Consider the following 111,840-nt stretch of genomic DNA (forward strand, 5'->3'; position numbering starts at 1 on the left):
AAGCAGAGACTCTGTGTGTGTGTGTGTGTGTGTGTGTGTGTGTGTGTGTGTGTGTGTGTGTGTGTGTGTGTGTGTGTGTGTGTGTGTGTGTGTGTGTGTGTGTGTGTGTGTGTGTGTGTGTGTGTGTGTGTGTGTGTGTGTCTGTGTGTGTGTGTGTGTGTGTGTGTGTGTGTGTGAAAGGGGGAGGGAAAGAGGGAACGAGGGAATGAGGGAAGGGAAAGAAAGCTGAAGATGAAAAAAACAACTGTACAGACTTTAAAGCCCTCACTGATATTCAGAGTAAAAACATCAATATTCAACCACAGTAAAAAGCGGAACTGCAGGCTAGCTTTGAGTTCCCCGTCTCTCTCTGTCCGTGATACTGCAGAGCTGGGAGGAGTACTTCTTCCTCTCTCTTCCTCTTTCATGTCTTCAGCTCTGTAGAATCCATAGATAACAGGCATACATAACTCCCGCAAACACACGCGGAGACACATGAACACACACATTCCCGCATGCTGTGGTGTCCTTGAAGCAAGGCGGCACACTCGGAGGTGAGTGTGTGAAAGCCTTAAGAATGTTTTCAGGTTACGATGTAGTTCAAATGCTCATACAGAAGAAGAAGAAGAAGAAGAAGAAGAAGAAGAAGAAGAGGGGACGGAAGGGAGTGGAGTGAGTCTGTTGCTATGCAACCAGACTGTGCTGTTTGAGAGCATAACCAGCCACTCTGCAATGAGTTAATGCATGCCTGCGTGCACTCTCGTACACGCATGCATGCACCCACGCACATGCAGCAACGGTGGGAACATGCACAGACGGACACAAACACTACCGAGGCTGATTCCCATCGACTCCAATGTTCAGACACTTTGAGAAATATTGGACAGTTGTATGCGCACTTCATGTCAGAATCTCTCTCTTTCTCTCTTTGGTCGATGTTCCTGCGTTCAATTACTAATTGGCTGAGTGTCGCCTAAGATCAAGTTAGGCTTGGATGGTTTTAAGGTATTATGGTATAAAAGGGTATTAAGAAATCCCGAAGGTTTTGAAATACTGAATGATTCTCAATACTGTCCTCTTTCTATTAAACTGCAGGTTTTCCACCAGTGTATTGCAAGCCCTGTGGACAAGAGTCAGCTCCCCGCCAGGGAGCATCGGGGCAAACCACTTTAAGGAATAATTGCGTAGGTTATGTACGTAACGTAGCGAGCGCGCAGCCAAGCGAGAGAGAGTGAGTTAGAGACCAACAGTGAGTATGAAGTTAGCAGTAACAATATAGCTGTGAATGCAGCAGTGAAGTGGGTGTAAAATATAGGCTATCTATCTGTGAATAAATACTACAACTCCTCGAGATCCAAGCCAAGTTCCTGTGCTTTGCCATCATTACTGTGAGCACACACACATTTTGGTTCTAAGGCAAAGGAGATCTACGGCTGCATACATGCTAGCAGCTTTGTACAGTGTGCAAATGTACAAAAACATGTACAATATTGTGTTAAGAACATTAACTAACTTGTAAACCCAAATGATCATGTTTTGACTGAGTGTACACAAAGAAGATCTCAGATGGTCCATTGTTTGTGAGAGAGAGCTAGCGAAAGGCAGCAGAGCAAATCAATGCGCGCTGTGCAGCTGAACAGGTACAGGAGGGGCGAGGGGAAATTGCCCACTAGTTAAATCGATTGCGGACGGCGATGCTCTCTCAAACGGATAAAAAAAGTTTAAATATACTTTGGTGGCTGTTAATATACCTGGGCGGACTGCCCAAGTCTACGTGTTGGAAATACTGTTTTAGTGCTCAGATTTAGGGTGCTCAGCAATACAGTTCACTCATAATTCAAACTCGGAGAATGAATCACATTCCTTTCACCAATTAACCTACATTATTAACAACTCTTCCCAAAACACCTGTATTCCTGTTGATCGTTTTCATTCCACCGTCAGTTTTTCTTTCTTCCCTTAAGTATGTTTCCTAAATTACCAATACAGTGAAAAAAGAGGTAGAATCATGTTTCCATTCCAGTTTTGTAATATTGTAGATATAATATTGTCACTACAATGAAACAAGAAGATACCATGATATACATTTTAGAATAAACCACCACCTCTACACCCAAGCAGATTGGGCCCCTTCTTAAAGTGTTCGGAATAATACCCCTTTCACTTGCATGATAGAATTTCCCTCCAGGGTTTAACAGTGTAGAAGAATGACCTAAAGCATATTGTTAATTCCGCAAGTGTCATTCTGCTCTCAAGTGACTCACCAGGACAACTCATATAAATGCTTGAATACCTGTTATTATTCATTCCTATACCAACTCTATGCCCCAAGGTGTTATCTCCCAGTCATTACAATGCCTTGCATTTGCATGTTTCAAATAGCCTCATTGTCAGTGGAGAGATTATTTGAAAACCCCTCATCCCTCCGCTAATACCCCCATCCCCACTAGCCCCCTATATGCTATGCACCAGTCACTGTTTCTGTTAGAAAAACTGCTGCCAGTCCATGTGTCCTGGAAGAGTTTAATGTTCTGGACAAATGCGAGATATTCTGGTCAAATATTTTCTGTGTTTCTTTAGCTTAAAAACGACTGATAGGCAGGCTAAAGAAGGACACCATCAGGGAATGCAGATTTAAAATATTTTGTCGTAAAAGTATTTGTAAAGTACTTGCTTATATTATTTAGAAATAAAATAAGTCTCGGCAGTAGATTCGCATGCGTAATGACGCTATTTTGAAAATAAAAAAAGGAATATGGCGCAAAAAAGTCACACCCACAGAGCATTGAAAGTCCATGGGTCCATGTTTTAGGGTTGACAACACCATCCTCATCATCTGATTATATTGAACATTTTAGTCAAACTCCTCTAGCCAAAACTAATACTTTTGTCATTTTAGTCAAACATTATCTGGCAGGTAATGCAGGTTCTTGAAAAGGTTATATCAACATATTGAGTCAATGGTTGGCTTCTAAAATCAGCATCACATCACTTTCACTCAGTGAAAATAAAAACTATCTCACGGCAGAGCATGGAGAAAGAGTCCTACACTGCTGTAGGAAGTAAGATTTATTGACTAAGGCACAAGGCATTAGAGCTAACCATAAAAAGGAAGGAATTAGCTATCACAACACCACATCAAAGCGTACATTCATCCTGATGGTTTGTTTATTCTCATAACTCTAATTTGATTATTTGTACTGCTTGGAATGAGTCACTTGGTAAGACTTTGGAAGTCAGACATCTAAGGGTCTAGGGTTCACAGCACTTTTTTGTAAACGGCGCCTGTAATCTACGCCTTTGCAAATGCTCAAAGTTTATCAAGGGGGTATTTGTAGACAATGGCAGTAGATAAGTGAGTCATCAAGTCCATTTAATCTCTCCACTAATTTGCTGAGTAGCACTGTCTGATGCCAGCTATCATGAGCGGCGTAGGATCTGGCAGCACTGCTTCGCAAGCACTTGTTCTTGATGCGTGCATCTGGTGATTATGATCAGTTCTGATTTTTTCTGTCTCATTTTCCATGCTTCCTATTCATTAAATGTGTTATATTCCTCACTCCATCTCTTTCTCTCCAGTCTTTGGCCTCTAATTCCGACCACCACCACCCTCACCCCCGCCCCTCCACCATTGGTCTTCAAAGCAGCAGACAGAATAAATACAGCAGCTCTGCAGTTCTTGAAATATAGATTGTATTGCCAGTGGGACCATGCCTGCTGCTCTGTACATTTCTAACACAGAAACACACAACGTGATACAGTTGTTTGCGTTGCGGTGCACATGTTTATACTCGCACAAAACACACACTCTCACAATATTACTCTCACAATGTATGTCCTTTTGTAATAAAGTTTGTACTCTTGCAGCGGTTTGGCATTATGAGCTGATCCGTGAGGAATGCACTGCAACCTTCACTAATATCTCTCCAATCTCCTCCACACTTCTCGTCTCGTCTGGTCTCATACACTATCGCTGGTGTTGATGACTATCTGTTGGCTCTATAAACAAGAATTAAAGTCTACAGCCACGCTAGCAGCTCTGTGAGGCTGTACTTTGGTATAGTTCTGCTTGAGCTTTATGCTTAAGTCAGGGATCAACAATAAGGATTCTCCGATTGCCCGGGACAATTAAAATGCCACGTTGGGCAAGTAAATATAGTAACTCACTTTTACCGGAGCTGATGATGGGAGAAGCTAGGGAGGGATTCGTCTCGCTTCCTTCTCATCTCTTCTGACAGTTGCACATACGCAGTACAGTTTGGGCACGCGTGAGAAAATGGCACCGGGTAAAGACAAAGTTTGTGAGCTTAAACATAAGCGAGCATTTGAATCATACTCAAAACAGGAGTTCAGTTGGGTGCCGTCCAAGAATGTGCGCTAAACATTAACGTCAAAAAATTTTATTGCGCAGTTTGCCGCAAGCTAAAAGGAATACTTCACCGGTGGAAACATGAATCTGTATTGAAAGTGGGTCATACTGTATATGTAGTCGAAATGTAACAGAAATTTCAAATTTGGTGACTTCTTGACCAAGAAAAGGCAGAGAAATGGTGCTTGCAGACTTCCACAACTTTCTCCACAGACCCTGTTATCTTAGCTTAGTTTAGCTAAGCCTCAAGTAAGATGGCGGATGTTAGTTTCGGCAAGGCCCACCCACTGATCTGCAATAGGTCTGTAGCGTCAGTGGGTGCTACCCCCTATAGGCGGGTTTGAAAAATTATGAACTAGTGCTTGTAGTCTCACCAGAGCCCATCTCTCTAACACTTCCTGCTTTAAATGACAAAAATGAAGGCATTTAAAGCAGGAAGTGTTAGAGGTAGATACAGCTCTCTCCCGTCTCAGGATAAATGAGGGAATAATACACAACCTTTAAAAAATATGACTGGGTTTCTAATGATACAAAGCTTAATGCAAATGGGTGAAGTATTCCTTTTAGAGATGTCACAATACCAAAAATTCAGTAGTCGGTCTCAGTACCAGTGAAATTACACGATTCTTGATGCCAATTCGATACCACGGCAAAAAAAAAAAGAGAAGGATTTTCTAATATCCCATTTACTTAAACATGCTCTTCTTCATTAGCAAATCTGCTAAATACTAAAATGCCATTTCTATAACAGACATACAGAATTTGACATAACAGAATACAGTACAACCATTGGTCGTAGTGCAACAACTTAAGATTCATACATTCAACAGAATGCACACATTGGCATCGGCGTACGCACGCACACACCCAGGCACGAACGCACGCATGCACGCACGCACGCACGCACTCCTAATTACTAGCAGTAGATGCAGTCATTTATATAGACATGGTTGTGGCAGACTGATAAGACCGACTGAAATGTAAATAGGTGTGGTCTGTTTAAGGAGTGGGGAAAGTAACAGAGGAAGACTCCATTTTCTTTTTCGTTACACCAAGTCCTTTTTCTCAGGGAATGGAGTGTATTCATGTTCTCCATCTACTTGATTGGAACTGTTGGTCTACAACATCTACATACACATAGCTCTCTTCGTGTTTTATGGTTTTCTCTGTCTCCATCCATTTGTCTGTCCCTAACCCCCTCTTCCGCCTTCTTCCTGTTACTTTAGAATCCATTTGACCCAAGTTACAGTAAATATGAGCCAAGTCACAAAAACATCTTGAGCACTTCTCAGTCCATCGGTTTATAATGGAACAGATAATCTTACCACTGAGATGCTTTTTGTGAAAATGGGCCTGTATAACTCCATTGTAACTGGGCCGTATTGGAAACAACTCTCATGGGAGGGCTCTCCATCCCCCGTCTCTCACCAACCACTCACCAACTCCCTCCAGTCTCTCGTTCACTCACTCTTTTGAGCTCTTTCTTTCATTTCCCATCATCCCTTCTTTCATTATTGATTAGTTCAAAAACCTCCCTGATCTCTGAGTTGCCCTGTCCACGCTGAGTACGTGTGCATTTTTGTATGGGTATTTGCTCTAGCCAAGTGGGACTTTGGGACCCACTTTTCTGCACTGACATCAGCAGTTGACGGGTGTGTTCATAACTATGGTGACCCTGTTGTCTGGGCGACCGCCATTACGTTGTCTCGGAAGCACTCAGGCTAATGGAGGAGCCATATAAATGATGATGTGCTGTCCCTCCACCCTCTTTCTCTCTCTCTCCTCTATTTCTCTCCCACACATACAGATATGCCCACATTACTAATGTGCCTCCATAATAAATGGCTTCCTCATTCCTAAGACGCCAACCATAAATCGATGACATTTTTACCTGACCTCGTTTCCTTTATTTGTTCAGCGACACGCACTACGACACAATCACGCAGACAGACACAGCAGCTCTCTTTACCTGAGTCATTTCATCTATTGATTAAAGTTTTATTGAGGGCAGTTATCTGAAAACAAAAAGATGCTGAAGTCTGTCATTTTAATAGACATTGTGACACACACACACACACACACACACACACACACACACACACACACACACACACACACACACACACACACACACACACACACACACACACACACACACACACACACACACACACACACACACACACACACACACACACACACACACACACACACACACACAACACACACACACACACACACATATATATATGTGTACTCAGAACAAATGGAAATCCTTATCAGTCACATCATGATTTTCTATCTGTCAGGGAAATGCTCCCAGGGACACACATGCTAAAAAGCTGACAGTAAAGAGAAATTGTGTTTGTATATTTAAGGTCATCATGTGTGTGGGTGTGCATGTAAGCTCATATTTTCGGCTGTATACGGGTTCCAGTTTTTTTTTTTGCTGATAATGGAGGTTGGACATGTCAATGAGAGGAAATATTCTTAAGAGAATGGGTCAATGGTTAACCCAGGTAAAAAATAGGTTCAGTGAATCAACCTTGGTTGGTTAAAAAGATTTGCGTTAACCATATAGCATTGTATCCATTCAATTTAGGTATTATAATTATCTTAAACAACGATCTTTGTCTGATGTGACTTGTCTATATTTGTGTGGTTTTCAGTCGGGTATGTCACTTTGAGAAATAGCTTTGTTTTATAGGAAACTATTTATGGTCATTACAGTAACTGTGTTAGGACATGAACTAGGCATAAACAGTAGAAATGTATATTGAAAAAAGTGTTTGTCAGAATATCAAACAGTATCTAAAACTCCAATGTCGGAATAGGGAAGAGCATCCAATCGTTTTTGAACTTTCAGAAAGAATTCAGTTTTAAAGGCTGCTTTTTTCCTCTCTTCATGTGACTCCATCTGTCACATTTCATGTGAACAAACAAGTGTAACAAGTGATTTTGTTTTGGGGGGTGGGTGGACAAACTGCTCAAAAGTGTGCGCTATTATCATCACTGAAACGATCATCTCAATTTTCCCCCTCTCCAGGACAGCTGGCTTTTCACCATTTACACTTACACTTTATACAAACCGTTTCAAGCATGCATCTTGCCTTAAGAATCATGTCTTCAATACAGAGTCGAGCAAAATGCGGCTCACCAAAGTCCCCTAAATGATTGAACAAGCATTTTTCCAGACCTCTGCAAAAGCCAGCTGAACTTCTAACTGTGAAACTGTTGTAGCATTTAACTGCTGCTGTAACTGATGAGTGTTTAAATGTGTGTAAGCCACTCTCCCTCTAGAACTACTCCCCCCAGGCTGTTACTGTACATAAGAATGGGTCTTTAAACAGTTTGCCTGGTTAAATAAAGGTTAAAAATCCAAGTCCCAGTGTAGAGTGGAGGTAGAGGGAAATGGAGAAATTACACAACAAAAGCACTCTAGGCTCCATCATTTCCTATTAAGTTACAGTGATGTTTACATCAGGTGACTGGGGAAGCACCTGTAGTATTTGGAACCATTTGTATTAGTTTAGCAGCGTATTTTGGGTCTTTCTCGTAGATCTTGGCTGTTTCTTAACTATCCTGAGCTATAATGTGGTCTAATTATTTCCCCAAGATTGCATCTAACCGATAACCTGACTCGTCACATGGTTTATTTCATAGAATCTCTCTTAAGTCCATACACCCACGTTCCTATTACACTTCTGCCCTTACTACAAGCCTTACTCAGAGGTTGGGAGTTTCCAATTTCCCATTACAAGTGAACACAGCATAACAGCAGACCAACTGCTGACAGCAGCGACACTAACATGGCGGGCTATTCACATCTAGCCCGGGAATGTCTCCACAGACACAGATATTTGAATACTCTGCAAAAAGGCAAGTAGAAGTGCTTTCATTATTGGGTCATATGATCAATCACCATTGTTTTAACTCACTATTTAATAGATATTAACTTAAAAGACAATTAAATAGATGAAAATCTCACGGACATTACGTACATTTTTAAATACATTTAGTGCCCATATCAAACTAACGAGAGAACTCAGATAGCAACGGACTTGGCAAAGTTAGCGGAAGGATATATATGTGACTATGTCTGGTTTTCAAAATAAAATGTTGACAAAGGGTTTATACAAAGTCTATGGAAATTATATCTACCTGTGTCCCTTAAAAAGAGCATACCGCTAAATTGCAAGGGAAATGTCTGTATTCTTTGATATTTGGGTTGCTGGAAATAATAAATATTTCCTGACAGTAACTGATACATGTGAGTTGAGGATATCACTGACTACAGACACTAAATCAAGCGTTTTCACTATCAATTTGGATTTATTCCAAAGAAAATGTACCTTGAAATGGGTACTTTTTTGAACACTATATATATGCTGAAAATCAAAAAATGTTACTCTATTAATTAAGGGATTTCTCTAGAAATATATAATTCAACATTTTTTTTCATGGTCGAGCGAAATATTTCGTAATATATGATCGCAATTCGTAATCAGCAACCAGGTATCTTGACAGTATCGAATGAGAGGAAAAGTGTATCCTCCCAGCCGTATATACTAAGCAACTCAATCACATCTAACAGCTGAGTAAACATGGCTGAACGCATTGGTTAGCTTCGTTCAACTGTTCAAATATAGGAATATTATTATTCAGGTCATTTTTCCAACCATCCATTTTCTCACCTGCTTATGTTCACTTCACAGGGGGGTTGGGATGTCAAAAAATGATTGCTCAGGCCTGCAGCTTGATTAGCATGTATCTGTACTTAATGTTACTATGCACTCGGCTCAAACACTAAAGCCTCCTTGATATACCATTTCCGTGAAGCCTACAGCATTGAAAAGTAATATTTGATCTGTGGGGCTGATGTCTTCATGTCTTCGTAACAGTTGGTGACCAGAAAAAAATCGATCTCATTGTAAAGAATTATTAAGAAAGCCCTCAGGACAAAACATGGACACACAACACTACCAGGTAGAATGTCGAGCAAGATTTTAATTGGTTGACTACAGCCCTAGAGATCTGACATTCAGCGCTTTGTCATTGCAAGGTATGTAATTGTAATTTAAAGAGCAACTTAATACCAAGATAAAAATCACTGTATTCTGTAACAATTTGACACAAGATGTACAAAATAACTATGGAATATAAAAAGTAATGTGCTGGCTAAACAAATAAGACCCAGGGAGATTTAATTGTGCACATTAAACAAATGTGCCACATCTATCTGACAGGCTGGGATAAATAAAAAGCTCTCCCTGGTAGCAGAGCCAACATCGTCATGACTTATGACTTCCCCACTGGAGAGCTTAATAGACCGGGCTGACCTTAAAGACTCACTCCAGTGATGAATATCTAAATACATCCCCTCTGAGTTCTTCAAATCTATCTCCCCTTTCCCTAATCCACCTCATCTGCTGTTTAATGTTCTCCTCTTCCCCAACACAACTCCTCAATGGAACTTTAACAGCTGACTTTTTCATCCAATAGCTCCCTCATTTTTTGTCCCCCGTAACTTTCCCACCACCTTGTTCCCTCCCCCTCCGCCTCAGTAAAGGACAGCAGAGGTTACAGAGCTGTGTGGGAGCCTGCGGGCAGAACAGGCTCTCAGAGAAAGGAAGAGGATGTTGTTGCTGCCTGGAAATTTAGGTGCCTCTCTCACCAGTCGTGTACTCACAGAGCCCTTAATAGCTTCTTTTAATGTCAACTAAATGCAGATTGAGTTTTCGTGGCAAGGCAGGGCAGCCTTGTGGTGAGACAATGATGACTATAGATGGGTTTCCTGTTTACAATCATGGATGAGAGTGCAGAAGAGGGTAGGACATGCATTGACACAAAATCTTAGCTTACTTTCAGTAGCCTATTTAGAAACAGAAAAAGTTGCTTGCTGTGTTTTCATACTACCATTTCTTTAATGGATTAAACAAATAAGATATAATGTGTTGAACAGTTACAATCTCGAAGATCTCTGTTTGGTTCTTTTTAGCGGCACCTATCGCGGTAATTGAGAGACCGGAAAAAAACTGCATGTACACTGCTTCACACATAAGTAGGGCTGGGTGAAATGGCCAAATTTTCTATCCCAATACAGGTAATTTCATGTAATGACAATGATATATATCACAATATATCATGTTTTCTGGTGATTTCATAGTATATATACGGTATATGAGCCTATTTTGGTATACTCCTGGTGTGAATTATATACTTGACAAATTAAAATGACTGAGTATCATCATGTTAAAGAGGTATTGCACACTGTACTGTGATCTGTACAGTACAGTGTGCACTGTGAACAACATTGATGTGTAAGGTGAATCAATGCAGCATTTAATGGGTTGAAAATGGCTCAACATGCCCCCTACGGTTTCAAATTAACCCTAACCTTTCAAGTCTAATTCGGAGGTAGAGTTGAACGGTTGGGAGTTTTCTATGTTATCAAATTTAAAAATGTTAAAAACCCTCAAATCTGAGGTGAGCAGTCCTCTTTGTTGCATTTTTCAAAATTATGCAGTGGGTGGAGTTAGGTTTAAGTTACAGTTTGAGAACTTTATTGCTAACAACTCTGTTGGAACATGTCCGGCTGTGTAGTGTTTGGTTTAGAGGACTTTATTTGAAGGTAAAAAATCTCACTTTATATTCTGTTGTAGTCTTCTGCAGTAGTAGATGAGACTTTCTACAGAGATGGAGAAAGAAGCAGAGGAGTGGAGACCCGGAAATACTGACCAATCGGAGCAGATTTTTGGGAGGGGGTCTTAAAGAGACAGGCACAGTTTTTTTGAACATTAAAGCATGTAAACATGTGCTAGTAGAAACACAAAATACATGGATAAACCTGAAAAAAGTATAATAGGTCCCCTCAAAGCAATTTTAGTCAAAAGCAACTGGACTGGTTATTTGTCCTAGTCCCAGCCTGGTTAGATGCGTACATGAACTGATGAAGCCTCTTGGATGAGAGGTGAAACGTCTTCCTAGACAAATAACCAAGTCCAGTTGCTTTTGACTGAAATTGCTTTGAGGATAACGATGACCTGGACGAATGAGAACATTCACAGGCCTATAATAGGTCCCCTTCACTTTGTGAGCTTCAGATGTGCTAGCATGTGGATTTTCTTTTCCCTGTTTCCAGCCCAAGTGTTAACTAAGCTACAGATATTATAGTGGTATCGACCTTCTGATCTAACTCTCAGCAAGACAACAAATAAGTGTTGTGGCATAATAATTTCCAAAAATGTTGAACACATTCCTTAAAGGGTAAAACGTGTTGACTGTGTAAATGCAGTCTGTTCTTTACTGGAAAACCGGCTCTAATAATTGCAACAGTCAAAAGAAGCCTTTGGGCCTTAACAAGACCAGCCTGATTCTGGACAGATGGGCCCTTGGGAGCCATAAGGACTTTGAGACTGAGGCAGAAAGACATTTGGGAGAGGCATGGAGAGGGGAGGTGGTGGTGGGTTGGGGCAGCATTCTTGTAGGAGGAGAGGAGCCATTTCAAAATGTGATGTAGAGTTTTGGTGCCTCTCCCTAAGGGAAAGAAACATTCAAACTGGGCCAAAGACCACACACACACACACACATACATACATACACACACACACACACACACACGCACACACACGCAAACACACACACACACACACACACACACACACACACACACACACACACACACACACACACACACACACACACACACACACACACACACACACACACACACACACACACACACACACACACACACACACACACACACACACACACACACACACACACACACACACACACACACACACACACACCTACTGAATTCAGCCACCGTAGAAAGCAGTCCAGGTTAGGCAGACAAGAAGACGACTTGGACAAGAAACTTCTGCAGACAGTTTAGCCAGAAACAGAGGAAGAGAGAGAGACAGAGAAGCTCTACTGAGGAGGAGAGAACCAGGGGAACAGCTCATTAAACTGAATGTGAAGGGCTGCACAGACAGTTTGGGTTTTTGTAATTGGACACACTGAACGGATCAACTGTTGCAGGTGTCATTACACCGCTAGTCGTCCTCATAAAGGCATTGAGAACGACTGGAATTAATGGACAATGTTAATAAAAGTACAAGAGCAACACAATCTGCCTTGTTAGGGAGGTAGTCACTTTAGGTATGGATGAAGTTTAGTTTATTTTAGTTTAGTCATGGACTGCATTTCTAATGCTAGAAAAATGAAAACAATATCTAAGGCCGGCATGTTGGTATCAGTAGCACTGAGATGCTAATCCTTTCAACCTCCTCCTTTCTTTCCCTCATTCCTTCTAGGGCTTCAATCGTGTGATTGAGAGCCAGCATGCCCAATACCAGCACTATGAAACTGAAGAAGCTAAATGGCATTGAGCCATAATTTATATTATTTACGCATGTGCTTCGTCCCCAGTGAAATGTTAGAGTGTCTCGTAAAAAAGGCAATAAGAATGACATAAGTGTAAAGCTAGGTTTATGCTAGCTGCAATGTCGGGTGCGCAAGGGCGTTCACGTCAAGTCAAGTTAACAGGGCCCACCGGCGCAAATGTACTTGGCACTGCCACCAAAATCTGGCCTTAACACAAGATTGCGTGAGAATTGTGTTCACGTCATGTAAAATCTATCTTGTCAGGCTATTAACCATGCATTTATGTTCACATCGAAAGTGAGCCTGCATCCTGTGAGGAGCTACTGGCAGTTGAGAGAGGACGGGTTAGCAGGGAGTGATGATGACACGAGAGGCGACAGCTCGTTCTAAACAACAATGTTGGCTCCTAAAGAGGTTAGCGTAGATGCTACTAGCATCAGTTTTATCAGAACAAGAGTTTTTCTTCATTCTTCAGAAGAGAACGACACTGAACAATTTCCTTGATGGAAAATGTGTTTTTGCTCTTCTCCAAACTGACTCCTGCAAGAGTTTGATAGACAGATGGTTCATCCAATCACCTGCCGGGTGTGTTTTGACATTTTCTACTCTCTTTAAACAAACTAACAAACAACAAAAAAATACCTGAATGTGTTTCGCAGTGTGTATTGCGCAAGTTGATATTGCGATGACAATCAAGCACAGCGTGTACTCGCCCACATCATGAGACAAGGTGTAAATCAGCAAGGTCTTTAATAATCATCAAAATCATTGTCAATTCATTTTCTGTCAGTTTACCTGTCCGCCTTTAGTTCCATGAAATACACTTTCTGTACTTCATCCTTTCATCTTACAATTCTTCTGTGTACTTAATGTCTTTTTTTTTTTATTGGTAAGATCACTTCCTCAGCTCCTTTGTCAGCAGGTTAAGTGTCAGGGTTTTCTCTTAGGAGCTAAATCAGACCATTAGTCACACACAGTTCAAAGCATTAACCTCTATCAGCATCTCTCACTTCTGTAAGCCTCCTCTCTGTGTGCTTGTGTGTGTATGTGCATGTGTATGTGCAAGCAGTTGAAAATTAGATAAATATGACTCACTGAATTATGCTTGTCAGCTGGGATTGGCTCCAGCCCCCCCCCCCCCCCCCTGCGACCTCCGACCCCCGGGACAACGCGGCTGAAGATGGATGGATGGATGAATTGTGCTTGTCATGTGATATATTTTGTGACAGTTTGTTAGTGAGCACAGGCAGTTTAAGCTTAAATAGGAAAGTGATTTTTCTCAGTAAACCTCCCTCTCTGTTTATCTTGCTCTGTTCCTCTATTTTCCGCCCTTGTTTCGATTAATCTCACTCACCCAGTACATACCTGTGAAGGGCACTTCAGCGAGACATTTTCTCCAAGACGTTGCAGCCTCCAGGCATTAGATCACTGTGCGCTCACCGCTCTGTGACCAGAAAAGAATCTCCATAAGGAATACATGTAAAAAACATGTAGGGTCTCTTTCAATCACATAGGGAACTGTGAAGGACACTAGGTGAACAATGAGGCGTGTGTTCTCATGTTCAGTGATGAACAAACCGTTGCATTAAGTGTTTTTGTCTCTCAGAGAAGCTTCTAGACTAATAAAATAAACAAAACTAAAATACATCTGTGCTACAGAGAAGCCTGATTTGTGGGCTTATCTTTAGAAATTCAAATTTAAAAAACAGAATTTGTATGAGTTTACAGGTAAAAAGTCGGGATAAAATCAGATCCCATATGGCCAGATGAACCCTTTGGATTGGCCACTCTCCAGCGACTTTAAATAGGCTGTGAGCTGTGAGGCTGTCTGACTCTATCAGACATTTGGCAGGGAGGGAGATGAAAGAGGAACAAAAAGGGGTCAGAGAAATGGGGAATGTGGATAAAGAGGTAGAGGAAGGAATCAGGAGAAGGAGACCAGGCAGGTGAATGAGCAGAAGAGATTTAAGAGGAACAAGACGGGAGGAATGTTACATGTTAAACAGAGGAGAAAGACAAGGAGTCTGTGGGGAGGAGAAAAATAATAATAATAAGAGAATAGGCAGGACATTGGGGAGAAAGAGGTGGGAGATGCTGGCGAGCAATAGGGAGATGACGACTGAAGATAATAAAAAAAAAATGGGACAGAGGGTTTACAGGAGGTGGGGAAACAAAAAGACGCAAAGTTGGCAGGTGGAGAGGAAGGAGGGACAGTGAAGTGCTGAGACGAAGATAAGGAGGGATAAGGAGATTCCGGGAAGGAGATGACAAGGTTGTAGAGGAGGCTAAGGGGCAGGAGAAAAATATGCAGTCAGAAAAAATGAGGGATTTGCAGAACAAGGGGCAAGGATAAGAGATGACAGAGAGGGAGGACGAAGACTTAAGGGAGTCAAAGAGGGACGACAGGAGGAGGGAGTAGACAATCAGTGAGGAGTGTCATTACACATACTATTACGGAGTAGTTACATAAATGTCTCTGAGACTTTAGGAATGGCTGATGTATGTCTGCTGACCATGTAATGGTGGTCTGTTTACTTATTCTTTTACGCTTTCCCGACTTTAATATGGAAGGAAAACAAGAGAGAGGGGAATTCTTAAAGTGTAATTCCGGCACAAAATTATCCCTTGTTTTTTTCGGCACTTGTGTACATCAAATAAGCCATCGAGACCGTTTTTTTTGTGTATGAACTATTAACGGAGAAACCGGGTAGAGTCGCTGACAGCCGGGCGTGGCTAACACTGATTAGCTCGGTGCAGTCTGGTGAAGGCATTAAAAGGGCTTTTTGACCAATACTGCTCAAAATAACACCAAACGTATCCCTACACATAAAACGAAGAACCAACAACGTAATTAGAGAACCCAGTGTTCATTAAAAGAGTGTTTTAATGACTTACCTACTGGCCCCGGTACAAGCTCCTCTCATAGTAAAGTCCATTCAAGTCGACTACCAAATGCAATCCAAAATAAAGGAGACATTGATACTTTGTTTTATGTGTAGGGACTCGTATCATGCTGCTGCGGTTTAGTGTTATTTTGAGCAGTATTAAGGGTTTAAAAAGATGTTTTAATGCCTTCACTGTGCTGCCCCGAGCTAATCAGTGTTAGCCAAGTCCGGCTGTTAGCAACTCTACCGGATTTCTCCATTAATATTATATACACGTTTTATATAAACGTTATAGTTTATACACGAAAAAAGCTGTCTCAACGGCTTATTTGATGAATGTAAGTACCGAAAAAAAAACATGGGATGATTTTGCGCCGAAATTACACTTAAAAAAAAAACATGGTAAAAAAAAAATCATCACAAGCTTTCAGGACAGGGAATGGAACAGTGCAGTAAAAGGATGGAGGATGGAAAAGTGAGCTGTGTTTGGGCAGTGATAAAGGTCAGAGACTCAGGGGGCCCACTGCTGTCTGACAGCAGGACACAAAGCAGCCTATCAGAGAGAGCTGGGGTAGAAGGCAGATAGACAGACAGACAAAGCGGGAAATGACTGGTGTGTGTGTGTGAAAGAGCTGATAGAAGCAGTGAACTACCCACACTAAAACCAAAACATAGCTAATTATCTGAACAGAGGCAGCAGATTAATACACCGCCTGACTCTTATATATGTATATTTATTTTGAGCAGTTCTTGATAACAGGCCACGCTCCTCACAGCATGGTGATGTGCCTTGCGGGGTACTACTGTAATTGCTGTTACAGCACTGGTCTAGAAGCTGCGTCAAAATCTTTTCTGCAATGCCAGACTTAGATATACCTCTGGTGGGGAAATATAAAACACTAATAGGCCTGAATCTAAGAATATTGGATTGTAAATCAACTTTTCCGAGAACATGTCCTTTGTTCATGGACATATTACTGAAGAGGCCTATGGGCCCAAAGGGGCAGGGGTCCAGACTTACAAAATGTTGCTACGACCACAAAGAGATGCTAAATGACTGAAAACAGATGCAAAACACCAAAACCACACACATTAAACAACGTATCAACTATAAAATTAGAGATTGACCAATATGGATTTTTAAGGGCCGATGCTGATACTGATTTGTTTTTCATCAGCCTTAGCTGATGACCAATACGGACTGCCGATATTCTTGAGCTGATATTTGGAGCCGATACTACTTTTGTTCCCTCAATTTACATCATAAAAATGACACAATGATGATAAAAATAAAATGCATGGAAAAAAAGGATGAAAAAAACTACCTTACAGGTCTCTTCCCAGGGGCTGTCCCATGATCCGTCCATGCCGTGGACAGCCTTAAAAGGTACACAACACAGAGACATCATGAGATTATGTATCTTTGAGTGTGTTCAAGTCGATCAACTGTGCCATTTTCTTTTTCTTTTTTTCCTTTAAACATTTAAACACTTACTTTGTGTTTCTAAAGATTTCATGCACATCTCGTGATCTTCCTGGGAGGGGGGGGGTGAGGTGCTCCAGTGTAATGCAATTTGATTAATGAAAAGGCAGTCATGACCTCTCAAACTGGGACCACGATGGTTTTGATTCCAAGTATTCCTCTGTGACAACCATTTAACAGTGTAGAAGTAAGCTTCCGGCGTAGGTGGATGCAACCTTTGCTTCAGGTCCACAAACCGCGTGGATTTGTGTTCGGTACGCTGCCGCCATCTTGTGGACCATTTCTTCACCATTTTGGCGCTGCCGCTTAGTTTGAACCTAGCGGGTAGCCGTAAGGAGGCGCAAACGTCGCCTTAGCAACGGGTAACTTTCGATCACTGAGAAGCAGCTATGATAGCAGCAGATTTCTTCTAAACTGGGTTGAATTGCTCTTAAAACAAAGACGCCTTACATTTCTAGGTTACTTACGGAGGCTGTGATGGCTACAAGTAACCCGTCAGTGTTTCTTCTCTCGGTGAATGGACAAATTGAGGGAGCAAACGTGAGTGGTGCTTTAGCCTAACGTTAGCCTAGCATCTCTTTTTAACTAGCAACACTCAACAATCGTAACGTTATTCCATGTCGTGAATGTATGTCCATTCCGAGCTTGTGGTTCATTATTTGTAGGTATAAAGGTGATATGTTGTTTTTATTTCAGTTCCCAGAGTATGACAACTTGTACTGTAAATATTGTTTTGTCTACGGTCACGACTGGGCTCCCACCTCGGTGAGTAACGTCAACTTCCACTAACTTCTTACTTTACATGATGAACGCCTAACAATTGAGTATTGTCATGTTGAGTCCAGAGATCTTCTGCAGGGGGTCCGCCCAAGTGTTTAATAGTCTTTCCAAAGTTTTCAAAAATATGCCTGAAAACACACATTAACATGAATGCAACGTATCATTAGCAAAAATACATTTGTGAAAAAATAAATAAATACATATACACAATTTTGATGATAGGCTTATTGGCTTATAGGCCAGGTAGCCATGCACAGATACAACTGAGCTGTAGGGTTCAATGTGTCTTCCAAAGGTATGTTTCATATTAACATATGGTGTAAACACATATGAATATGTTAATCATGATCATTGTTATATCTTTGTATTATATGCACCATAAACATGTGTATGTAAAGTAAAAGTACAGTAAAATAGTCTCAAATAAAGAATACGTATTTATTACCTCTGAATTGTTAATTTGAATAACAAATAAAGTATTTGATTTTATAGCTTTTTTTGTCAATAAGTACATTAACTATTAATTACTGCCAAAGGATAGAAAACACTTATACACTATAATTATAATAATAACAACAGACAATACAGGCACTTTTCTTCACATGCATACAATCTTTGCTAAATAAAGTATAGAGCAGTTAAAAATCCTCTCTGTTTCTCTGTAGGGGCTGGAGGAAGGTATCACTCAAATCACCTGTAAAGGCAGTCAGACTTCACACAAATTAATATGGAACTTTCCACTGGAGACGACGTTTAAGAGCACAAACCCCTCTGGATGTGAGCATCACACACACATACATTCGTACCACTGTACTATATTTGGTAGCAGTTATACGTTCATTCACGTATTGATAAACATCTCGGATATTAAATAGAAATGACACTGTGGAAGACCAAAAAGTTGAACAAAATGAAGACTTAATTTTATTTCTCAGGGCCTCAGCTCGTGGTGAGTGTGTATGGTCCAGATGTGTTTGGCAACGATGTGGTCAGAGGCTATGGGGCGACGCACATCCCCTTCACACCTGGACAGTCAGTATTACCTATACTACTCTTTTACCGCCTCTTATTTTTTTAAGGGACGCCTACTTGAGGCACAACTTTTAGTTGGACTAGTGTATCTAAGTGATTGCCCAGTAAAAATTCATATTGCTGACTAAAACATGTAGATACTGCTTCTTTCCCTCGCAAATAAGTAAAATCTGGATTTGAGATCACAATTTAAATGAAATGTTCTTTTTTTTATTGTCTGTTCGAGAAGAATCTGTTATTTATGTTAATGTCAGACAGACCCTCAGTCTGAGGGTCTGTCTGTTTGTCTAAACACCTGTCTGTCTGAATGCCTGTCTATCTGTCTAATTGCCTGTCTGGCATTTGCTCTGTTGCCTATATGTTCTGGAGGGAAGAGGGGGTGTAGAAGCAGGAAAAGTTTGGGCCTGTCTGTCTGTTTGTCTGTCTATATGTCTGTTTTGTTTGTCATGTATATCTGTTTGTGTCACTACAATATATTGTATTGTTATAATATGTTATCTTGGGTTGGGTGGTGCTGGGTGAGGGGTTGGAAATTTATAAGCGTTGCTTCCTTCCATCCCCTTTTCAGACTGTATGTGTAAATTGTTAATTCTTCTTTTTTCTCTTCTCAATGTGTTGTTTTTTTTTGTTTTTTTTCTCATCTTTGGATTACAAGTCTGAAATAAATGAATAATACAAAATACAATACATATGTTTCAGACATACAAGAACGATCCCCATGTTTGTTCCTGAGCCCACATGGAGACTTCAGAAATTCACAAGGTGCGACGTGTATGTGTGTTCAGTTTTGTCTCAGCAGCTGTTGTGCTGCGGCGGAAGAGTTGGGCCTGCTGGGGGGAGAAGCTAATATCTGAGCGTTAGCAAATATTTACTGCTCCTGTGTCTTACTGAGGATACAGTCTTAGTGTTCCACACTAGTATATATTGTTTGCCAGCTGCTGTTATCAATGGAATGAAAAGACAGACACACAGAAGGTATTCACAGTTCCTTTCAGTTCTCACCAACACAGTAGGCTTTTGGATATGCAGAAGCGATGGACCTTTTGGATTTGTAATTTATCTAGCAACTTTGCATGGGTTGTGTATACAGTATTTTGGCAGATCAGTTCATTTTGAGGAGTAATACCTATTCCTCTGTAGTTTAACATGTTTTTCCTCTCGTTTAGCTGGCTGTTGGGACGGCGGCCAGAGTACACAGACCCTAAAGTAGTGGCCCAGGGTGAAGGCAGGGAAGGTTTGTTGTGCATCAGTGTTTCTATTTCTTTATTTTTTTAACAGTGAAATGTTAGTTGTGCAGGATTTTTCACAGAAACACATTTGATGTGAAAAAGAAAAACAAACCGCAAACTCCTTGAACTAGAAATGTCTAAAATGAGACATTTCTAAGTAGCTGGGTTACTCTTAAACTGATGGATCAGTATGGCACTAACGATGTGCTGTTATATCTGCAATAGATGTGGGTGGGTATAATGCACTGTCACTTAACAAGGTGCACCCCATCACTATTTAATTCCAATTTCTGGGTAAAATTGTGTCCAAAATCTTTTTACACAGTTTACTTCTACATTAACACGTCCCATTTTGTTTTGCGTGTTGCAGTGACGCGGGTTCGTTCCCAAGGCTTTGTTACTGTCTCCTTTCACATCATTACTAAAGACATGAAGAAACTGGGTTACGACACAGGACCATCCAGCCCCACAAACACACAGTCTGCCACATCTGGCTGGTCGACGGAGGAACAGCCGTTCAACATGCAATAACACAAGAGACTTTCAGAGTTATTGGTGGATTTGTTAAAAACATCTTTGCCCCCAAGGACGTTTGGTGCCTGCCAAAATCAAAGCACAACACTTATTCACTTCAGAATCAAAGTGGGCTCATTTTTGCATATTCGATATATTCAAATAGAAGCAATTTCATGTCTTAAATTTTTCAGTTGTACTATATTTTTTACTTTTTTAAATAAATGGACTTCACCTCCAAATTGATTTGTGTTTTGAATGTATTGTGCATATATTGTTACAAACACCACTGTGGTTGTTTGGACAAAAAAAACACAAGGACAGACACTGAAGTTACAGAGCTGAAGTGATACACGTTTTATTTTGAACCAATGCAGCTACAGTTGTCCTCATCCAACAGGGTGCGGCCTGCTGCGTTCGTTTGTTTAGATGGCGTTAAAATACCACGGTGACTTTTCCTACAAAAACCCATTACACAGAATAATAAGGTATATAGAGGAACAGTATGTTACAATAGTACAAATGATAAATTATATTATACAGTTATGCCAACAGGTTGAGCACGTATCCAATAAAAAAGCAGCCTGCTCCCAGTACTATGAGAAGGGTAAATAGACAGACATGGAGAAGATTAAAGGAGGCTGTTTATGCATATAAAGACAGACGGTCCATAAGGTCAGTTAGTCCTCTTGATAAAAGCATAGTGAATACATAGTAACACGCAGAGGAGCTCGCTACACACAGGCCACACTTTCACTGCACCATAGCCACGACTGAAACTGCTGCCAGGGATCAAGAAGAAGTGTTCAACTGCAGTGACCTATTGACTGTTCAGGAGTGCTGAATTTGTTCAAGACAGTAACATTTTTTTCTTTTTTTTCCTCGATCCAAAACAATCTTTTTCACAATCGCTGGAGTAAAGTTAAAGGTCAGGCTGCAGTGAAATCAAGGCCAGTGAGAAAGTGACACATCTTAGCTAGAATATCATAGTAACATTTTAATAAACAAGACTTTATTATTAGCAAATCTAACTTTGCAAAAACACGTCAAGCATTAAGTCTTTGTATCTTTTTACTTTTCCGATTTTTTGCATATATTTAGTTGAGATTAAAAATGTTTGCTGGTCTGCAAGTAAGTGTCACATCCATTCATTCAGGACCCCAAGCATAAAAGTCATCACCACCGCCCTCAGCATCATCAAAATCATACACACGGTTGGAGCTGCCCCTCCTTTTGCCTGAGAGAAATGAAGGTCTGTTCAGTGGAAATTTGAAGGGTCCTGCGATGTAGCTATCATACCACAGCAGACCAGGAGAGGGCGCCAACGTACACCAAAAGAAAAATTCTTTCCACAGTAACAACATTGGCAGTGATAAACAGAACTGAAAGAGAAGGGAGAACAGTGACCTAAAAAGAAGGTCTATACACCGGGCGCAATTCATCAGCTGTATTTCATCATCCCACCTTTTTTTTTTCTTCCGACCAATAGCAGAGACGCCGAGCTTGCTGTAAGTAAATGTGCCAGTATTCAGCCAACAGTAACACTTTCTTACACAAACTCCTGAAACTGTAAAATAGCTCTGAAATATAAAAAAATTATAACAATGGATCCATAAAACAGGGAAAAAAAAAAACATCAGTGAAGTGTGACCCTACTGTTCAACTACTCAAAGTACAACATCCTCAGAAATCACAGTCGCTATGACTTTGGTAACAATTGTGCTTCTAAGAGAAGATATTTACGTAGCCTACCCATAGGGTGAAAAAAAACCTACAATGACAGAAAAAAGACAAAAGAGAGAATGAAGATGATACATGGCTTAGCTAGTGCACAGCTCCAAAACTCCGAAAGGCTTGGCTATGGATTTACATCTAACAAGTACAACAACAAAAAAAGTAACCAACAAATTTAGCAACTGCTTGTTTACAGGACATGTCTCACTGTTGTTTGCTGCAGGATTCCCTGTGCTATCAATAGACCGATCCCGGAACAAACCTGTGTGTGTGTGTGTGTGTGTCTGTATGTGTGTGTGTGCGTGCGTGTGTCCACCAGGTAATGTTCTTGTAGATGGATTAGCCACAGTAAATCCACTTGGAAGTATACTCTCTTCATGATGCTCGGTGGCCGACATGCTGCTTAAACCCAGAGCTTTCTTCACAACCCTGTCACCGTAGCGACACTCCTTGATATATGTCTGCACACACAACACATGCAAGCACACACAACACATGCAAGCACACACACACACACACACTTAAGGCTGCACATGTCTACACTATCCCCCTGTTTTGACTTGCCCTTCAGAAATCTTAAACCATTTCTAAGTCAGTTTTCCACTTTACTGAGTGAGAAATGGAAAAAAAAAACTTGCTCATTAAAGTACACTTGGAAGCTAACCTAACTCTCATGCAAACTGCGCACACACACATACACGCAACCCACCCTCTTCCCTTTGATCCTAGAAACAAAACAGAAAAAACTGTCCCATGATGCCTCACTGCATCCATATACGTTCAGATAGCAAAATACTGGTGCCATCGCAGTTCATGTCTTTTTCTCTAAAACACACACAGGGTGGGGGGTGTGGGGGGGGGGGGGCTTTGTGACAAATACATCAACATGTGGCTGTTAGTATCCGAGCATTAACAGTACACACAGACAAAAATTGCGTTTACACATCTTTTCAACCCCTAGGACAAAGGGTTCACCTCTTTTGAGTGTTAAGTGTTCATTGTTAATCCGGTGACCCCTGATGGGTCAGAAAAAAGGTCCAAGTTGACGGGAAGTGACCAGACGAGAGTTGTGACTGAGTGGTACCGAGAGCTGAGGCAGTGTGTGATGTTTAAGCCGTTTTAGCGGCTAGCCTCCCTCCCTAAGCTAAGGTGTAACGGTGAGCCCAACAGTCGCAGACAGAAAGAAAAAAAAGACAAAAATTGTGCAAAATCCCTGCTTTGTAACATACAAACACACACACACACACAGAAACACACGCGCGCACACGCACGCACGCACCTCTCATCCATATTCCAGCGTGTATAAGTAAAACCCACTGGAATATACACAGTGTAAAAGTACTGAGATGTGTGCTTGCGCGCTCGCTCGCTCACACACACACACACACACACACACACACACACACAAACACACACACAGGGCTTATAAAAGATTAGCTCTAGTGAAGAGATAAGATCCTGGCATTAGTATGGTCAGACGCTCCTGTCACTCCACCACAGAAGAAGAAACGAGCAGTGCTCAGAGCAGAAGTAAGTGAGAGAGGAGGCCAGCGGGGGAGAGACAGGTCCTGTCCTTCCTCTGTGGAAAAACTGTAAACACCACTGCCCGTCGTAAGTCTGTAGACAGATGCAAACTCTTTGTGGTCATCAACACCATCGTCTGATCAGTATGGGACACACAGGACTAGGCAGCTTGTAGCATTGATACAAAGAGACGTAGAAGGAAGGAATAAAGGAGTGTGTTAAGGTGGGGCCAGGCTGGAACCACGGCCTGGCGAGGAGTCGGTTATAAAGGGATAAATGGGATAAGACATCTCCTTGTTCATTTTGAAGCTTCTTAAGGAGCCAAAGTGGGAGAGAGACAAACAGAGGGAGGGGGGTTACTATTGGGCAAGTTGTCTCACGATCACCCCCTCACAAAAGGAAGGGGTTGGTGGTTCCGGCGGGCTGTGCCCCGGCCTGGGGTGGCATGCTCATCAGGGGCTGGGGCATAGACATGGAAGCCGGGATCCCCGCATTCATCCCCACACCTCCATGTGTGCCAACCCCCATTCCGGGCATCACACGAGCCATGGGGGCCATGCCTGCCATGGGGACCATGGTGAGGGACTGAGAGGGCACAGAGGCAATGGTAACGGGCTCGACCATGCCGAAGCCGGGGGGCATGGGGCTGACCCGCATCTGGTTGAGGGTCGGGGGGGCAGGCTGGCTCACTTGGAAGGGGTTGGCTGTTGGAGCTGGAGCTGGAGCTGGAGCAGAGCCTCCTGAATAAAGAAAGAAGTTAAGTCATGTAGGGCGCCACAATAAGGTGAATATTGTTGCGACAAATAGAACTAAATTTTCAGATTTTTGTTACAAAAAAAGATTCTATTTAAACAATATACTATTATAACTACTACTATACTACTATACTTATTGACTGTTCTATTCTATGAGTGAACTGCTGGTATAGATGGGGCAAGGACAATGATTCATCATTAAACTGTGCAGACGGGTGTGTCTGCCTGTGTGTGTTCAGGCCTGCATGTGTATACCCATGTCTCTTGGCTTACCAATGACACGTCCTGGCTAGCACACTCTGCTATCTAACCAGTTTGAATTAATCAGTGTGTTTATCTTCTTAAAAATGGCTACCTGAACATTTAAATAAGAAATAATTTCTGAAACTGACATCTCTCGCTAAAAAAGTACAAAATGAATAAGAATATGTCTTCATACCTGTTGAAGCTAAGAATGGGTTGACAATTGGCGCAGGCTGGGCTGGTTTGGTCACCAGAGAGTCCAGATTGACCAGGGCAGCATTGGGACCCAGGAAGGACTCTGGAGTCTTTCTAGTTGGGTTTGTGGTGGCAGACATAGACATGGTGGGCAGGGGGTCGAAGAGGTCCAGGCTGCCGCTGCTAGCGAGACTGGCTTGGGAAGGGACAGAGGATGCTATGCCCCCATCACCTGGGGAACAAAGAGCAATTGTATCGATGAAAAACTGTTGCTGAAGTTCTCTTTGAGGAAAGAAAACCACAATGACAAAAAACACTAAGGTATCATGAATACTTATCAGGGCTTGAAGTGCAGAGGTCATTCTAACTCTTCATACCATTGTCTGGGTGAATTCATTAATTCCTGATAATGGACACCTCAATGGACATCATCCCTTACGTAATTGGGGATACAGTACCAGAATAGAGGTACAGTTAAACAAGTTAACCTTAGTTTGACATGGCTTTTTATGTCAAAGCTTTGTTTATGTGTGATACAGCTAAGTACAATCACATTTTGCAGTACAAATGAGCTATTCAAAATGTATTTTTGCCTATTCTTGCCTTGTGGAAACTCCAGTTTCTGCTCTCACTTATCACCAACCCCCCAGTACACCCAAACACAGTGCCCCCTTGTAAGTGAGCTGCCACATACTGTATTTAGTGTGAAATAAAAACTGTACTGATGCAATAACATCATTAGAAGATGCTTTTATAAGAGACATCAGAGGCAGACCGCCTAGTTGTTGTCGTTTTTTGCAGCAGCAGCCAGACAGCAGTGGAGACATTCATTAATGCACTCACACATGAACACGTACAAAACCAGCAGCAATATATACAAGAGGAAATATCAAAGATGGAAAACTTCACAAAACAGTAATTGAGACATAGCAGAGCTAAACAAAGGCTTTTGATCAGATCAGACAGGCCTTGTGTGTATCAACACCCAATAAACGCTGAGTTTCAGTCGGTTAACTCAAATAGTAACATTTCCACAACCCATCCGGCTGCTTCCATAACATCAATTGTTATGTTTGCATCCTCTACACACTGTGGTGTGGTGACTTGTCCCTTCTTGGAAAAGTAACTCTGTACGCTTGTGTTTGTGTTCCTTCTCACCTTGTCCTTGACTGTATCAGAAGTGTTTGTGTTAAGTTGGTGCAAAAGACAGACACCAATGTCACCCTCCCACACCCACAGACTGCCAAACCACATTTGGAAAAACACTCAAGACCTGTGCCAAACTGTTCACTGGATCCCTCTCTTGGTAATGGTTTTAGTTCAAAATTTTGGAACATCTGTTGCTGGTTGTAGATGCACCAGACTAATCACAGCAGATCTAAAAGGGATTCCATAACCTGGATGGCCCAGGTCTAATATTTTACAATAAACACACAAAAGCTGCATCATATTACACCACAGTGAAATGGGACCAGACCAGAGCAAACTTCTATTTTTCCATAATTTCATATGATTACTGCAGAATCTGATTGCATTTGTAGTTGAAAAACCTTCTACTTTTAAAAAAAAAAAAAAAAAAAACATGACATATGAGTGATGCTAACACTGTCTTTGCTCAGGTCTGGTGATATTAACATAAAAAGACAAGACATGTGTGTGTGTATCTGCAGACAATCGTCATTTCAGACACTGCAGAAAAACAACACCGACTCTGTGTCATTAGAGAGACGAAGACATGGGTGAGTACCAGTGGGGACAGAGGAGGAAGAGCGCAGGCTGTCAAACTCTGAGAAGTCCTCTTTAGACGTACCGTTGGATGTACTGAACAGGTCAAAGCTACCTGAAAGGGGGACAACGCATACATACACACAAACAAAATCACATAAACACAAAGCAGACATACACACACGTAGACAGATGGAAATAGACAACACAGGTATGAATGAGTATGGATAATTTGGTAAACAGAAACAAAGGAACACAATAAGCAAGTTAAAGCATGCAGATGTGCATAAGCATTTGTTACTGTGTGCTGTATCTGCCCCATTTTGACAAAGCTGTTAAAGTGTAATTTTGGCGCAAAATCATCCCATGGATAGCGCTAACAGCCGGACGTCACTAACACTTATTAGCTCAGGGCATTAAAACGTCTTTTTTAAGCACTAATACTGCTCAAAATAACACCAAACGTCAGCAGTAGCATGATCAGAGTCCCTACACATAAAACGAAGCATCAATGGGCTCCTTCCTTTTGGATTGCATTTGGTAATGGACTTGAATGGACATTACAACCAGAGGAGCTGGTACCGGGGCCAGTAGGAAAGTCTTTCAAAAAATTATTTTTATAAACTCCAGGTTCCCCAACTACATTGTTGGTGCTTCGTTTTATGTGTGTACGCCTTCACCGTACTGCCCCGAGCTAATCAGTGTTAGCCACGTCCAGGAGTTAGTGACTCTACCCGATTACTCCATTAATAGTTCATACACGAAAAAACACTGGCTTATTTGATGGCTTATTTGGTGTATGCAAGTGCCAAAAAAGACCATGGGATGATTTCGCACCGGAATTACACTTTAATCCTTTGAAACACTAGTCACGCATTTATTAGACATCTTTTCCACGACTTAAATAAAGAAACTCTAAGAGTGCAAACATACATAAATACTTAACAATTCTCCAAATATATTTTACATTCAAATACATAATTCCCACTGCAACCGATGCCTTTGGACAAAACTGAAAGAAGGAAGCTACTTTTTTCCCCTGATGGTCACCTGTGTTGGAAGTCTTGGGGCGGGAAGCTGCGGAGCTCCAGGGGTCAGGGGCAGCAGTGGAGTTTGATGCCCAGGGATCACTGCTCTTCATGGGAGGGACAGAAGGTGTAGCACCCCATGGGTCCACTGGGACTGCTGGCTTATGTGCAGGCCCTGGGGAGAGTTTTAGAGTTGGGGAGGATGGTGGTTGGACGAAGCATGCAAGACGTAAGGGCGAATCGGATAAGAAAAGGAGGAGGGACAGAGGAAGAGAGCAGGAGAAAGGTAAAATAAGATAAGTGGTTTCACGCAGGGTCTGATAGCAGGCATGTATTTGATCTGACCCGTTGTAAAACTACTGCCCGTCTGTCCTCCTTCAACATTTACTCCTTTAACCCACAGCCTCTTTTCCCTTCTCCCTCCACACTCCTTTCCTTCATGATATCTTCCTCTGACACCCCAACCCCCCACCCTCCCCTCTGTGCAGTAATGCCGTTGAGCCAGTGGAGCAGCATTCCTATTTAACAAAGAGTCACAGTCCTACGAGCTGCAGGTGGAGAGATGACATGCACAGAAAAAAACGACAAATGCTTCTCAACAACAACAATTAAGTGTGTGGATATCGTCTGATGTGACCATTTTACGTGAAGAGTGTGTATACCATAAGATTTCCAGGGGTCTTCTGATGCAGCAGCTGCCCCGGCCCCGGCTCCTGCAACAGCCCCTGCGGCCCAGGGGTCAGCACTGGCACCAGGCTCTGGGACATCCATCAGATCCATCAAAGTGGAGTGTGGCTAGAAAGAGAGAGAAAGTGATTGAGTGACAGGAGATGGGGAGGGGTGAATGGGACGAGTAGAGATAGAGAGGGAAGAGATGAGGAGGAAACACATTAGGAAGGACCATCTGTTGGTCAGCCATTATCCTATTTAAGCATACAGACGGTGGTCATGTCGATATGTGCTGAGATAAAACATAAGCCATGGTCATTCAGCCCTACTTCTTTACTTTAGCTCTACATGCCCTCAAAATCCAGCCAGCCAGCCAGCCAGCTATTCAGGCAGAATAATGATAAGCAAACTAGGTAGTCAGATGCCATAGTCTGCTGCCAGTTAGTGCTTTCATCACTGTTCAGGCAGTAAAAGAGGATGGGGAGAGACAACACTGTTTCATGAGCATGGTCATGATAACTGAGGCACTCAACTCCCTCATGTTTACATGTATTTTACCTCTCTCTTCTTCTTGGGCAGTTTTCCTGATTCTGGGCCTCCTTTCTTACTCTCCTCCAAGGCCATCTGTAGTCTCAGGTCATCCCCTCTGCGTAAGCGCTCCTCCTACAAACACACAGACCACAGTTAGCATGAGCAGCACATGTGGAACTTCTCTCTCCTCTCTTTTTACCGAGAACTTGGCTTGGTACCGAGCATCTTTTGAAATCTTAAAACGAGCTGGTTTCCGCATATGTAATGGGAACTACATGCAAATTTCTAGCACAGCCACACAGTAGGAAAAGACAACCACAAGTAGTGCTGCCGCGGCTGACAAGATTGGATTCATGCTCTGCTGTGTTGCTGTGGATGCATGTTTGTGTACGTACCTGCTCTGCAGCCTCTCTGCTCATGGCCAGTGCCAGTTGCAGCTGTAGCTCCTCCTCTCCGCTGGTCTGAGGTCTGGCCTGTTCCAGTTCTGAACCCGCGTTGGGAGACGTGGCTAACAGACATATTCAGAACATATGTTAACATCACTGTCATATGGAACTCAAACAACATCACATTCTGTATATACTATAATTAAACTGAAAACAAGTGTCACTGGCTATGAAATTATGTGTTAATAGTTCAAAATCAAGACATGGTGTAATAATTACAATCATAAAAATACATATCACACAGTGTCTAGTAAAGGAAGTCACATTTGAATTGCATTTGTAATGTACAGGAAATAAAGTTTGTGTGTGTGTGATTAGAGGCCTTCGTGAGCCTGTAACAGATGACAGGTCCATTCGGCTTATTGGATTAGATCACGTGGCAGCGCACACGCACACACAATACCATAAAGATACAGTTCAATAAGGTAGCTAGAGTGTATTCTTTTATTCAGTGTGACCATGTGTCTTTGAATTTGGAAACAGCAACTTAGCCGTTTCCGGGGGAATCGGGGCGTGGGAGTGGATGACGAGACACAGTGACATCACAACATCCCTCAATGCAGTTCTTGTCACCATTTCTGCCTCATCTTTTCTCAGCAATCCAGCTTAGTAAACTTTTGTACGTATGAATGTTGGGGGTGTACAAAGGTGTTCTTACACTAGACCTGTGTTTTCTTGGGCTTCGTTTAAGACTTTCTATGCAACTGTGCAAATTAAACCTCAACATTGACAGGCTTAACAGACGATCCCTCTCATACTTTAATGTTGTTCTTGTTCTCCAACTTAAATAATAAACATTGTCTCTCTCCTTCTGCCTGCCAATTTTTTTTATTCTCTCAGTCTCTGCTCCAAACAACGAAGACCAGTCATGACATGCCCTGCTGCTGATGTGGACACTCCCAAACACATAACTCAATACATAACACCATGATGACCTTGTGTATCATTTTAATAACTATTCTGAAAACAAACAGTTAGAGAAAGATTCGTAAAGGCCTTAGTGCAGAGACAAAACAACCCGAACACAGATATTACTCTGGAAAACACTGATGGTTAGTTTCACTATATGACTAAATTCATTTTGAAACTACAGACTGACGAACATCCTCCTGCCTCATCAAAACGTCTGCAGGAAGTAGAAGTGTGTAGTCACACCAGCACTCTTCTGTAAAATGACACAGTAAAGTTGCCGCATCAAATGTTTCCATGTTGAGGAAATAATTAATTTTTTTAAATAACATTTCCGTTCACAGTTAAAACTCTTTTCCTTCCTTGATATTTCATATATCCCCAACTTATAGTTGTACTCCATACAATTTTAATATATTTAATAGCTATCTCTCAAAGAGTGAGTTAAAACAATGGTGATTGATCATATGACCCAATAATGAAAGCACTTCTACTTACTACTTACTTACTTGAGTATCACAATATCGGCATCTTTTTAAATGTCCATCTCAAGGAACAGACATTTATAAATAGACATCAGGGTCGCCGTCAATGCTCTGGCAGTAAAGTTTTACGCACACTGGTCGAACGAACTAGACTTTAGCCGTGAAGCATGCTTGGGCACGGTACAAATGGACAATGATAGTGCGCCCATAGTGACAATGAATGTGACAAGATGGAGGGCTCTGAAAGAACAGGCTCTCCTGTAATTACATCTTACCGCCAAAGAGGCCACTAGAAACAGGGTATCTCAAACCTTACGGAGTACAACTTTAATTATTTTGCATGGGTACGCATGCATAACAAAACATTAAGCCTATTATGTGCCTCAGATCCTTGACTCCTCTCTCTCCTTGCCTACTTCTTGGCTATACTTTCCTGTCTTACTTGCTCCTCAAACCCATCACTCTCAAGTTCCAGTCTGCATTCCTCCAGGGTAAAGTGACCAAAAGTATCAGGGGTAAAGGTGTGTTTGGTTAGCTGGTGGGACTTCAGCCAATGGCCCCGACACAGGCTACATGTCTGCCTTAAATAGACAATGAAAACATTGGTACTAAAATCTACACATAGAGAATGCGAGTCTATATACTGGAAGGATATGGTAATATGTGAAGCCTTAATCCTAAGCAAGGCACAACATGTGTACTGTAACATTTAGCAGGAGTAGGAGTAAGTCTTTCTAATACAATCGCCAATTTGTTCCTTTAACACATTTCATAGATGCATTACATTACTTGAGCTCTTTAAACTTCTCCAAAAACACCGCAAAGCAACGGTTTTTCAACCACTAAGCCTAAAGAGAGACTAAACAGCCAAGACAACACAAACAGTACAACACAGAAAGACAAACAACTCAAATCCAACTAAAACACACCAGTTTCTTGCCCACCACTGTGGGAATGCACCATATACGGATAATGACAATGTCTTGACATTTCTCACAGACAACTCTGCCTGCTAGTAGAAAAGTTCCATTTGCCACTACTCTTTGTGTTGGCTGTGAAATCCAGTTGTTTCTTATGTTATCTTAATTGTCTGTGGTGCTATGTTTAAAGAGCAAATAAGCACAAAACCGAGATAAGACAAAAACTTACACAACCCTTCAAACAAAAGTCTCTAAGTGCAGCATGCAATTTTAGCTTTTGGAGAAAGTGAAATGGGTTGATGGCCACTTGTCTAGTAGATTTATGTGGCGATAATGGTGGAGAGGATTTTTATCCCAGGGTGTCAACCACTTATTACCACAACATCTGCAGACACCCAGTCTCTTGACTCCCTAGATAAAAAAATGAAGTGATTGCTTGAAACCTGGTAATATGCTTTCTACATCATTTCATACAATTTCCATACATTTTGTGTGAAACTGGACATTTTCCTAACCTCTGGGGGAGGAGCAAGGACACAAGTTTATTTATGTCAGATACGTTGGGGACTGGGGGGGGGGGGGGATCATGCTAGGTCAACACCAACACTTTCATGGTCGTTCATTCACACCCTGCCTGGACAACAATACTCGGAAAGTTTCACTGGAATCCCAAAAATCCTCCTTGGAAACACCCACAGTGACAGTCTAGCCTCACTCCTATTGGTCGATCTCTTCTTCAGTTTTCTTAACTGATGACTCGGCTGCTGGAGCTTCCGCCTCTGAGCCACACGCTCAAACACAATGTAAATGCAGGAATGCAGGCCGCGAGTAAAAGATCGTATGCTCCATACAACACGTAGGATCCACGGAGGCTGAAAAAACACACATGCACGCACGCACACACACGCATGCACGTACGCACGTACGCGACTGGGGGTCAGGGGATGAAAGGAAAAGAAGCCAAGGTTCACTCTTTCATTTCAACTTCTCCATTCTTCCCCCTGCCCCCATCTGCGTTACCCCACTTCCTGACTGGGATTGTTTTTTCAACTCTAACCATCTCACTCCATCCTACTTTCAATCCATTGCACTTTTATCACCAAATATGTCACCAAGTATGACAAGGGGAGCCCCGAATGGTTTTCTTCAAGAGGAATACACAGGATATTATTCCTAGCTTGGCATGATGGAGATTTCAGACTAATCAATATCATGCTAGTTACAGAGGGCAGTAGAAATGTGCATCTGTAGAGAATAATCCTAACAAGTGGCAATCAGCACACTTCACTATTAAAAAAAAGCCGTTTCTTCTCTCGTCCCTTTTTTTTAATCAATTATCCATGTCTGGTTTCCGTTCACTTCTTTCCTTCCATCATGTATCTCTCAGTGCAATCTTCATCTGTCCATGTCTGTATCTCTCCCTCACTGTGTCTCTGGAGGAATGAGTGTATCATTGAAAAGAGGAGCAGATTCCTCTGTCATGCGGATGACAGAAGCTGGGGGGTGAACTTCCTCTTTTGTGTGTGTGTGTGTGTGTGTGTGTGTGTGTGTGTGTGTGTGTGTGTGTGTGTGTGTGTGTGTGTGTGTGTGTGTGTGTGTGTGTGTGTGTGTGTGTGTGTGTGTGTGTGTGTGTGTGTGTGTGTGTGTGTGTGTGTGTGTGTGTGTGTGTGTGTGTGTGTGCTGAGGAATGCAGCCCTACTGCAGGACTGCAAGCCAGAGACAGAACAGGGGGAGGGGCAGGTTTCAGGATATAGGCCAAAGTTACACCAACTGGGACACAATCCGGCCTAATGAAATATTCTGGATAAAGTGTGCTGCTTTAACATATGGAATGAGCCGTGTGTGTACAGCCTATGTGGCAACTATAAGCTAATACTCACAGCCATGGTAGGAAGCAGGTGAGCCCTCTGACCTGCCGTACTCCTCACTGTAGGAAGTGGAGAGGTTGGGCTGAGACGAGCCTCGGCCAAAACCCATCTGACTGCTCTCTGTGGACACCTGGGCCATACGCTCTTTGGTCTTCAAAGCCTGAGACCTAGTAGGACAAAAAAAATCCACAATAGCATATTATCATCATTTTGACTCAAGTGGAGATTCTTAGAATGTTTAGTGTGACATCAAAATGGATAAAATAAGCATGGAGTATAAAAAGGGAAATAAACCCTTAGAGCCCTAGAACAACAAAAAAATTAGAAGTCTATTTCCAAAACCTCCATGAGAAACAACGTTTAAAATAGTTTCAATTCTAAAATGCAAAAAACAATCACTATAACAAAACCAATGATAAAGCACACTCATTGGGCCAACTAGTATATCTATATTTTCTTCCAAAGACAGGTGGATGAAACAATAAATAAACTAAAGACAACATCCTGGTGCAGGTGTCATCCCAATCACTTTTTTTCTAAATTCAGTTATTCAGGAACAGAGAACCACAGAAGCAGACAACTTGTGAAAACAATGTGTGCATGTTTTTTTTTTTTCAGTGAGGATTCTGACCATATTACCATGCGTTTCATAATGAAGCGGAAATATTTGTACACTTCTCAACAGGTGGCATTCTGCTTAGTCTGTCCGAGACATGCCCTAGAAAAGACATAAACTCTGTAGCCATTTTTTAGTAACTAGAGTGGCAACTTTGTTTGCTACCTGTAGTAGGAGTAGCATGACTTTATGGATTGGTCCTAAAGGACTCCAGAGATTGTTAGTATTAAAGCTTCTTGATCAGTTGTAATAAAACTGGACACTCTAAAAAGCATTGTTAAACAGAGGAAGTGGTGCCAGGGTGTGGTAGGATTTTGGCTGACCTAGCTGGTTAGCACCTGAGTCTCTGATGCTTCAATTAATGTGCACATTTAACCCTTTGCTCCTCAACTGATGATTCCAATCACTGACTTATCCCTCTTAGAGAATAAGGACAGATTCAAAGTCACATTTAACAATGTTATATCCCCCCATGAATTGGTAAATTCTGAGTTGGGTACTGGCTTATATAGTATGTTCACCCTCTTCTGTCCTTGAGTATAGGACTCAAGGACAGAAGAGGGTGTCAGCTTTAAATGTTCAATCACAAAAATCACTCTATGTATGCACGAACACAAGTTGACACCTAAGATCTGTAGCTTCTGTATATCAGTTTAATTTGATTCTTAAAGCTGTACCTCTCTCCTTTGAGGCGGTCTTCGTCTTTGAGAAGGACCACTAGCTGCTTGCTCTTCTCCCTGACGTTGATGCCCTGGTCTTTTCCGTCTCTGTCGATGTACTGGAAGTCCTTCAGTGTCTGGATGGCGAAGATGTTCTCTTTGCACTGCAGTGCCACTCGCTCTGAGCCCGTCTTGATCAAGTAGTCGAGCAGGGTGAGTGCCTTGTAAACGTGGCGCCAGTTCTTGCCGTGGTCGTTGAGCCGTTTCCAGATCATGCTCATGATCTCACTGAAGGCGACCACATTGTACGTGAGGTCTGCGATCTCAGACATGAGTGAAGAAGACGGGCCCCAGGGGTCGTTAGAAGTGGCCTCTCTGACTTTCTTCTCTGCGTCAGAGTAGTTGTTCACCATGTTCTTCATCTGCCTGCGGATGGTGGAGCTCGGCATGATGGCGGGGGAGATGGGACAGATGGGAAGAAATAAAATGCACACTCTCACACAGGAGAGGCGCAAGGACACCAATAATGGGTAGAGGGGTGTGTGTGCGTGCTTCAGCTGAAGCTTGTGTTATGTGTCCGTGCGCCTGTGTCCTTTCTCAAGGCACGGCGGTGGCGTGGTGTACCTGTAAATCTTCTTGTGTACTCGAGTGTGTCTGCGTGTTGTGTATGTGTGTGTTTGTTTATGAGGCTTCTCCAGGCCAGTGCAGTGTTCCTGAGTCCTCCAGAACAGCGTCTGTTAAAACCATTTCCACACACACAGTGCAGGCTGCACACATGACCACACCATCACCTGGGACAAAAAGATAAATAAGAGATTAGTGGAAGAAAGAGAAGAAAAAAAAATACATTTAGGAAAGGTAACAGAATAAGAACAGAGAAAATTGCTACATACAGCGAAACAAAATGAGCAAACAGCACAACACTTCCTTGTCTATGTAAGGTTTCTGAGTAACTGACCACATTTGAATAGGACAGTGGCTTAGTATTCCTTATAGCACTATGAAAAGATGTTTCTCTCAAATTAAAAACTATTAAAACTGCTTGTATGCCAAAAATCCCAACTAATCAAATCTCTCTTCCCTAAGTTGTCAGCTTTAAAGCATTTTATGCTTCAACCAACCTTTCACTACCAGTACATTGAAGAAGAAAAAAAGTTGTCCTTTTGATTTAAATTACTATGAAACATCTGGGAAAGCCATGGCTCCAATCAGATTATCTTTCTTAAAAGTGTCATCGTCGTCCCAATTTCCACACCTAAACAATAAAATCACAAAGAGAAATTGTATTTATAGGAGCAGCTGTAGCGCCTTCCTTTTTGAAACTAGACAAAACAATGTTTCATACTTTCATGCTTAGATAAGAATTTCCAAGCACTTACAGAGAGCCTGCCTCCTTATTACGTAGGGTCAGAGTGTTGTGACCAAGAATTGTGTTTCCACTTTTGTCATTGATTTTGAGTTTACAGTAATCTGACTCAATTGCAAATTACAAGGAAGCGTGTCGAAAATCAACCTTCTCAGGGCAGTTTGTGTGGTGGTAACATGTCTTATTGGGTCGGCTCGGAAAACAAAATGGGAGCAGAAAATGCAAGACTAGAACTAGAAGATCCATGTGATGAAAAACATAACATAATGTAATAAAAAAAAAGTTTAATAAGATACAACTCATGTCTCACAGGATAATAATTGTCTAGTCACAGCGTTTCACTGTATCAAAAAGGTCCCAATAACCTACCTAGATAGTGATGTGATGCTTTTCTCCAGTTACTGAGAAATCACTACAATGATAACTAGCAGCTTTGTTAATAATACCATAAGTTCTATTTTCTATTAGGTGTTACTCAATTTTCAAGTCAGAGCTAACAGCTAAAACACAAGTTAGTTTGCAGGTGGACCTAATACATTTCCTGAAATGGCAAATGTTGCAGATATGTAAGGTACCACAAAGTAGGACAAGAAGCAATAGTTAATCTTAGCAGAGCTGGATTTTGCTAATTTAATTTTAGATGAATTCGAGCCTCAATCTCAGCCTATTTAGATCTTAATGAGCCTGTACCTATGCTCTTTCCCATCACCACAGTAATGACATTCAGCACATTGCTTTGAAAGATGCCAGAACGATCAGTGAGTAAAAATGTGTTTCCACTCTTTGGTGGGTGGCAGGGGAGTTGAACCATTTCAAGTCTGATGAAGACTACAGGAGTGACTCCTCTGTCCTGTGTCCTACTGTAGTAGCCCAGCTACTAATCACTTCCTCACACAAGTATGGAAAGTGAATGGAGACTCGCCTTCGCATCTCATTTCCATAAGCAAACTCTCTTGAGCATGAAAAAAAGTCCCATTTGTATATAACATTAAGTCATGAAATACAAATTTACCATTTAACACAAGGCATGGGCATTTCACGCAAAATACAATTTGACTTTTCTTTGAGCCCGCTACTGATCACTAGGGCAGTGTTGTCACATGCAATCGCCAGGTTATGGTTCTGATTGAAAAGCAATATTATACTATTACTAATGAAAGTTATATCTAGTATTTACTTCCGGATAGCATTACAGCCAAACTACATGGGCTGCATAAGAGGCACAACGTGGCTGTCATGGGATGCCCACAGCAGAGGTCCATTATACGCAATTGAAGCTGCTAGATGGGCCACAGAAGCCATGCGGGCGCGGCGTGGCTCAGCTCTACGAAGCTTGTTGCTTTTTCTTCTCTGCACCCACCCTTCCAACTAGGATTGGGCGACATGACAATATTAGATTGCGATCGATTAGACGTGCTGACGATCTGCAAAACGGAGGAATCGTAGTAGCGTCTGTAGGGCACATTATATCTATTGCTGTTCAATTCTCTGCATGGGCACAGCAGTTTTTTTTTCCTCAGCCAAATCACACTATTGGCCCACCCTAAAGACACGCCGATTATCCAATCATAGGGAACTACAGGCAGTGACATGGCTTTCTCATCCCCCATCATTTTTGATTCAGATAGTAGCGCAAGGTCATGGCTGAAAAAATGAAAACGAAACCACCGTATCCAAACAGAAAGCGAACGTCAGACTACCATGTCACATCGATGCTGTCTGTCCACACTCATTCATAGAAAGTGTGGAACAAGCTGTAAAATATGCACCTGGAAAACTGCAAAATGTCCCGTGGACCAGTGGACTACTAATGGAGCGAGCGCCAAGTGCGAATTCACAGAGGCCAATTTTCTGCCCAAACCTGCCACACCCACACATTGCTGTAGGTATGGTCCTCCGAGCTTCTTTTGAATGTACCTTATCTGGCCTGTTTAGCTTCAACAACACATTTATTTAGGTCTCGTAGTGAAATGAAGAGGTCGTGTTTAGATAACAAATACATTAAATAAATAATCAGGTCAACTTCATGATCAGCGGTTTTTTTGCGTATGACAGAAACAAACCAGAAACCAGGTACTGTGCTGAGAATGAAACAGCAAGGAGACCAGCCACACCGCAGCCAGCAGAGGCAACAGGTAGCTTTTTGTTAAATGTCCATTGTATTTGGCACAAGTTGGCAAAATTGAACAAACTGATTCAAATCTGTTCATAAAGGTTTTTTGGGTAGATGTTCTGTTATATTTTTTCTCTTTTAGGGCTATGTTTTTATATAGAGAAATACTTTGGTTGCACCCTTCAGTAACTCCTTCTGTTTATGTAATATGGGCTACTTTGAAAGAAAAGAAGATTCCAATTAAATATGATATTGTACTACAGTTTAAGCTCAAATGCAAATACGACACAGCAGGATCTCCTGCTGGTCATTCAGCCAGATTAGTATTTCATATACAAAGAACAAACTAGTCTACTTTTGTACACATTCATATCAACTACAAAGAAATCCCATTTAAATAATTGTTCTCTGTAATAAATACAAGCTTAGGAGTTCTGAGATCTTTTTGTAACCACTGTTCCTCTGATTATCATCTAGAAGGGCCCATGATGACTTATCCTATTCAGTAATCTGATCCCTACACCAAGCGTGCCCCGACATGCCCCACAACCTAATGCTTTCATGAACAGAGGAAGAGTGTTAATAGTGATCAGCAGTCTAAGCAGACTCTGTGTTATATGCAACAGTTTTTATTAGGGATGCTCCGATCAGCATTTTTGGGGGCCGATCCGATCACAGGAATCATAAATCTGCCGATAGCACGGATGGGATAATAATAATAATAATAATAATCATTGTCCTGTATTTACAATCTAGCCTTGTGCACCACTTAAAGTGGTAAAACCATTTGTACTAAAATAAATAATAAATACAATCAAGATCTTTATCAACTTCTTATTTATGCAAACATTACATGCCCTGTCAAGAGCAATAGATTAAATAAAAGAAAAATAAATAAAATGTACTTCCCCAAATGAGGCAACAAAAAAATCTTCAAGATCATTTAACAAAAAGAGGCATGCAGTTTACTGCCACTGCATCACTTAATAGCCCTTAACCACAAGGAAACACAAATTACATCCATTTGATGGAAAAAAATATATTTATCATTATTCTCTGCAAGAGAGTAGTTCACAGATTGTGGATAAATAACCTTAGCACAAACAAATAAACCTCAACTATAAGGCAATAAGTAACTTCTACGCAATGGCACAAAACACAAAATGTATTCCCATCGAGGAAACAAAATAAACAGCCATACCAAGTTATGCCAACTAAAGTCAAAAACTGGTCAGTCAAAACTGAGAAAAACAGACTCTAAGGCACTGCTTAGGCTATCATATTTTCTTTTTACGGTGGGCCTACCTTAATTACTTCTCAAGCATAAATGGCAAGTTTTTCTTGATGAGTATTTGCATCTCTGCATTTTTGGAGGTTAACCTATTCCTTTTCTCCTTTTCTCATCCACAACGTGTGCTGCAGTGCTGAATAGTCTCTCGCTATCCACACTGGTGCTTGGTGTGCACAAGTAGGCTCGTGCTCCTTCTGCAAGTGCGGGGAAGCGATCCTTATTAGCCTGCCAGTAAGCAAGTGGCTGGGCTCAGAGAGGTAGAGGTTAATCTGTGAGGACTTTCTCTCTTGGGATGCTCCAGGACTCAAACATACGTCCGCTTTGTTGTTATATCCCTCCACCCTTTACTCTCCCTGCTGTAAGGCTCCAGGCGTCTAAACATTTCACTCACGGTGAGCTGAGTGACAGCTGTCTTTGGGGTTTGATTTGCACAGGCTTCTTTCTCATACTCGCTGTATTCTGTTGTGTGGCGCGTTCTCAAATGTCGGATGAGGTTAGTTGTGTTAAATTGTCATTGTTGGTTACCACCTCTTGGAATTTCAGCGTTGCATGTCTTGCAAACAGTATTACATATTTTTCGGAAACTGTGAAAAAATTCCAGACCGGAGAACACATCCTGCCACTGCCTTTTTTTTTTTATTATTTGCGATCGGCTTTTCTGATCTGTGCTTTTAGAGCCCAACGATCAAGGGTCCATATCGGCCGATAACGATGGTGAACTAACTAGCAATATTATGGAAAGACAGCTGGGGGGACGAGGCTGAGGAAACGAGAAGGAGTGAGAGTGTATGTGTTGGGGGGCGGTAAGAAAACAACTTGGCTCATCCCCTAAAATGTACTAAATACTAGTGATATGTGATTCCTGTGGAGCATCCCCCCCCAAAAGGTTCCCTAGTCACCCTCCTCCTCATCCTGCATCCGCATGAATACAGCTCAGACCTAATGACACATCTGCTGCTATAATCACCTATTCACCCGTAGCAGACAGGAGGAAGAGAGGAGAGTCTGTCTTGTCCAGCCCAGCGCCTCCTTCACACCCCGGAACAACCCCCACCACAAGACACCACTGGCCCGCCTTCCTTCAGTCCTTCTGTGCTTAGATCATTCAGGGCCCAGAAGAGATGGCACACAACACGTGTGTGTGTGTGTGTGTGTGTGTGTGTGTGTGTGTGTGTGTGTGTGTGTGTGTGTGTGTGTGTGTGTGTGTGTGTGTGTGTGTGTGTGTGTGTGTGTGTGTGTGTGTGTGTGTGTGTGTGTGTGTGTGTGTGTGTGTGTGTGTGTGTGTGTGTGTGTGTGTGTGTGTGTGTGTGTGTTTACAGCAGGCATAATGGACATGCATTTGGATGTCCATTATGTCTGAATGACTGAGCTTGTCATTCTTGTCAAATTACCAGTATGCCTCCTTGTTGCTAGAATAGGAGGGCAACCATAAAAATCATAGTCCTTTGATCTACTTCTTGCGACTGCAAATGAACTCGGCCACCTATTAAATGTGGCCACCCTTTTGCTCTCCTCATCTGTCTGCCTGTATCTGACCGAAGCACTATGGAGGTTGAGAAAATTTGAGGAAAAATTAACAGCATTATGTAAATAATGGCATCCACTCCTGCAGTCTGTTCCCTCATTTATAATAATATTAGGGGTGTGACGAGACGATACACAATACATGATATTGTCAGCTATTGTCAAAGAAAGTTACAAACAAAACACATTATGTAATAACAACAATACTTTAAATAAGATACCCATATCAGTAATCATTAATCACATCACTCAGCTGTGCGGACTTACGTGCACCCGGGCTGTCTGTGTCAGATGCTGGTCGCCCAGGATCTGAGGGTTTATCAACTCCCCACGTTAGTAGTGCAATTAAAAAGAATAAATAGTAAAATAATGTACTGGAAAAACATATTTTGCAGGCCACCTTTACTGACATCAAGTACAAATGTAATCAATCCAAGTCAATTTTATTGTTCACAGGAAATTGTACAAGATACAATTCCAGTGAAATGCAATCCCCGCAGCTCCTTCCACTTGTGCACGATTCATCATAAAAGCAGAATGTGTCTGCCAGATCTGCACGCAGAAGAAGAGTCACCTGGTCAAATGGCACCGTCTGATACTCCAAGATCAAGCCAAGTCGCGACAAAAGGACACCACAGCCCCGGACATCCTGCTGGAACCCGACGAGGGCACAGGAGCCGCCCAGCTCACAATCCAACGCCTGCATTCTGCCCAGCAGGATGCCCGGCAGAGAAGATCCATGAATCACAGAATGTGTTCAATTCCTTCACGTTTGCCCCTATGCTCCCTCTGATGTAGAGACGGTGACAGACAGAGAGATGTTCTTGCTTTCCTATATGGCCCAGATCACTCGTAACTGGTGCCCATCTTTTCCACCTATTTCACTGTGTGTACTGTACCAGCTGCCAGCTAGGTTAGCAGAGTCAGCAGAGGACTGGTGAGTTGTTTTCTCTATCTACTTATTCAAGTCAATTCAATTTTATTTATTGTGCCAAATCATAACAAAAGTTATCTCAGGACACTTTACAAACTAGGTAAAGACCTTATGAGAGGGACAGAAAGATGTTCTTGCTTGTCAGCACAGTCGGGATCATAGCTGGAGCTCATCTTCTCCACATTTTACTCTGTGTTTACGCTGATGCTCCCTATCCTGATGAGCGGCTTGCAGCCAGATGCCATCACTGTCGAACGTCAACAACAAACAGCACTATTAATATTTGAAAAATCGATGAACATACATTTTTACTAAATTAGCTTAACTGACAGAGATGCGACTGGCGAAGTCTGCAACTCTGAATACTTTCCGGTCCTGTTTGTTGCTACCAGTATGTCAACGATCAAAAAGCAGCATGGCGAATTAATGACCTACACATTAACTGCAGAGCATACAAACAGCAGACGATATGACAATGTCAATAAACTATACAAATAATCAGTGTGTGTCACCAAATTCTTAAAATAGATATGCTGTAGATTGAAGTACAACACTGACGTCTATAACAGAATCACAATGGTGGAGAAACATAAATCTCCACATAAATGTTGGCTTAGCAGAGGATTCACAGCAGTTGCTGATCTTATTTTGACATGTTGCCAGTATAGAAAAGATGTAATAGAGCCTGAGAAAGGAAAACTGCAGTGTGAGAGACAATACTATGACCTACTGTCCAACATGACAGTAAATTTGCAACAAGAATAAAGTGAAACACTGGACACAAGTGAACTGTCGGATACAAAAACATTACAAGCCAAACCTATTCTGTGTGTGTGTGTGTGTGTGTGTGTGTGTGTGTGTGTGTGTGTGTGTGTGTGTGTGTGTGTGTGTGTGTGTAGCGGTATCTGGGCGGGTCTTGGCAAAACCTAGGTAGACTGTGATTAGCATTGAGGGTTGAGAAGCTGTACACTGAAAACAAGTCTACCTTGGCAGGCCCACACAACAAGAGTAAAGCTGACCTGGAGATGGAAGGCTGTATGTGTGTGTGTGTGTGTGTGTGTGTGTGTGTGAGAGACATAATCATTTGTGTGTGTTAACATGTCCAACAGCATGACATCAAGTTATCGAGCCGGTTCCTTCACCATCCATTTACTTCTTTTGAGCTCCATTTAAGTGTAACCACAAGCAACATACACCAGTAATTTATCGTCAACCACTCAGTTATTCAAGGATTAACTTCCTTCAAGCCAAACTAACAATCATAACAAGTCTAACCCAAAGAAAATCACCCACTAACTAGTTTTCTAAAAGTCTTAAAGTCAGGAGAAGCCACCTTCTGATCGGTATGTCACCTCGCCTTTTGTCCTCCCTTGGCCGGCTGGGAGACAAAGCCAAGTCAGGGGAAGGCAGAGGAGAGTGATGATGCATCTGTCACCCACTGTGACTGACTGATCACCCTGACAATAGACAAAGCCCGGCCCCTCCATCAGACCACGTTTAGTGCACTTACGAATAAAGCTTACATCCAAAACACAAGCATCCCTGACTAAACCCCATAAAATAAATACACTCTACCCCTGTTCAGTGTCTTTCAGCAAAGAGTTAAGTAAGCCTGCCTTCCTACAAGCAAGGTTAGCCTGATTGTAAACAGACAGCGCCCACACCGTCAAGAATTCACCTAAAAATCTCATATGAAAGGACGTCAAGTTTGGCTTTGATGACTTAAAATAGTATGATCTAACCACCAGTCTTCTCTGTCAAAGCACTGTACATTGGTAGGGAAACAAAAATAAATAAATAAGCCGCTACTAAAAGAAAAGAAAAAGAAAAACACCAAATCACGGCGTTTCATTGGACTGCTGTGATTGATAGCACATAAGCTAAAGTAGCTTTAGCTAACATTAGTAAGGTACGTCAAACTCCCTTAATCATACTTCCACTTATTCAGTCAAGTGACCTGTTTGAATTGCGAAATAATACCGGCTGTTGTCGAAATCTTAGCGGAATTATCAACGTTAGCCAACTTGCTACTTACGGTTACCGCTAACGTTAGCAAGTTGAACGCAAACTTGCGGCAAGTAGTTGTCATAAGCTAGCGAACAACGTTAACTTGCTAACGTCGATTTAGTTAGTTGACTCAAGTGTCTTGAAAGTGTATAATAACACAACTTAAGCTTAATTCGTTTCAGGTGCATATTCTGTACAACTCGGTTTTGCCTTTGACTTGTTCGTAACGTTAATCACAACCCCCGACTAACGTTTATTTATAATACGATACAATCAAAACTTGGCTTTGAAAAAAAAGTTGGATCAAAGCTAGCAGAGCGTATGTTAGGTTAGCCAGCGGCAGATCTCTCTCCCGTAGTCTGGTAGAAAATTCAGCTGTTGATCACTCAGCATCTACGTTAACCTTAATATGTCACTTATTATGTGATTTGTTGGATTCACAGTATGGATACACAGCCGCTCAAGTCAGCTCTCACACGTATTTTCAGCGCTAAGACACCCAACGAGCATGCTAAGCTAGTTAGCGACTCTTGAAGCTAACAGCCAGAGACGGGTGCTCGGTGGAGACATCACCAGAGCAAACTGGATTACAGGACAACCCTGGAAAAACAAAACAACTCGACTGTCTTGAAAGCCGACGTTGACTTACCATGTTTTCTGGTCTATGTCGGGTTCAACTGTTAGTCCACGGATATAAACCCATAAATGAGTTTCAACAATTCCAAGGGAAGAAATCAACAAAGAGTACTTATTACAGGGAGCTTGTTGCGCCTCCGCCTATAGCTATGCGTTGCTAATGCTAAGCCAGCTAAAGCCAGGCTCACTGTATCTCCTCCTCCAGAACATGGCGGGCAGAGCGGGAGGAGGGGGAAGCTGGGAAGGGTGTGACCAAGGCGGCCTGACTTGCCAGGGTGCACAGGAAGACCCACTGTGACCCATCAAGTCAGGATTGTAGCGCTAAAGCAACATGGCAGAACTGTTTTAGTAGCATATACAGTCACCATAGTGATTATTTAATCCCAGGTTTTCACAGGAATGACATGCCACAGGATAGGGCCTTATTTCTGTGACTTAACTAGGCCTACAGTATATCACAGTGCTGGTCAACAACGAGTCTCCAGGATTGCAAAATACAAGGAAACATAGCTCCTGACTCTTTTGTTTTAGCTGTTAAGGGACTGAACAGACCTCTCAGGTAAATCAGGTTTTCTCAAGAAACTACTTGGAATTTCCTCATTTTAATGGAAGCTATGGGGGAACAAAATATAAGCAAGAAAGTGCATGACATGATTTTTCAAAACAAGCAGTGTGTGTGTGTGTGTGTGCGTGTTACAGGTGTGTCTGTACAAGCCACAAAACATTGCAGGACAGCATTCCATCACTCAGACTTTCCCACTTGTCTCTGTGTAACCGTCTCATCATTTAAATAAAAGGGAGGGGCACAATTCCACACATTTCAGACACACATGCGCCACACACTGTAGTGTATTCAAATCAGGTTCTATGAATAGACTTCAAAGGTTCCCTTAAAAAGTGTACAGTTTGCTATGAATAGATGCCAACATGAAGATGGGGATGGTGATGTTTAATAATAGAGGTATGGATCAAAACGGCACAGACGGAAAAGTTGCCAACACCTGAACTGGGCTACATGTAGATAATGTTGTGTCTGTAAACTGTAAACTTTCTTTTGGCTCACTATTAATATGCTGTACCTTCTGGCTGGCAGTGACATTTTATTTTGGTCTTCTTTCATCCTCTTTGTCTTTATACGGAGTAGCCTATCTCACTGGCCCTGCTATGTTCAAAGCAGGATAATCCAAAGAAGGCCTAAGCCAATTGTATTTGTCTCTGCGTGAGAGAGTGAGAAAGAGAAAGAAAGACTTGGACATCATGGTGGCTGTTTCAGCAATACCTTTCTGTTATCAGCCACTACTTTATAGCTTGAAACACAACAGAGGTGATGCAAAAATACAAGGATTACTGATTATTAACTAACTCAAGCCTCATCAAGACACTGACATTTACTTGCATTGTATTTTAGATAGTCATAGCAACCTAAACCTGGACACCCTTTTAGCTAATTGACCTTTTTTTTTCCAGCGTGAATTCAGTTTACCATATTTCTTGGAATTTGAGCTGATGACTCATCGCTGTAGACTTAAAAGCATCCATATTAAAAGCATAACTCCTGGAACACACTGGAACAGTCAATATTTAGCTCAGATACAATCCTAGTCAGTAAAAGGATTATGTACCAAAGCTGGTTTGTTCAACAACACTAGAGGTGACAGGAGGGAGGACATTCCTTCACAGCATGTGGTCAAAGATAACCCAGAATGTGAAGATTACGGGTTTACATTTTCGACAACATAAATCAAAATCAGCATTCAAAAGTTTCACCTTGACATACTGTATAAGACGTTTTACTAATTCCTGACATATTATATAGTGCTTTCCTTATCACATCTGCTCGAGTGTTATCATATTTTCCTCAGTGTTTTATCGAGCTTGTGCAAACTTGGACTTTTCCATTGAAGGCAAACTGTTTGAATTAGCGTTCAGTTGGGTTAAGTGAATGCAGTGAAGGTCAGGCATCTCTTACAATGCCTGGGTGCCTCCTGCTGACCAGATCACATAACTCCCCTGCACGTCCACTTTTAACCAATAGAGGTCAGGAGTGTTCTACTTTTTATTGTTAGACTTGTGATCATATTGGGATTCAAAGGTACTGTAACTTGGGAGGTCCTTCCAACTGAACCCCTGCAGCCATGTATGTCCTTTAATATGTGATTAGTGCTGGCGAACCTAATTTAAAAAGTAATTAAAGCTTATTAACATTAAACACCACAGCCTGTCTACTTTTATATATTTTCGGACATTGACAACACACTCACCCTATTAGAGACTCATTGGGCCCTTAGCTTTTCTTGTCTGCACCCCTAGGTCTAATGCACAGACCGAGGCTATACCTACTCACATATATACATTAGAAGTATAATCAGTTAACCATTCACCAACACAGGATTTGTCACGTAGCATAAAGCACAAGGTATTCTTATAAGTGAAATCCACACCTTTATATGTCATTATAATTATTGTTATTACCATTGTCCTTGTGCAGAGATTTGCGATATTGCATCCAGATTCTAAAATTCAGCATTGTTTTTCACAAGCCAGCCATGCAGACACAGACAGCAGTAAATCACAGTTACAAAGGAGCGACACGTCAGTCATGTTCATTTGAATGTAATTCTGCAGCCTGTGTAAACAAAGTGGTTCACAAGGAAACTTACACACATGCCTGATAGTCGCTGCATGAATAACTAGTGCATCAGTTTCAAAAGTTATGTAATGTGGGAAAGAGGGAAAGACTGGCAGGATTCAGTCTTTGGCCTGCAGTGGAACACAACAGAAATAGAAAGCATGAAACAGGATGATGTATAACACCTGCCAGTCCTGTCAGCTTATTAGCTCAATCTTTTCATATGTGCAAATGGTATTATGCTCGCTGGTGGCAAGTGCTTGAACACTTCTAAAGGGGACATATTATGCTCATTTTCAGGTTCATACTTGTATTTTTGGTTGTAACTAGAACATGTTTATATGTTTGAATGTTCAAAAGACACATTATTTTTCTTTTAGCGCCTGTCTCTTCAAGGCCCCTTCCTGAAAGAGCCCTGCCTGCTCTGATTGGTCAGCCTTTCTGGATTTTCCTCATCTGTACTTTTAGCATCTCTGCACCGTCAATGCATCCAGGGATACCTGTACGACACACAAGCTGCATTTTGTACAGTCTATATAGTTGTGACATCACAACCAGAAGAACCCACAGCTCGTTTAAAGGTACAGTTTCTGAATACGAGCTGTATGCATTTCCGTGTATTGAGCATTTTGATACTCTGCCAGTATTTATAAAGCACATTAACCTACTTTGATCGAAAAAAGATATGGAAACCTTAAACATTTACATATTGGTGGCTGATGTGAGTCTGTGAGGTGCAAGCTGCATTTGGTCTTACTCGATGTTAGCGCAGCCTTTGATATCATTGATCATACCATCCTCGTTAATTGTTTAAATAGTTATGTTGGTATCACAGGGAATGCCCTAGAGTGGTTTGTGTCATATTTGTCGAAAAGACTTTCTAGTCTCATGCGTGATTATGTGTCATCACCCACTACTCTGTTATATGGGGTGCCCCACGGGTCAGTCTTCAGCCCCATGCTTTTCTCTTTATATATGCTTCCCTTGGGCCAGACAATCTTTTAATACTCAACTGAGCGGCTACGTAAATGGTCCATCCGTGTAGCAAATATTAAACCAAACTACATGCACGTGTTAGGTTAATTGATTACTCTAAGAATTGTTAGGTTAATTGATTACTCTAAGAATTGTTAGGTTAATTGATTACTCTAAGATTTGCCCTTAGGTGTGAACGGTTGTCTGTCTCTGTTCGTCTCTATGTGCCCTGCGATAGACTGGTTTCCTGTCCAGGGTGTACCCCGCCTCACGCCCGATGTCAGCTGGGATCGGATCCAGCCCCCCCGCAACCCCGACCCCGGGATAAGCGGTTGAAGATGAATGAATGAATTAATGTTTTTTTGCTGTCCAGACTCTGAAACAATCTCCTCCTTTCATTAGATCAGTCTGTTGAATGTTTCAAAAAGCATTTTAAAACTCACTTCTTGGGGCACACACTAACTCACCTGGTAGAGCGGGCGCCGCAGCGGCCTTGGTTCAACTCCGACCTACGGCCCTTTGCTGCATGTCGCCCCTTCTCGCTCTCTCCCATTTCCCATCAAGGTTCAGCTGTCCTTTCAAATAGAGGCATAAAAAGGCAAAAAATAATCTTCAACAAAGTGGCTGCCTGGTGACTGGTTGCTGTATGCTGCCCTTCATGTATGCGCAAAGCGTTTGTATTTATTTTAATAATGTGTTCGCCTGCATGCATTTTACCCCTGATATTCATGCTTCTTTGTTTTGCACTGATGTTGATGTGAAGCTTACTTACTTTAACTTTAACGTGTGTAAGTGATCATGGATAACTGAGGAAATGACATACTGAAATCTATAATTCAGGGACTCTCAAGGAACAGTCTGCCTCTTTGTTTGCACACTGCGCTGTAGTTTTCAGCCCATTACTGTTGTTAACAGGCTCTAGTGGGTTTCCTATTCACCACAAAACTAACTGATGTGATCTGAACCAACAGTTACAGAGGAAACATTAATAATACACAGTGTTAATCTTACTCAGCTACACAGCACTATATTAATTTAAACACTGGCAGCTATTTCTGCATAACTTCACGTGAAATTCGATTTTTTTTTTTTACGTTCACTATGATTCGCACCCACCATAGCCTGAACATCATTGCAGACACTTATATCCTTGTGAAACTGCTGATGCAGATAGAGGTCAATTATATTTCCATATAAAAAACAATTAAAGACAGGCTGTGAGGGATTAATGTTTTACCTGACATACGTTTTCAAGGGTGAGCACAAGTTCTGTGCACATTTAACATGATTACATTTTATCTGGGTATTCTGTGCATCGTTTTTTTTTTTTTTAAAGTACACAAAACCTTCTTGTTTACTAATTATGTTGACTCAATGATGAAGTGTGTCACTCATGCATGAACAGAAGAGTGAGCATCTGCTCCATCTGCTCAGTGTTAGAGGGAATCCAAAGGTTTCTCACTGAGTTCATAAAACTCTTTCAAGCCAACTTACGATATGAATGAAGAAATAATCAGATCATTTAAATGTGAATTTCTTGCAAAAAAACTGAGAGTAGTGGAGAGTAAAGGGGAAGAGAGAGAGAGAGAGAGAGAGAGGGAGAGAAATGAGAGATTACAAGTCTAATGGGACAATATAATGTGAGGAGAATGAGAGGGGGAGAGTGGATATAGACGAAAGAGGGTTTTTTATAGCGTGGCAACAGAGAACAAGAAGAGAACAAACTAATGAGAAACTGGGCCTTCAGACTTAACAGATGGAGAAAGACAGCATTGTCGTCTTTAAAGAGAAGTTAAGAGACTTGGTGCCCACCTGCGTTTATGCCGTTGCCCACTTGCTTCCGCTTGCTACACACATGCAGAACATGCAAAAGTCGCTTGTATATAGGTTGTGGGTAACACTTACACAGCAGCGGTAGGCTATGAAATTTTTCACTCGAGACAGTTTCCACTGCATAGTCCCCAATTGTCAGGGGACCATAATTCACATGACAACGTTTACAATTGCTGTTCGAAACATCCGCCGCCGTCTTCACTGGAAATGGACACAGGAAGTGATGTAAACGCATCAGCTGAGCAAGCTGAACAAAAGAAAAGGCTATGAACAGTGAACAACCACGGTGGCTGAGTAGACAAAGAACTGAACCACCTACAGAAAATCCAACTTGACAAGAACAAAATTGAAAGGAAAAACAAAAGTAGCGCCCACGAGAAGTCAGGGTGGGAAGTACTGACAGAAACACAACAGCAAAAATCAATGTGCACACATTTACATATAGAAATGAAACAAATTAGCTTCACAAGCTTACAGGTGGATGCTTATCTGTAGAGGATGCTGGAATCAAATCTATATTTTATATTTTTAAAACTAAAACGGTGTGGTGGGTTGCTTCCTTATTGAGATGCCATACATGGGAAATCATCACACACACAGAGGGGAAAAAGTAAAGATTGTGCTTTGGCCCTTGAGCTGAAAGGCAGTTCCACTTCCTCTCCCCCCTCTTCCTCTTCTATTCTTCCACCACCTCCTCTCTTCCTCCTGCAATCTCTCTTCTCATTGCGTCTCATGAGTCAAGTGACCAGCTGACTGGGGATTTCCTGCACAGGTCATGCTATTGAAACCACAATGTTTCCATGTTTTCCTGCTGTTCTGCTTCGTCTAGTTTAATTGTGTTCATTTCCCCCATCTTTTCTCTACTAAACATTCACCTCGCAGTCTCTCTCTTTTTCACATTTTTCGTTGTGTCCTCACATGCGTTAGTTTATTTTAAGTCAATTGAATTGAAAGGGAATTAATTATTTCCCGAGTCCCAAGAATGTATTGAAAGTATTTTACTGCAGGAACATTTCATGACAAAAAAAACACAACTCACGATTCTGAACAGCTACAGACAGCAGCAACATTTCTCATGGCATATTTTGACAAGACAGCTTTGTCATTCTGTGACAGCTTGTGGCTTCAATGGGCAGTTTTGAGAATTTAGATCTAATGAATAAGAGCTGAAGTTTGTATGCTGCATCCGACACCAAAACAAGAGTAACTTCCCTTGTGAAGTATCATATTTTATGTGAGTGCTTATGCACCCGTTTGTGCAAGCATCAGTGACTTTTTAGGCTAACATCTGAGTCCGAATATGAGACCGTTGTGTGCAGTGGCTCACATCGCTCTGATGTGTTTGCAGCAGAAATGGCTAGATGTGTGTTACTGAAAAGAAGAAGATGTCTTTTTTTTAACTTGTGTCTATACTAGCATCAGACTTGTAGAAGAAAACACAAGCAAGCCATCCTGACCAATCACAGTGGTATGTATTTTTTTTATATTTAATGTAGTTTGATGACATATAGATCAACATGTTTTTTTGATCTTTAAGGAAACAGGGTTGGTCATTCAAACCAGCGGGTCAAATGAGCATTGCTGTCTCTCAAACCTTGCAGACTTTTTAACAAGTTTTTGAGCTTCCGTTTAATTCAATCTTGCAAGTCAGGATTGCATTTAGGCTTTAGTTACACCCACAGTGTGTCAGTGTGATTTTCTCTGATCCTGTGTGTGTCCCTCCAGTACTGAGAGTAAAGAAAAAACTCTTCGCTGGCAAACCTTTTTTCTTTCCTTTTTTAACATTTTTTCTCTTACAGCCCACTATTTTCAGTTTTTCCAGTTTACTCCAGGGCACTTTTTTGCAACAGTGAATTCAACTCAGTGAATGAATAATGTCAGGATCTGTTGTCTGCCTACTGATAGCTACCTGCTGCTGGTCTCATGCTCACGACCGCAAGTTAGAAAACAATGTCCAAACTCAAAGCTGGCTATATTCTCCATCCTCTATTCTTTTTCTTAAAGGTTCGTCAAGCAGCACGACCCTTTTTAGCCATCTTGGGTGTGTGAAAATCAAACTCTGTGGGTGGTAGACGCCTCTTCTCTTTCACTGTTCCTGGATGCCTTGTGAATCTTGAATGCAATACTACAAAATCGTATTTTCTCATATTTAACCAGGTAAGATCTGTTACCATCAACAGCTGCCTTTCCTCTACCGTGCAAAAAACGGGTGACACGGCCAGCCACTTTTCCACTGACACTTCTGGTCTGAGATCCCGGCATGGTCAGGCCCTTGATCAGTAATGTAAAATGTAGGTTAAGGATAGGGGGACGGAAAGAGGAAATAGCAGCCAAACCAAAGGGAAATATGGCTGCTGGCCCAACAACTACGCATTGAAACTGAAATTGAAATCTGTAATCTTCACTGATGTGGCCAATGAATAATTCAAATGTAACCATTTTTGGTTGAATTATTCCTTTACTTCTCACCTTGTCCTGACCTTTCACCTGGCCAGTCTTTTGCGGGTGATAAATGACGAAAGCAAACGGACTTTTCGATTGAAGGTGTGAAACTAAAGCTGGTTCGCACAATGACAGAAGACAAACCACACATGCATAAAGGAGACTGATTAAAGAAACACACACACATAATCCACAGAAACCACACCAACTGTGAGACAAATATATACACAGGAAGTGCCTCCCACTCCCTTGCCCCTACTTGCGCTGTCTCTCTCTCTCTCTCTTTCTATATCTCTCTCTCTCTCTCTCTCTCTCTCTCACTGAACGTTACCCATGGTAGTGTGTTGCTGAGCAGCAGCCAGTCGTGTTTTTCCCCTCGTTGAGCTCACTCTCTCTCATCCTGTACTCTGACTCTCTTGCGCGCTCTCTGGCTCCGCGGACAGACCTTTTACGCTCTTGCTTCTCTTCTTCTCTCTCTCCTCTTCCTGTCTGTCATTTTATTGCGTCCTCATCCTTTATCACTTTTTTTTTTTTACATTTCTCCTTCCGTCTCTCTCCCAACCCCTGGTGCTAGGGGCATTACTGGGGGTCCCAGGGAGCGTGTGTGTGTGTGTGTGTGTGTGTGTGTGTGTGTGTGTGTGTGAATGTGCGTGTGTGTGCGTGTGTGTGTGTTTGTATGTGTGAGTGAGTGAGTGAGTGAGTTTTGAGGGTTCGGCATGGAAGCAGTGGCACTGTATACGTTTCGTGCCACAGAGGGTGATGAACTCAGTTTCAACAAGGGAGACTTGCTCAAGGTAAGGGAAATATTTATAAATATTTCTATCTATCTATGTATCTATCTATCTATCTATTTATCTATCTATCTATCTATCTATCTATCTATCTATCTATCTATCTATCTATCTATCTGAACTTGTATTCAATGTTACAAACCTCTTTGATTGAGAAAGGGATTGGCAGCTAAAAACATTGTAGAGGAATGTTCGTTACAATAAACTTCCAAAGTGAAGGGATAGTTTGACACCCTTATTTTATTTTTTTGCCGATGAGACCTTGACACCATTCAACAATTACAAAAATTAAACACACTTTTTCTCATGCGTTGTCCTACGAATGTCCAGCAACACGAAGCGATCAGTGCGAGTTCCATCAGTGCAGAAACTATTTAGGCAACAAAACTACTTGGTGAGGTCTAGAAAAAGATGGTGGTTTGGGTTAAAATAAGTTTGTTCTTTATCTAACTTACATACTTGCAAGTTAAGCATGTAAGTCACATAACAAAAGTAAGTTAAAATAAGTCAATGCTGACTTTCACACAGGCCCTGAACAGCGGTCAACCATGTTTGTTAGACCCATCCATCCGCCTTGACCTCTCCTTCCTACACAGACTTTGTCAGTCACTACGTCACCTGACAGCCTGTACCACTATTGTGTGTACACTGAATATGCTAACCGGCTGCTGTAGCTTCTTATTTAGCTAACAAAGATGACAAAAAAGTGAATTTTCCAAAATGGCAAACTATTTCTTTAAGATAACAATTTTGCTGTATTATGCAAAACAAACATTTTCTTATCTTTTTGATGGGTAACAGGCCAAATGCAGTGCTGAGATATTTCCTGCACAGCTGGAAATTACTGTAGTAGAAAATTGTCCCTCTAAGACATAAGCAGTAAACCTCAGAATTAAAGTGCCAGAGCTTCTCTCTAGACTAACACTATGGCACCAGCTGTTCCATGGTCATTCAGTATACGGACAGATTCATGGGAGAAGACAACGGTTTTAGTAGAGCTGAGTGCAATGCTGCTGCGGGACAAGTTTCAGGGGCAGCACTAACTTTTTTTATGACAGAGAAAACCCTTATGTTCTTGCTCTCATTATGATATTGGCATGGCCACTGGGAAAGGTTTGGAAATGACTCGAGGTAGAAATAGATGAGGCAGGTGGAGGGAAGGACTACATCACAAAATAACGTGTTTGTGTCTTTTTATTCTGTCTCTGTCCTCTAAATGTCTGACAATTACTATGGAGAATTGTATCTGCGCAAAGTTTGTCACTAGAGAGGTGTTTTCACATTCTTCTCCTGAATGAGATGTTGTGAAAATCTCTACAGCTTTAGTTGGTACGTCACTAATCCACAAACCAATCGCTTTCTGATATGTGAAACCTAATTTGACACAACACCAGCAAAGAAACTTGAAACCTACTCTGCAGAGCGGCTGTCAGTACAAAGAGAAAACACACTGTCACAGCTGTCAGCCACTGACAGTTACAAGCCTACAAGCTAACAAACAACAGAAACTAATATAAGATGCTAACTACACTTACCATTCTGATACGTCTGATAGTCACTGATTTTAGTGCACAACATATTCCTCATCTGAGTCTGGGTCTGACCTATGCCTGGCTCAGGACGTCACAACTATAACTTGGTTGCAGATTGCTAACATTAGCGCCATAGTCTGTCCATCCACCCGTGGTGCTGCGCTATTCGCACCCGCCATACAATGAGTAAGCGGTCCGCCCAAGTGGCTCTGCTGCCCCATTGCCTCCTGTCTGAAGCCAGCTCAAACATATAGGCCTTTGGCTGATTTGCTCCGATGTGTTTAGTCATCCTGATGGTCGGTTTGCACACTTCTCTTTCACTTTGGGCCTGCACATCAAACTCGTGTAGAGGCTAGTAGAACTAGTCACCGAAGAGTCTAAACCTAGCCTGAGTGTGGGCACAAGCAGCCCCATTTTCTGAGTTTTTTTAAACTTACTATGTAGCAAAAGACATGTTAAACAAAATATTACCCATAGAAGAGTAGTTTTTAAACAGTCTACTTTAAAACGGTCGGGAACTTTAAATATGTCAAATAGGACAATAATGCCTGAGGATGGAAAGCACCTTTGATTATTTGTAGCAGGGTGGTATATTATTCATCCCAGACACACTGTTCCAATATTAGACAACATGTGAATGAAGTAGCTTCTCTTTCCTGCAGTCTGCAAAGTCACTGTTTTGGAGCGTCAATATATGCTTCAGCCAAAATGAGTAGGCATTTAGTTTTGCTGCTTTTCCGTGCATTCTTACAGTAAATAACCGCTATTCTTCATTTTCAGCAGTATTTACTATATGTGCAGATATCAGATCTTTGGGTTTTATTAACCTACCTATAAATCATGATGTAATAGTTGTTAGCTTGGTCAGCGAACTGCAACACAACAATATACTTATCTTGATGGCAACATCATCAGAATCAAAGTGAACTCATGCTTTATGGCCACAGTGACACATTTGCTGTGACTAAACTGGGACCAACATTATTTATATCATGCAGCATGTTTTGTTTTTTCCCGAAGGGCTAAACTGCTGTCTTGTCTCAAACTGCTCTGGTTCATGTTGGGTTAAACAGTATACTTTAAAAATAATTATTTACATTTCTTCATTGCTACTTGCTGCTCCTCATACCAGATGGCTGTGAGATTTACAATATCACAACAACTCATAGCGTCATGCATGTCCATCATTTAAATCAATTCTAAGTTGACTGTCAGATACATTCCTGTCACTACTATCTGTTTTTATGTATCATTCTATTGGGGCACATTGTTTTCCTCATGTCCTGGTGTGCAGTGGCCATTTGGAAACAGATCAATAGGGCTGACTAGAGTGACTATTAATGAAGTGATAAAAATAGCTTCATAATTAAATAAAAAAGAAGCACGCATGACTTTCTTTCCTTTAAAGCTGAAAGACAATGCAGCCAAGTCTAACACAAGGGACACAAAAGAAGAGCGTAAAAACACACTTTTCTTTTGTTCTCCAAACCCCAACACATGAATGTGACAATTTTGGATTTAAAATGGATTTGGACTGTGTCAGACTCCTCTGTTACTGGCAACAGCTAAAACTATAGTGAGTAGTCAGGTGGTACCGACTCAATAAAGAATTTAAATAAGCTTCTACTTTGCTGTAATTTAGTTTGATTTCAGAACATCACTTTGCATAGAATCAAACACTATGCTTGGTTCATTTAAAGTAAAGATCTAGCCTAATAACACAGTATTGACGAGTGTCCGTCTTGTTATGTTAAAAGTACTTCTTTGTCATAATGTGTAGTCGTATGGAGCAGTGGTCAGTGGTTAGTAAATCCGTGGCTTTTGGGAAACCCCCTTGATATTTACGTTGGGCTATTTTCTAAGATCAGATCAAGGTAACCAGTTGTTTTAGATCAACCCAAAACAAAATGCTACCTGGATGCTGACGTAGTTAATTAATACGTGACTGGCAATAATTACTGTGTGAGCTCAAGTGGCTCATGGTGTAGAGCAACAGCCTCCGAAGTTTCTGTGTGTTATTCTGGTAAGATCGAATTCGGTTGGAAGCGATCCTTCAAACATTATATTTTCTGAAATGTATTTGTAGTAATGTAGTTTGGGAAACCAGTTGGTGGAGAAACCAGTTGGGTTACAGCAGCGGTGGCTACCCGCTAGTCTCTGCGCAGCTCCACACCGGTCTGTTTGAAGGGGTGCCTAACTTGTGCTGTCTGAGGAGGACACAACCATGGAGAAAACTCTGTTTGCCATGGAATTTTTCTTTTTACATGCACAAACAAACTATATAACCTCCTAAAGGACAGGAAAAAAACCCGAAACATAATAGAGCCTCTTTAATTCCAGTGGTATGCTCTGGAAGGAGCTAAGTCAGTCACAGCTGAATCAGTGCGGGTGGTTCATGAATAAACATCCTACATACATATCCAAAAAAACATGGGGAGAAAAGACATACATTATTAATGGATTTGCCTGAGGTCAGACTAACTTTAACTGTCCTTTTCCAAGAAGCAGTATAAACATCAAAGGGATGATTTGGGATTTTGTTTGTATGATGCTGGGCTTTACCCAGGGATTTAGAGCTTTTAAACTACTCTTTATTGTTTAACTAGGCTAATAAATTACAGAATAGTGATGATGCAGTGTCTTGTCTGCAGAGAATAAAAAAGAAGAGAAGGTGATTGCAAAATAATCTGATAACATATGTTTAATGTCCACCTGGCAAAGTGTAATCAAGAGGTAAAATCAATAAGAGGAAGGGTTGTTTACGAGGAATTTCTTCTTGTTTGTAGAACGTTATCTGTCTGACATTGAAACCAGCTGCTGAGTGAAAAAGCAATCATTCAGTTCTGTGAATGAACAATGATTGATGCTATGAGCAGTACTCCACAGCCTGCCACACATTTCAAGATGCTCGTCTCCATTGCACAGTACGACCATTAAAGTAGGTGGTGCATGAAATGAAGTTCCTAAGGGCAGAGAGGGGACAGAGCAAGTTTTTGGCAGAGGGGCAACATTGCCAAATGAGTTTGACCATCTTATGGTTGCATTCCAGGCAGGATGCCTTTCAGCTGTACATGTGGTAACTTGCATGCTCAGTTTTAATATCTATTAGTTTAGTTTATTTAAGTTTGACTGATTAAACATAGCAGCACTGTGATAAAAAGTTTTTTTAAATAAGTGACAAACCTCAGTTCCTTAGGCAAAATTTAAAAAAAATAAAGGGTTTATAAATCACTACAAACCAAGTACACCAAACAACACAACAGCTTGAAATATCAAAATGACAATACTGAATAAAAAAAACTGATGTCAGAACAGGAAAAAAAACAGCAGCAAGGCCAATGAAATGAGTTAGGATAAAACAAATCAACATTAAAGCAGTTAAACTGGTGCCAGGTGACAATGACAAATAAAGACTGCCCTCGTCACCACAGTGTTTCTAAGCTTGTCTAAAAACTGCTGATCGTTTATTGCAGTGCCTGTTATGGCTGTTCAGAATGGGCCAATTGCTTTATCTGGTATACTTGAGAATCGCTCATACGGCAATAAACCTGCCATGACATTGTGTCACACACGGTCAGAAAAAACAGTAAAACACACTCACTATTCATTTACAAATACACGTATTTGGTATTACGCTTACACAATTCGTGAGTGGCACTGTTCTTGTTAACCTAATGATTATCAAACCTTTGGCAAGCTTCACCTGTTTGATAGCTAGCAGATCATTAGAATCAGGTGTGTTGGAGCAGAGCGAAACCTAAACCACGCAGGGCAGTAACTCTCCAGGAGCAGGGTTGGCTACCCCTGTTGTAGGCTATCCGCTTGTGCTCCTTGAAGCATCCGGCAGCAAACATGAATCGCAGTCCGCCTGTACAGGCCCGCTGTGGTCGACATGCTCGACTAAGACTGCAGAGCCCGGAAGCCCTGACCCCGCTGCTACACAGAGCAGTGTTCGCTCGTTTAATCAAAGTTTGTTAATCTTGAACATGTCTGGTTTACAATTTGCACCAAATTCGATTGGACGGTTCTCCAGATACGCAAAGGACACACAGACAGACACAGATTCCTTCTGTTACCGTCAGATAAACCTGGGGTATAGACCACACACTTTAGCTCTATTATGTTCAACAACATGGGTTAATGCCGTTCAGATCTATCTGCTGCCCCTCATGTTTGTAGTCATTAGGGGAACTTTATGTGGCGTTTTGAACTTGTCAATAATATTTCATGCTTTAGAATTTGTGTTAGTCGACAGCCTCACTCCACACAGCGATGAATGAAAGCCACCTTACCATATAAAAGAGGAAGAGGAGATTGATGCACAGCCTGCGAGAGAGAAATGATAGTGACCTTTCACCCGATAGTAATAGGCTACGTCAACATCATAATGGGCAATATTTCATCTGTGTGTATGTGTGTTGGCTTCTAGATCACCAACATGGAGGATGATCCTAACTGGTACACAGCTGAGCTCCACAACAGAAAAGGCTTTGTGCCAAAAAACTACATCAACTTGCGGCCACACGCGTAAGTACACACACACACACACACACACGCACACGCACACACGCACACACACACACACACACACACACACACACACACACACACACACACACACACACACACACACACACACACACACACACACACACACACACACGCACACACGTCTTCAGCTTATCTGAATACATTTCACACGTCCAGCACTGGTCTATCTAAACAGCTCATCAGTGAGTGTGTACCGCTCGGGGTGTTTTCTGCGCTGCGTTGGACATCTGTACTCTGGCATAAGGCAGCCCAAAGGGACACACTCACTGGCTGCCTTACGTAACAACACATGATACAGCCGTGTGTGTGTGTGTGTGTGTGTGTGTGTGTGTGTGTGTATGTGTGTGTTGACAGAGAAGCTGGTGCTGGTACACCCTGTATCTCCATCAGATGGTCATACACCAGCTGGGCTCTACTTTTTGCTGTGACAAACACTAAACTGGTAACAGGGCCATTGCAGCGGTTCTTGCCTGTTAATGAACACTAATGAACACTGATCCGGTTGGAGTTAAGTTTTTGCACAGCGTAAGGAATGTGCGATCTGTGAGTGTTTTCCCGCTCCACATTTCTTTACAGACACAGAATTGTGACCCAGCGACCTTAACCGAGAGAGTCCTTTAATGTGGCCTCCATATTGGATGTGCTCTCCACCTCATTTGGGCCATCAGTCACACTGCAGAGCACAGGCTCATGAAAGCAGAACGTCATTTTTGCAAACGTCGCATCCAAACAAACTGCTCTACTAAGCATGGCTAAGGAGCAAAAAATGAAATGCCACGATTACTTACACTCCACAGCTGACAACTGAGAATATAACTTCAAAAATGTGCTAATTTTACCCCCACCCACCCTTTTTTTTTCCTGTCAGCATTGATCTGTACTGTTGTGAGCTGCTCTTCTTTTAAAGTCAACTCATATTTACACTGAAATACAAGCATCAAAAGTTTAATTTATGCAGAATTGCATTGTCGCTGCTACATCAACACAGTTTACATTTCTTTCATACTTGCTTCCTGTTTTCCTTTTTGCTTCCAGCTGGTTTGCCGGTCGCATATCTCGTGGCGTGGCAGAAAGTCGACTCAGACACAGGGAGTGTGGGGCTTTTCTGGTCCGAGAGAGTGAGAGCGCCCCTGGAGAGTTCTCCATGTCTGTCAGGTAGGAGATAAAGGATTCTTCATTGGTCATTTTTTTGCACAGGCACACATTGTTTTCGCTGATTTCTACACACCAATTTGATTCCTAATCTCCATGCATCCTCTAATTACTGCCCAGTTTAAGCCGATCTTAGACTTTTAGCAATCAGCAGATCTGTGCAAACATACAGGTATATGGTATGTGATGCACAGATCCCTGCACATGCAGCATAGTGCTCTCTTGGTAATTATTAATAAAACTTTGAGTGTGCATATGCACAGCCAACTTTATGAATGTGGCAGTGTTTCAGAGGTGCGGGCAGAGTAGAGGTTTTAGAGGATAAGGTGTGGGGAGGAGGGTAAGAGGATCTGCAACCCCTCTGGCCTGATGTGAGCTAATCCTGTCTGGCACAACGCGGCATCTGGAGCTGCTGATGTGGCCCGTTGGTAGCCTTGTCGGGGGCTGGGGGGTAATGCAGCTGAGGCTTGGTGTTTTGCTCCGGGGGAGCTGTGTGGATATTATTACATTGGATGTGGAGAGTCGGGATGGGGAGATCTGGAGTCTCAATTTTGGCACTAAAAGACAGAACTGGGAGTAAGGGTTGGCTCGTCTCTCGGCTGCTGGGGGTGTAAGAAGAACTGGCTCTAAATGGATTTGTTGGTTGTTTTGGGTATGATATCTCTCTCCCAGTGGATTAAGGACAGAGGTTTGGAAGTTGCCTGCATTAAGGGAATCGAAAGGGACATTTAAAAGGAATGAAGAGAAGGGTTGTGCTGTGTGTAAAACAGGTTTGCCAAGAGGGGACAGAGAGGATTTTGATGTTTTTTTGGGCTGTTTGTTGATCCTTCTCTGGTTGTTGTTGTTGTTGCAGCCTGAAAATTGGGTCAGGTGTTTGTGTGAGCCTGTGTGTGGTCCTTGTGCACTGACAGCCCACCTGTCAGAGGAGACGTCCTGACAGCAGTAAACTGTGGGACTTTGAATATTTCAACCCCGGCTCAGCTCAGCTCAGCTCTGCTCGGTCCGGCTTTGAAAATCAGTCTGTGAAAATCAGATGTACTTTCACTTTCAGCCACGAATGGAGCCAAAAAGGGACTTTGTTAATAAAGAAATAATGCAATACATTGTGATGATACATTTGTGATGCTTTCATTGAAATCTCAGGGTCAGTTACACCTCCACTTATTTTAACTTGGATAATTTGGTTGCCACGAAAAGTTTGTTTGTCACTGTTAAGTGAAGGAGAGACACCATGGTTTATTCTCACAGATATAAAATGTGCTTTTAAAGTATTTCATGGTGTTTAAGGTCTATGTGTGAGGATGTTAGGATTGGTTGTCCATGACATGTTGTTGTGGTGATAAATCATTTTATGATTATAAAATTAATTGTCATAAACGGTCACCTGTGATACCTCTTTCGTGGAAGAGAATAGCTCTGCAAAGTTTATTTCACCATTTTTTCTGAACGTGAGTAGCTATGACTTGTGTTTGATGCAATGTCATGGCAGGTATATAGCTCAGGACCCAAGGAAGCTGTAGGTCGCAAAAAAATGAACAACGACAATGACGACAACAACAACCACAACAACAACAAAAACAACAACAAAAGTACCATGGACCATCACGAAGCTGTAAATGGTTATTCCCCTGCTGCCTTGTGGGAAAGTCCAAAAAGAGAAAGGCTAGGGGACACACCCTGAGAGAAAATCAAGCCGTGGCAGCAAGCTTTGAGGAGGGGATGACAGACTGGACCACGTGCGACCAGCCTCCTGCAGCCTCCTGCTCCATCTCCTTTACGACAAGAATGTGATATCAGGAGTAACGCAATCCCCTTGTCCCTCTAATCATCTGCAATGCTCAGGATGCAATGCTCCTAATCTTAATTAATTATTGAACATAGAGGCAAGTTTATCAATACAATACAATAATGAGAAATAGCCATAGGCACGGTTGTAGAAATATTGAGGTCAAAGTGACCCTGTAATGTTTAAGTTAATCAGGTAATTAACAGCCTTCGGACAAAACAAACAAAAAAACAATGACTCCACATGGGTTATTCTAAAAGGGACCTTGCAGGTAATCAATCAATGAATTCAATGAGAGATTTGTTATCCACAGGCAAACTGGAAGGGGTCGGAATACCTTTTGAAAGGTATTTATGGAAGACTTTGTGGCTGGGGACTAGCTTCAGACTATGGCAGTGAAACTGTCCCAATGGGTTATTTAGTAGGTTATTTTTGGAAAGTGGAGCAAAGTGATGCCAACCTAGACTTGTGTAGAGAGAGATAAGGAATCCATTTTGCTTAGCTGGGATTTCACAGTTCTCCTTAACTCAGCAGCAGATTCCACCAGTTTGAGAAAGAAATGTCTGAGGAAAAAGAGCTGAGGTATAAGGGGTTAAAATGCAATTTGTTGTATTCTTGTTTTTTGTTGGTGGGGGATTTTTCAAACTCTCGCTGACAAGAGACATAACTTTCACTTTTTCTTTAGTGGAAAATCTCACTTCCTTGTCCTTCCACCTACACATAGAACTAACAGTGGAATATAACAACTGAAACAACTGTGCACCGTCTCTGTGGCATCAAAAGACCCTCTAGGAAATCTGTAACTGAAGCAAAAGCAGACGATGCACAGATACACTTGAGAATTGTACTAATTGCAACACAATATCTGACGCTGCAACGCAACTTTTAATTATTTATGTTGTGTGGCATTGTTTTTATCAAGGGCTTAGGCCTACATTTTCTCTTTGAAACAGTACAAACTTTAAAGTTTTTTTATTTATATTTTCTGCTTCTTTCAGTCAAACTGTAAGAGCAGACACGACTTTCTTTTTTTGATTACTCGTCGCATGATAGAGCTCAACGTTGTCTCACCACAGCTCAGTCCTCTGTGTGCTTTTGACACATGGTTATTTAAACAGTACATGGAGGTCAGCCCCCCCCCCCCCCCCACACACACACACACTAAAGCGAGCACATTTTGCGGTTTTCTTGACCACTTTGAGTCAACATTTACAGCCACAGCACAAATACTCCTGGCCACCCAAAAGCGTCTCCTACTGTGAAAAGAGTATACAGTGCTGTGTTGCATCCCTTTCCGTTGGCATTATGTGTGGATGCCACCATTTTTTGACATATGGCCTCAGATATCACTGACTCATGCTTCCAGTGACTCATACAGCAAAGTGCAGAATCAGGCCATTCATTCAGCTCTCTGTCATCAGTCATTATTAGTATCTAATCAGGGTGGTTACTCCAAAGAGGAACCAAAAAGGGAAGTGACCTATTAGCCTTCTTTTATTTAATAGTGACCCATGAATGTCATCACTTAAAATATATTGTTATATTGCTGGCAGCAATTAGCTTCATTTTTTGCAGATGAAATTCTCCTTTACTTTGGCATCAAAATGATCATTTGTACATCAATTACTCGCTCTGCGTTGTCTTGAATTCTTGAGGACAACTTTGTTTTCTAGCATGCCTCTATGGTTATTGAAGTATGCAAAATCTGAGATAATTCTTGAGGAACTGAGGTAATAGAGCTATATCAAAACGTTTACAATTTCTCAGCATAGAACAGCTAGCCTGGTTCTGTCTAAAGGTAATTAGCATGTTAATAAGTGAGATTTAGAGGCGCTGGTAGGAAAATCTTGTTACCTTCAGACAGAGCTGTTTCCCCATTTCAAGTCTTCGTGCTAAGCTATGCTAAGCTGCTAGCAGAGCTATACCTTTATAACATACATTGGAAAAACTATTATTTATTTTTTATCTTTGTTTTATTTTGATCATTGCTACCACTTTTGGAACCAAAAGAAAAGTGCTTTCACAGCCTACCACCGCTCAGCGGATCCATTTGAATACCACAGTTCAGGGAACAAAACACAAGTGAGAGAGAGTTGAGAGCGACATTGAGACATAAATACAGTGAGAAGAGGGGAGAATAAAGAAAAATGAAGAGAGACAGAGGGAAAGAGCGAGCAGCGACTGCAGATAAAATAGACAGGAGAAGGAAGCGTTTATGGCTTATGATTTCACTTTTTTATTTCTCTGTTGTTTTTTTTATATTGACAGTGGAGCTGATATAAGACCAGTCCTCTGAGAAATAAACCTCCAGAGGATCTTCTCCTTTCTTTTCTCCGTCTATTTTTGTCATTTTTTTCTCACTTTATTCTATACTTGCTCTGCCTTTTTCTCTCCAGCCTTCCCTTCTCTGGATGTAGTAACGTGGTGGTGCATAAAACGTTGACCCAAGCCAGAGAAGCAATCACGTCATAAAATCACAAATGAATTATTTTGTTAAGCCTTGAAGGGTCTTTTCCACGCTACAAGCTCATGACTTAAAAGAATAGTTCATCATTTTAAGATGCTTAATTGCCCCATTGCAGATGTTCTCCAGTCTTTCTGCTAAGTTTACCGGCTGCTGGTTGTAGCTTAATATTTAGCAAAAAAGCACATTTCACTAAATATAAAGCTAATACTAAGAAACTAAGAATTACCATATAGCCCTAAACACATGGGCAAACTCTGCCATAACTATTATAAAATATTAAAATGCGTACCCAAATCGCTATGGGCTGGTTTGACTGAGTCTGAACTTGAAAAGTCCGCCAGGCAAAATAAGTAGGCTAAGGTAGAAGGTAAGGTTGAACATGACTGCAAAAGCCGTTATAGTACTTTATTTCCTCTCTTTAAGTCATTTACCCAAGATTAGCTTAAGGGTTTGTTAGACTCGATCGTTATTAGTCTATTGAGATTTAACTAAACCGATCAGATTATTCATTTCTATGAAGCATCTTTAGCTCTGAGAAACTGTCATACAACTACTCAAATATATTTGTTGCCAGCTGCTACGCCTCCCAAAAAACACATTTTTGGCCTGTTCTAATTTTCAAGCTGACACAAATGTCTTTTCCAAATCCCAAAAATACAAAATTCTACTTTTCTACATATAATCAGTTTTTAGATAGGTGGCTGTTTTATTATACTTCTTTATACTTCAGAAGAGAAGTTCCATATCACCTCAAAGGCTCCTCATTGAACCGTCAACACAAAATGAATACTAAACACTAAATTGTCTCCACCAAGCATCTTTTATAGCTCCTCCGTCCTCCCTCTCTCCTCATCCATCTATCGAAACAGGTGACGGCGAATATTTATCGATGCTGCGGGAGGAGCTGAACCTCTCCCTCACTGACACGCTTGGTTGACACACTTTCACAAATCACACACACACAGGCACACACACACAACACTGATGTAATCTGTGATTTGCATAAAGCACACTGATAACTCCTCGACATGACCATCAGTTACTGACACACACACGCACACAGTCACAGAGTTGAATTGACAGCTGGAGGTGTCAATGTGGCTACATGAAGTATTCCAGACATCTGCAGCGGTTCAGAAACTGAACAGCAGATTAGAGAAAGGGGGGCTGGCTGCATGAGAAACGGAGAGAGAGAGAGAGAGAGAGAGAGAGAGAGAGAGAGAGAGAGAGAGAGAGAGAGAGAGAGAGAGAGAGAGAGAGAGAGAGAGAGAGAGAGAGAACACGGAAGTGAGACTAGATTGATGGAGAAAAAGTCTAGAGAAAGATTGACGGATGACCTTCACGCCACTTGAATTGTGCTGGTGTGGAGAAAAAAGTTTTGATAAGAACTTCTGTCCTCATCTACAATATATCGCTCTGTGTGCATTCTATCTCTCCATCTATTTTTTCATTTTCTCTCTTTCAATCTTTCTCATTCTCTCTTAATCTCTCTCTCTCGCCCATTTCCTTTTAGTTGGAAAAAGAAAATAATCTGTCAATCGCTGTGGGCCTTAATTACACTGGATCAGGGAGATGAGAGGGCACTTGGAGGGGGAGAGAAAGAGAGAGAGAGAGAAAGAGAGAGAGAGAGAGAGAGAGAGAGAGAGAGAGAGAGAGAGAGAGAGAGAGAGAGAGAGAGAGAGAGAGAGAGAGAGAGAGAGATGCTGTCTGTGTTATGCACACTGCTTCTCTGATGTCTCTGGGTAATAATTAATAAAAGTGTCTACATGACATTGCCTAACACTTATAAAGCTGCAACATTGAATCTGCTTCCTCTTCTCCTTTTTCCTTTTTAAAGTGCTTTATCACTTCCACAAGCCATTGCCGGTAACTGTTGGTATAGATAAGAGTTTGTATTCACCATAATGTGTTCGTTGCCCTCTAGTCAGTGATCATAATGAGATGTAAACATCTCACAATAGGAGCAGAGGTCAAATGAAGTTTGTAAAAATACTATAATTAACGTTCCATTGTTCATATGACCTTATAATACCGTGTAGGGTGTGATACGTGATGTGTTTATCTCCGCCCGCAGTGTTCAGTGTGATGCAGCTGAGATAGCAGCTTGTGTTCAGCTTCATGATTTGTCCTTACAAGTGTATTCGTTTACTCTAGTGGTAGACAGGAGGAGTAGTGTTTTACACTGCAGGGCAAATCGATCCTAAAGATGTTATGTTGCAGTTTAAGTGTTGCTCAACAAATATTTGGAGTGATTCTGAGACGCTGCAGGAATTCTTTTAGTTGGATGTTTTCTCTGCTGACAACCTGTAGAATGAATTGTTTTATTGTCTCTTGTCTAAAACCATGTTTAACTGATCCCGAAAATTGACAATAATTACAGTATCTAATATAATTATCTCAGATTGCTTGGTGGAAATAGCAGTTTCTCCAGTATCTGGAGTTTTTTAGGACAATATTACCTCTAGTTCCCAGTTTGAAATAATTTCTTCATTTACTGCCATTAGTTTGCCAGAGATTGCTCCCTTTCTGGAAAAACTTTCTTTTTTTCGCACCATGTAAAAAAACAACTTGTACAAACTTGAAAACTGCCAAGCATAGCCCATCTTTCGAACATTCTTCTACAACAATTTTGTGAGTCTGTGGCTGTGTGCTGTGTCTGCTTAATGTCAATCAGATGACAACCTGAAATCTCTCCCAGGAAAAAGAGATAACCCCCTGATAAACGTGCTGCCTTCAAACTTTGTGATGTTTTTCTGGAGCCGTTTTCTTAGTCAGGACAACAGATAAATACTCGATAGTGGGTTTTTTTGTACTTCACAATTGACCCCAAACACACAAAGGCTACATGTTAGACATGACATTGCTGTAGCAGCTACAGGAAATGTAAAAATGTGGTGAACAGGCAACAGCACAACTTAAAACAATGTCTTGCTTGCCCTTTCCTTCCTTCTTAGTGTTTGATGTGTTTCTTCTACATTACATTGTGAATCCCCTAAAGGAAAAGTCCTTGCCCTGTCCACATCCTGTCTTAAACCTCCATAGAATCTGAATTCTCCTTTATTCCACTTGCCTATCCGGTGAGGGCACTGGTCCAGGTACCAATGCTTTGTCTCACAGCTTTCTACAACAGCTGCATGGGTGGTTGGCAGTAACAACGCCCAACCAGTAGGGCGCAGCAGATGGCGTCAGACGACTGGGGACAGTGGTGGGGCTGATAGAGATCATTCACAGAGAAGATCACAATTTTGTGAGTCAGCGGAGACGGTGTGGAGCAGATAACAAGAGGAGCTGCAAGAAGGAAGGGAAAAGTTAGATAGAAGTCGGATAATAGAAGAGAGAGGAATAGAGACCCAAAGTCAAAGTTAAAGAGACAGATAGCACTGCTGCTCACACAGAATGAGTTAATATTCAAAGACTACAAAGACTGGTACAGTGCCAATCCAAAAATAAGTTTAAAAAAAAGGGAAAATCTATTTTTTTTTAACTTCAATTAATGTTTTAACTAAAAAGCATCATCTGTGTTTTTACACTTCACTGCAGTTACATCTCTTTTTGGGAGACTGAGTGAGGGTGAGAAGAGAGAAATGAGGACACACGGGGTGAAAGGAGGGCAGGGTGGAGGTGGAGGCTGAATGCCATCCAGTCATCGGGGACTCAGCCCTGCTTGTTCATGGAGCCCAGTGCCTGAATAGAGAAAGGAATCCTGTCTGAAACAAGCCGATGCTCATTTACTCTCTCCGACTTTGGAGCAGTTCCAGTGAAACCACAGAGAAGGAGTTCTGTGAGGTTAAACCACAACTGTTGTATTGTGTTTATTCCAGAGCAAGGGCATGTCTTTTTGGGAAGGATCTGCTATATTTGAATGAACACTAATGATGTCACGATAAATAAAATGATAATAATAACACTGAACATTTTCAACCATCAGTAACTTAACCCCCACACACACAAACCTACTTATGTGATGCGTTTAGAAATATGGGGGAGTTGCATTGACTTCCGCTGCATATTGGATGCAGTTATGTAACTGTATGATCATGGTGAGGCGTCCAGATTTCTAAAGATAAGCTGGCAAGTTACTTAGCAACCACCACAGAGCAGAATAGGGGAGCAGGTAACATTGCCAATGAACACTGGCCAAACTCATTTAATCATTACAACAAGGCATGCTCTCCAACACTCTGGCTATTTTTATGTGTTCCATTGGCTTTATTTTATAATTATTTTAAAGCTACACGCAAATATTTCCCTCTATCAACCCTGCATCAACATAGTATAAAATGTAACACATTATACTGTGTGATAAATAATTCACATCTAAATGGATATTATGTTTCTGCTTTGCACAGAGTCCCCAGACCCACACAGTAGCACATAATCTGCTCTTTAAAGTCCAAAAATATTACTCACACACTAGCAATATCCTCCATTGTCTACTATTTTTTATTGATTTAGAATTTGAATCAATGTGGTGCATTTGTCTGCTGTTGTATTCTGTTTTAGTGTTTTCTCATCACGTTTTGGTCAGGGGTTTCACCATGAACTTGCTTTACTCAGTTAAAAAAACCAACATAATTAATAGTAATAAATCAAATAAGAAGTAAATGGGTTTTTGAGAAGACAAATGAGCAGACGTGCACTGAATGCATGCCGACCCCACCAACTGACAGCTGTGGATTTAAAGGGGCAGCTTCAAGGACCAGACCAAGACTGCAGTAGTCCGGCTCAGCCGTTGTACAGAGCTGGAATAAAGCCTGACATCGGGTCCGTTCTTCCTTTCCGTTATCTCTCGAATCTTCAATTTTGCATTGTTTGGCTTTGCCCCGCCCAAGATGAGCGTGATCATTTGAAAGAAATCCAAACAAGCCAGAACGTTTTTTCCCCTTACCCAGAATGATAAGCCAGTTTAGCAAGTTAATTACATTACGCAAATTAAATAACCCAAAACTTTGACATTTGGTTTCGTACAGGACACAAACAGTGGTCTCCTGGGTGACAGTCCCATATTAGTTTGACCCATCCATCCACCCTGACCTTGATTAGAAATGATTTGTGAAACATCAAAAACAAATGTAATCTGGGGACATCATTTTTAGACAGAACTGGGCACACATGACATGGCAACTGGACAGTGCGACCTATACTATCGACCCGAATGTTACATTCATTTTGAGAGGGAATGGCTGATGCAGTGACACACAAACATTTTTTAATCATTGTATATCAATCCAGGACAGATGCTCATTAAAAATGGGAAATCCTTTTAAGCTTCTCTCTGTGTTTATGTTGCAGTTATGGGGACCATGTTCAGCATTTCAAGGTGCTGCAGGACCGCTGCTGTCAGTACTACGTGTGGGACGAAGTCTTCTCCTCCCTCAACGAGCTGGTGGAGTTCTACCATAGCAACAGCATCGCTAAGGAGAGGACCGTCTTTCTGAGAGACCCTGAGCACTTCGCCAGGGTGAGCATTTCTTTCTTTCTTTCTTTCATTTCAACTGTCCCACACACTTTTTTAGCCTTTCTTATTTTTACCAGGGCAGAAAAAAGCAAAAGGCAAATATCTAATCATCAGACAATTTAATCAGCAATAAAACAGGATGCTTTTTTCACCATTAAGATCCTTCTCGTGTGCAGCTGTGACTGCTTCATGCGCCTTCACAAAGAAAAGCTGGAGAGAATGTGTATACTATTAGAAATCAGTTTTTATTATGATTATAGTTCATTTTCTCATTTTGCTTGAGATCATAAAATAATAGTTTTGTTATCTCCCACACAGATATTTTGACATCACTGATTAATCTCCTCAATATCATTTTCACAAGTTTCCTCTCAGACTTTCTGTATACAGCGTCAAGGGTTGTTTCCCCCTAAAATATTCTGTCATTTCAAATTTCCCAAGAAATCCACCGCCAAAGCCCACAGCAGTTATGCAGCACAATTTATTTCACCATGACAACTCCTATCTCCTCTCTAAGCCATTTAAAACACATCTGTTCTTGTTGTCAGTCTCTGTCTCCGTCGTCTTCCTTTTTGTATTTACACCACTAGAGATTTAGTAAAGTATCCGATGGGACTTTTATGAAACAGTAAATCAGCATTTTGACAAAAAAAAAAAGATATATATCTGTTTTTGAATCAGTGTGTTCTTACATTACAAGCTGTAATTCCAGTTATTCTTGACATGCCATGGGAAAACTCTATATGTTGGCGGAATTTCTGGAGCTGTGACTGTGGCAGCAGGGTTTGACGTAGAGGTGCAGCTTGTAATGAAAGATCACAGGACTGCCGCCAGTTTGAAGCGGAATCAAATCAGTCATCTTATTCACCGAGCCAAAGGGAGGGAGAAAGGCAGAGCTTTACAAAAACTGATTCGAAAGGCAATTATTTACACAAGTCATGATTAAGTTGCTACATATAACATTTAGACGGAACATTTCTTTAGTTAGTTGTGTTTAGTCCACTTTCTCTTTGTATTTCAGACACCTAATGGGCCAGGCTCGAGGTTTTTAATTGCATCTACACCATTGAAAAGCTGTTCAAGTCAAGGCAAATTTATTTTGTAGCCCAATATCACAACTTTATCTCAAGGGGCTTTAAAATCTGCAGCGTACAGCACCCTCTGTCCTCCTGTTTTAATGTACTTTACTTTTTTTGCACGCTGAATTAGGTAGTTGTTTCTGTTACCCAAAGGCGTATCCCAAATTTCTGTCAAGTTTAGTGAGAGAAAGTCTAAATGACAAATAGTTCCCATGATTGTGTCACCATGGGAGAAGCTGTTAGTGTTATTGCTTATTGTGAAGTCATTATGCAGACAGGATCACATTGCATGTTTAGTATTCCTGGGAGTGGCAGGCGAGATGCGCCGCAGGCGAACCTGCTCGCTGTGCGGGGATATGATCCACAGCGATGCTGACATGACAGCATGTTGGTATCACTGTAACACAAGCTGCGTGCTAATACTCATCACAACATGTTCGCGTCTGAAGCCTGGCACCTGAGAATAGACTGCCATTCATTAGGGAACTGAACATGCAGCGTTGATGAGAAAAGACACGAGAAGTGATATTCAGATTTACAATGGGCAGATTTTAACGATGGCATCGCTGTAGGGAGGCTACGGCCATAATCAATGATGCCGGTTGGTTGGTCAGCTTTTCAGTTGGTTGGTTGGTCCAGGGTGAAATATAACTGTTGGATGGGTTGCCATTTGTAAAGGGGTTCATGTCCCCCATCATTATTTCTTACATTGTTTTTGCAATCAAGTTGTCAAAATAAAATGTTGCCATTGTATATTTCTGCAAAACGTTGTGAATTCGAACCAAAACTACTTGGTTAGATTTTAAGAATAGCTTGTGGTTTTGGTTAAAACAACAATGTTTGTTAGATAACTAAAGTTTCACTTTCACACAGGACACAAACCACAGTCTCCTGGGCCGTCCCTGTGTCCCTATGTGTCCCTAAGCAGAGTTTGGGACTCGTCAAATCTCTTTATTAGAACTTGTGTGAAGAAGTTCCGATCAGACAGAGCATTGCCATCTGCGTCTTTGTGTTATTCTTGCTACTAGGCAACCACCTAATCACACATCCTAGGTTGTGATTTTGGGTGTTTCTATGCATTAGGTTGAAGTTTCTCAATTCGAGGCGTTCAGGGTGCTCCTGTAAAAATGGGAGACTCAAACGTGAGGTGTTAGCAATGCAAAAGCAACAAGCAAAACACTTCACTCTCATTGAAAACCATTACAAAAGCTCCCCAGGGTGCTAAAATGTGTTCTGCCTGATCCGGGTCTAACAAGACTCTTTAAGGATATATAGTAGCTGTGTTCGAAATCAGACAAAAAGAGAGCTGAGCCGGAAGGCAAAGCTATCGATCTACCGGTCAATCTTCATTCCTACCCTCACTTATGGTCATGAAAGCTGGGTCATGACCGAAAGAACGAGGTCGCGGGTACAAGCGGCCGAAATGGGTTTTCTCAGGAGGGTGGCTGGAGTCTCCCTTAGAGATAGGGTGAGAAGTTCAGCATCCGTGAGGAATTCGGAGTAGAGCCGCTGCTCCTTTGCGTTGAAAGGAGCCAGTTGAGGTGGTTCGCGCATCTAGTAAGGATGCCCCCTGGGCGCCTCCCTAGGGAGGTGTTCCAGGCACGTCCAGCTGGGAGGAGAGCTGGTTAATGTGGCCCGGTAAAGGGAAGTTTGGGGTCCCCTGCTAGAGCTGCTGCCCCCGCAACCTGACCTCAGATAAGAGGCTGGAGATGAGATGAGATGAGATTTACTGCGTACTTCCACAGGACAGTTGTAACATAAGTGTCCAATTAATTTTTACATATATATTGTGCTGATTAGTAGTCGGCATGAGTGTATTGCCTAGCATGAGGTCTGAAGTCAAAGGATTAACAGGATGTGACAGGTCACATTAAGGTCACATTACTCATAATAGCTGCATCTCATCACTTTTGGCGACTAACACGTCGCTCTTCAATATAAGTAATCAAGATTAATACGGAATGTAAAAATCCCACATGACTCTCTGTGGTCCAGTGTTACACAGTTAGCTGTCCTTTAGCTCCCCTCCTTGTATCTTTTTCATATTCATTGTCACTATATGTCAATATTAAAACATTAATAATATGTGCAAGAATAAGGATTTGTCCATTTTCCACAAGAAACACTCACACACACAAAATCCAGTCTAAAAGTACAGCTGCATTTTCAAATGAAAAACAAAGTTGCTTGAGGTGTTTGTCTTCTTTTAAAAGCATGTGGTCATATGGCTAAAGAAGCATTTTATTACCCTCATTCAATCAGCCCAAAGCAAATCTAAAACAGCTGAGCACAACTTCTAGATTTTGCTGCCACCTGTTTTTATACACCATTCTGCAGATCGGCTCTGTTTGTAACCAGTTTTCTGACTGGGAAAACAAACCTTGCACTTACTGTAACTATCAGCTTGCTATGTGGATATGCTATATGTCCCTCATTGTAAAATTGATTACAATGATTAATTGCATAAACAAATAGGCTTGTAAATCAAAAAGAATCAAATAAACAGCAAAAATATTAATATAGTTGAATATTTTCATGGCCACATCATCAGCACAAGCTTGAAGAAATTTCGATTGGTTGAAATGTGTGGAGTCTATCTGAATTGCATGTTCTTTAGAACATGATCCAAATTTACATCTTTGTGATGTGTGAGCTGTCCTTCAATAAATCTGTACATACTCATCCCTCTCTTCTTGTTGCTGTTGTAGAAGTTAAAAGGAAGTGTGACGTTAAAGTCACTGGGATTTGGCCGTTTCACAAACTCATTTTTTAAAATGTCTTAATTTTATAGCTTAGATTGGGTTCTTGCTATAGAAAAGAGATCTAGTTTTTCATAATCTCCAGGTTTGCTGAGCTGCCAGACTCCTATTTCACCTGGCAGAACAGGAGACTTTCAGATGAGGATGAAAGGTTTTGATCCTTAAAAATAGGTTTTTGTGTCACAAAGAAGCTTCTCGCATATTTGGTTCTTGTTTAGAAACATCCTGCCTCACATCTAAACAGTTAAATTTATATTTGAAATCACTGGGGATGTTGCAAAGTCCTCTGAACAAATGCAACTGGAGCAGGTGCGAGTAAAGAATTTAGCTTCAGGGCTTTATGATGATAGTTAAACGGGAGACAGCGACAGCCAGCCCATGGGAGAATGAAAAATCTGTATGACCTAAATACTAACGCAATCTAAATTTCTTTCATGTGAGCAACACATGAAAACATGAAAACAACACTAGCTCTTTCTGAGCATTTTAGTTTTCTGAGAATTGTATTTTCTAATATTTATATAGTAGTCCACTGTCTTCAGTTTTCAACTGTGGAGCTGGAGTCTTGACCTCTGCATACAATAAAAGAATAATGGCTCAAAATGATATATCATTCATTCAAATCATCAATGGTGAGTATTACAAGTTAAACTACAAAAAAGAATTCAGACAGATGCTACACTCTTTTGCTGTTAAAGCAGATTTACAGCCATAACCGATTGTTTAGGCTCGATAATATCATTCCTATTTTATACTCCGTTTATTATCACCATTACAATTTAATGTGATGCCACACCAGCTTAGTCATTTGCCATGCATTCTCGATCAAAACACATTTAAATGGCAGGTGTTTCTCTTTAACAAAGGGAGAACCTTGATCACCCACATTATCACAGTTGCTCCTGAGATCCATCCATTGTGACTGTGTATTCACCATAGACTATAATATATGGATGTAGTCATCATGACATCACCCATTGGTTTCTGAAGAGCCAGAATGTCATTTCAATGTGGGCAGCTCAGGCCTTGCCTGATACTTCTTAACTCCTGGTTATCCAAAAAAGGATAGAAGAGGTGGGGTGTGGGTGAAATCTACGCAAAGCGCCAACCACAGAGACTTCCTGGTTGATCCAATAAGGAAGTGCCAAAAATTGCAGTTCGCCGAGTGGCCACTAGGGTCAGGTTTAATACTAAAGCAATTGCTCATGAGCCCCCATGTTAAACAGGACGTTTTTCCCAGCATAATTAAACCTTTAAGGCCTGGTACAAAAAACATTCTAGTCTGTATGTTTAGGTCATATCTCCATGAAAACACAGAGGGGGGTGAATTTTCTGTACCAGGCTAGTTTTTATTTTATTAGAGGCTAAAGTTTATGAATAATTAGGGGCGCAGCCTCTTGAGTGACAGCTAGCCGCTGGCCCTCATTTCGCAGTATACGTCAGCCAGTTGAACGTATCTCCCTCCCCCCAATGTAACATAAATGCCCTTTTTTGGTAAGAGGAAATGAGCTCTGACAAGATGGTGACTCCCGTAGGCGAGGATGATTGGATCAAGTTGAAAGAACGGACCTCGACAGAGAGGCTACATCCATTTTTTTTATTTTTATGAGTTCCTAAACATTATCTTGTATTATGTGTGTGTATGTGTGTGCAGTATTCTTGTATCATTCCAACATTAGCAGGCTGGTTGTGACTTTTCTTGTACTGTAGGTCACCATGTTGCCCTGTCATGGCCTTGAAGTAAAATGTATCTGCATCACAACATGCCCCATAACTGAGGGTGGCATGTTGAAGGTGCTGTGTTTACCTACATGGCCATGTAGCCTTGGAAAATAGTCTTTCACTCCACATCAGATCACGGCAGCTTAGTCATACCCTATTATCTGTAGCCTTGTTTAGCTGTTTTAATGAGAGCTTTAAGGGTTAAATTGTACATTTCTGTTTGGTTGCCTACTTTAACATTGCAGAAAACAAAGGAACAAGATCAAACAAACCCCATCTTACCTTTTCTTCATAACTTTATTAGCCTCGGCAATTCAAATGTGGTCTTTGTTCTGCTGTAGGTAGCTCTGCAGATTAACAACACATTAGAAACATTACATTTGGCTTGGATGCCAACTGTCTGTCTTTTTATATAAAAGTCATGGTCAGCTGGTCTTCATATCTGCGGGGCCTCGTCTTGGCCTTCCGCATCAACGAAGCTCCAACGCCCACTGGACGTCTCACTGAGCATGTCTCTACCAACACAGTCACCACTCTATAAGGGTTTTACTTGCAGAGAGATAACAAGAAAACATTATACCTAAATTCCTGCTACATTGTTTTGTAACTCCCTTCTCCCTTCCCCTCTTTGCTACTTTGTTGTGTGCGGTATGCTCTGTGTGTACCTAAATTATTAATAGTTTACCCACTTTTTCAGTTACTAGCACACCATTTCATCTATACTTCATACAAGTGTTTGGCAGTGAAACTAACAGCACAAAAACACTAGGCAAAACTAGTTCTTGCATCGATCCCTTTAGACCTGTAGATGATTAAATGAATGCATTAAAATAGAGAAACTTAAACCTGTGTTCTGTAAATGATTACTGAAAATATTGCATTTTTTAATTATCTTCTAAATGTCTCTGACACCACACCACCACATGAGCACCACCTTCACAAACAAGTTTAGTCTGTCAAGGAACGGTTTCCATGCGTCCTGCTGCAGTGTTTTTTGTGTGTTGTGTGTGGTTGGTCTTTTGAAACCAATTCCACATCTGCCCATCACATGGCCCTAGATCGCTTCTTATCTGACAAAGGCAGAGTGGGAAATAATTCTCAGTATATATATATATATATATATATATATATCTACCCTCAACAAACCCTTAATGTCTTCGTGTTTCGAAGCTTTCTCTTCAGACAGAAAGCTCTTTTGACGCCGTGTCATTTTCAAGAGGCAGTATCACAGGCATTTCTCTCTGTTTTTATATGCCCTGTGTATGTGTATGCAGAGACAAATCTAGTATAAAGTTGTAGTCCATCAATGTTACCGACTCATTTGTCATACTGTCAGCGCTTGCTCTGGGTCAGAGCGACCGCTGAAGAGGACGTTGATCACGAGGCAGCCCGGCACAGCTGATACGGACGGGCCATACTTCTCCTTCCAAACCGCTTCTTCTCACAAGCGGGCATGAAAAAAAACAGTGGATCTTCTCTGTGCTGTCACACACACATACACGTACACACCCGGGCAAACAAGAGGCCTGCACACACGTGCTCGCTCACACCCAAATACACAAGAACAGTGTTTGAGTGCATACACACACAATAACGAGAAGTCTAGACTAGATCAGCAAAACAATAAAGGATAAGTCCATGAGGATTTTATAGAGGATTGATAGATTGTGTCTGTATGTCTTCATCCTAATCCTGCTGTCTGGTCTGTGTGTCTAAGTGTTTGCGTGTGTGCCATTATATTGGGCCTCGGTATAGGAGAAAGCAGTCTATAGATACATACACACATACAAAGAAAAAAAAACAATGATTAATATTCCTTCGAGCTCCCACCCAGCTCATATCACTACCACTTTTCTCTGTGGGAGTGCAATTGGCAGCTAAGAGGTTAGTTAAGTTCAAGACGCTCTTCTTAAAATAGCCATTTATTCTGCTACTCTTAAACTACTTTTACTTCACCAGCCGACGGAGATCAGAGGAGGTTGGCTATCAGGGGAGAAGGCTCTACTTCTGGGAACTCAAAGAAAGAGAAGTGAGACATAGAAAGCTCAGCATCTGCAGGTTGAATTGAAAGCAGTTCACCTTGCCGTGAATCGAAACAACACGTTCGTGTGCTGTTTCTAGTAGGTGTGCACTCGTATCTCATCCTCACACACATCATTATGGACTTATTACTCTCCGTCTGCCTGTCTCTCTCTGTGTTTTCCTCTATTCCTCTCTCGCAACCTCCACAAATCACAGTTTCGTAATTTATTCCGTTTAAAGCTGCTCTACCCTGATAAAGCTAAATGACAAACGTGTAGTCAAATAATGAACAAAGCTTTTTTTTTTCTTTTTTTTAAATACACACCTCTTTACCAACTTGAATCAAAAAGTACGGCTACAATCTAATGGATCTTCCCTTATCAACATGTGTTACCTTGTCCAACTTGTGTTCAATTCATCTCTCGACCTGGGTTACGAAGCAGTCAGTCAGAGCTCTGTGTTAACTCTTCAAACACAAAGTCAACCCTGGTTGAGTCCTTGTTGTGAAAGATGTAGAGAGTGGTATCAATCTTCTCATGTAACTCTCAGCAAGAAAGCAAACAACAGTGTTTCCCATTATCTCAAACTATTCCTTTAAATTATTCCTGAGTGTGGTTGATGCTAGGTAAGGATTTCTAAACATTACTTTTCGATATTCATGTTAAAAATGCTAAATAATGTTTAAATATTCAAACAATGTCTCTTGTGTATGAAATTCATCACCTTATATCACAACTATAATCTCACTATCAGTCTTGTCCTAAGTAGTTTATAGTTGCATGCTTGTACAGACCTGTGCCCCAATCACGCAAACTGAGCATGTTTATAACTATGATCAATAATTAGTTATTATCATTAGTCATCACTGCATACTCAAATATGTTTTCCTCTTCTGTCATGTGCTGTTTTCCTTGTCAAACCTTCTTATCATATTAAAATTTAATGTTAACAAATGAAATAAATGTTAAATGACAACGATAAATAATATATAGTTGTACTTAAAAAGGGTTAAGGAGAACATAATTTATTAACTTGACACAATGTCAGATGGTCTCTTAACATAAATACAATGGCTACGTTTGCAAACGCACTAAGTCCGATTTGAGCTCACATCTGGGACTTCTTATTCCATGTGATCTTACAAGAAATCAATTGTTTTGTTGACATAGAGATAACAAGTGTGATGTTCCAAAGAAACACAGTACACTAGAAAAAGTCACTGTGTGTATCATGGCTATTGAATTAAATCATATCTCTCAAACTTTTCAGGAGCTGAGAAAAACAAACATATTGACCACCATGAATTTTTCAATTAATTCAATGGGGGATTTTCCAGACCAACAGTGTGCACTCATTCAGTAGAGAGAAGGCTTTCAAAGAAGGCTTTGAATTCTCATTTTGAATCCGTGTTAATAATGTATCTGTGAAAAATAAAGACGTATATAATACAAATAAAATAAAGAAGTAGATATATAAAGTTTCCGTTTGGTTCATTTTAAAAAAAGGTTGCGACAGCCCCCCTTGCTCGGGCATCTCTCCCTTAAGTCATGTAGGTCCTACTAATACTGCTACTACTACTAGCCGACTACTGCTACAACCACTACTAGTACTACTAGCCTACTACTGATACTACTACTACGACTTGTGTGGTGCCATTTCCCCTCCTGGGCAGTGCCATGGTGCCTTTGAGCATTCAGCTTTTTTATACTTTTGTACATATTCAGTTTTTTAAATATTCTTTTAAAATGTTAAGCATTTTTATTGTTTTATTATTATTTATTTTTGCAAACATTAGGCTTTTTTTCACTGTAGCTTTAGCATTAAAGCATTTCCGCGCATTTTCCGCAGGAAATGCATTTTCCAGTTAGTTACAACACACAGTAGGAACACAGCTTTCGCAGACTAAGTGTGTGATGGCCCTGGGTACTGATGAATTCAAAATCAACTACTGTTGCTGTGGGTGTCAGGGATTGTTGAACCAGATGCAGCACAGACTGACCGTTAAAGGTATCGTTCGACATTTAAGAGAATGCACTTTTCTTGCACAGAGTTAGATGAGAAGATTGATTCCACTCTCATTTCTCTACGGTAAATATGAAACTAGAACCAGCAGGTGGTTAGCTTAGCTTAGCACAACGACTGGAAATCCAAACAGACAAACTTTTAATTTTAGTTCAAACGATTTAACACAAAAATCTCTTATAATAGTGTCATTACTCAACTTCATTTTGTTGCTAAAATGCAATGTCTTCATGCCCCACAGTGCATGGGTTGGAAACCAAAAATAAAAGTTCTGAAGACATTATTTTACCTCCCAAAAAGTCCCAGATTGGGGGGTAGTACTTTCCAAATAGACATTCATTTTAGGGGTAAAACAACAAACCAAAGAACTGTCGCTTTTTCCTTTGTCTAATCTTCATGGGACTTTAGAACACAGTGGAAACGTAGACAACATTGGGTTGAATTAATTTTTTAGATCCTTAAAAAAGTAGTTCTCAGGAATACAAGTGAAGAAGAAACTGTAGAAACTCAGTTTATGTTCTATTATGTTGTGTGGTATAAAACAGAGGCTATTTTTAAAGCATGTGTTGTTCAGTTCAAGAGTTTGTCTGTTTTGTTGTTCTGCATCATTTTTCAATTAATCTCTTCTCTCTTTTCCTCCATCCCTCTCTCCCTCTTTATTTCTCTTTCCCCCACAGCGTCCCCATCATGCCCACGCGCTCTTTGACTTTAACCCCCACCACCCATCCCAGCTACGCTTCCTGCGAGGTGATGTCATCGAACTCATCGACTGCTCCGATTCGCTGCGCTGGAGGGGCCGATGCCACGGACACGTGGGCTACTTCCCCCCGGAGTACGTCCAGCCCATTTACCACTGCCAATGACCCGGTGTGTCAATCAAGAACACAGCCATTCCCACAGGTTTATCAATGATCCGCCCTGACCCCGTCTCCTCACACTGCTCCCCTGCTGTGCACTTGCCCATTCACTTTTGCAGAACTGAGGAGCTGCAACTGAACTGCTCATTATGTAACTGACTCCTCCTATTTCCCCTGTGATAACACCTGTCAGTCACAGGCCTTGCCCAATCAGCTGCTACAGGCTCATCAATCGCTTCCACCTGATCCCACAACTCCACTTACTCCTTAATCATGTAAAAAAAATTAAGATATGGACCTATACACTGTGGAGAACTCACATCCATATACACACATAGACTGACAAACCTATACACACACACACACACCCGGGCATAATCATTTAGAGCTTATCAGCACTGTTGCAGGCAAAATAAAAGCAACACACACACCTGATGAAAACAGAAAGGAGTTGATGGCTCATGGAAGGTTGTTGAGGATTGAAGGTTCTTTCCGCGGAAGATGAGTCAGGACTCGTTCCAGTATTTTGCCACCGTTCCCACGAAGGGATCCAGTGAACTGAGCAGAGAGACACAAAGAGTCATTGAGTGAATGTTTGGGCCAGACACTGGCACAGCAGATTCCTCTCTCGCTGGGCAGGTGTGTGTGTATGTGTGTGTGTGCTTGAGTGGAGGGGTTTGTGTGCAAAATGAGGTTCTGAACACATGTAAACCTGCAAACTTCATGTATGTGCATTGTGTACTAAGGGAAAATGAAAGCATGCATGTATGAGTTTGTGTGTGTGTGTGAGTGTGTGTGTGTGTGTGTGTCTGTGGCCCAGTAAAGGAGGGCACTGTGATAAAGTGACCAGTGAGATGAACACTGCACAGGTGGCACTTTGTTTTCAAATACACAGCTTAAAAAAGTAATACGCTCAATTCAATTTATGAATCATTTGTTTGTTGTTTGTTTCCATATATTTATTCTTATTCATGTGTAATCTTAGAATACTTCTATCACAAGTAAGATAAAAAACATTGTAATGAAAGGTTTGGTTTAGTAAAAGTGCATTTAATGTGATTCACGGTAGGATCTTGGACCTGTATGTAATGACAAATCCTTTAAATAAAGTGATACATTTACCTCTTTGAGCTTGAAGCTTGGATATTGCTGTTCAATATTTAATTATTTGTTAAGAATGTGTCTATTATAATGTAATAGGAATATACAAGTGTACACAAAAAAAAAGTGTTGATGCATGTTTTGAACGAAGACTGAAGACTTTCAGCTGTGAAATAAATAAGTAAATGACTAGACACTGACACAAAAGTGGGTTATATGACGTTCCACTTGATAGATTGTGAGCCCCTCTGTATGCTGTTACCAAATATACAGTATGTGGGTTTTATTTCAGTTTCGAATCATGGTCACTTTTCCTCTTTGTTGATGCAGTTTGTCTGTCTGCCAAAAGCTGCTGAGTTGCAGTCTGTGACACATTGTGCAATGCAGTCCATGTTGTGCTTTTCCTGCTTTTTAAGGTCACGGAATGGAATTTTCATGCAGACAGCGACTTCATTTCATGTGTAAATTGAAATTTCATGACATTTGCCACGATATTTCACACTTTGTGCCACAAAATGCAAGTTAATTGCATAGAATCTATCCTTCATCTTGAGCATTAAGGTACGGTTACATGACATTTTCATCCTCTCAAATCGTCCTCATAAAAGGATGTGATGTCACGTAACTAATGTAAGATATAAATTAATAGTGATCAGATTGATCACAGTGTGTGAGAGCGGTGCCAGCTGTAAGTCTAGTAGTGTGATAATGTAACAGATGGTGATGAAACATGCAAGAATAATGACTTCTAGATTTTCCAAGGACAGTCAAGGTGAACTCTGATCTAGGGTACCGAAAAAGAAAAAGCATGCTTAGATTCCTCTGTTTAAATACTCTTCAAATGGGAAATGGGGGGAAAGTTTAATGTGACCACTGAAATGCATTTTTTTTGTGTACACAATTAGTGCCGAATTGAAAATGATTGTCAATTCACCTGCTAGTCAACTGACAGGAATCAGCAACTATTTCAATGATCAGTTAATAGTCAATCAATTTCATCCGTTTTCAAAATCTAAAATCTGATTGGCCACTGCAGATGCCAGAGGCTGTAGCAGGCTCTTCTTAAAATATGAATCGTATGAAACTAGACAATCTAAGGAATCCATGGGTACCAACCATGTCACCCTAGCTTGTCAGAAAGTAGGCTAAATAATGCTCCAGAGGTAAGAGGCTAAATTTTGGCAAGGTAAAAACTGGTGTGGCCATTTCCAAAGGTGCCCCTTAATATTTAACTTCAATATATCTGAATGAATATGGGTTCTTTGGGTACCCATGAGTTTCCCCTTCACATACTTTATGATAACCCTAGACATTTTGAGCAATAACCATGACAGTCGTTGAGTCTATGCACCGATCCGATAACAAAAATCAATTTTTAAAGTAGTTTATTCATTATATTTTTCCATTTTGACTGCCAAACTAGTTAATATCAATAGTTAATAATAATAAGTATCTGTATGCAATTGTACATAACTACACAGGGTTTCATCGAACAATGATAACAACCAGACCATTGGTTGTAGGTCAGGAGGTAGAGAGACTTTACATTTCACAGATCGTCTGTCTCGTGGCGCTATCAGGATATAGTAGCGGAGACAGAAATGGTAAATTAATGCTATTCTTCACACATACTTCATGCCACTCCTGAATAAGTCAGTGTCCCACTTAGGCCACACCGGTCAAAAGAGTCCAGAAACGTCAATGTTAAATGTCTCTTCGCTACATCATTTTAAATGAAATGGCTTTGTATTTTATATGCTTAGTTGGATAAAACAGCAATTTGCAGACATCACATTTGGCTCTATAAACTTGGGATGGGAATTTTCTACTGCTTTCTAACATATAATACACTAAACAATACCTTTAACAAAATGCAGTAACGACAGCCAATATATACAATGTATCTCATGTAGGCCTTCATACCAGGAGAGATCTCACTGGCATGTAACAACAACAAGTATTATGTCTAGGTGTGTTTATGTGTGTGCAACTGATAAGCATTTGATGACAGACAGACAGACAGACAAACAGACAGACACACACACACGCACAAACAGTATATGTCATTTAGTACGTCTGTGCTCTCACAGTTAACTGGTGCTATGCGAGGAATGCGGCGCTGCTTCTCTCACCAGGATGTAATGTTTGAAATGAAGCAGGAAACAGAGTTACATCCCTTGGACTGAATTACCTTTGTTCTCTTTTCTTTTACTCTTTGGTCTCCTCTTATGTTTTTTTAACAAACAACTTCTTTCATTCCTGCTGACAGAGTCACCTCTGGCTTTTCCAATGACAGTTAGTCAATAAACCACTGGCATCCAGCAGGAGAGAAGAAGAAAGAAGTTAAAGGTGTACCAGAAATAGTACTGCTGTTTTCTTCCACTGTTCTTTTTTTAAAACTGCCGATTCACTTTGAATGAATTGAGTGTGTGAGCGGTTGATAAACGGCTGCAGCATGCGTGTGTGACACAGACACACATTCATTATGACATATTTGTGTCACACACTAGAAGTGAGACAACACAAGAATACTAAACTTCACTGACAAGCTGTCACAAAGAAAAACAGGGGAAAGTTAAGGATGAGAGAAAGAAAGTGAGATAAACAGGAGGGAAACTGAAACAGAGTTGAGACAGTGACGAAATGAGACAGGAGAAAGGTAAGGGGGGGAAAGGGGGGAAACAGCAAGAGACAAACACAGAGATGACGATGCAGATTGATACTAATGAAAGATGGGGGGACAGGGTGAGGAAGCGGTGTGTCACTATGAGAGTGACAGTAAAAGAGCAAGGTGTGTGAGCTGTGACATCAACGATATTCATGGCGTTCAAAGCAAATACAAAAAGAAACAGTTGAAACAGGTTGGACGGACTGACAGCCTCTGGCTCATGCGGCTCTGACAGTCACAGTAACAACAGTCAGCCAGCAAACCAGTCCAACACACAATAAAACAGCAGAAGAGTTTTATTGGGTGTTAAGTCATGTTCGGATTATCAACAAGTCAATAAATCAAAAGATGAGATGAGCAGTTGGTGAGTTAGCCTGATAGCACCTCCTGATCAACCAGTAATTTCGCTAAACATGTGATCAGCAGTGACATCCAGACAGAGAGGAGCAGGGGAAGTACAGAATGCCTCAAGTAATGCCTCCCATTAGGAACTTTCCTCCATCCTCTAATAAAGCGGTGTCCAACCCAGAATCCCCATTTTCTGACACATCTGGTTTGCATGATCTGCTCGTTATCAAGAAGCTAAAGTTTGTCGCGGGCTTGATAATTAGATTCTGGTGTGTAACGGCGTGTTTCCATCAACAAGTTCTGGCTCGGCTCGACTCATATTGACTCGGTTTGTCAGCAGGGGTCTGTATTTCCGTTGCCGCAGGGCTAACCGGCTGAAGGCGCTACTTCAGTGGCATAGCTTTTTGGGACTGGCTCATGGTAGCTCTGTGTATTTGGAAAGTATTTCATGGCAGAGATAGCACTGAGAGTGAATCTTGTGTTTTGGATTATCTTATTGTCGGCAATGTGTCTGGGGGCTTTTTTTTGTTCCGGAGCTCTGTGATCCATGACAGCGGCGGTATCGGTGGCACGGAAGCAGCAAACTCAGGATTTTTCTTTTCTTTTAATCAGCAGTTGCTTTTAAAAAGACCTTTCTCTCTGATTGATCTCCTGCACAGACATGAGTTGAGTTTCGCAACACAGTAAAAAAAAAAAAACACCATAGTATTGGCTCAGCTCACTTAGAACCTTAGGAGGTAGTACCTTGTGGTGGAGAACTGCAGCATACTGTGAACACTGGACACAGATGTTTGTAGATTTTAATATATATATATATATATATATATATATATATGTATTTTTTTTTGGGGGGGGGGGGTACACCTAATACAGTGACAAGAACAAACACTGTGTACAAAGGTACAGTTTGCGTATATATTCAGTATATTTACATCAGTTTAAAGGCTTGTCAGACACCAAAACACTGTACTGCACCTTTTGTGACATTTTACAACTCTGGAAAGTCACTGTGACAGTAATTGTATTGTCTGACTCAATGATAGTGGGTAAATACACGTTTGCAGCAAAACAAGGAGAGTTTGCATCATTCTGTTACTTGGTTAGTGTCACAAAGATTTACCACAATGTCTGACAACTTTCTTATTGTTTTTCCATGTTCCCCGAGAGCCAACAACACATCCTGGTTAATTACAGTACATGTGCATGTATGCTGATGAATATGTCATATTGAGCAGCACTATCTCTTTTTGTCCCAGTTTTATAGAGTATCTATTGACATGTAATAACACCACACACAACTGCAGAAATGAATGCAGGGTGCATCTTATGACTGTAATTTTCTGATGATCAAGTGAGGCCGTACCAATTTGAAGTAATTCCAAGTAAGTAGGTTCACATAAGGGTAAGAAAGTGTGTCATATAACCTTGGGGCTATGTGTTGGATTTGTTTGACTGCGATTCTTGAGAGGACTTGTCCTTTATTGTGAAGGGTTGCGTAAATTCAGCTGTAATTAACTTCTTGGTATTAAAGAGGCTGGAAATGTAGTGGAAGCCCTTACAGTACCTTTGTGAGACACACCGCAAAGGTCAGTCACAATGGCCTGGGGATGTAGATTCTAGTTTGACACTGTTTTTGTATTGATTTTGAAGAACATGTATTCCCTCCACCTAATGTTTTTAGATCCCGTTAATCCCATCCTAATCTCTACATCTACTCTACTTTCTACAGCAATTATTGGATTCATGTTTTAAAATATTTTTAAAAATATGGTTTGTGGCTCTTTTATCCTGGCAGCAGTGTTAAGAAACATGACAGAACAGGTAAGTACAGGTATGTGTGATCTGCTGATGGTAAGGTGATGCCTCATCTGTAGGCTGCGGAACCGGCACTCTAATGATTTAAGGAGGTTTTGAAAAGGGAGGGTTGCCTCGTTAATCACTTTAATGCTCCAGTCAAACTCCAACACATACCGGTATATCTCTCTCTCTCTCTCTCTTTCTTTCTTTCTCTCCCTCTCTCTCTCTCTCTCTCTCTCTCTCTCTCTCCCCACAACACACACGCACTGTAGGAAAGCCGTACAGGTCATGTGACGAAGGCGCGCGTGTTTCTGTAGGTTGTGTGTGGGTGGGTGTTTTCCCTGTCAGGGTCACACCTGTCGGGCGGTGCCGCCAGCGGGGTGTCACCCACTCACTCACTCAGTCTCTCTCTCGCTCTCTCTCTGGCTGGTCAAATCCTAATATTTGGCACTGGGAATGGCAATGGCGGACTGTTAATGCACCATGGCCGGTCAAAGGAATTCCAATGCTGACCGAAGTAGGGGACGACATGAATTTATGTTTAACAAGCCTGTAGCCAAACTGCTCAGCTGTTTAAACCACAGGGGAGTAATTGGAACACTTTTAAGCAGCAGAAGTTTAGGAGAGGAACTGTGCCAAAACTTGGTGGATTAAAAAAAAAATAGTGTTGTTTTCTTTTGTTCGCGAGACATGGCTCTGTCTCAGATACAGTGCCTGGACGATAACCACGTGAACCCGCGGACGCACGAGTCCAAAGCGGAGTTCTTGTACTGCGAAGACCAGCGGCTCGCGCTGGAGGCTTTCTTGCGGGATGGTCGCGAGGCGTTTGTTAAGTACCTGGGGGCTCGCGGCCTGCGCGGCTTCCTGTCAGACCCGGAGTTGGAAAGTCTCGCTGAGGTGGTGGAGCCCTATGACCCGGGCTCGGAGCTCTTCCCGGAGGGTGCAGAGAACGACGAGACCCCGCTGTCTCTGCACTACTGGCCCGAGTTGTCGGACACGTCCATCCCGCAGATGGACCTGGGATGGCCGGAGAGCATTTCTTACAGGGGGGTGACGCGCACTACAGTGTACAGTCAGCCACCCCTGGAGGGTCAGGTGCACATCAAAGAGGTTGTAAGAAAAATGATTGCGCAGGCGCAAAAGGTATGTTGGGACACTTTGAATGAATACGTGTTAAATGTAGCCTAGTTCATCAACCTCGGGTCTGTTTAAACCACAATATTCCCAATTAAGTTAAACAACTATGTCGTCAAGTGAATGAATTCCATTCAAAGCACTATAGCGTAAAAAACTAACCTCGAATTAAGTGAATAGGCAGTAGAGGATGTTTCCCAAATACTTGTTTTGAAAATATTAATATCTGTTTAGCTCTGTCTGCTTAGTATAAGACGTATAACAGGCCTATAGTCGATATCTGTATCTCTGTGCTGTTGGTTGTGTGCTCTCTTGGGATGTTGGTTTCCAACATTTTCTCTGACCTGCCATATAGGTTTCAAAAGATTAACTGTTATGTTGACATAATACTACCATGAACAGGTCAGAGTACAGACTGTTGACCAAATGAGACAGTCAGTAAAGTGCAACCAGATGAATCCGCTTTATCAGGGACAAAAACAAGTGCTGCATGGGAGCATGTCTGTTATGTTGGATAGGCCTATTTGCATGAGTGTGTGCATTACTCATTACTGTCAGGGTGCAAGTATAAGTGACTGTTCATGCAGGTGAGTCATCCAAAGGCGCCCTTGAGTGATATGTTAGCAGCTGTTCATGTTGCTTCGCTGAAACATCCTATGGGCATGTTCCTGAAAAGCTGCTGACAGAAAATAACGTGTATGGGTCATGTAAGTTTAGAGCTGAGAGAACATGCATAACTTCCATTAGTCATTGCCTTCAGAATTCTATTTTGCACAGGAAAACTTGTATGATGAAACCTGTGGGACAACCTCAATCTTATTTTGGCAGAAAAGAGTATACACTGTTTACTCTTTTAAAGTATACTCAGTGACACCATGCCTGAGGCTTAATCCTGCAAGTGTTGTAATAAAGAGTTTCCTTGTATTTACTTATTTTAACTGTGTATGTCTGCATAAGTGACCCCCCTCGTGTCTCATGTCGGCCTTTGTCTCCAGGTCATTGCGGTAGTGATGGATGTGTTCACTGATGTCGACATCTTCAGAGATTTGCTAGATGCTGGTTTCAGGAGGAGGGTTTCGGTCTACATCCTGTTGGAACGCAAAACGCTACCTCATTTCCGGTCCATGTGTCAGCGGGCCGAAATGCATGCTGGACACCTCAAGGTGAGTCAGCGCCTGTCTGATGTTAAGCATCAAAGAACAAGGCTTAGTTGTACTTAATGTTTGAACAAATTAAACAACTGGGAAGTCGATATGTGCTTAGTGAAATCCATGACAATTTTCCTATTCAATTTTAAGTATCTTTTGCAAGGGAAAATGGCTAAAAACATTAACATTCACCCTCTAGGGAGCATACCCAAATTTCATGGCAGTTTGGCCATAGTTTGCTCTAGACACTTTCTTTTCTCATGATAACCAGAATAATAGAACATTTTGGAATAAAATTCTCTAGTGTCCGTTTGAAAATAAATGTTTCACTAATCTCACTATTAGAGATGAATCTTTGACATTTGGATAGCGGATGATTTTGAAACCACAAGACATCAGTTGTAGAACACAATGAGCACAAATTATCTTTTGAAAGAAAGACAAGCGGTTGAAGTCTAGATGTTTTCGTTATGCCATGATAAGAGAAAGTGCATGCCTTTCTTTCTCTCTCTCTCTCTCTCTCTCTCCCTTTCCCACGCACACACACACACACACGCTCACACGCACACGCATACGTGCACACACACACACACGCACGCACACACACACACACACACACACACACACACACACACACACACACACACACACACACACACATGCCACATTTAACAATAACAACCAGCACACCTTCCAGCTGGCACTGTGCTTAGATGAATCTTTTACCTCGTTGTGTCTACCTTAGGTATTTTATCCATAATTGGCTGGTTACCATGAAAAACAAGAGTTAGAAACACATTTTGGTCATGTTGGGACAGGTAGAAGTAACTCACAGGGAAAATACAAATCCTGCAAAGTCAGCCTATAATAATATATCTGTTGATGTTAAGCCTTTAATGGTTGCAATATTTTGTAGGTGGGAGTTTTTTTATGTGATTGCTTCAGTGCTGCTGCATTGTTCCTCCTTTCTATAAGGGAATCATTTAGTACATAACCCCAACACAGTAATAGGATGATTTCCACAAATGATCCCAATGCAGACCTTATTATCTTTGAGGTGATGTTTACTGTTGAGGTTAACTAACTGTGATTTAGATCAGTATTTGGCAGATGCATAAAAGACGTATTAAGGAGACTTCAAGAGATGTTAAAAGAAACACACATGAACACAATTTATTTGCTCATGGTGTGTGTACACAAATGCATATTCATGTGTGGACAGACTGACATATTGACTGTCGCACATATCCTACAGATAGGAAAGAACAGGCATACACACAAAACACACACATAACACACACACACTTATGCCCTTTGGCCAGTGTATGCCTTGGAGAAACTAAAGTGAAACTCAAAGGCAGTAACAGCCTGACAGACTTACAGTACAATCTGTGTCTGGATTATTTAAGCAAAACATTTTCATAGTCTCATGTGGCAGTTTGTGCTCTATAAGCATATGACAGTTATACATGACAAATTAGGGAAGAGGTTGAATGGCTGTTTTCTACCGTTTTTTTCTCATGGCAGCTGTCTGCTTTTTATTTTTATTTTTATCTGGCATCTCGTTTTTTTACGATTTCTCGATCACTTTTTGGCCCCAAATCCGGCTACAGGGCGCAAACTTAAACAGTGTACACTTATGCCTGGTACACACTAGAAGATTTTCAAATCTTAACTGAGAAATGTTGCAGAAATACATGCAAAGCGATTGTTATTTTAACCTCAACCGACTCTGCTGGCATCACATGTTGGCACCTGTTGTCAGAGCGAATGTCATTAATTGAAACGAATGACTGATATATGGGTTTTTTTAAGCCGCTGTATGATACACTTGATACACAGTCGTATGTATCAACAGATGTGTTTTAATGGAGCTCAACAAGATGTTTTTGACAGCTTGACTTAGAGCACATTTGGCCACATCAATGTTTTGTCCATATCTCAGTCGCATACTGTGTCTGTGCTGGGAGCTGCCCTTTAAATGGTCCCATTTGCATCAATGTAAGTCTCTGACTGAATCTTATCACAGTAGCTCGGGTTATAGCTGTGCAAGTGGCGGTTATGACCAGGAACAGTGATGAGCTAATGCAAAATCTCCCAAACTGTCAGGGGGCCAAGTCTGATGATTGGCAGCAAAGGTAAGACAGGTGTGACAGCTTGAGTTTTTACTGTTAGCTTTATGTGACAAGAGGGTGTAGGTGCTGGACAGGATAGACATGGTGGGAGGAGGAGCCGATGAATGGTGAGATGAGTACGTAAGCAAGCATACATAAGAAATTCTTCTTGCTCTTCAGTCTGAGGGGGTTTCTGAACAATTTTACAGTGTCTCAGTTAGTTGGGATCTTGCTCTCTGTACAGTTAGCAATAAAAGCTTGTTTGGTGGTTGTATTTTCACATAAAGTTCTTTCTAGGACAGTTTAAGCACTCGACATCTACTGTTTTAGAGCTGAATACACAGTAAAATGCAGTTTGCTGATTTTATCTAATCAGATGGCCAAAGGAATGTACAGAGGGACATAGAGAGTTAAGGGTGAGACAAGCCACACCAGGAATAATCTGCTGCATCAAGACAAGTGGTTATATCATTTTTTGGCTGCATGCCACTTCAGGAACTGGCCCCTCAGACTGACGTGGCTCAGGCTTAGTGTCTTTCAGAGGACTTAAAGGCCCTCCCAAAATGAGATCTACAGAGTCCAAATCTAAACTCACAACAACCAAAAATATATTATATTTTAGTTTATCAGAAAGGGACCTCAATCAGCGTACAGACACATGGACATCTATACCAACCAATATCAGACAAGACAGTCACACTGAAGCTGTGAATAATGCATTTCACATTGTAGCTTGTTGCCATATTTTGGAATGATAGTGATTTTTGGCTGCAGTCTATTGTTGGACGATCTGTGATCCTACATTTCTTGGCACTAAATGAACTCCATATATAAGGCATACTATTCATAACATGCAGGGCTGCTACATGTGCCATTTACTGATCACCAACATAAACCAAACACCTTGTAATCACCTGCATCCTGACTTAAGTAGAGAAGTTGGTAAGCACCCCTGTTTAAAAGAAAGAAAAGGAAAGAAGGGAGGACAGATGAAACAAAGTGAGTCGGATAAAGAGAACTGAGAAAGGCTTGATGGAGAAAGTGTTTAGCTTGAGGTACCTTTCATGTATAATCTCTAATCTAAAACGTCACAGTCTTTTATGACTACAGAACCATACAGTATACTGCACCACCCATTTGTTATCAAGAGTGTTAGTTAAATGTTAGCACTCATCGAATATACAGCAGTTTTACAGCTATACAGTCACACGTGGGCTTGAAAGAGTGGCTGTATTTACATGTGCACAAAAAAATCATGCACACTAAATTCTTAAGAGTATGACGATGAGATTGTTTTGCCATCAAGGTTTACATAAACTTTTTCAAAAAGCAACTTTGACTGATTGGATTTAACAACATAACAACAGTTTTCCTTGCATTTACAAGTAGAAAACATCTCAAGTGGAAAGAGAACTGAGCCTTGCGGAACACCAGATTTCAATCTGAGGGAAGCCTCGTACAGAAGTACAGTCCACATGCCTTGTGTTTTTAGACAGAGCTGAGCAAAACAGGCCGGTTCTGACAAAGACCAACAACAGTTGCTCAAGATATTTGATGGAACGGTGTGGTCCATGGTGTCAAATGCAGCACTTTATTCAAGTAGACAAGACAAGACAGATCACATGAGAAACAACGGCAACTAACATGATGTTAATTGTGTAAGATTTAATCACAGTACTTATACTGGATGTAGTATGTGTAATTGCTAAGCAGTTTGAAAAAGTGGAGCTATTTGCTTGAATGAAAACCTACACCTCCTACCCTACCCCATACCTCTTTTACTTTATTCTATTTTATTGTTTATTTGTCGATGTTTAGTTTTCTTTTCTTTTTTGTTTGCTTTGGGTTTAAGTTATTTGTTTCTTAGTTATTTTCTGTAATTGTTGCAATTTTTTTGCAAAAATGTGGAATTTACTTTCAATGGAAGTAAACAATTGTTTGAAAAACAATAAAAGAAACATACGCAATAAAGTATTTAAAACAATGAAAGGCAGCAAGTGGTAGTCGATTACTGCTCTACGAAACTGTGTATGGCTGTTTGTTTGTTTTTTAATTAAAAAGTACTTTATGTGTCACAGGCAGTTGTGGGTTTTATATAAAGCCTAGAGTTTGTTCAAATTTGTTTTTGTACAGGTAGACGTGCACATGAAAACTGTATGTCCTAATTGATACCCCACACAGGTCTGTGGAGTATGCCTGCCTTTTTTCATTTTATTTACATATACCCTGGCCATCAATCAGCCAACAAATATTCAAAAAGAAGATGAGGTCAGCTCATAAAATCCTAAAAATAACTTGTTCTGTGTATGCCAGATGCTGTGAATGCTTGTAGTGGTTGTAATGTTTTTTTAACTTGAAGGAACATGATGAAGTAATCGATGTCATTGTTTTGCAACCTTCTCTCAAGCATGTCCCAAGTTATAAAGTTAGTTCTGAATGTGGAGAAGATATGAAATTTACTCTTTTTGTGTATGTGTGCACGTGTTACAGCACCTTCGTGTACGCTGCACAGATGGAACAGAGTTCAACACGCGATCCTGCACCAAGGTCAAAGGGCGAATGGGACACAGATTCATGTTCATTGATGGAGACAAAGCTGTGTCTGGGTCATACAGGTCAGTGCACTTCATATAGTGTGTGTGTGTGTGTGTGTGTCTGTGTCTGTGTCTGTGTGAGATAAAGAGAGAGGGTGAAAAAAACAACAGATTATTTCTGTGTGCTCCACCTGTCTTTGTTTCTGAGACTGTGGCATGGAGAGGTGCAAAGAAAGAATGCCTTGTGTCTGCTAATGTTTTGTAACATTCTACAAACTAGACAAACAGGTTGTAAATGTATCCAATGTGCAAGATAATTAATTGCATATACATTACAGTCCTTAAGTAACTGGATGATGATGATGCATTTACGTTTGGCCCTGTCCATCAGGTTATAATAATGTCAGAAGAGCTGTGTAAGAATTGTAGCCAAAGTTGCCCCAGCTGTCTGTCTGGTTCAGTAACTGCTCTACACTTGTTTGTTTTTCTAATGTCATGGTGTACTTAAAAGTAGTCTAACTTTGTATTCTCTGTTTCTTCTTTAGTTTCACTTGGACATCTTCACGGCTGGACAGAAATCTCATCACCGTGGTTACAGGCCAGGCAGTGGAAACATTTGACAGGCTGTTTCGCATCCTCTATGCGACATCCAGCTCAGTTGACCTCCGGCAGGACACCACGGTGTCTGAACCTGAACAGGAGCCCCTCCCACAGCCAGCCACAGTGGCCCCTCCTTCTGCTGATGTTGCTAGGAAACTGAACAGCCCCAAATATGCCCTGGTAACTTTAGGCAACCCCAGCACCTCCCCTTCTGCTGGCCCCAACGAGACCCAAACCCCAGAGAACTCCAAGAACCCAGAAACAAAGAAGGGGAAGCAGGGGAGGGCTAGTAAAGAAGCCACACAGGAGGCTCCTCCCCTCCACCCTGGACTCACTAATCTAGAGAAAGCATGTATGATTTCTTACCTGCCTACCTGGCCAGAGCCTGACCCCCCCAGTGATGTGATTGGCTTCATTAACATTCGTGATGCCAGAAAACCAGATCAGGTCCATTTACAGAGATCTGAGAGGTTTGAAACAAGCCAAGCAATCAGGTTCAGCAGCCCGTTCAGCATGCCAAAAGAAGCCCTTCCAGAGGTCCCCAAGCCCAGACAGCTTAATGCTAAACATGAGGAGATGAATAAACTCCAACCAGCCCAAGATAAAACCAAGGCTGAAGAGCCAATGGTTGGCAGAGCTCATCCAACACAAGTAAATGCAGAGCCTGGAGGCATCAAAAGTAAAGCAGAGGCACCTGGAAAAAAACCACCTCCATCTGGACCAAAGTGTGAATCTGACAAAGACACGACTGCGACTCTGAACACTGAGAATAAACGGCACTCAAACACACCCACCAACCAAGATGCAAGCAACACCATCGCGCCTCACCTCAGTGCACAAACACCTCCCCAATCCAGCAGAAACACATCCCCTCATAACACTGCAAGGCCTTCACACACCAACCTCCCCAGATCAACCACTCAAAAAGAAGCAGAGATTAATTCGAACACACAAAACGCACACAACCTAGAGTCGGACAGCACACAAGCCTCACGCTGTCATCGTCCCACTGACTCAAACATAGAACCACACTCACAAACAAAGACGGTCCTGCCACATACAGATTCACACACACGGGCTGTTCACACGCAGACACAAAAGTCATCTGAAACAACTCCTAACATCCAGAATCCCAGCGTCAATGGCCACATGTCCTCTTCTTCCTCTGCCACCTGCCCTCAGCATGTCAGTTCCACCTCCCTTTCTGAAAAGAATCACGCCTCTGTTACTACAAACACGACTACCAGTTGTCCTTTGTCCTCCATCAGCTCTTCTTCCTCCCTGCCTCCTCTTACCGCTTCTTCTAAAACTCCCAATCCTAACCTGCCTTCTTCCTCAGCATCCCTGTCTTTGACCTCTACCCCTCCCATCCCTAAACCTCGTACTGTCCAGCTGGTTATCAACGATGGCAATGGCCTGGAACTGCCGGAGTTCAGTGTTGTCAGGATGCGTGAGTCCAGCACAGGGCCGCAAGTGGTCCACAATGAGCCCGCTGTAGCAACCGTGGTGCAGACATCATCGGAAAATGTGTCAGAGACTGTCCCAGAACTGCAGAACAACAGTGGAAGCAAGACAGACGTGCAGACAAATGCAAAGAACACATTAAATATCGGAGGAGCTCCACAGCAAAAACAGAGTGAAACTTCCCAAGAGACAGAGAATGAGGAAGCAGATCGACAACATGATGACAAAGAAGGAATGCAGTTCATTACTGGAAATATCTTAGAAGATGTTTTGATTACTGATGTGCCAAAGGCAGAGAGTGTAGATATTCAAGAAAGAATTCCAACAGAGGTCGAGCCCAAGACTTTGACGTCAGTAGACTGCAAATTAACCCCACAGATGGACTGTGTAACCACAGTGGAGACAGACATAAAAGCCCCAGAAAGAGCCTTAACAGAACGTGAGTTTTCTGAACTGCCAAATGAAAAAAAAGAGAATGTGACACACACATCGGCTGCAAACACGCAGGGCCGGCAAAGTAATCCAAATTTCACACCAACACACCGCACAGACAGTGTGCCAAACACTGCAAAACAAAACACAAACAGCACCTCTCAAGAACGAATTCCTAAAGCACGGGGAAGCACACACACACCTGAAAGACCCCTGCGCTTACATCTATCTGACATTCACGTGCAAGACTTGCTGACGCCTGAGAAAGAATCCCGGTCGCTCATAGCTCTTGCACGCACTCCAACTCCAGACGGATTTCCTCCATCTACGCCCACCCCAGAATCCCGAACGCACACACCAGATCAGCGGTCATTCACTCCAGACTTTCGAACGCCTACGCCTGACGGGTATGACTCATCAAGAGCGAACTCTGTTCTCTCCAACACCTCAGATGAGTATTACGAATGTAGCGACTCTCCTTTCCACGAGTCCGTTTTTGACCGACCAGCTTCCCGCAACCACAAAACAACAGAGGATCATGGAACTAACCCACACAAAAATGCTCCTAATACAACAACCATCACCACTAGTGCTGCTACATTAGGCACTACAGACAGGAATTCCTCTAGCAGTAAAAAATACAGTTTGTCCGGAGTCTCCTCTACGTCTTCTACACTTGAGAAGAAAGTGAAAATGGGGGAGGAGAAGGAAACGGCAAATGAAGAAAATGGGAGAGAAGAGGATGATGAAAAGGGGAAGAAGGCAGAGAGGATGGCAGAGGGAGATAACCAGGAGACAGAGAAGAGAGGTGGTGAGGAAGCTAAGAGAACAGCAGATCATTTTAAACAAGGTAAAGATTCAACAGATACAGAGAAAAATAACAAGGAGGCCAATCCCCAAGCACCTAAGAGGAAGAGGTTGCTAAACCAATCAGCAGCAGACATACCGGTGACTCCAGGAGAATCAACCAATGAGAGAACAGAGTCAAAACCCACAGATGAGCTTCAACCAAAAAAGGCTTCTTCTGAGGGAAAGAGACCAGAAAGGGTGGCATTAGGACCCAGTGGTTTGGAGAGGAGAGACAGACCCCTGTCAACCAGAGAGACTGGTGGGCAGAAGGTATGAACAGTAGTGCAGCAGATGTTTTCATCTATCTAGTCCAAATATTTCTCCTCAACGTATAAAAAATCTTTAAAGCAGGTTAATTTAACCAAAATCATATGTACTAATTTTCTAACCACTTTTCAGTATTCTGTTCAGCGTACACCAGTGACATAAATGGTAAGCACAGTTTGACCGTTTTTTGAGGGGACATCTTGATAAATCAAAAATAGTGGTAGTTAACGGAGTTAAAGGGAGTTAAAGGAACAGAAAGTATGAATATTAATGTATTATTTGATGGAGTGATGAAGTTAGTTCTGTCAAACTTTTTAACATTTCTAAATGACAGAAATCACTTCTGCATTCACTGGTCATTAAACAATTTAACATGATGGGTTTAAGCTTCAAAGGTGAAGTTTGATGGGAAATAAGCTTATTTACCTTCTTGCCAAGAGTTAGATAACAATTATGATACCACTCATACATACATATTCATACAAATATGAAGCTACTGCCAGCAGCTGGCTGACTCTGCTTAGCATAGAGACTGGAAACATGTAGGACAGCTAGCCTGACTTCATGCAACAAACTAATCCTGGGTTCCATTTACCTCAGAGGTCAAAACTGGGAATGACGTCACACCCAAGTTGACAGTGTTCCAGTTAGTAGTACAACCCTACATTTTTAATGGGGTGGGGGTTAGCCCTTGGTAGTAGTACCAGTGGATAACTAGGTTTGGAAATGGAGAGTTCCAGTTGAGAACCAGTAACAGATTTGATCAGAACCTGAATTATATTGCCTCTGAGTTTATCAATCCCTTTTATCAATCCTGACATGTTTATGCAAAACAATGACGTCAAACTCACCGTCATCGTCTACGCTACTGGAAACTTGCAAAAAGAGGGACAGAACTGTTTCAATCGCTGAAAACCTGTATAGGCCGTCTTTTTTCGCACAGGAAATTGATCAGGAATCAATAATGGAATTGATAAAGAATCTTATTTATTAATTGTTTATAAAAACAACTCCTGTCCCTATTGATAACAACACATTTTGTGGTATTTTGCATGTACAAACACCGTAGCAACATGTCCACAGTACAGGCACACAGTACTGTGTGCACTACTGAGGTAAGGAGGCACAAAAAAGACAGAAGTGTAAATAAACAGTGTATTTCTACAGCTTTACTACTGTTGATAGAAGATAGTGCACCCATGTTAGGCCGTGAGGGCTCTCAGACTGGGAACGCAGAAATTCCATTTTCTAACCCTATCTATCATTTTTACACCCTCCATCATCTGCAACCGCTTGTCCCTGTCCCGGGGGTCTGGAGCCGATCCCAGCTGACATTGGGTGTGAGACAGGCTAAATCCTGGATAGGCCACTCTATCCCGGTGCACATAGAGACAGACAACCATTCACACTCACTGGCAATTTAGAGTCATTAAATGCATGTCTTTGGACTGAGGGAGGAAGTGGGAGAACCAGGAAAGAACCCACGCAGACACGGGGAGAACATGCAAACATCACCCAGTTTCCAGTCTTTGTGCAGAGCTAAATTAGCGAACTGCTACTAAGTGCTTACATAAGTTACCATTAAATTACCATTCTAAATGAACTAAGCCAATCAAATCAGCAGTCGGTCGGTCTATCTATCTATCTATCTATCTATCTATCTATCTATCTATCTATCTATCTATCTATCTATCTATCTATCTATCTATCTATCTATCTATCTATCTATCTATCTATCTATCTATCTATCTATCTATCTATCTATCTATCTATCTATCTACCTATCTACCTATCTATCTATCTATCGTAACGTGCAACCTTGCCATTTCTGTTCTTGTGTGTGTCTCGGTCTGTTGAGTATGCACCAGCAGAGCATCACTAAATTGAAACACACAACGCTTGTTCATTATTGAACAAGGAGACTGTGTGAATTAAGGTGACATACTTTTAATTAAGCGCAATGCGCGTTCAAAACGCTGCAATATTGATGAACCGGTAAAAGATTGATAGTTCAAAAGTATTGCCGTAGTTTGACTTACTCACTGTTGACCTGAGTCTGCGCTTTTTATAAAACAAGTCCTTTCAAGTCAGTGAGGTGTTGCTGGCATGTTTGAACTCACTTCTGTCATGTAATATTAACAAGAGTGACAATAAAACCGATCTCACATTTGCACCCAAGTACCTCCACTTCCATTTGCATCAAAGCTTTTATGTCACTCGGCACTGCATCTGCACGTGTAAAAAAATGTTACACTGCATTGTAGATAAGGTGCCAGCACACTAATGGAATACAATATGAGAAATTGGTGTTAAAATAAACCCTAGTCAAATGTTCTGATACCTCATTATACATTTCTTCTCATCTCCATTCTCTTCTCCCTAGCTTTTGCACACTCCTTCCAAAGCTTCACAAGGACCACAGCAAGACAGTGGCGCGTCCTCCCCTTCCCGACCATCCAAATCACCCATCGCAGCCGGCCAGGCTGCAGGGCCTCGTCCCTGGGGAAGCCGTCAGCTGAACCAGGCAGAAAACAAGGTGCTCCACGATAGTTTCCAGGTCTTGGGTAATACCTCATCTCCGCACAAACCACCATCCAGACCACCTCCCCCAATGACAGCAGCGGGGAGAAAGCAGGCCGAAGTCCCCCACAGCCAGCAGAGCTTCCTCTCTCGACAGCCTCTAGCAGCGCAGGGCAGGATGAGAGCACAGAATCCACATCCTTACCCAAAACCCCAGGCCTCCCTTCTCCACACACACTCCTACAGAGACGCGCAGCCCAATCCTCGTTCCCAGAACCAGAGGGTATCACAGCAGGAAGCACATTTGCAGGAAGAAGGAAGGGCTCCATTTAGCTTCACTTTTAGCAGGCTGTACAACCTCAAGGGCCTGAAGGAAAGGATGAGCAAGCTGCCGGCACAGAGCAAGAACGGCAGAGCCAGCTCTCCGGCACAGGGACACAAGAGCACCAGGTAGTCTGCCACTGTCCGTCATCCTGGCATCAATATTTATGTTACTTTAACATATTAAGAAAGAAAGAAAATGCATGTTAAAATAAATAATTAAGACAGAAAACTGTCTCCTTGTTGACAGTTTCGGGAATGTCTGATGAACTTTGACCTATGACCCATGACTCGTGTGATTGACCTGCTCCTGTCTCGTCTGATGGAAGATGCACTTTAAGTTGTTTTCCACATAGCAGTATGTAGCCACCCATGTGCATGATGTTGTTTATTACTGGACCAAACAAAGAGTGATTTCTTTTCCTCTTTGGCTTCGCATTTCTAGAGATTATTCTTATTCACATTGCTGCATATCAAACTTTTTCAATTCTTGTCACGCTGTAAAACCAGCTGCCTTTTTTGGCTGAAATCAGAGCTTTGTGCTTCAGGCCTGGACATCTGGAGTTGAGCCATAGCTGCCTCTCCTAAATAACAGGGTTTGGAATGAATTGCTTGTTGCTTTTAACCCATCTGCAGTTGTTTGTGAACGATCTTCACATGAACATTTGGATAATAAATGTTTAAAATTTGTATAACCAAAACAGAAAACGAACACCAGGAACACTGTATATATGTATATATATATATATATATATACTGGATATATACTGTACATTAGGGCTGGACAGTAAGGCGATAGATATCATCAAAACAAAATCAAAATGTCAAACGTATATATTTTTCTGTATCGTATCGATCACAATGTCGGAAAACCCTGCCGCGTTACAGCAATATTTACGTCATGTGTGAAGACGCAGTATACAAAAAACAGCTTCACCCTGTGGTTATTTCATATGGATCATTTATTTATTGATTTACTAGAAAACATGCTATATTGTGATATATAGAGAGATCGAGATATGAAATTACCTTTAATTTTGAACATAAATTTTGGACATATCGCCCAGCCCTCCTACATATTATATAAGGCTGCCTTGACTTCGATTAACTGTACATATACCATGGATCAAGCAAAGGCAAAAACACCTGCTTCCGGGATTCACTGTGATACTTTTTTCCCCCTTTTTTCTCTTTTTTTGTGTCATTTCACTCAGAAAGATGTCAATTATTTTGCTCACAGCTGTTCGGTATCCCTAGATGGTGCCATGTGAATGTGAATTAATGCTTCCAATATATAGTATAAGTGACTGGAAGGCATCACAATGCACATAAATCGCTTGAAATAGGTACTATCAAATGTTTGATGTATTTACAGATGTACTGTATATTGTGTGCTACTGGACAATGCAGAAAACCACTGAATGTCTCTGACTGCATCTTCCATCAAGGCATAGCAGAGATGTACAAGTCTTTTCACCACTTTGCATTCTGTAAGCTGACAAATAAGTAAATGTTCAAATGGTTCACCTCATGACAGTGGCTGTTAATATTTTATTTATATGAGTTTAGTGGGAGCATGTGTCCCACATTTGTATCATAACAAGCCAAGTTTTTTCCCCTCTTCTGTGGATTTAAGTGTTAACGATACAAATTTGAATGCTGAAACTGTTTATGCAGGATCTTATCCTATTTTGTTTTGATGTCTCAGACTTTTATTTTGATCATTTTGTCTGTTGTGTGCTGTACATTAAAACAGTAAAGAGTTCAGGTAATGGATTTGTTCTTTGTTTACATCAAATTCCATTTACATTCAAAATGCTTTTTTGCCTGGAAGACAAAATCACAGGGACTGTGCCCAAACAAAGCATACATTATCTGCAAAGACGAGCCACACAGGACGGACTCGTTACTCTGAAGACAGGTACAGGTGTCCTATAACAACAGTGTACAATATGGTGCCCTTGACTTTTTCTGAAGGAAAGTGGAAATGTGCACAGGTGCTGTTTGTATGACAAATAAACTCATCGAAAATGGCTGATGTGCCTATAATTCAACTTTTGAAGTACACTCTTTTCTTGAAATGAGAAAATCTCCAGGGTGTCATCTTGTTATGGGAGACAGACAATGAATTAGTGCACTTTCTGACTGTTTGTTTGCGTCTTTACTTCTAAACAGCGTTATTCGACTGCAGTGAATCCCCACATCCTTGTTAGGTTCTGTGAGTGCTTCTGTTCATTTTGTCTTGTGTTGGATTTCCCAATCTGTTCATAAGGGAGGTATTCAGAATTTTGTGTCCCAGTGCAAACAAGGGTTGAAATTTAAATAAAAATTAAATATCAAATTAAATTGATTCATGGACGGCTGCCCTTGAGCTGCGAAAGGCTGAGATCTCATGGGAAGGCGTATAAATAGCATACCACTTTAAAGGACATCCTGCGTCACATTTTAAGCTTTGCCTGTGGCAATAAACATTCATTCCCACCTTGACCGATTGAAATGCATGGCTAAGTTTTGCATTCAACAAAACTACTACACCAACCACAACTAAGATAATAAGATCATGGTTTGGATAAAAATAAGCACAAAACTACATCAATACTTCTTGGTAAGATGGAATAGATCATGGTTTTGGTTAAAACAAGTATTTTTGTTACATAACTTACATATATAAATGTAGTTAATTGAACTGAGTGTCATGAACAAGACCATACGCCTCTCCCTTCACTAATTCCACCACTCGCCTCACAATTAAACAACCTGTGTCCCATTAACGCAACATCTGTGTCTCATTAAGGCAACACCTGTGTCTCATTAACTCTATTACCTGTGCAACCATATATATATTTGTGTCTTACCCACTCTCTCTCTCGTTCGTCTCAGTTTTCACAACCCTCCCTCCCGGAAACCCCGGTCTTCTCCTCTCTTCCCCCCCTTTTTTTTAATAAGACAGCAGCTCAGTAGTCCACACTACAATAAGAGGCTCCTGGACATGAACCCGGGGAGTTGACGAAGCAGCACACATCAAGGCGTAACCCCACTCTGAGCCACGCTCCCCAGGCAGGTGTGACATCCATACACATCTCAACCCGCTTCGCATCATACATCCCGAACGTCCTTCGATTGACCCACGGCCTTCATCCCTGGCGATTGCCTCCGTCCTTCATCCCCGCCGATCGACCCTCTCATCATTCCCTCAACCCCTCTCTTCATCCCACCCAAACGCACCCTCACCCCACCTTCTTGCGTTCCCTGGCTATTCCAATTAAACTTCTCCAATATCGTACAATGGTGTGGTCTTGTTAGTGAAGAAGTCAATGTAAACACGGACTTTTAGTTTGAATTGGGCAGTATTGGGGAAGTTACTTTGAAAACATAGCTTTACAATCTAATAATGACTTCACGCTTAAAGAAGTTGGACTAGGAGCTGGGGGGAAATCTAGTTTGGTTAACGGTAGTTCAAACTACTTTGTATGATGATCAATTTGACAATGTGCATGTGATACAAATAAAACCAAATATAAAACAAAAAAGCCACATGCCAGCCGAAATGCCACTCGATTGAGTTTCTCACAAAAAGTGCCCACTTATTCAGAGGTCATACATGATCCAAAAAAAGAAAATACCCCACGTACCTCAAATGCGAGGAATGCCAGCTTTGGTTTTGTATACGATGTCCGTCAGTCAGACACCTACCTTCCAGAAACTAGAGTCCCGGTGGTGGTGTGTCGCCAAGCAGGTTTACTCAGGTACCGTCTTCTCTGAACATGTGTTAATGAAAGCAATAATCAATACTCAGGACACTATACAAATTGAGATTCAAAACATTAAAACCATTATTTTTCATAGGTGAGCTGACATTGAATTCCCGAGACCTAAACCTGTTCTAAACAAACGCTGCTGCCTATCGAATACTTCACAACTGTCAGGTTAAAAGAAAAAGGGTGGAATCAATGGTAAATCAAAAATATAAAATCATTCATTTCCTTTAATAGCTAATCATTGGTTGTAGTTTCAGTAGTTAGCTACACAAAAAAAATGACAAAAATGACCAAATAAGTGGATCCCACACAGCAAAATGTTATTAAACTATTACATGTCGTTCACTTCTCGATCACTCTTATCTCTCTTTTTTATTACGTCATAATATACAATAAGTCAGTAGAGACTACTTTAAATGGTTTGAAATGGCATATAAAAAGCAAAAAATGCGTTGTGATGACTTAAGAAATAGGCCATACGCCATTTGGTGATACCAGGCTGGCTCATGCTGACTGAGATGTACTAAACATCTGATTTATCTCAGCGTATTTCAAGTGCAAAAGAAGCAAGCGGAGGTACAGTCCCACGAGTCCTCTGCGGTTCTGGAAGATGCAGTCATCTTTCACAGCTCATTGCGATTCTGCAAACATCATCTGTAATTCATGTCAGAGAGGATTGTGAGCTACAACAGAATTTCCAATAGTAAATAGCACATTCAAGTTGGTCCCAAAGGATATGTTTATCAGATGTTACCTAATATTCAGACACAGAGCACAGAAGCTCTTGCTAAAAAAAAAACCCATAACAAATAAAGGCGTGGTTGTGTGCGTTGCATGAAAATATGCTGCTGAGGTGACGATTTATAATCCATTTTCACAGTAAAAGAAGGTGTAGCTTCAGTGTGTGAAACGACTGGCAGGATTTGTTTTAATTTGCCTTTATGTGTCGTAAGAGCTGGTGGCATGTTCAGATAACAAGAGGCAGAGAAACCGAAAGAGAGATCTCTTTAAAGGGTGAGATGATGTGCAAACTTTCACGCACTACTGATTATTCCTGATGTCTGCTCTGTAAGAACACTTGGATGTGGCTTCACGCTCCTCCACCAACATTTGAAAACTCATTTTTAGCTTTCTTTTTTTCAGCACACAATAACCCTAGCCTGGCTAACATGACCAAATCACAAGAAGATTTGGTCTGGGAACCACCTATTCGTTTTCTCGTATTTGAGGCGTTGTTTGCCCAGAGCGCTTCGAATGTCCATCAAATGCGCCTGCACATAGCTCATAGCCAATCGTATTAATTATAGCAGATGACGCATCTGCAGATGTAAAGAAACTAGAAGCTTTGGTGTGCCGCATAGATGACGTCATTGTCTTGCCATGCCTCCCCGTTCTATGATTGGTTCCCCCGCTGAGGCGAAAATCAGATCCATGGAATACAGGCTGCCGAGCAGGGCGTGCAAGGTGGCATGGGTAAACCCAGGCTACAAACCCCCCACAAATCATCAAGCGTCATTTTTACTCTCCAATTCTTTTTTTACAAAGTGAAGCTTACTTACAGATTAAACATGGGACTACCTGTAGACAGAGCCAGGCTAGCTGTTTTTCCCTGTTTCCAGCATAAACTGTATTAAAAAAAAGAAGTAGCATACCTGTCAGGGTCCGTTCTCTCAACTAACTGCGCCTCATTTCCTCTTACCAAAAAGGGCATTGTTGTGACGTTGGGAGGAGGGAGATACGTCCGTCTGGCTGACGTATACCACCACGGTAAAGTGAGGACCGGTGGTTAGCTGTCACTCAAGAGGCTGCGCCCCTAATTATTCATAAACTTTAACCTCTAATAAAATAAAAACTAGCCTGGTACAAGAACAATCCCCCCCCCCCCCCCTCAGTGTTGACCTATACATACAGACAAGAATGTTTTTTAACCTTAAAAAGGTTTAATTGTGCTGTGAAAACGGCCTGTTTAACATAGGGGTCAATGAGAAACGGCTCTATTATGCACAGTGCCCCTAATGGACACTCAGATAACTGCAGTTTCTGGCACTTCCTTATTGGATCAACCAGAAAGTCGCTTCGAAGGCTTCCAGTTTTCGAGCTATGCTGAGCTAACTGGCAGCTTAGCTCTTGCTTCGTATTTGTCGTAGCCAGACCTGACAGTGGTATCAATCTTCTCATCTAACTCTCAGCAAGAAAGTGAATAAGTGTAGTTACAGAAATATTCAACTAGTACCAATTAGCAGCATTTGTCAGCAATAAAAGAGGTCTGACAACCAGCATTTTGATATAAAAAGATTTCAAAACAATATGAAACAGAGCTCCAAGGAGACCAAAAAAAACAGCTACAGTTATATTTAGATCATATATTTGACATGTGCCAAAATATATATATATAATATCATGTATTAAAATTGTATCACCAAAGATAGAATGTGGTTTTGTCTTACATCCACAAGACAGATGCTGGAACAAAATACAATTCAAATAGACATGATGAAATATGCTTTATCAATAGTTTTCTGGGTCATACATCCAGATTTAGATGAGTCTCTCACACACACACACACACACACACACACACACACACACACACACACACACACACACACACACACACACACACACACACACACACACACACACACACACACAACATGAGGAGGATATGGGGGAAAGAGAAAAGCAATGATTAAAATGCAAAAAGCAGAGAGAGGGAGACAGAAAATCCCTTCTATAGAAAGAAACTGCGAATAAAGCATGAGGCAGGGAAAAGATGGAGAGACAGAGATATACAGCATGTTTACTTCTAAGCTTTGCAACACTTTATCAGTTTATCTCACCGTACAGAGTGAAATGTACCTCTGTAGCTGTCAGTCCCCACTGCCTTGCTTCCTACTGTCCTAAGATGTAAAAAATTTTTTTTTTTAAATGTCACATATAAAGTCTCACTCAATAATTTACTAAAACAGTTGGGAGCGGAAGTTTTCAGTGAAAGCTTCTCAAATAGCAGGCATAACACATTTGATGGGGACTATTTTCAGCATTGAATGAAAACACACTTGGTGGTGTAGTGACAGTTGGGTGCAGCAGGACTTTGAATGTGACTCAAAATAAATCACTGTGCCCAAGTGTATAGTGATGAAAGAACATGCCCCCATTCATCATTGTTTTTGGAGAAATGTGGAACATCTCCAACCATAAAACGCTCTAAGCTGACATGCTTGTGAACACAAAACACTGGGTGCCTTGAAAATAAAGCATGGCTGAATTAATTAGCAGTGGCAGCGACAAAGAAAATTTCAAAAACAACATGCTCTGATTGTTCAGAAAAACCCATGTATAACATCCGTCAAATTGCCCAAATGTGTGGAGCTATGTTTTCTTTCCTGGAAGTTAAGATTTACCGCTTATTGTTGTCTTTTCAAATTATCTTGGGTGGAGCCTGAGTGGTATTTAGGTGCAGCAGACAAGCAGCAACCCGAAGAGGAAAAAAGAAAAAGGAAAAAGCCATCTGTAGTGGGAATATGTGCCAGACACAGGTAACCTGTTCAGTCAGCAAACAGTGCTACCGGAACTCAGCCGCAACACACTGTGAAGCTTCATTCACTCTCCTTCTCAAACGTCACAAACACACACACACACACACACACACACACACACACACACACACACACACACACACACACACACACACACACACACACACACACACACACACACACACACACACACACACACACACACACACACACACACACACACACACACACACACACACACACACACACAGCATACACAGTGAATGATGGCAGGATAGCGGTGGCTCAATCCTAGAATAGCACACCATACACATACAAACACTCACATTTAAATAGAAAACCATCCCCTCTCCCTCAGGCCATTTATATGGAGATGAGAGGATTGGTTACCAGGCGTACACATGCACACACACACACATACACACACACACATACATAATGTGTCTCGTAGGGCTCATTGTAACTTTATCCATTCAGCTGAGCTCTCCAAGCTCATCATAAATGATAATGCCAGACTTCCACTCAGCCTCAGGGGTTGCAATACAGACAAGGATGACACAATGGGCTCACACACACACACACACACACACACACACACACACACACACACACACACACACACACACACACACGAAAAGCCGTGACTCAGCCCTCTTTTAGGTCTCTGCTTTGTGGACAGCCCTTTGGGTCCTTCAACTGCCAAGCAACTCAGGCACTCGCATATGCAGACACACACAAACACACACACACACACACACACACACGCACACACACACACACACACACACACACACACACACACACACACACACACACACACACACACACAAAAACGTCTATATTTACGTGTGTGTGTGTGTGTGTGTGTGTGTGTGTGTGTGTGTGTGTGTGTGTGTGTGTGTGTGTGTGTGTGTGTGTGCGTGTATGTGTGTGTGTGTGTGTGTGTGTGTGTGTGTGTGTGTGTGTGTGTGTGTGTGTGTGTGTGTGTGTGTGTATGTGTGTGTGTGTGTGTGTGTGTGTGTGTGTGTGTGTGTGTGTGTGTGTTTTGCGTGTGTGTGTGTGTGTGTGGGAAGGTGGAGGTGGACTGGGGGTTTAGTCAAGACATCCTCTAATGTAAACCGTTTCTGACACAAGACGTGAGTCATTCTTTAATTAGCATGTTGTCATGCTCACTTGGTTCTCTGGAAAACCAATTGTCCCATTAGCTTGTTTGGACTTGATTAAAGAAACACACCCGGCCAACATTCATGTCTTTATGTGACACAGGGCGATGATGGAAGTTATAGAGGTTGAAGTTGTGTTCACTTCTTCCTAGTCTGTGGACAAAATTTCTACAGCAATAAATACGTGGATTACATTACACACAAATTACAGTGCATTTATTTTCATTGTTATTTGTACTAAAAGGGAATGAAAACAGCCTGCACCAAATCCTTTGTACCTTGGAGTCCCTGTTTCATACAATGCAGCTGGTTAGGGCAGGGACACGACAAGGGATTACAGCATGATGGACAATGAAGTTGGAGGAGCAGCAGCAGAAGTGGTGATGAAATGTGTTTTTAAAACGTTTTACAATTAAAAGTACACTTTAAAACAATTTACAAATACACTTACAATAAAGTTCATTTTTAATGTATACTGAAATCCCACTTTATCGCAGAAAACTTATTTTTATTTTTAGTACATTGAAGTTGAGCTTAATGACATCTACACTACATGTTACATATACGTTGAATTACACACCAAAAGTATACTACTTATAACTTTGTATACTTAAATGATCTTTCTCATACACTTAGTTACAAATGTTTTAAAAAACTGTAGAAGTTCAGGGACAGAACCAAGTTTTTAGGAACACAATGATGTTCTAAATGACATTCTCAAATCCATAAATGTCTGTATGACTTCTCGCGGCTAAATGGTTCTTTTACAAGAATAAATAGCAATGGTGATAAAGGACTTCCTTGCTGGCAACTTCTAGAGATGTTAAAAGATGTAAAGAGCACACTATTGGTCAAGACTTCTGCAGTGAGCCCAGTACAAAGCAATCCTACCCATTTGCAAAATGTATCTCTAAAGCCAAAGCGGCGGAGCACCTCAAACAGATACGGCCATATGACGCTGTCAAAGGCCTTCTCCCAATCACGTGAGAGTAAGGCAATGTCCTTCGCTTCATAAAATATTAAGCAGTCGTCTGACATTATGAAAGCCCTGTCTACCTTTCATAAATCCATTTGGGTACTCTCCCAAAGCCCTTCAATGTTCTTTCAAGATCTTTGCAAAGTCTTTGTACCTGAATTTAAAAGGCTTATTAGGCACAAATTTTCACATTTTGTGTTTGGTTTTCCTGGAAGAAGAAGAAGAAGAAGAAGAAGAAGAAGAAGAAGAAGAAGAAGAAGAAGAAGAAGAAGAAGAAGACATGCAGAGGGGAAATTAGATTAAAATAAATGATCAGTTAAATTAAATCACCCTTTTTCACCATCGGGGGTTTGTTTTCTTCATCTGCTGAGGCTCAGAGGTAGAGCTTTTCATCCTCCATTCGTAAGATCCCCGGCTCCTACCTTCACGCATATTGAAGTGTCCTTGGGCAAGACAACCCCAAATTGTGAATGCGGTTTGAATGATTAGATTAGGTGATGGGCAGGTAGCTTCTTCTATCAGCGTATGAATGTCTGTGTGAATGGATGAATGTGATATATATATGTCTATATATATCTATATAATATATATATAATAGTTTTAAAAAGTGCCTTAAGTGGTCAGAAGACTACAAAGGCCGATTTACCATTCTGTGTGTTGGCCGCAGCGTCATATAAATCTCACCAACACACCACACTGAAGAATGAGCTGCTGTATTCACACAATGTCTGGGGGCTGGGGGGGTAAACTCCATCTGATGGCTGGTCCGAATGACTTGATTTTGTAACTGATTTCAGGTTTGCAGTGTTAAGTGTGAAAGGTTAAGAGCCTATGGGCTTAAGACTTGCAGAAGTACAGGGCTCGCCCTCTTACACAATTGTGTTACTGTACAACAGTTTCATCACCTGACTGTGTCAGTTTGTCTGGGAGCAACAAGCACAAAGCAGGGTGGACTCATGTACTCTGGTCCGACAGTTAATAAGTATAATAACAGCAGACAGGGTGTCCAATAGACATAGAGATGTGGCACGGGATCAGATGCCCTAGTTAATATACAGTATATATATAATACAAAGTGAGCACATAATTTCGCTGCAAAACTCACTTACCGGCAGTACAAAAATTAAATTCCAATGATTAACGTTATGTTATTTCTCCCAGTTATAAGTTAGACATTAAAACTGCTAAGATGGCGTCTGTCGCTGATTCAAACTTTCGGGTTCAAGCATGAAAGGCACATAACACAGAAGCACGCCGAGCACAACTCTTGGGGAATATCTTACCATTTAATACGTTGACATTTGCATTCCCGATATTATACACAGCAACATGTTAAACAGGAATCTTAAAGACAAAAGGAGTCCCATAACAGACAGCAGGAAGCAAATAACATCCTAAAATTTACGTCGTGAAGTCCTGCTGCCATTATTGTATGACCTGACACATGTGCACATCGCAGTGAAAAGCTGAACGTCTTTGGATACATTTTATGATGTTTTTTCACGGTATGTTGCAATTGTTACTGTTTAAAATAGGTAGAGAAGGTAGAATGTAACCATTATTATTTATTTCACTTGCTGAGTAATACACGAAAGTACATTTTGATAAACGGTTTGCATGGATTGTATTTACCACCCTCCAAAATCCTTTTTTTCAGTGCACCTGGCTCTAGGATGGAGAGTAAGCCTTCGCTGACATCTCGAGTCTAGCTCTGGGCTAACTGGCACCTTTTGAAAGGCACTTGTGATTATCTTTACTGTTGTTTTACTGGAAGTGATGTTGTAAAATGATATTTCAGCTGCAGTCTCGCAGCAGATGGGACATCCAAGCTCTACAGGCTGCCCTGCAACCAATCAGAGAGACACAGACAGACAGACCATGACTTTGGATCTGTTGAGGCAGAGCAGCAGGGAGGGTCCCAGAAAGAGAAAAAAAAAGAGCTTAAGGTCACACACACACATTCACACCATCCTCTGGCCCACTCCCTCCTCTGGCATGCAGCTGATTGTTGGAGTGGCATTTAATTAATCTTGTCAGAAAAGGTCAAGGGAAGAAAGTTGGAATTCAGGGAACACAATTAAAGACATTGACAGAGAGAGAGAGACTCTGTAAAGTTTCCTAATTTAGTTTAGCTTCAGTCTGCAGACAACTGAATTTTATAAACCTGAACACTTATTTGGCCTAATTTAAA

General features: G+C 41.4%; 4 protein-coding genes across 7 annotated transcripts; 3 read left to right on the forward strand and 1 right to left on the reverse strand.

The window, feature by feature from the left end:
* Nucleotides 1-17,536: 17,536 nt before the first annotated feature.
* Nucleotides 17,537-20,759, forward strand: b9d1 (B9 protein domain 1). Its single transcript, XM_083932060.1, has 7 exons — nucleotides 17,537-17,647; nucleotides 17,804-17,872; nucleotides 18,553-18,664; nucleotides 18,823-18,919; nucleotides 19,619-19,681; nucleotides 20,086-20,153; nucleotides 20,519-20,759. Exons 1-7 carry the CDS (start codon nucleotides 17,585-17,587, stop codon nucleotides 20,677-20,679), a joined length of 633 nt encoding a protein of 210 aa, XP_083788186.1. The 5' UTR covers nucleotides 17,537-17,584; the 3' UTR covers nucleotides 20,680-20,759.
* Nucleotides 20,760-21,040: 281 nt separating this feature from the next.
* On the reverse strand, nucleotides 21,041-44,991 carry epn2 (epsin 2). 3 transcript variants are annotated; one of them, XM_083931367.1, is made up of 10 exons: nucleotides 44,853-44,991; nucleotides 34,987-35,759; nucleotides 33,706-33,860; nucleotides 29,461-29,573; nucleotides 29,093-29,197; nucleotides 28,528-28,660; nucleotides 27,888-28,040; nucleotides 26,923-26,952; nucleotides 25,114-25,344; nucleotides 21,041-24,659 (listed from the first exon to the last, which is right to left on the reverse strand). In XM_083931367.1, exons 2-10 carry the CDS (start codon nucleotides 35,415-35,417, stop codon nucleotides 24,310-24,312), a joined length of 1,701 nt encoding a protein of 566 aa, XP_083787493.1. In that variant the 5' UTR covers nucleotides 35,418-35,759; nucleotides 44,853-44,991; the 3' UTR covers nucleotides 21,041-24,309. The 3 variants fall into 3 exon arrangements, with proteins under 3 accessions (XP_083787493.1, XP_083787492.1, XP_083787494.1); XM_083931366.1 differs by having other exon boundaries at nucleotides 26,860-26,952; XM_083931368.1 differs by lacking the exon at nucleotides 26,923-26,952.
* Nucleotides 44,992-53,172: 8,181 nt separating this feature from the next.
* On the forward strand, nucleotides 53,173-81,990 carry grapa (GRB2 related adaptor protein a). Its single transcript, XM_083931473.1, has 5 exons — nucleotides 53,173-53,512; nucleotides 59,471-59,568; nucleotides 60,628-60,747; nucleotides 70,290-70,458; nucleotides 80,737-81,990. The coding sequence occupies exons 1-5, from the start codon at nucleotides 53,435-53,437 to the stop codon at nucleotides 80,920-80,922; spliced, it is 651 nt and encodes a 216-aa protein (XP_083787599.1). The 5' UTR covers nucleotides 53,173-53,434; the 3' UTR covers nucleotides 80,923-81,990.
* A 5,131-nt stretch (nucleotides 81,991-87,121) lies between these two features.
* On the forward strand, nucleotides 87,122-101,978 carry LOC310959699 (uncharacterized protein). 2 transcript variants are annotated; one of them, XM_083931155.1, is made up of 6 exons: nucleotides 87,122-87,973; nucleotides 88,960-89,127; nucleotides 93,717-93,841; nucleotides 94,306-97,375; nucleotides 97,505-97,537; nucleotides 99,756-99,879. In XM_083931155.1, exons 1-5 carry the CDS (start codon nucleotides 87,521-87,523, stop codon nucleotides 97,532-97,534), a joined length of 3,846 nt encoding a protein of 1,281 aa, XP_083787281.1. In that variant the 5' UTR covers nucleotides 87,122-87,520; the 3' UTR covers nucleotides 97,535-97,537; nucleotides 99,756-99,879. The 2 variants fall into 2 exon arrangements, with proteins under 2 accessions (XP_083787281.1, XP_083787280.1); XM_083931154.1 differs by lacking the exon at nucleotides 97,505-97,537 and adding an exon at nucleotides 100,464-101,978 and having other exon boundaries at nucleotides 87,123-87,973; nucleotides 99,756-100,342.
* The last annotated feature ends 9,862 nt before the right edge of the window (nucleotides 101,979-111,840 follow it).

Source organism: Echiichthys vipera (genome assembly GCF_963691815.1).
Source record: "Echiichthys vipera genome assembly, chromosome: 17".
Taxonomy (NCBI): domain Eukaryota; kingdom Metazoa; phylum Chordata; class Actinopteri; order Perciformes; family Trachinidae; genus Echiichthys; species Echiichthys vipera.

Bases quoted from the DNA above. Each gene is read 5' to 3' on its own strand.
- b9d1 (XM_083932060.1), top strand. From the start codon at position 17,585: ATGGCTACAAGTAACCCGTCAGTGTTTCTTCTCTCGGTGAATGGACAA. The intron at 17,873-18,552 runs GTGAGTAACGTC...GTTTCTCTGTAG, and splicing joins ACGACTGGGCTCCCACCTCG to GGGCTGGAGGAAGGTATCAC. The intron at 18,920-19,618 runs GTCAGTATTACC...CATATGTTTCAG, and splicing joins ATCCCCTTCACACCTGGACA to ACATACAAGAACGATCCCCA.
- epn2 (XM_083931366.1), bottom strand. From the start codon at position 35,417: ATGCCGAGCTCCACCATCCGCAGGCAGATGAAGAACATGGTGAACAAC. The intron at 29,574-33,705 runs GTGAGTATTAGC...TATGTCTGTTAG, and splicing joins ACCTGCTTCCTACCATGGCT to CCACGTCTCCCAACGCGGGT. The intron at 29,198-29,460 runs GTACGTACACAA...GTGTGTTTGTAG, and splicing joins GCAGAGAGGCTGCAGAGCAG to GAGGAGCGCTTACGCAGAGG.
- grapa (XM_083931473.1), top strand. From the start codon at position 53,435: ATGGAAGCAGTGGCACTGTATACGTTTCGTGCCACAGAGGGTGATGAA. The intron at 53,513-59,470 runs GTAAGGGAAATA...GTTGGCTTCTAG, and splicing joins ACAAGGGAGACTTGCTCAAG to ATCACCAACATGGAGGATGA. The intron at 70,459-80,736 runs GTGAGCATTTCT...TTTCCCCCACAG, and splicing joins ACCCTGAGCACTTCGCCAGG to CGTCCCCATCATGCCCACGC.
- LOC310959699 (XM_083931154.1), top strand. From the start codon at position 87,521: ATGGCTCTGTCTCAGATACAGTGCCTGGACGATAACCACGTGAACCCG. The intron at 89,128-93,716 runs GTGAGTCAGCGC...CACGTGTTACAG, and splicing joins TGCATGCTGGACACCTCAAG to CACCTTCGTGTACGCTGCAC. The intron at 93,842-94,305 runs GTCAGTGCACTT...TTTCTTCTTTAG, and splicing joins GCTGTGTCTGGGTCATACAG to TTTCACTTGGACATCTTCAC.